Source organism: Uloborus diversus, chromosome 10, assembly GCF_026930045.1.
Source record: "Uloborus diversus isolate 005 chromosome 10, Udiv.v.3.1, whole genome shotgun sequence".
NCBI lineage: Eukaryota > Metazoa > Arthropoda > Arachnida > Araneae > Uloboridae > Uloborus > Uloborus diversus.
Window position 1 is genome coordinate 57,430,759 of NC_072740.1, and position 137,209 is coordinate 57,567,967.

General features: G+C 32.6%; 2 protein-coding genes across 2 annotated transcripts; both read left to right on the forward strand.

The window, feature by feature from the left end:
* The first annotated feature begins 12,450 nt into the window (after window positions 1-12,450).
* Window positions 12,451-45,200, forward strand: LOC129231311 (uncharacterized). Its single transcript, XM_054865600.1, has 6 exons — window positions 12,451-12,566; window positions 24,487-24,847; window positions 29,464-29,574; window positions 38,901-38,960; window positions 43,586-43,795; window positions 44,870-45,200. The coding sequence occupies exons 2-6, from the start codon at window positions 24,490-24,492 to the stop codon at window positions 45,085-45,087; spliced, it is 957 nt and encodes a 318-aa protein (XP_054721575.1). The 5' UTR covers window positions 12,451-12,566; window positions 24,487-24,489; the 3' UTR covers window positions 45,088-45,200.
* A 12,419-nt stretch (window positions 45,201-57,619) lies between these two features.
* Window positions 57,620-117,736, forward strand: LOC129231431 (polyunsaturated fatty acid 5-lipoxygenase-like). Its single transcript, XM_054865745.1, has 15 exons — window positions 57,620-58,388; window positions 74,590-74,847; window positions 78,916-78,960; window positions 81,418-81,641; window positions 83,106-83,238; window positions 85,628-85,723; window positions 87,924-88,020; window positions 90,876-90,993; window positions 93,662-93,754; window positions 95,420-95,480; window positions 97,339-97,441; window positions 100,106-100,197; window positions 102,460-102,639; window positions 111,048-111,211; window positions 116,875-117,736. The coding sequence occupies exons 1-15, from the start codon at window positions 58,119-58,121 to the stop codon at window positions 116,987-116,989; spliced, it is 2,049 nt and encodes a 682-aa protein (XP_054721720.1). The 5' UTR covers window positions 57,620-58,118; the 3' UTR covers window positions 116,990-117,736.
* The last annotated feature ends 19,473 nt before the right edge of the window (window positions 117,737-137,209 follow it).

A 137,209-nucleotide genomic window follows, 5' to 3' on the forward strand; every position in this document is an offset into this window, starting at 1 on the left:
AGGAAATTCTCCGTTTAAGTTAATTTATTTTTACCACATTATTTTTGACGCTTAAAAATTTTGTTCCGAAATTGTGAAGTTACTAGTTCTATCTGTTATTATTATCGTCACAATATTTAAATAAAAAGTATAGTTAAAATTTAAAAAAGAAATTCAAATATTAAATTTTTCTTCTTATATATAGTATAAATAATTCAAAAATCAAGCATTATACATAATAGTTAGTACAGTTCATTTATAATATCGTTCAGTCAATTGAAAACAATATCCATTTAAATGTTTTCAAATAGATATATACACGCAATAATTTAATGATAAATAAAGTTAAATTTTGCAATATTAGAAAAGACAGCTGTGATTAAACTAGTATTTTAATTATTTGCTTGTTTTCAAGGAATGTATGATGAACACATTGTTCTTTATCAAGTAATAAAAAAGTACAAAACTCATTTTCATACTCTCGACTTCTCAAACATCCTTTAAAATTCTTGATTCTTTACAAACATTGTCTGAAAAACGAGTTTGATCAGCAAACTATTTCTCGTATGATTTTATTTACTAGAATGAAGGAAGTGCAGTTATAACATTTTACCTCTTTGTGTTCAAATCTTTCATCGTCATATTCTTCATGTAAGTATATAAGTATATTTTACGCCATGGTATATTGAAATCTAATTTAACTTGAGAAAATCGACTGAAAACTTTGCAATCATAAAGGTTTTAGCCAAAAATAATTTAAATTACTGAAATTGGTCAAAAGCTTTAAACATAACTATTGTAAATCTATTTCCCAAACACACAAATGCATACTTCTTTCCCCTTCAAATTAGAAGCATGTGATTCGCACCTATGAAAATACGTCATTTTTTCCCATCATTCTTCAATATTTTTCTCAATAAAAATCGGAGAAATAAATTGGTTAACTAAAATGAAATAAATTAGACAAGTTAGTAAAAGTATGCAATTTAAAGAAAAATCATTAAATATTCAAACGTTTTTAATCTAATGATCTTTTTTTGTTCAAATATCGAGAAAAAGAGAAGGAGGAGGGGGGGGGGGGAGAATTCATTTTAAGAAATTAAAACTCTTAAGTGTAGCTCACTATTAAGAATAATAGTACATCCTCATATTTTAAATGATTCTAATTTAATACATGTTTTTTTTTTTTTTGACTACCTTACTTGCTTTAAAAGGATAGCGAAAAAAGGGTTATTTCAGAAAATCAAAAGTTTGTTAGGGATCCTCATATTAATAATTTCCGAAGAACATTACTATTTTTCCCCACCAATGATCGTGCTTTGTTTAAGCTACATTTTATTTAAATAGGTAGAAGAGAGAAGACAATTTCAGAATTTTTTTTAATTTCCATTCTTATTTAAATTCATTTAGTATCCTTCTGCATTTTTTAAAATATATTTTTAGAAAAAACTAGCTAGTCATTGTAAATCTTCCACTTATATATATATATATATATATATATATATATATATATATAAACTTATTGCATATTTTTCCACCAATTACTTAAGCAGGACGACCTCAAGCGAGTATCATTTTAGTTATAAAACTTTTAGACTTAATTATTGTATTGATTAACTTCTTAAATGCCTATTTTTAATAGTTGAGTGGAGTAAATCTATCAATGTTTTTCACATGACGTTTTTATGATTACACTTAACTTAAGGGGAGGGGGGGGGGTATGGTTTTGCAGTTTCAAAAAAGTGTTCTTTTCTTTTTTGTTTCGTCTTGTAGTTAAACATTTCAAATATATATTCCCAAAATTTCAAGTTGTTTCGTACAAAATTCTTAAAGTTTTAAAGTATTCAGTCTCTGTGCTACTTCAAACTGTAGCTCCGACAGCTGCCGAAGAATGCGACAGTTCTGACAGCTGCAGACGCTTAGAATGTCAGTGTTGCTTGCTTGGGGTTGGTTAAATATGATATAAATAAATAATGAAAAAAGAGGAGGCTAAGAAGATCGAAGCTGTTGCACGGCCTGTATGGAGCTGGAATTGATGCTTTTTAGCTTTTAAAACATTAAACGTGTTTTTCTCAAAACCACTTTTTCAAAGTCTGTGTTCACTCCTATTTTAAAACTACTTGACCGATTCATTTCAAATTTAGTACGCGTATTCGGCATCTAAAACACCTCCCCCACAAGTTGAGTTTGATTTTTTTAATGGGTTTTTTACTCACAAAATAGCGGAATTATATATATATTGCGTGAAAAATAGCATTTTTAACTTTAAATGGCCGGAGTTCGGAGTTTAAAAAAAGTTTGGAGAACGTGGGGAAGGGGGGGGGGGATCAATTAATACTTTGACTAAATTTAAATAGAATTTGATTTCAAATAAATGTCAGCTGAGATAGTAAACACCGCAAATCATCTTTCTCCAAAGGTGCTCTGGGAAAAGCTCTGTCACCGGCTTGTCTGTGGATATTTTTTGATCAAATATTTATAGAATATTCTTAAAACTATACTTAATAAAAATTTCAACATAATAATTAATTTCAACAAATAGTGTACAAAAGATTAAGCCATTTTTCTAAAAAAAATTCGCAAAAAAAGTGTATGAGTTGGCGCTGAAAACCCTACTCCTCTCTTAAACGGGTGGAAAAGAAAGGAAAAGTTTAGAAAATAAAAATACCTAATATATTTTCATATCCAAATTATTTCAGTGATTTCTCACTATTCATTAAGTAATAGCTACTAGCTGAGTACGGTAGTGAAGTAACATAGTCTTTAATGCTTTTTTTTTTTGCAAACGATTAAGATTTATTTAAGCTGAAGAGAAAAACGAAATTTTTAAAGTAAATTAAAATTTGCAAGGACGTTGTATATTTGAATTCATTGAGTGAGCCCTCTCTCTCCTCTCTCACTTCTTCATTATATCTCTTTGCGTGGGTTCAAGGATATCCAAATAAATTAATAAATTATTATAATTACTTTTTAATAAGAAGATTTTACTTGCTTCATCAATAGTAAAATATATTCATCTCTCATCTTATCTTCTGGCTCTAGCAACTAAACCGTAGGCACTGCCATGTAATGCAGGGAAATTTTCGATTAAATGCCTTAAAATATAAGCCTTGGGAAAATATATTTGTTGAATACGTAATTGAAAATGATAAAAATTGATTTCTCTGTTAAGGAAAATCTATAATTAGAATTAGAACATTTTTAATCGGCAAGTGCTTCGAGTTGTGGGGAAAAAAAAGGTATATTAGCAACAGTAATATTTTTATTTTAAAAAGTTTGTACTCAAAATTTAAACGGAAATCAATACAAGAATAATAAATATCATAATTTTGTTATTATTTGTACTTGTATTCACAGTAAATAAGTTTAGTTGTTGCAATGCTTATTGCAAAACATTTCTTGAAGCACATCTAAAATTCTCTTTTTATTATTTCTTCTGTTAAACATTTTGCCGTATTTAATTTTAAAAAAAAACTCTTTTCTTTCAATTTTATTCTCTATTGAGTTAAGAAAAAGCATTTTTTTTACAGATAAATTTAAATTTGAAGAGCAATAAAAACTTTTGATTTTTTGCTTCAAATAAATTTTGTTACTAAATTTATTTCAATAAACAATACAGTTTTTTGTGTTAACTTAACAATCAATTTAACATCACCAGAGCAATGACAACACAATAATGATATTTTTTATTTCTTATTATTACAATTTACCATCATAGTTTTACAACTTAATGTTAATTAATTGTTATCTATAATCATGAGGCACGCTATTCCCTGCTTTTGACTGTTTTTCAGAGAAAAAAACATATTATATGTTTGTCTGGAAAATGTTTGGTTCAAAACCTAATTAAAAATTAAAATTTTAGTATATTCAATACAAGAGAGAGTAAAGAAAAAACTTTGCTGAAACATGGATGTTTGAATAGTTCAAAACAATTTTTTTATCAAATTTACACAATATAAAACTTTAAATCAGTATATGATATTGCGAATCAATATGGCTTATGAGTTTTCACCTGTCATGAATAATATATCTATGCAAAGTTATTCTATGCAATTCATTTCTTTTCTAACGTTCACATCTCTCGATTAATGTCTATGTGCAAAGTTATTGAATGCAAATCATTTCCTTCCTTACGTTCAATTTGAGAGCAAATAAATAAAACTATGTATGAAAATATGGCAATAAATAATACTTTTCTAAAAAACAATTCATATTCGAAACTCCTAATTCCCTCATTTCATGTACTAAAATTCATCCGAAACATCCATATACATGGAGTCTAGGCTCGGCTCTTGGGGTAGGCGACCTAGGCGGCCGCCTACGGCGGCAGATTTTATGGGCTTCGAATTTCGAAATTGGAACATATTTTTTAAAAGTATGAATTTCTGTTTCAGCGTTATAAAATTCACTGCTTCGGAATTTAACAAGAAATTCAATTTCATTTTAGATGCGGCAAATTGTGTGATTTAAAAGCCTTTTAAAAATGTTAATATCTGTTTCAGTCCCATAAGTTGCACTGCTTTAATGTTAAAAAAGATAATTTAAAGTGTGTACCAGTGCTTGCATATGCAAAACCCAGTTTGGAATTTAATTAGAAATTCACTTTAATTTTAAGCACTTCACAACTGTTTTTATTTTATTAATATATTATTATTTTATATTATTATTATGCAATGGGAGGTGGGCGGCACTTGTCAATATCGCCTAAGGCGGCAGAACTACTAGAGCCGGCCCTGATGGAGTCATATACATACACTCATATACATGCATCCATATACATAAACCCATATACATAAACCCATATGCATACACTCATATACATACACTCATATACATACACTCATATACATACACTCATATACATACACTCATATACATACACTCATATACATACACTCATATACGTTCACTCATATAAACATACATTTTCACCTACATACATGGACTCATATACAAACAACTCAAAAACTTGCACACGAACATGCAGATGTAGTAAAAGTTTTAGCCTGCAAACGTGAATTCAGTAAAAGAGCTTCTTTACGGGAAGAAAAAGTGTTCCTACTGCACAAAAAGCCCTCGTCTTTCCTGTAGAAGTATTATTTCAGCACATTATCAAAAATAAAGCAGCGGCAGGCAAGGTGTTTTTCTTATATATATGAAATAAGACTAAATGCATTTATTTAGAGCGCACAAGAAATTCAATTTTGTTTCATTCAGTGTCAGATATGCTATGATAAATATAGAAATTAGGAATGCATCACTGACAGCACAATTAAATAAAGATACTATTATATATATTTCATAATTTAGTATCTGATATATTTGACAGTACCATTTGTACAAGATCTCTTCGCGCAGACATTAAAACGTTAGTAAATGAGATTTGTTCTCTTTATTTATTTTTTGAAAATTCAAAATGCTATTATTGTGTGCTTACGTACTTTAATTAAAGCGTTGTGCTATTCATTCTCGAATATCACATCATAAATAAAAAAGAAATATTAAAATCTCAGAAATAAAATCACAGCATACGATCTTAAAAAAAAATATTGAAAATAATTAAAACGTTCAAAATACTTTTTTAAATGTATGCATAGCTGACTAATAGCTTGTAACGTATAAAAATATCATCTTAAAGATCATTATTTTTATAATGTTTCATTCAGCTGTTTTTTTTTTTTTTTTTTTTTTCGAGGAAATGTTTCCACTCGTGTTTTCCATATTAATGCTCTTTTATACTCTGTGTCATTAAGCGTTCATAAAGTTTATTTATTTATTTATTTATTTATTTATTTTTTTTTGGTGGATGAGTAGGGCAGCAACCATTTAAATTATTAACTTTTCTGGCAACAGAATCTGCCGTCCAAACGCTGAAGTCTACTAACAAGTCCAAGTGTATTCAAGTTAAGACTCATTTGTGAATCATGTTTACAAAAATACAAACTTACTATGTCCGTTATTATTTAAATTACACAACTTCAACGATATTCATCATTGTCCTTCAAAACTATCTTGTTAATTTCATCGTAAAAGGAATATTCAAAGAAAAACGTTTAATTCTTCTATAGATATTTTAAGAGCAACTCCTTTGTAAATCTACACCGAAAAGCTTTCAATTTTTCATTGAAAAATGGGTTCCTTGTAACCCCGAAACACGTTTCTGCAATAATTTGTAACTTTGTGATAAAAAACTTTGGTTATTTCTTTGGGTAATACTGGTTTTGTGCGCATTGCGTAATTTGTGAAGAAAAAAAAATCTCCATATAATATACAGGGATTTACAAAGTCTTGCTTAGATAAAGAATATTTATCCACCTTTAAAAACACCTTTTTAAGATTTATACATGATATTTTTTAAATTGATCCTGATCTCATTACGTTTTTTTCCCCATTGGCACAATGACATGCTAAAGCATGTAGGTGGCACTAATCTCAAAAACTGAAAATGGCATCTATGAAAGAAAAAACTCCCAGGGGCGCCGCGAAAGGGGTTTTAAGGGTCAACTTCCAGAACCTTTGGCTTTAACACATACTTCAAATCTAATATGACAACTTATAACCATGTAAGGACTATTATGACAAAATCCTTTTCCCCCAAAATATAAATTTTAACTGCACTAGTGGCTGGCGCAACGTTGAAAATCTCTAAATTTTCTCAGAACTGAGAAAAGTGCATTCGTAAAAGTGTATTAACGTTGTCAAAAATATTTCGAGATAAAAATTAAAAAAAAAAACCTGAAGCAGTTTATTTAATGGATTTTCTTCATCATTTATAAACGCTCTATACATATTTTAAATATAATTTCGTGAAGGCATCGACAGTTCATTAAGAATAAATTTCTATATTATTATTATATTTTTGTTTCTTAAACACTCAAAAGTACTATTTTGCTTAAGGTTTTACGGGAGACATTAATTTACACTCCAGATGTAAGAAAACTCGTTGATCTTAGCAAAAAAAAAAAAAAAAATCTTAGCAAAAGATCTTAGAAAATTCAGCTTAGGAAAAGTTTGAAAGAGTTAAAAGTCTTTTCAGTATTTACATAGCAGTTAGATGGTGCTTAGATTAGGTCTCATTTAGTAAGAGTTTTTCAATAAAATATAATGTGATTGAAATCTGTGGATGTTTTAGAGATTTTCTAAAACTGAACTGCTGAGGTCATACTTTGAACCTTCGTTCAGGATGCATATATGTGATATTATCATCAAGTAACTAAAGACCTCTTTGCAAGAAACGGGCAGATAAATTTTAAAATCTTTCTAAAATCACAAAATAAAAAAAATTCAAAAAGTATTAAAACAATTTAATAATTTAGTTTTAAAGTTCAGTTTTATATTCAATATTTTTCTTGAATATGGCTCTTTGAAGCCAATTTCAATGACATTTTAATAAAAGGTAATGTTTCCCACTTATAGTTAATTGTTACGTGTTGAATATCTCCCATCGGCACCAAGGCTACCAGAGCTTGGACTTTCACCCAAAATCTTGGGGGGGGGGGAGGGGGGGTTTCAATAGCGATCTTGGGTTTTATAGATTTTATTTGAAATTCTCGGTTTTGGGGATTTATTGATGAAAACGATACGTTTCTTAAATATTTTAGTCGTAAAACATATTACTTTGACTAAAATAAAGTTTTTCGTTGAGCAATCTAGTTTGGAGGTTTCCTACATACGCTCACTGTAACTATATAAAAAGTTTGCAATGGGAAGAAAAAAAAAATAAATTTTCCCACTATAGCCCTGGATGCCATTTCCGTGTACTATTTGTAGAATTGCAACCAAAAATTAAAAAACCATTTTGGTTTTCTTACAACAGACGATTTTTGCACCATTTTTTAAAGATAGTGTTCCTTACTTCTTGAGACATCAATTTTAGTATTAATTATAATATTTTTCCCTTTATCGTTTTTTAGATGAATAATAGATAAACAGCAATAGTAGAAATTACGAAAAAGTGATAAAATTTCAAGAATTATTAGTTAAATGATCTTTTGTTTCTTGCTCAGAACTTGGGAGCTTTATGAGCTCAATCTTGGGGTTTGCGAGAAATTCTAATGGCAGCCCTGATTTCGCACAAAGTAGAGCTCTCTCTATCTTGCACCGAGGTCTTCAATTCTTCTTCATAACACTTACTGATGCTTCAATTTTAGTATTAATAATCATATTTTGTCTTTAATCATTTTAAAGATGAATAATCGTCCAGCTACAATAGTAGCAATTACAAAAAAAGTGATACGTTTTAAGAATTATTAGCTACATGATCTTGGGTTTCTTGCTAAGATCTTGGGAATTTTATGAGCTCAATCTCGGGTTTTGCGAGTCTTCTTTAATTAAAAAATAAAGTACTACTGATTTACTCATGAAGATATTTTCTGTTTTCTTTTAAAGTTACTGCAATGGTTTACAAAAAGCAATTAATGTTTCTTGAAAACTGGGTGTTCAAAAATTTGAAGGAATTATTTTTAAAAAATGTACAAGTGTTCCTGAAGCACACATGTTAGCCCAACACATAGCTTTGAACTGTATTAGATTTAGAATATTTGAAATGTATTAGATTTAGAATATTTGAACTGTATTAGAGTATTTCTGTTAAACTGTCCTTAATATTCTAATCAATTTATCTGACACATTTGAGTTTCAACAAAAGTTCTTATTGTGTCACATTAAATAGTCTGAAGTTTAATCCTATTTCTACGCATGTAGAAAATTTTGCAACATTTTTCAGTGCATAAAATTGTTTTCGGAAAGGAGTTGATTGTTTTGAAAAAAAAAACATGAAAGTTCAGCGCATATGAATTTATGTATTTGAACTGTTGCTTTAGTACATGTATTTTAAGCTGTCACTAAGGTTAATATTTGGATCAATTAACTTTTCTTATTAGAATCTAGAGTGAAGTTACCGACTAATTTCTTGTTTTTGTAAATTTAACATGTCGAAAACGTTTTTGAGTGCATTACATTAGTAGTGTATTGATGCATTTTGCTTTTTTTAATCAACATTCAATACCAGCACTTGCTAGTTACTTTGGTTAAAATGATGTTCATCATGCTTTTATAGTGTGAAACAATGTTCGTTCATGAATATCATTTTTATACATTCATTGAATTCTTATATTTATGGTGCATTAAAAATGTACAAAAACTTGCGAAAAATGTACAAGTATCGATGTAAATAAAAATTTAAAAATGAGAGTTTGTTTTATTCCCAATAACTTTCATTTGAAATAACTTTCATTTTTAGTTAATGAGACATTAATCATTGTTATAGAACAAATTTCTAAAAAATATTTCACGCATATGTTTCGGAGTTACAAGGAGGTGCTGTTCAATGCTCTTTCAATATGTAACCGTTTTCAGGTTACGGGTGCTAAGCAGCGAAGTTTAGTTTCATTTAGACTGGCCCTTAGTGTGTTTTCGTTATAAAAACAATTCCTTGTGATGTCGAAATACATACTATACTTTCTGCGTTTAAAAAGTAGCCTTGTTAATCCCGAAACAAGTGTATGTGATATTTTTTGCAAGTTGTTCTGTAACAACAAACGTTCGTTTAGTTAATTATTATTATTTTTTTTACAAACGTAAATATTTTGTATTTTAGTGTTATTTGTCAAACACATTGTGTAAATGAAAATGTCATAAAATAAAATTAAAAAAAAAATCAATAAGTTTTATAGAAAACAATTTTCAAAAGTTTGGAAAATGGTTGGTTCACAAGCTGGGTGCAATCGCCTCAAATGGGTAATTTAGCTCATCCAGGGGGAGATAAATGCTTGAAGGGCGATAGGGGGCGATGTGCACTTAAAAGACAAAATAGCAATAATAAAAAGTCAGCGATTGTCGAAAGTGAAAACGCATACGAAACCAATTGTTCAGAAAAGGAATCACAAGTTAAAAAAGAAATAAATTAAAGTTCGGGGAACTTCCTGATCACACCCCGTTTGAACCATAAGGAAGTATTTCATCATTTATCGCCAAGTTTGAATTTTCAAATTTTCATTTTCTCTAAAATTCAAAGTGTCAGTTTTGATTTCCCCAGATTTCAATTTAAAAAAGAAAATACTTTCATAATAATAATCAGTACGTCAAAGATATTAAGTATTTTCCTTTAAATAGCAATCAGTTCGTTTTGTAAAATAAAGAAAAGAAAAAAAGGTACTTTTCTGTATTTATTCAATTTTTTTTTCAGTTTGAGAGCAACTGGATAAAATTGCTTCATTTTTTACATTTTATTTAAAATAACAATTAGGCGTTTAAATTTTCAATAATATCGATGTTCACTAGCGCCTACGTCTAGTTTTTTTTTTTTTCTTTAAAGAAAGAAAGGGAGGTGGTTGGTGACAGGTGTCTGTCCACCTCTGGAGGAGGGCGATGAACTCAGAAAGGTTGGGAACCACTGTTCCAAACCATTTCCGTCAAATATGCGAACTTTGTGCCACTTATTGATGATTTTTATGAACATCTTTCATATTTTTTGAGGTGACAAGATGGGAGTTCTACCTTATATAACTACAAATCTCAAAATCGCAGGGAAAATCTTGATATCTAGACTAGGGGGGGTGGAGAATTTTTCTTTTTTTTTATGTAGCACACAACGTTGTCTACATAAGTGCGTCAACTTTGTGCCACCATCTGTATCTATTTCAAAATGCATGTTAAGATCGCCCTGTCATAATAATGTCACACTCATTTATTAAAAATTAAAATCTGTATGAAAAAAGTAGTTATCTTTGTATTTATTTTTTCTCAAATTTTTCTCTATTAAAAAATACAATTAATAGACAGCATCAAGTTTTCCAAGAATTTTTTAAATTATTCATACAAGACACTCGCGATAATCCAGAAACAAATTTTAATACTACATTCCCATTAAAGTACTTAACTAGCACAAAAATTAATGTTATATTCTTAAAAACAGCAGGCATCACTTTTTAAAAGCCAGTACTGCATTGTAATATTTTTTGAAGCTCTATGTATACTTAGACAGTCACTAACGTAGCCCAAAAGTCTAAACAGATGCTTTGGCATTAATTTAGGTCGTTGGCATGGTTGGCGCGCTTGTTGGTGTTATGTTTATATTATTAATTGCGATTGAATTTTCAAGATTAAAATTTAAATACATGAAAGAATAATAACACTGGTAAACACATGGTTTGTCCCAAGCATATCTTTTACTTATTCCGAAATACTTTCGCATGAGGAATCCATATCTTCTATCAAAAGTTTTACCATCACGTCTAGTTTTTTAGTTATTATAATGTGAACATTCTATTTTTACGTTTTTTGAGCAATCACGAATTGTTTATTGTTCTCACTTGACCGTTGAATGATGTCCTATCTTATTATTTTGGACCGTCTCCCTATGTAGCACTACCGGAAACCAGCCCTCCCCCCCCCCCCGACACCGTCTCCAGCAGCAGCACTGTCCACCGGAATCCGCTCCTGCTTACGCCCATATCCTACTCACAAGCACGCCTACACACACACGCCCTTATACTCTTACACACACGCCTACGCACGCACACATACACAGGTCTACACACACGCGCAAGCCCACACACACACGCCCTTACACCCTTACACACAAGCCTACGCGCGCGCGCGCACGCACACACACACACACACACACACACGCCCACACATACGCAAGCCCACACACACAAGCCTATACACGCACGCGCTTACAAACACACATACACGTCTACACACACACCTACATGCCTACACACACACAGACACACTCGTGATTGCGAAAAACAATTTGAATTCAAAGTATCAAAACTGAAATTAATTTCTTTTTGTATTGATTTCGATTATGCAACACGATTTTTAAGCAGAAAAACATGAAAACCTCACCCAACAGATTGCTTAAACTACAGATCTTTTTTTTTTTTTTTTTGTAAATAGTTACGTGAAATATCTTAATTTTGTTGCAGCAAAACCTGTTAAGTTTACCACTACTGTATGTTGACCACTTAAGTTGAGTGCTTTTGTAATGTACAAATTAAAATTTTTTTTCATCATCCTCTATAAGTTTACCACCAGTCTCAGTAGACCAATAAAATATTTTCGCCGCAAGTGGTCAACTTACACAAATTTAAATGTACTACATTAAAGGTAACCTTGCACAAGCCATTACAATTTTGTAAAGATATTATGAAATTCAAGTTCCCCTTCAGGTTCTTGGGTCCTTCTATTGACTTCTTCTGCCCTCTCTTGCGCACAATTAATCATTATTAGATTTCTTTTTCAACAATTCTTTCTTCAGACCCCATCCCTACCACATACCGTCTCACGATACCTCAACGCATTTCACCATTTTTCTTACCTGAGAAACACATCGATTTCTAGTAAATATGCTCCACAAATACCTTCCGATATTATCTTTATCTAACTGGAGATAAGTGAAAATCATGAACTTTGAAGCTGTCGCCGCGAGTGATACCTTCAACTAAGAATTCTGGTTATTGACTAAGGTCTTCCTGAGAACTGATTCCATGCCTTTTTAGTTGATTGATAACGAAATCCTATCAGAGGAGCGGCATTGGAGGAGAAGCATTTGGAAATTTGGTGAAATACCTGGCACGGTAAGTACTCACCCTTATTCAAAATTTCCTACATGTGTATGAGTAACAACATCTTTAATGTTGTTGACGTTATTTTTAAAGGATATATATTAGTTCAATTTTAACACTTCCGGTATGATCTGAGGTTAGTTTTTACACTCGCTTGGAATATACTTTCGGATTTCGAAAGATAAACGACTCTACTGTAAAAATGTCAGTAACTGTTTAAAAGGTGTTCTCTCAAACTTGTAATATTATTTATTTTATAGTGAAGTTTAAGCATAGAACTTATATGTAACATCAACAAAAGTACAGATAATACTGCCAATTGTTTAATTAACATTATCATGCAAGTTGTTCAGAGTATTTTAGTTAAGCGCACACAATTCAAAAATAAATCAAAATGCGTTATGTATATTTTACATGTTTATACCATCAATTTTTCTACATATTCTAACTGTTGTAAAAATTGGGCAGCTGCAATCATCATTTTTTTTCGTTTTAAGTATTTCGATTCTTTGAAATCTTTGTAATACTTAGTTTAGTGAAAAGTATTTATTGTAAAAGATTCATTTCTTCGTCGATCAGAAAAAACAAGAAATTGAAGAAAATTCAAAGTACACGTTTTGAATGTGAGAAAGCGCTTAAAAAGCGTAGTGGAAAGGTTTACAAAATCGTCGATATTAAGCGCTTTACTAGTGCTTCATAAAACTCCGCATGATAGAGTTTATAATCTGTACACACACACACATACACACACATTAATATATATATATATATATATATATATATATATATATATATATATATATATATATATATATATATATATATATATATATATATGTATACTGATAATTATGTTACAATGTTTTCAAATGCGTAGTTCAACACACATTCATGACAAAGTATGCATTCGTCTGATTACCTTTTAGCAGTGTGTATATATGCCCGTATTAAAAGATATTTTAAAAAATAACTAAATTAAAGCACAAATTCGCATAAATATGTCATAGACGTAAGTAGGGATTACAATGGAATCGTTAACTAGTGTAGATAAATGACAGCTTTGGGATGAAAGTTTTAATTTTCTTTTATTCTAGTTATGTCATCTATTCATGACCTCTGTATATCATCATTGCGTTCCTAATTCTTAAAGAATCAAAGGTAAAGCTTGACCACGGAGAGATAGCAGATGACCTTGAAGCGGAAACATTATTTGTATTATTTGTAATAGGTTGCTTGCTAGAGTTTTGAAATACGTTCAGCGAAAACGCGCCTCTTACTACTCTGCACTTTCTAGCCTTTTCTACACGTACAAATAATGTTTCCCCTTCAAGGTCATTCACCATCTCTCCGTAGTCAAGCTTTAATGCTGCACGCAGTCATAGGCGATTCGTACGGAGGGGGGAATGTCTTTCACTTTCGAAAGCAAAGGGCGTTGCCTCTCCACTTCTCTAAGTTCAAAATTAACAATCAATCAAAAATTAATAAAATTGATCGATTCACACGTGCTTAAAAACAGAAGAATTGACTTAATAAGTATGCGTTTTATATACAAAATAATGGAAACACCTGAGAATAAAAGTGACATTTTTGAATGCGCTTTGTAAGTAACAAAGAATAAAATTAGATATCTTTTTTTTTTTTTTTTTTTAAATAAATAGCAATGTACATATTCTGTTACTATTTGGTGGTTTAACGGAAGTTCTGGAAGTCTTGGATTTTTTTCAAGCACGTGAAATGTCGGACCTCTCAAATTTTTAAAGAGGCCAAATTGTTGGAGCGCGTCTAGCTGAAGCAAGTGTAACTGAAACGTTTCAACGTTTTGGCGCATCTAAAAGTACAGTATCTAAAGTCACGACAGCATACTCACAGCACGGTAAGACAAGCTCGACAAAGCAAAACAGTGGGCGGAAAGAGAAGCTCAGTGAAATAAACCGACGGGTATTGAAGTGGATTGTAATGTCTAAAAAGTGAACAACAGCAGCAAAAGTGACCACAGAACTCAATCACCATATAGAGTCACCAGTGTGAGCGATTAAAGTTAGATGGGCACCTTTATAAACAGAACATTTACGGCAGAGTAGCGATTCCCAAAAATTTTTTCCCAAGTGTTTCCATTATTTTGATAACTACCTGTATTTCTCATGTTATTATATCATAAAAATTCAAATGGAACTTTCAGTTGGGGGATAGAGGGAGGCCACTGTGGCAATCTGTCCCGATTTTTGAATCCGTGTTCTGAATAATGATAGGTCATTTAATCAATAACACGATAAAATTCAACTGCCGATTTTTTGATTTTTTAAATATCAGCTTTAGGGGTGCCACTTACCTAGCCCGCTCCTCTGCACCTCCTCTAACCCCCAAATTTTTAGTGCACCAGTCACCTATTCATGCAACTTTACATCCGGTGAAGTGTATCCCTTGTCGGTTTTTCTTTCAAGTTTCTCATTTCCTCAAACAACAGCACATATATGTAGACTGTAGGCACGGACGTAAGATTGTACAAACGTATGTGTAGGAAATTATAAGCACAATCATAGTGCACCCAATGCAATTATTTCATGAAATTATCATTTTATGTAATTACAGCTTCAATTTTTTCACGTTTTAACAGTAAAAATGTAGCTGGGATATGTACGCATTTGCACTCCCTCCCCCATTTAATAAATTTATGATTGTTCTTTATTTATTTTCAAACATTTGTACCATAAGGAATTAATCCCTTCTGTTTCTAGTAATATGAGACAATATTATCATGCAACTATATTAAACTCCTTCATTTCGTCGAGTTTGATTACTTCTACAGTAAAAAATTTGTCGTGCCAAAGTGTAATTAATATTTTCTTTATATATTTATTAGATTATGATTAATGTAAAATTATTTTATTTTAGTTAAATGATAAATTTAAAAAATATTTTACTACAATAAATATTACAATAAAAGTATGATTTGGTTTAACTATGTAATAATTCTTTTGCATCATAGCAACAATTTAATGTATTAAATTTATGCAAAATCAGTTGATTTTCATTTTGTCCAGTTTCGTCCATTTTGTCAGATTTCTTCCGGCGTCCCGAACTTTTCGCAAAGAAGTTGACAAAATATCAACCTTGACCACAGTAGTGAACAACTTTATGGTCATGTGACAGGTGACCCAGAACTGCCTAACGAAAAAACAGGAAAATTGTCACACATTCTCATATTCACCCCTTCGCACACAAGCCCCGGTGGCACACAAAAATACTTCACCATTTGCAAAAATTCACATTTTAAAGAAATTCTCGAGTAATAAGAGAACAATTGTTCTGTAACATTTGTCACATAAAGGGCAAACATGTTTCAATAAAAATTATAGCACTCATGGATTTAGGGGACCAGCAACAAATTAAGGATCGTTTTTGATCATACTTCATCGGAAACCGATGGGAATACAATGCAAATGTTAGCAATTAGTTTATTTATTATTTACAATAATTTTATAAATTTTGGTGTAAGTATCACTGATATACACAAAGACATGAGCATTTTGTTCCGAAATAACAATTTTGTTCGTATTTTTATGGCTTATAACACGCAGAGTTTTCTTTCAAACCTTACCAAACTTTCAGAAAGTTTGACAGCATACAAGAGAATCATTATATTGAAATTCAAAATAAAAACTTTGAAAATTTAACGAAATATGAACATTTAAAGGAATTAATTTCTCCCTGCATATGGACGATAGATAGAAATTTGTAATTTTCAAAATTTCATAGCCAACTATATTTTCCAACTTATTTAAAAAAACTCCAGTTGAATATCATAAAAACTTTAAAATATATCTACTGTTATGAGACGCATTTGAATTATTCTCTGATAGGAGGCGAATCGTAAGTGATCGTTCATAAATTATCTGTTTCTATTACGAATCGCCAAGCGATTGCAGACGAATTTACGAACGTTCCTTTACGAAAGAAAGATCTCCCCAACCAAAAGAAAATTAAATAAAAATTTGAATGAAAAATGCAGATAAGAAAATTGTACAAATTTTGCTAAGTGGAACTTTTACATGGTTACTTCTGTTTAAACACAGAGTGGTCAAAATTAAACAGCAAAGACTCCTTTCTCGTCACACGTCACTTGCATTTTTAAAGTCTTGCAGATTGTTGCAATACAGTGCAATTTCAAATATCTTTAAGCAATCACGAATTGCTTATTGTTTTCACTTGACAGTTGAATGACGTCCGTCCTTTTATTTTATTTTTCTATGCTTAGAATGCAGGCATCAATGCGCTTCAGAATCGATTTTCTTATAAACGACCCTTCTCGACTTTACACAATCCTTTTTACTCGAAAACAGTATACAGCACCATAGCATTCAGCATATAACAACCAGTACCTGACATTCATTTGAGTTTTGACGTCTTGAAATCAAATAATGGTTGCGATAAAAGCCCTTAGTAGAAACAAGAAATCCAATGAGTAGGGACCTATCGCAATTCGTGATTGCAAAAAACATAATTTGTATTCAAGATCTCAAAATTCAAAAAAAAAAATTAATTAATTTCACTAGTGATTTGAGTAATTGCTCCTTTTCCTTCACTATTATTCTGCATTACACTTTTTTTTTTTTTTTTTTCAATTTCTGATTTATTCTTGATAAATGTGGTAATAAATGTTATCTATGATATAGATGTGTAAATTATTAGAAAGAAAACTAAAAATAAAAAAATGAGGTATGCTATTTAAAATGCTTCATATCAAATAGGGATTGTCAATGGCTGTAATCAGTGCGTTCTTATCTAACGTTGGCGGGATGTATATTCGCTTGCCATGATGTGCTTCAAATATCAAATCTTCTGTAACAATATCTACATTCTACAAAACGAATAAGACTCATAAGAGAATAATTCAAGGGGCTGGGGAGATATTTGGAAAAGTTTAGGCTGTTAAGTTTTTAATTAACTCGGTTTCACTTTTTCCCTATCATGAGAGTTTCGTTTTTTTTTTTCTGTATCATATTCTAGTAGTGATGCCAAAGCATTCATAGCATTACCAATTTATCGTTCGTTGCTAATCACTAAATTTTATCGATAATCTTTTTTTTTACTATCAGTAGTTTTTTGAACTTGGAATCATGATTAATTTAGTGCAAAAATGGCAGTTTTATATTGTCTAGATTTATTTTTCAGTAGTCTGCATTTTATGCTCCTCACCCCGCTCTCTTTGCGCCTGTTTATCTACTTTGTCTCAGATATGTAAACTAAGGCATGCTCTAACTTCAAAGATATGAGCCTAGTTATAGGCAGAGATCAGATAGTTGTCTAATTGGATCTATTTACCCTCAATTTAATGGTACGAACGTGATACTATAGGATTACAAAATGAAACATCCCACGGCTTAAACAAAATTTAATTAAAAATGCACAAATATTTTCAGCATTTGTGTGTGTGTGTGTGTGGTTTTTTTTTTCCAGCTTGCGTTTGTAGCTAAAGATTAATCTATAATAATGACTTTGAAATGAGCACTATTAAAATGAAATACAACTACAAAGCAAAATGTATAAAAAAAGCAAGCATATGAAAGAAATTCCAATTTTGATTGTTGTAATCATTTAATCTATCATTCTATTTAAAAATTATTGATGCTACCGATTTTTTAAATTATCTATCGATACCAGCGCAACAGTGTTTTAGTTTTGTTTTTCAAAGTTTTTTTTTTTTTTTTGCACTGTTATTATTATTATTTTATTTTATTATTTCTTTTTGCCATTAGTACTTCTTTCAAATTCAAAATATTCAGCTTAGATAAGTCTTGTCACATCACTGAAAATTCTTTTGCTTGAAAGCTTCAGAAAAAAATCATAAATTCGGTTAAAAGAGTGTTGTGAAAAAAAAAAGTGAAATATCTAAAAACGACACCAGAAAATGAAAAACAATAATGTGTACTGAATCCATTAAAAATGATCTAATGTAAGTGAGGAAGAAATAAACTTACGAAAACTTTGAGAAAGGGCAGTAAACAATTGTCTTCCCTTAAATCACATGCTTGTTGTTTGTTTTAAAGAGTCGACTTTTCAGGGTTCCCCCGGATCTACCACAAATATGCTTTACCGGTTGGATTGTGCCTAAAAGACAGTTCATTCTTTTGATCCATATCAGGAACCGAGCAACTAATGATCCAGTCCCCCCCCCCAGAAAATTAACTCGTTCAAGGTTAAACGTCTTGATATCTGAGACATGCTATATATGTTTCGTCGAGCTCAGCTACAAACATACATTTAAATAGCACATTTTAATAAGTTCAAAGGCTTTTTCCGAAAAATACTTTCCGACGTATGATTATTATTAATCAATAATATAATTCTCATATTTTTAAGGAATATAATTATACATTATACTTTTTAAAAAAGATCAAATATTTTAAGCTTACTTTCTAGTTATTGCCCTCAAAATAAAAACGAAAGGAATGTTTAATTTCACTTGAAAAAATAACTCATTCTTACTAAATTACTGCATTCAATAGGATTGAAAACTACACGAATTGTACTGTGTTTGAGTATCTTAAAATACATGCTTCCATTCTAGCATACCTTTCTAGTTCGCCATAAAATGTTAGCTATGCATATTAACTTACTGATCTGAAGCAATGTTAAAGAGGCTTAGAAAATAAATCTCAAGTTATTACAATTTAACAGTTTTACACTAGATAACATCAAACACGTCGGATATGGAATGCATGAATGTATTGTACTTTTTTAGTGCTAACGAGTTCTCATTTTAAATTTGTCGAACATACGTGTGACTTGTATATTTCTCACGCTTTTGCTTTTTACCGAGGGTGGGAAAAAATGCGTTTCCTTCTAATGTATTCTGAACACTGATCAGTACTTCTTAAACTTTAATTTTATTTATAGTTTGTTACTTAGTAACATAGTGTTGCTGCAAAAAAAAAAAAAAAATCATACAGGGACAAATGTCACTTTTTAGGCGTTCGTATTTTTTTTATTTAAAATAATGAGTAAATTATTAAAATTATTAAATGTCTTCCAGCTAACTTTCTCTAGTTTGCATGCATTGTTTTGTTAAATACAGTCTAGTAAAAACCGTTGCTGATGTTTTACATGTACATATCGCTCATTTGGAAGAAGAGTGGCACAATACGAAATTTTTAATTTTCTTTTATTTCGCTTAAAGGACTTCAAATGACGTTATCTTCTTTGGAAAATGATGACAGGTTTTTTGTTCTAATATTCACCACTGGAGAGCACAGCAAATTTACTTTTCTTACAGCAAATTTCCTGAAGAGTTAAACTTCAAACGTTTCTACTGTAAAATTACATTTCTTCGTATTGTGGCACTCTTCCAGTGGCGTAGCTGCAGTGTTTGCCGCCCGGGGCGGTTCCTCAATTTGCCACCCTTTCGTTGTGAAATAGCTTTTACATAAAATTGTCAAAGTTTTAAACTAGAAAATTTAATTGAAGAAAAAATTAGACTTAATTATTTTCCATATAATTTCAAATGAAATAAAAGGGAGGAGGGATTAGGACCCACACTTGCAGAAAATTGCTAAATTTAAGTCAAAAACCGTTATTTGAGTGAAGTTGTTAGAAAGGGCGCGTTGGGCTTGCTCCCGATTTTTTTACAAAATTAGTATCTTTTAGGGAGGTTTTTTGTTGACGTTAGGGGATTTTTGGGTAATGAAAGAAAATTTTACGATTTTAAAATGCAGTTTAGGCTACTTAAGAGAAGTCATGGAAATCGGGATTGGTCAGATACTCAATGCGAAAATTTTAAGCTCGGGAGACAGGGGCGCTGAGATTTCTTACTAAAATGTTTCAAAATTGAAATCAATTTTAAGGAAATCTACGGTGGTTTGGTTGAAAGGGGAAGGTTCGGGTTCTTTCTTTAGAAAAATTTTTCACTGAAGTCTCAAAAACGAAATTCTAGGCTGTCTTTGGTAACGTTGAGGGGTTCCCTAACGGCATAAAAAATGTTGTGAAGCCAGGCGTTTCTTTCGTGAAAAATTTCCGTAATTGACATCCGACTTTGGGTTTTGTTTTATAATGTTAAGAGGAAGAGGGGACAGAGGGAGGTTTCCCTCTAAAAATTATTTATAAAGCTGAAGTTCATTTTAGACTATCTGTCAGAAGGAAGGGTTAGCGAACTCTCCTACTCACGCAAATTTCTGAGAAAGAAAATTTTGGACAATTTTTGCGGACGTTAGGAAAAGGGGTAAAGAGTTCTACCCTCAGAAACTTTTCAAAATTGAAGTTTTCAAAACGCAACTTTAATCTTTGGAGACGTTAGGTGAAAGAGGGAGGGCGGTTAAGGTGTCTCTCTCGGAAAAATTCCAAAACTGAAGTCCTAAAAACGTATTTTAGGTTATATTTGATCACGTCAGAAGATCATGGACAGTCAGGGTTCAAATGCTGTTTTCACAAATTGATATTGAAGTATCGTAGCTTTGAAAACGTAATTTTAAGTTAGACTAATTTTAAGCTGAGATTTTAGAAGAGAGGTGGGAGTTTTCGCCAGGAAAGTTTTCAGAATCAAAGGCCTAAATATATATTTTTTGGCTGTGTTTGCTACGTTAGGGGAAACGGCAGGGTAAGGGGCTCTGTCCAGAAATTTTTCAATATTGAGGTCTAAAAACGTATTTCTGAACTATCTTTATTGATGTCAGAAACAGGGATGAGATATTAAAGCGCTCTCCCGCTTAAAAACATTTTCGCACTGTTAGAATACAGAGTGGGGGTGGGACAGGTTTCCAATCGAAATTATTTGAAACTGAATGCTTTAAAACGCATTTTATGCTATGTTTGGATAAGTTGAGGGTCTAAACCAGTGGTTGAAAAATGAAATTTGCTTACCTTTCATAAGGAATAGACTAACAAGTGATCCAAAATTGTCGGATAGATTATCTACTCTCAAAATGAGAAAACGGGAATCCGTTATACTTCGTTTGAAGAAGAGAACTCTTGTAAAGAGTGGGAAATCAAAGCAAACTCTGACACATATAAAGTGCGATGAGCAATAAAATGTTTCTAGTAACATTTTATACCTCCCCCTCTTTTTTTTTACTCTTGTCACCATTTTCCTGATGTAAAAAAGGGGGGAAGTTTCTGTTTCACTAGCAGGCTTTCAAGAAACTCTCTTAAAACCCTATATTAGCTTTTTCTTATAACAAAAATTGGAAAAGGTCATTGTTTTCGTCTTTCTGAAGTTAACCTCTACAGTCTAAATAACAAATTTAAAAAAAAAAAATACTATGCACTTTTCATAATGCACTCAAAATGACAAAATAACTTTTCTGGGTCAGAATGGAATATTTAAGTATTCCTTCAGTTTTTAATTATTCGAACAAAATGACACCACAAACAAAGAAAAATGCGGCTCAAATCAGGTAGAGAATTTTTTTATTATTATCGAGATTTCAATCATAAATTTGAGTGTTGAAACACGCATATTTTTCCTGGAAAGTTTGGCTTGAAATGACTTGAGCCACACAAATCTTCGTTTGTGGTGTCACTTTCTTGGAATAGTTAAAAACTACAGAAATACTTAATTTGTCCATTATGTCCCAGAAAAGTTATTTTGAACTTTGCATTGAAATGCATTTTTTTTTTCCGCATCAAAAGGGTCAATTTGCCGCCCATAGAAAAGTGCCACCCGGGGCGGACCGCCCCCTCCGCCCCCCTCTTAGCTACGCCACTGCACTCTTCTTCCAAATGAGAGATATGTGTTGCATATTTTTAACTTATACATAATCTGAAAGCATCGCACAACATAAATATTTTGTCATCTATGATTGTTAAAATTATTTAATTGAGCAGTCAGTGTTAGTTTATTCAATAACTAATGATGTAGAACAAGCAATGACTTCTGAAATTTGTTAGGAGTAGATTAAGGGGAATGAATTAGTTTTTATATGATTCCTCTTCAACGTACTCTGTATTATGTAACATTTTTATAAAAACATTGATGAGTAATTGTGAAAAACAATTTCATCCCGTTTCGAAAAATACTATTATTTTTTTGGCGCTTATCAAAAGGGTTTTTAAACCTATTTCAGATTTTTTTAAGTAATATTATTTCACTTACAGATTTCAAAATTTATTACAACAGTAATCAGGGTTTTTCTAGAACCAAACAATGTAACGCAAAAAATATACTGACAACTACACTGCCGTGGAAAGGTAAAGAGCAGTATCTGTAGAAATAAGTTTTTGAGATATTTGAAGAAACGCGTTTCGGATTTTATACCAATAATAGGGAAAAGTCGAACATTGACTTTTTTTTCGTGCTTCATTTTCAGCGGAAACCGAATAAACAAGCTTGTACAAAAAAGCTGACATACAATGTATGGCAAAAATGCAAAAAAAAAAAAAAAAAAAAAGAAAAGAAAAGAAAAGAAAAGAAAAAAAAAGAAAATTTGCAGATGATGCCCTTTACAACTTACCCCGAACTGTATAAAACAGAAGAGCGACAAACTGTAAAACAAGAGTATAAGATAATGTTCTGCTTGTTATCTTATAATGGTATGCTTGTCAACGTAAGTAAAAGCGTTTCTTGGTCAACGTTAAGGAAATTAAAATGCAGTTAACTTTTAAAGCACATTCTTTTTGACATTTTTCAGAAATGTCGTTGAGTTATAGAAAAAACAAGGGATTAAAAACTAATTGATGGTTATCGCAGTGAGTCAGGGGCACTTAATTAGCTTTCCAGAAAGATGTATTCCGTCTCAAGTCGTTATAGAGGGATTTACAGTAAAAGTTCAAACTCGGGGAAATTATTTAGTCGCCAGTGGCCAGTTGCGAAAATTTTATTAGTAGCGACATTCCTGAACTAGCGATAACCTTTCTTTACTCTATGGATTGAAAGATATTTTTCTTTACTATGTAGAGGTTAATATTCCTAAATACACGAGGTACTGCAAGTAATAAAGTAAGTGCGCAAAATAAGGACAACCTAAGGTTCAAGGCCTCACATCTCGTTCATTTATGATTCAATTGGTTCCATTTATTGTACATGAATAACCTTCCATGTGATAATTTAAGTTTAAATTACGTTTGTGAGCAGTTTAACAGAAAATGGCTAATTGGCCCTTGTTAGGAATAGGGGTCCCTAATAGGACAACTCTGAAAAGACACCAAAAAGGACTATCAAACTAAAACGAAATTGAAAAAACTTTTACTGTCAATATATAAGCAGATTAAACCTCATTTGATAAACTCAAAAACATTACCGAAAATTCCATATTTGCTTTTAGGAGAGAAATCAGTCGTCACATTCGGGGCTCTGATAAGCCGTTATTTTCTGTTTTCTTGCTCACATATGTGCAGCATATGCAGCACTGGATCATATTCTCCACCCGACCCTTTCAGTATCTTAATAAAGACATCGGAGTCCTAATAATGCCAATCATGGCCTTATTGAGCTACAGTCTACTTTTGTAAGGTTGGCAAATCACAGGAATAAATGGCAATACGCAACTGCATTTTTCTTCTCTCACATCAGATTTGTTACTAACAGCAGCGTTACAGTTAAATTCTCGTTTATATTTGATTCACTTACGTATTAGGATAATTAATGACATTAATAGTAATGACCTACATTTAATCGCCAATTTAAAAAAAATCTTCAACGAAAGTAGAAACACGACAGTATGAATGCAGAATTGAATATGTGTTGAAAACATCTGGTATGCTTTCAAAATCAAATTTGAATGTATTTAAAAAAAAGTTTTGCTAATATTAAGATACTAATGTCTAAAAAACATGGAAAACATAAGATTTATAAATTATCTTTTTTCAATAACTTATGAAATTCAATTTTGAACTGAAGAGACATACTCGTATTATGTCTCACGATCCTTAAATATTTAAAATAGGAGAAAGATATATTAACATCTAAATTATCATGCACTAACATCGTTTTATTTTATTGCAGACCATGGATGGGGACACTCCATCTGTAGAAACATCACAGAATGATAGCAGCTATATGTTTACAGATGCGGAAGAGGGTAACATAAGTCATCCAGACAACAAAGAAGGAACTACATACTCGACAGAAGACATAGGCATTTCTGAAAAAGATCACGTCGATGTTCCACTGAAAAGTAATGAGAAGGAAGATGAGGGGGATGAAAAGAAAGATACCGAGAAGCCTTTACTAGAAGATGATTCAATACGCATCGATGTCACAACAGGATATATATCGGAAGATACTCCAACTTTGCCTCTGCCGGAAAAAAAGAAGAAAAAGGCTCCAATAGCGGGAGCAAATTCAGTAGAAGTAGCTAAGCAAAGTAGGAGCATATTTATTAATAATTGTATTTAACTAAATCTCATGTTGTCATAGTTTGCAGTTCACATTCAGCAGTTTTATTACTGTAATATTTGATTATCTCAGTTGAGAACGCAGTTAATTTCATCATTTGATATTTTCTGAATTTTTGAAACGTCAGCGGAATAAATCATGCGTTTGGTATCAATCCTTAGCTCAATTTAATAGCTTCCAAACGTTATTTTTTTCGTAATTCGACACGTCTTAGTGGATACTATCACGCGACAAAGCGATTTGGAAAGCATCTAGGTCAATCAGGTCTAAAACTGCTGCCAAAAAACTGTTTTTTTTAAAGCAGAAGATAGAGCTGGTTTTGCTACTTACCATAAAACCATATGACAGCAGTGAAAAAACCTAAACAAGTAACAACTGAAAGGACACAGTAAAACATGTTTTTTGACACACAAATTATTTGCCCTCGTGGTCTCGTTATCGAAATACATGATCGTCACAATTGCGTCGAGAAAAAAAGATTCCCAAATTTAGAGAATTTCGGTGACACATGGGACACATCTTTCGCACGATTTGGAGATGGATATCCTACCACATGCAGACGGAGAAGTCATGCGGTGCCTCCATTTCTTGCCAAGTCTTCAAACTTAGCGCCTTTTCATTAATTTCAGCAGATATTAAGACCTTATATCTCGATAAAGGGAGGGGGGGGGGCGAAGGCAGACAATTTACTTGTCAAAAAAATGTTTTACTATGCTCTTTCGATTACTACTTTCATAAACTCTTAAATCCAATTTGATAACAGTTCCCCCTCCCCTTCAGAGGGTGTCTCTCAGCACAAGCACCCGCAGCCCCCCGCGTGGCGATGCAACTGCGTTTGATAAAGGAATTATTAAAACATCGGTGGAAATTTTCTAAATTGAAAAATTTGTATTTTTCCAAAACTTGCAATTCCACTTCGAGTGTCACCCCCCAGACGGTTGATGCCCGGGGCGGACGCCCTCCCCCCCCCCCGCCCCGTAGCGACGCCACTGCAACATGTATATGTCACGGTTAAATGTGATAAACCCGGCAATTTTGTACAATCCCCACTAAAATTGGTAAATGTGATAAATTATTGAATATTTAGCCATATTTATCACATTTACCGGTTAATTTATACAATCTCCGACTCGTAATGAAGAATGTAATAAAAGTTGATACTTAGCCATTTTTTTTTTTTTTCAATTTGCTCAGCTACTTGGCTTTTTCTTATGACGCATAGTATCTCTACATGAAGAAGGCTTTCTGTCGGATGCACTTGTCTGCGTCTGCGCATTTATTGACTATGTTAGTTGGATTTTAAATTCAATTCAATACTTTAACCCCTCACTAATCCAAACTCTATTAAACTAGATTTTGATTAATCCGGATAGCCATTTAAATGTACACTATATAAATAAAGCGCAATTTAGCGTAATATTGAATCTTTGTAGGCTATATTTTGTTTTTTGGTTATGCATTTTTAAAATTTCCTCTTCTGTTTTGTTTTATCCTCTTGAATTCAAAACACAATTTTTATTGTGTGCAGTAGCTCGTTTATGTACCTTGACTCATTTTTTCGGTTATTTTGTTTGAACCGTACTTTCATTAATTCGCACAACCTGGCTCCCCTATTTGTACAGATTAATGAGGTTCTACTGTATTTCTGATGTGTTGGCGAGACCTTTTTTTTTCGGGATGTTTGCTTTCTCCCTTTTATAGGGTTAGGGTTTCTAATAATGGCCCATATGCTTCAGCGTTTCAATTTCAAGTTTTAGTAACTGTCATGTACTGAAAAAAAAGTATACAGGTCTTTGTTGACGAAAGAAAACTATGACGATTCGTTAATAAATGTGAATTCTAGTAAAAAACAAAATTAGTGGAAAAAAATAGTGGAAAAAATTCCGAAGGGTGTGGTAGACTAAAAAGATGACGTAATGACAGTTCTGTCAATGTTTAAAGACTAATCTATCCCTTAAACAAGACAGCTGCAATGTTAAATTTTGCGTGTATTTTGAAGAAATGTTTACCGTAATTCATGAAGCACATTTATCAGTCGACCATGGTGGCAAAAACAGAATATTAAACGAGCCCTTAAGGAGAGGTACATAAATAATATTAAAAAACCAGTTTATATTTTTCAATATAATTTATAATTGTATATTTTACGCATGAGAGTGTGTTTCATGAAATATTTAATGAAAATAAAGTAAGAGTGTTACTTTTACTCATTTATTTAGCTTGAAACATTACTGTATGTTTTAACAGCCATCACTACGTCTTTCTAATTGACTACGCATTTTCAGAAAAGTTGAAAATTTTTCCCTTCTTTGGAATTAAGACCTTATTCGAGAAAAATATCCAAATTTATTATATTCCCCATTACGAATCGGCGGTTGTAGAGAAAAAAAAAGAAGTCAGTAAATTTGAACACTTTTACTTTTGGTTTAATGGTGATTATGTCTTCCGGGGCGGCAATTTGTAGTACACAACCACCCCCCGCCTAAAAGCTCAAAAAAAAAATGTTTATGCAAACATGAAGTTCATACAACTGTCAGAAATAAATTTTAATTTTTATGGTTAATCGAAAATTTACATCAAAAAACAAGTAATATTAGGAACGCATTTTATAAAATTGCCCCCTGCAATACTGTAATCAATTTTCTTTAAAATCGACAAATTAAGCAATACTAGGTTTTTGGGGGAAATTTTTCAAAATTGCAATATTTGCATTTTTTTTTTTTATAAACTGACTATTTTGAGTTTCACGCCCCTCCTCGCCAGAAAGGTGTAATCTGGAGTGGACCGTTCCCTCCTTCTCCTCCCGTTGTGATGCTTTCGATTTTATTATTTATGATATATCATCTAATTTGTTTGTTCTAAGATATTTAATTAAAGTAAGGCAAAACCAGTTTTATTAATATTTTTGATTGAAAGATTTTTGTAAGCTTTGATAGATATCAAACCTTGTTTTAATTGTAAAAGTAATTTTTAGTGTTGACTATATTATTTTTTGGAACCAAACCCTCGTTCCTCTACAGAATTATTCAAATTTATTACATTCCCCATCACGAGTCAGGGATTGTATAAATAAACCGGTAAATGTGATAAATATTGAATTATTGATCACATTTACCAAGTTTATTGGTGATTGTGTATAATCACCGGTAATTATATACAATCACCAATTTATCACATTTACCGTAACATATATATACAGTGCTGTAGCTGGAAGAATTTAATAACTTAATTTTTTACATGCTGAAATGAAGCCTGCAAGTTTTGGAATGGCAAACATATCTTTATTTTCGGAAGCTGAGAAATATCTTACAAAATGAACTGTAATTTCTTTTCAAGTCTAAACCTGAATAAAGCTTTTTTGATTCATTTTTCATAGGCATATTTTCTTTCTTTTAGATCATTTTAGCTATTTTTAATTCTAAAGAATATTACTGATCAAATCAAACATTTCGAATGTACGTGAGTATGTCGTGCAAAGAGATCCCCTGCAACTTTTTAAAATGAACTAAGTCGTTCACATGAACGAGTTAAATGAACGGATCAAAAGAATGAACAATTATTTGATGAGCAGAATATTAAAAAGAACGACATATTGCCCACCTCTATGTTGAACTATTCAAACTCAGATCTGAGACAATATTAAATATCTTTTTCAGAAGTGGTAAGCATTGTCAAGCATTGTTTAAAAACACCATAGGGTAACGGCACCAGTAACAGACAAGGGTCCAGTAACAGACAGTAGTAAGTTTGGATTTAAATAATAAGAAATTTAGGCAGGTAAAACTGACGTTGCTGCGAATCATTAATACAGTTCAACCATCTAGTGTTATCTAAGTGAATTTTATGAGCTAGTTGGTATTTACAAGGCAGTGGTAGAAGGTTATAAACATCTACCACGATATCTGCCGGTGTTTCATGTTTATTTGAGTTTAATAAGGTTTTAGATCTAAAAACAAAGAACTTTTGCCCATTTTGAAGAGAAAAGGGTTACTCTGTCCTTTACTCATTATTTCCTCAACCTGTCTGTTACTAGGTATCATCAGAATTGTCGGTGTCTGTTACTGGGGTTTGGACCTTTTTTCGAAATTGAGCAAATAAAAGAATTAACTAATTCAGAGGATCTAGAATCAGCCAAACATTAGATGAGATGTAGTTGCACGAGAGAAAAGTAGTTTTAAAAGTCTAAATACATTAAAAGCTTCAGAAAATTGAGTTAACCTGAGAGCGATGTCTTAAGCATGTCTGTTACTGGTGCCGTTACCCTATACTTCGCTTTTTAAAACGCTGCGTGACTTAGATGTGTTTAATGGCTTTGGTTTAAAGTGTGTGATGACCCATGACTTTAACTGTCGTATTCATCAGCAGTTTCAAGCCTCAGTCAGACAACCAAAACGGTTACCAAATCCTTCTTCAATCAATAAGAGCGCTTCAAAAGGTGCGTCTGGAGCATGACCTAGGTTCGAATCGGTTGATGAGTATTATCTTTAAATGTGTCTAGGTGGCAGATAATATCGGATCAATAGTTATACATTCATTAAATTAAATGTTGCTTTCTAGTGCATTTAACATTGTTGTATTCATCAGGAAATCTACCAAAATATCTTTTCCCGGTTGCAAGAATGAAGCGTGCTTGGAACAAGTCTTCAAATGTTCTGGAATTTCTTGGCAGAGCCTTTTGTATTGTCTTCTCTACTAGTAAGTATTATGCTTAGTAGGGTGCTTCAAAAAATATTTTTTTTTTTGAATTTATTTTTCCTTACATCTCAATTTTTTACGCTTCAGTTTAATCGAATAATATTTAGAGGTCACGCATAACAATCAAATTCTGTTGAAAATGAGCAATTTGGACAAATGAAGAATAGTCTTAAATGCAGTTACCCAAAATAGATTTAAAATTGTAGAATTTCAAAAGTTTAACGATTCTACAAGGTAAAAAAAATTCCGATCAGTTTGAAAAAAAAAAATCTCGTTAACTATATGTTCAATAAAAGTGACAAATCATCCACTTTGATAGTAGCGGCTACAGTCGAAAGTATGGCTCAAGATGTAGATGATTTTACACTTATTCATTCGTCCTTATGACGGCAAATGCAAACTATTCGCTTCAAACAGCTCTTAACGTCTAAAAATCCTTTTAATTTATGGCTGTAGCCACCTTTATAGTGCAGTTGGATAGAAAACTGAAGGAAAATATATCGGCAGAAACAAAAGAGAATTGGCTACCAGTAATACGAGTAATATCAGGACCAATCATTGATTACCAATGGTTGAGGGCTTCTAATTGGCTAAGGGACAAAAATTGCTACAATAATTTCAGGAGAATGTTGATGGATTTAAAATGTTCATCAGACAGCAGAACTAGTACTTGAGTAATTAAGCAGTTACGAACTTAATGCACAAATTAGAGAGTTTTGTTAGATAATAATTTGCAAGTGATACATGCATACAAGAGAATTTGTCAAAATACATTCATCTTTCCGAATTTTTAAACCAAAGATATTTTGTGTCTTTATAATATCTCATGATAATCCATCGTCCTTTCCTAAAAATGTATATGTTGGTCCTTTGGTTCTAACCCAAACGACGGACCGTCTTGGTCACTAATATTTGGATAAACAGGTTGTGCACAAAATGCCGCTATGGATACCTTTGTATGATAGTTTGTGATTAATTAGAGTTCAGAATCATAACAGACCAAGTATCCCAATGACGCACGAGCTGCTGCTTCGCTTTAGCCAGATAACTGCTTATGTATGCTGCCGTGCTAAGTACAGATGTGGTATCTGCAGTAGAGCTCAAAATGAGAAATTGATGATTAAAGTTTTACAACTCGTTTCTTTGATTAATGACTTAATTAAATGCTCAACTTGCGGTAATTGTTTCGTAAATAACTTATCTAAAAACTGTAAGAGTATTTTTGTAAAAATCTTAATTTAAAATTAATAAATGCAGTTACGACAAATTTTCTCTTCAAAACGTTTCCATATATTAAGCTATTTGCACCGTAAGTGTCAATTACTAAGCATTTTTAGGGGTATCTGCACAGATACGACAAAAGTAGCTTAGAAAAACGTGCTCAATGTATCATTAAATAATACTGAAGACATATGCTTTCTTTGGACTTAGCTGTTTCGCTTTATTTAGTAATACAAATCTAACAGAATCCATCTTCTGAAAGATACCATTTTCAAGACTCCAGACAGTTAAAACTGTAATCCATAACAATTTTCTGTTTTTTATATTCAAAGAATGTGTTTTTTTTAATAATGTTTTATTTTCTAGATTCATTTTTACCGAGCATGAAGATAATTTTGGCAGCAGACGAAACTTAAATAAAAATATTACTGGCCGTAGAATGAAATGCGTTTTTTTTTTTTTTGCATGAAAGAATTAGTGAATATTTTACATGCATTTCATTTTTAGAATTCGCATTTGAAATAACCATTTAAATAGAAAAAGATGAATATTTACTTTAACAATTATGCAAAGTTGTATTAGTTTTTATTATCAACCTGTATCAACTATTCAACGGTAAACTAATTTTAATATTCTGTGTTACAATAAACTGCTACATTATTAAATCTGCTGCTTTACTAAGGTATAAAAGTCGTATCTACAAATTACTAAGGAAAAAAGTGGTAACTGCGCAGATACCACATTAAAGGCTTAGTATTTGTCACTTACGTTCAAATTGCATTAGCAAACTAAGCAAATTTGCAGTTACGACTTTTTTCTTAAAGCTTTTTTCAATATTTCGCGTTTACAAATCGCCAAAAAACTTGAGATTTAAGTAAATTAAATTACTAACGACCACCTGGTGACAATAACTCAATTTTGATAATATGTGCAGATACCACATCTGTGCTTAGCACGGCAGTATGTAACAAACTCCTTAGTAACAGAAAACCAATTACATATAACATTATCAACTCGGATCATCCTAATCACATAGCTGTTGCTTATTTATTTATTTTTTATTTTTATTTATTTATTTATTTATTTATTTTCTAATGTTGCTTGCTGATATTTAAATAATTTAAAAATAAATAGCTGGTGTTTTGTAGTATTGAGTTCAAATATTTTGAAAAATAATGAATATCCTTCAGTACAAAAAAAGTGTATCAATTATTTGGTACATATTAAGCAATAATTTGTGTATTATTAAAAATAGCACCAATAACTGAAGAGTTCTTAAGTTTAATGACAATTACTACGCTTTAAATTTCCGAATAACTTGGTACTTCTTCAAATTGCAACTAACAGTATTCTTTTAGTCAGAATTATCCAGTTTGGTTAGACGTTGTAGTAAAAATTTATTTATTTTTAATCATTTTTCAACAATTGAATGTTCGTTTAACTGCTTCAGGAGCGAAAAAGAAATAAAAATGCATTTCATGGAAATGATTAAAGCATACATTTTGGTAAAATTTGGCTAAAAATGTCGATAATATGTATATCTTTTTAGTTTTTTCACAAAAAAGAAAACTCAAAATTTCATCTGAGATTTACCATAGTTTACTGTATATGAAAGCAATTTAATCATTTATATTATATTCAATAATGTCAAATGCGAGCGAAAATAAAAATTCATGCTGCTCTTTAACGCTGAAAATACCACGAAACTCCTCCTATCCTATCGTTATGTGAAAAGAAAATTAAGCAATTTTAAGTCTTCGAAAGACACACACACACACACATCAATCTAAAAACATTCTATATGACGACATATAAAAAAAGGTTTTATCTTCAAATCGTCAATTTTGCATCTGCAAGTAAGTGTAAAGGTTAAAAATAATTAATATTTTTTGAATTAATAATTTAAAAGCAAAACTTAAATCAATGTAAAAAATAAAAGTTATACTTTTTGTTATGGATTATATCGTAGCAAAAGAGTTTTTGTGTCCAAAAATAAGCTTGAAACCTAAACTTTTGTTTAAAAAATGTAAAGAAGAAATTTCATCTTCGCTCTCAAGTGTTTATTCAAAAACATCTATCATGCTCCTGCATCCAAATCGGTATGAAATTTTAGTTTGAGAGAGGAAAATAAAATCTCATAAGGTATATATCTTTCTCAAGTGTACTGCAGCAGAAAGCTTGTATCCAAAAGAAATGAAAAAAAGATAAGATTATTTTATTTATTTTATTTGAAAAGGATATCCACAAAACTGTGTCATCAGAAATTTATCGGAAAGTGCTTGTTTCCTCCTTATCTTTAACACTTGAAACGATACAAAGAGTCTTATAGATGTGCTATTCCTATGTGTATTTCAGTTTTTTTTTGAAAATTTATACACAGCACTAGTTTTGTAAAGCAAATACAAAAGCTATTAATAAGCTTGATATATATTTAATTTAAATATATATCAAAGTGATAACTGGATTGCTTGAAATGTTATTTTTTTATAACAATTAATTTTGCTCGTGTTTAACGTAATGAGTGACGAAAACTCAAATTATATTTTTATCAAATGTATTTTTCAATTATTGCTCTTTAACAATATAATCCTTTTCCAATCTGCCCTGAATCCAAATATGCCCCCCCCCCCTTTTTTTCCTCATCACCTTCCACTTTTTGGAAACGGCGCCCTTCGCCTTTCAACATTTCGGCGCTTTCATAGCCATTAGTTTTATTTGGAGGGAAAAGGAGTCAGGGCACCCCCCCCCCATAATATCCCTAGATATTCCCCCACAAAAATATTTAAGAAATCTTAAAAAACGATTTTTTTTTCTAAACATTTGTTTTCCAAATTTTGCACTTATTTTTCGGTGTAAGAACAGAGCTATGAACTCATTCGTACGACTCCATGTCCGAAAAATGTTTCGTTTTGCATAAACATTTAACAAATATTTGAAACATCGTATGTTGCAGAAGAGTCGCACCGCCGATCTTCTGTAAAGAAACTCCCTGAAGTATTTATGTTTCTTCAAGTTGCATTCATAGACATAATTATGATTTAAATTGAAATTAACTATACTTATAATTTAGCATAAATGTATAATTATATTTTAGGGGATAGACCGCCCCCATTGTTTAACACTACATCAACTTTTCCGATGGATAGATTCAGAAATGTAAAGGATGCTTCCTTTTTTTTTCTCTGTCATCATTACGCTTTTAAGGCAAAAAAGTTGTCCGCATAATAACAACAAATGACGGTTCTGAACACGACTGCGGTAGAGTTCATACTGTCCGATATTTTAACGCGAAACCTTACTCAAATTTGCGCATGCGTCAGGTATCTTCTGATTTTATCAAAACAAGGGTGATAGCAAGAAGGAAGTAACGAGCAAACAAAAACTGAAAGCATCGGGAAGTGCGCATCTTGAAACCGTTACCCCCTTTTTCAATTGGAACCGTTCGCAGCTGCTAGTCGCGGAGTTCGAGAACAGACAGTACATACATTGAGTGAAGAAATGGCAAATAGTAAAACATTACTGATTTTTGTTAAAAATAATCTCTTGGTGTTTTATGTACAGCCTCAAACATATGAATCTTATTAATTGATTGTTCTTGAAAAAACTTAAAGCTACAAATTAGACAATCGCGGCATTTTTTGTGAGGTCAAGTGGTTTAAAAATAATTAAAAAATCAGTTATTATGAAGCAACTCAATTGTTTACTCTAACATAATAGTTCGATTTTATTTTTAATCATAAATTCTTTATACTTTATAAGAGACAGTGAGAAGCATAGTAATGCACGTGGACTTTTTCAAGTTTTGAGTAAAAAGGGTCCAAACTATAAGCCCAGGGAAGGCTTTCATTAAAAAGTTTTTCTAACTCATGCTGTGAAGCCTGCTGACCTACAAACTAATAGCCTACTAACCAATCGTGTATACCTACCATTGCGATTAGTACTATTTCTTACCCCCAAAGAGTTCCTTCTACCACTTGTACTACTTGCCTCCAAATTTTCAATTTTAGCATTGACACTTTTTGATTCTAGAAACGTCGCTTGATTCTAGATACGTCAATCTCATAAAAGTGTTCGCTTTGCTTTCTTTTTTATAGCCTACTAGAAACTTATTTTATATTTAAAAAATTGCTTTTATTTGCATAAGGTTATTTTGGAGCGTAACAGATTGGTTCCCTAGAGAACATCCTGCTCCACCAATGCCTGGTTCTGCTGTATCCAAAATGTTGTAGGCAACAAATGTTAATGTTCTGTCTAAAATACAGTTGAAATTAATGTAGAACTTTTACATGAATTAACTGCAAAAGTTAATCATTTCATGTGTAATTGCCATATTTCGAAAAATCTTGAAGTTATTAGCACTAAATTATTAATTGAATAAGTCATAAGCAAAAGAGTGAACTCATGAAATCTCTAATTTCAATTCTGCTTTCGAATAAGCATTTGGTAAGTTTAATAAAATCATACATGACCATTAGGGTGCTTCTTATTTTTAAAGGCGTTATTTTTTCATGAGGCACCCTCTCATTTTGTTCCATTGGAAGAAAAAAAAATCTCATACCTGAAAAATAAAAATTGAATAATATTTAGAGGGTGCTACCACTGCTGCAAAATTTGTCAACTCTCTCTTTTTATTTTTTTAAAATTTATTTATTTAGTCTGGATAGTAAGTAGCAATCAGTGAAAAGTTTGTATTGTCACATGGAAGTAACAAAGAGTAAAATTACAATATTCCTGAATGTAAAAGACCGAAAGTGTAAACTTGTGATATGAATGGCATTACCGAACTTTCGGATGCTTTTCTGACATTATTACATAAAATGACAACCATGAAATGCTTATTAGTTTCTTGTATATATATGAAATAGATATTTGTGTTATGTTAAACCCAACCAATCTAATTTCATGTTGATTAAAAATGTGACAAGATATATTGGGGAGTTGATTTTTACACCATTTTTTCACAATGAATGTGATTTTAATCACTGGTAGCACCCCCAAAATTATGTTTAAATTCTATGAAACTTTTATGTGTGTATTTTTTCATTAAAAGGAAGCAATTAAAGGGGTGCCCCATAAGAAATTCAAAACTTTTTTTAAAAGTGCATTATAAGACACACCCTAATGACCATTATCATTTTCACAACGGAATATAAAACAAATAATTATGCAAACATTTATACTAAGGATAATATGGAAATATTTTTTGAAAATTTCTTATTAACATATATAAGGTTGTTATTACAGTCACCCCAGTTTATAGTTATGTTGAAAGGACTAAATAAAAATTTCGTTATAGCCATAATTTCGCTGCAAATAGTTAACTAGGTTCAATAAAGCATGAAGAGGAATTGAAGCTATTACGTTATCGCTATAAATTTGCTAAATGGGTCATTCCATGCGAAGTGAGCAAATCAGCTGTGGCTGACATGTCACAGATTTCAATGAAAATTTTTATTTAGGTAAACCATGCATATCTATGAGGAAATGCAAAGTATGAAAGTTTAAAAACTGTTTGTTGCTTTGTTATTGAAAGTAGAAGTTGATGCTTACGCTAAGCCTAAATTTTCAGAGTTCATTGCTGCCAATTTGTGACTCAATAACTCCATAAGTTATAAGCGTACACTTAAAAAATAAATATTTCCGCATTCTATAAACAAATCTCTATTGAGAAAGAGCAAAGCAAAATTTACTCGGATCTTTTTTTGAATATGAGATATTAACAAAGATTGAAATTTCGCCAATTTACTTCAGATTTTAAATCACTGTTCTAGCTCTTTTAATGAAAAAATAACAGTAAAAATGATTCAGTTTGAAAAACTATCTATAAGTAGCTATCTGCTCTAATTTAGTAACTGTTTATGAATTTCTTGGTGACGAAATTGTACTTCAAAAAATCGAAAATTTCCAAAAATTTCATTTTTTCCTCTATTTCAGATGTTTTTTTGAAGATGAGGGAATGCTTTAAATTTACTCAATTTTTTTACATAATATATTTAAGTGTCTTTTAGATGCTACTAAATTTTAATCATTGGTATCAGCGTATTTTTGTTACTAGAGTAACTTGAACTAAGGTAAAACTTCATTAGTTACTTCTTTTTATTTTGTAAGTTTAGCAAAACTAACCATTTCTTTCGTGTTTCGTTTTCTCAAAAGCATGTTTATAAAGTACATGCTGAAATGTACATTTTTTTTAATTGAAATAAATGTCAATTTTACTTGTTTTTGTATCATTTAGTCGTTTATCTAGTTCTTTGAATTTTCGTAATTTGACATAAGGGTCAATCGATACAGGTTCCATACAGTATAAACTACTCATTCATGTCCAAATATTTCTAAGTTATCAAATTAAAATAATTATTTTGAAAATTACAATATGTTTTTTCAGTATAATGTATTATATAGGGCACAATATACGTAATTTAAGAAGGTGCCATGAAGTTTTCACACTTTTTATTTATGTTTTAGTGTGTGTGCAACTAGCAAAATTGCTTAATTTCAAAGACCTGTATCTTTTTTACAAACCAAATACAAAAAACAATATGTATAACATGTATAGTACTTGAATGGAATATTCAATTGGCCAGGAAATTTTATTTTTAATTCAATCCCCCTTTTTTTATAGGGGTATAAAAATGTCATTTTTGTCATTTTTCCGATTTTTGAGGGGCTGTAATCTATAAAGGGTACATAAACACACAGCAACAGTTACATATTCTTTTTAGCATGGTTCCAGTGATTAGTTTTTGCCGTATTTCATTTTGTGTTTCCGTCCCCTACGTGAGTTATCACCCTTTGAAATGAGTAAAATTTTTACATTTGGCCCTGAACTTTAACCTGTTGCCATTATTTTAATTATTAACGTACAGCTATGTAACTCAATATGTAAGACTATCAACTCATGCACTTTAACATCAAAGCGTTAAAGTAACTGTCATAAATGTAATTCAGATAGATTTGGGCCAAAATGCAAAGGTCTAAAAGTCCCATTTTTGACTACGAAAATCACTTTTGATGACCTCTAAAAAATCAAAAGTCCAGTTGAGAGAAAAAATAAAAGTGGTTTTAAACATCTTTCATATGCAGTTTTTAGGGATATGAATTTCAAAAAAATTAAAAATGGTCGAGCGCAACCATCCGTCGAACCTATGTAGATTAATCCATAAAACAGAAAGAAAATGCTATTTTTCTGAAATTTATTTTACGTTTGGAAATCAAAAACCAATTTCGAGTTTCTTCAAGCAATTAGTAGAAACACAGCTCTATATTCTTGAAAAATTTTAAAGTTATTAAAACTTAGTGACATTTTGAAAAATGATACTAAGTTTAAAACTGATTTTGAAGACAAATGAGTTAAAATACAACTTCAAAAGTAAGGTATTTCTTTTATGATACTTAGCACATTATTGGGTATTAATTTCAACAAAGCTAATGCATTCCTTAAAAATTGAGATTAAAAAATAAAATGCGTAATTATGAGAAAATTGAAATAATTTCAGTTTTTGAAACTCGGTTAAAAGTTAACTATAATAACTTTGAAAATTTTACTGATATCAGATTGATTACCCTACTCCATAGATTGCAAAAATATATAACTTTTATGTTTTCATCAAATAGTTAATAAGATACATGCCTTCAAAAGTGCAACATTTAGCATTTATGAGAATGCTGTTCAATTTGACCAATTTTCAATCGCATGTAACTATTTAAATAAAAAAATTTAAGCAAAAATGTTTCAGATATTTTTATATAGGCATAAAAGGAACCTGTGTACTAAATTTCATAAAAATCTGTTACCATGCGGCCACCACTTTTTTGCGAATTTTGCTCATTTTCGCAAGGAATAACCCAAATACGACTTCGCTATAAACCAACGAGACTGTATTTAATATTGCTTATGCTTATGAAAAAAAACTAATTGTAACTACAATTATGTACTAAAAAACGCTATTACTAACGTAAGATCAATTACTTTAAATTAGGCATATTCTCGAGTCATAAAAAGTCCTATGATTTAAACATACTGGACACCAAAAACTTATGTTAACATTGTAGTTTTTTGTTTGTATATTTTATTGATATTTATAAAGTTTTTCTCTCCTTTACAGTTGGATGGTTTACATGTGTCGGTGGTATACCTTTTGTCTCCTTGGTGATGTTGGTCATGGGTAAATATTTTATTTTACTTCCTGGTTTATATCAATTAGTTATGTCACTCAACTAGTCAGAAAAATTTACTTCCATTCCCACAGGCAATTTCACAATATTTTCCCTCTTAGAGTAAGAAATTTAATATTAATTTGTAACACAAATGCTTGATCTGACTGATAAAGTCAGTAGTTAAGAAGAAATAAAACTAGTTTCGTTCTTTTTAGGGAAGTTAGTATAACAAGTTATGCCTAAATACATTAGCAAAAGGGATTAGTTAAAAACTTTTTAAAAAAATAATTTCGGTTGATTTCAACTGTTATTGAGTAAAAGATGATTTGATAACTTGGAACTTTAAAAAAAAAGAGGAAAAAAAACGCCTATTCTTTATACACAGGCGTTTGGACTATACAGGGAAAGTCTAAACTGTTGGGCAAAACTTAAAGGTGTGTTAGAAGGAAGGATAAGAAGCAAGAATCATATAGGAACATATGGTCGCAAAACGCAGTTCTGACGCGTTACATGCACACAAAGCCAGAAACTAATGGAGGCAAAACAAGTCACAAATTTATTGCACAAAGACGATTTTACACAACATTCATTTTCGTTTTTAAGAAAGGTTTAGAGCGTTGTTGAAAATTACGGCCTGCAGCTGTAATACATGTGACGCAACAATATTTAAAGCAATACCGAGCCATTTAAACAAACGTTCATCGATCGCTGCGCCTTTGTCGTGTGTATTAGAGCTACTACATGCCGTAACATTTTTAAAATGCACTGAGCTTTTCATAAAAACTAAATCGTTGCACAATAAATTTGTGACCTGTTTTGCCACCATCAGTTCTATACCTCAGATCCAGACTGACGTAAATCCAAAAATTGTGATTTTCTGTTTATTAGTATATTGTATTTAGAAGCCTATTCCGCATCGAGTCATGTGAACGTAGTTCTTAAAATAAAAATCCTCTTTTCAATTTTTTTTTATCAGGGTTAAAATAGCGTACGTCCCACCATTTGCATGCTCCTGAAAAACGTTTTCCCCCCTCTTCTGTTAAATTATCATAATTTAAATTACGTCCTTCTGGCTCTGAGGTACAGAGTTTATCTTTGTGGGCACGCAGTGCATCAGCATTGCGTTTTAGATCATATGAAGTAGTGAGAAGCAAAGGGATGAAAGTGGCAAAATTAAAAATTTGGAGATAACCAGTACACATGATAGGTGAACCTCTCCACTGTCTTGAGGCAAGATATTGTACTAATAACCTTGGTAGGTGTTGCTGTATAGCATGATTTAGAAAAAAAATTAATGAAAGCCTACCTAGGATCGGATCTTTAAACGCGTTTTACTCTAAACTTAAAATAGTCCACTTGCATCCCTTTGCTTCTCACTGCCTCATATGTTATAATATGATTCTTGCTTCTCATCGTCCCCTCTAAAACCCCTTGAAGATCCCAAGAGTTTAGACTCACCTGTATGTATATCAGTCATTTCCCGCTCAAAGTCGATGAAAGTCATTTTCAGTGGGCGTCATCTCATGTTCATTGGGTATCAGAGAGTTAAGGCGTACAATCCGCTCGAAGTTCTAGAACATTTTATAGAATCTCAAACATAGTGAGTTACCGCGAGTTTGCAAAACTTTGTAAAAGTAGTTCATTGTTTTAAATATATATTTAGCTATCACGAATAAAACAACCTGGTTAAATAAGTTAGAATTACAGCTTTCCCAAATTATAACAAAATTGTTGAATAAACTAAAATATGTTTTATTTCTTCATGAAAACAAATAACTTGGCTAGCTAAACTCCATTACTTGAGGTATTTTAAAATATTGTTGCTTAGTATGACGCGGTGACAATAAGCAACAAAAATTCTACAGCATTCCTTGCCATGTTTCATCATATTTTGTCATAAGTATTTGTATAGGTTATTCTATATTTATTTTTAACTAGAAGTTTAAGATAAATTTGGCGACTAAAAGCAGAACTATATATACAGGGAATTAGAGCAAATGAAAACATATCTTTGTATACTGAATCCAAGATTTTGTGGTGGTTTATATGTGTACCACACATATGCAGCTAGATTAAAAAAATTTGATTAATAGTGTAAAGATTATTAAACTGCTCTCAAAAATTGAACTGAAAAATGTTGTCAATACATTACCAGAAAACACAAAAATAAGATACAAAATTTACACACGTGAAAGTTTTAGTATTAAAAATCATGAACAACATGCCATCATTTTCATTTTGTAACATTCTGACTAAGAATTCATGTCTTTTTATTTCTTTTTTACTTAAAAAAATAACTGATTCACTCTGTCTACTCTAAAAACAATAATATTACGCTTACGAATATATCACGTTGGTCATATGAAGTAACATTTCACTCTCTAGACAAATATGGTTATTCTATACACAGTGCAAACGGAAAGTACAAACATTTAAACTGCAATTTCGCTTCAAAATATAATTAGTTTATGGAAATTGCTACGAAACAAATTTCTGAGAAGAGCGTCTGATAGTATCATCGGAAATCCTGTTAATCGGGAAAAGGTAAGGCAAAACAAAACTCCAGAACAGTCAAGATAGAACTCACATCCGCAATATGTGTTCTAAGTTTTGTGGTTTAAAAGAGTTGCAATTCAGAAAATTTTGATTTATCATTTTTTAAAAAGGTAGACTTAATGAATATCACGTATTAAATTTATTCAATACTGCTTTATATTTAAAAGTAAAAATATAGTACACATATAGGCTTTCAATAGATTTTACAGATGCCATTGTTTTGTTTTATAATTTTCCATCATACAGATTTAAATGTCAGTAGATATCTCATAAATGTATGCGTTTACAAAATATTTCAGACTAAGAATTAACATATTTTATCGAGTAAGATCCATTTACACCTTTTTTTTAGATATGCTTGCTTCCAATTTAATAAAAGGTTAGTAGCCCACTTATCCTCTTAAATAGGATAAGTGGGACAGATTTGATATTATGAAAAATATAATCGTTAAGAATATTTAAATCATTGTTGAAGAAAATAATGATGAACTTTTGTTTATATATATATATCAATAAAATCAAAGATAAATAAATCAATTAGTTATTATTATTTTGTTTGTGTGTGTGTCAAAATTTTTGCATAAGACTACAAACACGAACTGCTATAATACCCCCCTCCCCCAACCAACCCTATAGCAAACTCCCTCTTAATTTATGAATCTTCCGTCTGGTAAATAATCTTTCGAAAATGGAAAAAAATATATGTTTTTTAGGTAATGTGAACCTTTATTTTAAATTTGTTTCGACCGTAACGTGTAGTAAATTGCTCTGCATTTAAAAAAGATTTTAAAACTATTACTAGATTTTAATTCTATACCTTTAAAAACTTTTTTTCGGAAAAGGTTTTGACCTTAATATACCTATTTGTATGGGAAAATATAATTTTATATTCTCAAATGGATGATTTTAGAAAAATGAAGCTTCGTAAAAAGCGCATTTTGAAACATCCTTTCAAATGCTCTTAAAAAATATTAAAACTGCTGCATTTCAAAGAGATGTAAAATTGCTTTAATCATTTAAAATAATAATGTTGGAAATTGGATTTTCCGCAGTCAGGTCAAAAAAATATTTCTCTTGCGCACGTAGTTCAGTGTATGTCGAGTAAAAAATGCTAAAATCTACATAAAAAAAATAATTTTTTCAATTTACTTTATTAAAAACCAAGTGACGAGGTACACAACATTGGCAAAAATATCCTCGTATATCCTAAATTTCATGTTTCTAGACCTTACCGTTACCGCGCCATACTAACACAGAAAAAAGCGGGCCACACTAACACACTAATTCCTCATTTTTTTTTTATAAGTATAAATCAGGATTTTTCTAATTTTCATGACCATAAGGAAAATTTGTTGGATGAATCGTCTCGTCATCTCATTCGTTCAAAATCCAAATCTTCTGAGTATTTTCAATTTCCTTAATAACAGGAGAAGAGGCATTAGGAAAATTCTGACGTGGGCAGGTAAAGAGCAGTATCTGCAGAAATGAGTTTTAGAGATATTTGAAGAAATGTGTGTTGGATTCAACGCTAACAATAGGGAAATGTTGAAATTGGACTATAGCATTTTTTTTATCGGAAACCAAATCAGCAATCTTGTACAATAAAGCAAACGTACAACAGATGACATTAAATGCCAGAAAATGAAAAATTTGCAGTTAGTGCCCTTTACCTGCCCACGCTGGAATTCTGATATAACTCTTTTCGCATCAAAATTCTATGACTACTTCTAGCAACTATGACGACTAAGGGGGAAAGAAACAAAGTTTGTATGACTATTCCATATCAGAAAAATTCCTTCCTACTCCTAACTCCAGTAACAATTAGAAAGGCAATATGAGCTTACTGATATAAGTCGATAATCCATTAATCTCTAGCCCTCCTAAAGCTTCCAAACCTTAGAATTTAGGAAATTCTAATGATTCTTTCGATTAACTGACTGTCTAGCCTTTTTGACTTTTCTTCAATACACCCCATCTCTAGCTTTCTGCCTTAGGTTTAACCTTTTTGAATAACTGGAAAATTGCACACTTGACACTTAATTAACGTCTACACACCTAAAATATATTAATTTTACAGGATGCGTATACGTAAATGACTGTAGAAAGGAACCAAATATTCCAGTATACCTTATAGTGACTGGAGTATTAGGAACACTGCAGCATATCATGGCTATTTGGACTAAATACGTGCCAAGAGACACTGAAGGAAGATTAGGAGTTTACAGAAGTTATTGCAGAGTCATAGACGGATTGTTTACCCTTTTTTTGATGATATGGTTCGTACTTGGTAAGTTTGATGCCATTAATTTGGCAGTTCTTAACATAATATACTAAGTTTACATCAAACTTTTTTCTCTAATGCATTTCATGTTCAAACTTATTAATATCTTGATTGAATACGCATATGTGATGTGAAGTAAAAAAACATGCAAGTGCATTAAAAACAAAAACTTTCAAAATTTAACTCTAATATCGTCGATTGGAGTAACTTTGGCTTTTGCGGATAACGTTGGCCCAGCAAACGAAATGAGATTGTGAATAGAAGTATTATAAGTAAGAGAGTGATTATCACTTGTTCGTTTCTAGTGCTTAGCCTAGGCGGCACTGGCTTTATTTAATCGTTATTGGTCGTACTGATAGATTTTTCGTTTGATGGCTCAATGTTCCTCGAAAAAAGATAGCCCAATTGATGGAATCGAAAGCATAATTTTTTAATCTAAGTTACCTATCATAATTTCAAAAAACTTTCAACACGTTGGATAATATCTAGCAGCACAAAAACACTCGGCTGCACATTAAAAGTTTTCAGCACTTTGTTTTCATTTCAAGCGTTTCTATTTCAAGTGAGTATTTTAACCAGTATTTCATCAAAAGTTCTGTATATGTAAAAAATGAGAGAGAAAGCAACCATTCAATCCATGAATAAAATTTCTCAAAGCTCTAAAAAAAATTTCAAAAAAAAAAAAAAAACTAAAAAGATAAAATTATTTCTATAAGTTTACTTTAAATCCACTACCTTACTAAGCTGTATCTAACTATAGCGATATATTTATAACGTGTTTGTTAAAATAAATTAAAATGATGCATTAGTAGCTTCAGAAGCTTTTTTGTTTGTACCTCTCAATTTCTTGGTCAAACCAAACGGACAGATACCAGTCGGTTTGTTCTTGTTAACTCCAGGCCTCTACCCTCTTCCTCCTGCCCCATATAGTACCTGCTTACTTAGAAAAATAATACATACTTTCTACCAAGATTATCACTGGGGGGGGGGGGGGGGCTATAGAATATTTTAAGCGTAATTTTTTTTTTTCTGTGCTTAAGAATTTTTGTTAGTCGACTGAACTGAATATTTCCTTTCTAGGCTGCATTTGGGTGTACGGCATTTATGATGATGTAGATTTACGCCATCCTGAGCATGACGAATATTGCAACATGACAGTATACTTATTTGCGTTTTGGCTTTTTAATTTAACTTTCATTTTATTAGCTCTCATCGTTGTATTAAGCTTGTGCTTTATCACTTGCATCATAATTACTCCGAAGAAGGAAGAAAATAAAGATGTTTCAGCTGATGCATAAATTGGCATTTCATATTTGTTCTTGTATTTCATTTTCAGACAATATTATAGGTTTTAGTTTTACTGAATGTTAACTTTGTGAAAACGTTTCAATAAATACGTTATGTTTTGTTAGGTGTATTTCAGTTATTTGTGTACTTAAGTTTTGAAACCATTAATGTCAAACTCATGAGAAAAACGTACATAATGATGGACAAATTAAACATCCTTAATTAAAAGTCTTCTTCATTTTAGTAATGGTTAAACACAATTGATAACTTCTCGTGAACTAACTTCCTTTCTTTTAAAGTCAATTACTTCCAAAGAAAATAACGCTAAAACCTATTGCTGTTCTGGTGGAACACTGACGCAACTACACAAAGTGCAATTTTACAGTAGAACCAAATATACACGAAACAACCTCATCCAACCTCATACAATGAAACATGGTTGAGTTACTGTCCTGGTGGTTAAAAGTTGAAAAACAAATCTATCAGTGTTCCTCCGTATGGGGTGACCACGTTTGGACCCTGTGACGATAATAACTCATTTTCAATTAATATTGCAGCTACGTCAATGTTCCACCGGAACAGCGATGTAACAGAAAGGGATCCTTTCTTTTTTCATCGCCGTTAATTCATTCAAACATTAAGTTGTCTTTTTGATGGAAAATTATGATTACTTTAGAAATTTAAAGAAAAGTTTTAAAATGTGACGATGGGAAGATAAAAGTAGTACAAAAATTTATTATAACGAGCATTTCTTATTTCTGAAAATTTTCAGATGTCTGCCTTTTTTACATAACTCCACGATTATGATCTGAAGGAGTAACTGCTCAAGAAAAAATGCAGTTTTTATACCTCTATTTAAAAAAATATTATTTTTTAATTGTAATTCTGATTTATTTACGACGAGTAAATACAAGCGTAGGTTTAGATAAAAATCCAAATGGTTCTAAGTACGCATTCGCTGATATTGACTTACAGTAGTATATTAATGCAGTACATGATATTCTATTTGTTATCGATAATACTTCACAACGATTTTTATTTTAAAAAAGTTGCATTGCAATAACTTAATTTTATTCCGTTTTTATCAGCGTATGATATTTTCAACAATTAATCAATTTTGTTTAGACTGTTAGTTAATTTTGATTTGTGACAGCCTTAAGACAGACACTATCAAATTCAATTCTGCTGACAGTAAGCTTGAAACATAGTTATAAATTAACTTTTAAATACTGCACATCTGGAAAACACCATAATAAATTTCAAAGCCAAATGAAGACATTTTGTAGGTCATTATAAAGTCTCTAATGAAAAAACATTTTCAATAGTTAATAAACGATTTCTTAAACTTTCTTTTAATGCAAGTAATCTTTTGAACGAAAAATTTGTTGCGGATCACTTTAAACTGCAAAATTCAGAACGACACAAGGATGAAAGTAATAAAAAAATGAATGAAATTAATTAAGGCTTCGACGCTCTTCTTGTTTTTTACCTAAGTAATTGCATCACCACAGAAATTTAAACATGTCCAGTAGTACTCACCGAAAGTCATCCAAAGTTAGTTTTCCTGCAGTAGTATTTCTTTTACGCAGAAGATCTTCATCAGAAAACAACAATGAAAAACGCGAAAAGCTCCTATAATAGTTTCTACTGAACAAAAACATCTAAAAATATCTTAAAAATGTGTACTACTTCATCTAGCCATATTGATGAAATTCAAAATACAATTTTTCTCTGAAACTAATAATTATATTAAGCAATGACTTTTTTAGTACAATAAAGTACGGTGTGATTAACTTGTTGCGATAATAATATTGATCCATTTGTCTAGTTTTCAATTTCTCAAATTCATCAATAGTGTTTTTTCCACAATCAATAATTTAATTACATTTTAAACCATTATTAGTTTTATATGAAATTTGCAGTTTTGTACTCTCTCTAGGCTGGTTTTTATCGTCTATTTTTTGAATTCTGTGTGCCTATTCTTTTTTTCTTAAGCTTCATTAAAATTTTAACTTTTCTCTTTCTGATTTATTTCGCTTTCCACAGGGGACAAAAACAAAACATGCACAAAAAATAAAGATGAGCAACATTGTGAGTGAATAAGTCAAATAGGTACCTAATTATATGAAAATCACTATCTTAGGTCTACAACATAAAACATCATATTAACGTAAACTATTTTAAAACTTGCTCAAAAACTTTTAACGACCTTTTTTAAGTCTACATTAAAAAAAACCGTATTGGTTTATTTGTATGAACTTGGAAACGGTACTAGCACTTATTCAGTCAAACGGTTTTTTAAAGAAAAATATGACTATGAAGTAGAACGTATGAAATACAATAAATTGCTCATCGAGAAATTCATTTTCCAAAATTTTCATCGAATTGTAGATAAATCAAAAGTTTCATTCGAAACTATCAAAGCCATCCTTTTTTCCCCATCGCTCGATGATTTGACAACCATGTGAGACTGTATTTAGAAATTTGCACACGCGGAAAACATTTTAGTCTCATTTTTGTGAACGGAAATAGTTGCCGGTGGATGTGATAGTATTAGTTTCCTTCATGAATTATTCCTCCGAAAGAAAAAATAACTCAGGTTTTCTTCGACGGTTTTATTTCGCATAAATCATCAAATATCCAACGAGAAAGATGTTATACTAAAGAAATAAGCTATCATTCAGTTCACGCATATTCACTAGACAGATTGCACACATGACACTCATTTTCCTTTAAAAATATATTCATATATATATATATATATATAATAGCGACTGATCGAGTAAACGCTTACGACGTCATCAACAATGAAACTTGCTCCACGGCATGATGATTTGATAATATATTTTGGTAATGTTTGACATGCAGGGAAATGCTCATTTTTGACGAGGATGAACTGGATCCGGTATCTTACTAGTAAGACTGCCATTTTAGGGGAATGAAGAAACAAAAAAGTGGTCAACAATGAACGCTATCTACTGGAGTTTAGGGTTAATCCACTGGAGTTAAGGTTAAAATTTTAACTATCAAAATATCATCAAACAGGTAACTGTTTGATTAAAGGGATATAGGGAATAACGGCGATTTTCTAATCTACAAGATTATTAAGCAAACATTTTTTTCAGCCTATATATTTGGAACTCGCATAACTTCATTCATATAAACATGTAACTGTAGTAATACATACATTGTAATAGTAACTTTTTTTAGTTATTGTTTTTAAGAGAAACAGGACTAGACGCAGAACGTAGACATACGAGACGTAGAACGCATGAAATGAAATAAATTGCTCATTGGGAGATCAAGTTTTCAAAATTTTTTAAGCATTTTGGATTAATCAAAAGTTTGTTCAAAACTATTGACGCCATCAATTTTTTGATAACCAATAGTTTGACACCAGTGTAAGACTGTATTTGGAAACTAGCGAATTTCAATTTTCTTCTCCTAAAAGAAAGTGTTTGTCAGGCTGATGTTATTACAGTAAACTCCCGATCATTCGCGAACGAATTATCAGCGGAATGGATTATCCGCGAGTCCATCAACTATCAGGAACATGCATTTTTTCTTCTTTTTTTTTGTCGAAAATTTGTAAATTTAAACTCGGTTGTTTTGTTTCATTTATTTATTTATTTCTTGTGCTTTCTTCATACACTTGTCCTTTATTGATGTTAAGTTCTGTTGTGCAAAAATACAAAAAATGTTCACTGTACAGTATATATTTTCATTGTTTGAAGAAAGAATTATGCGTCAATACAGCTAAGGTTTTGAAGAAGCACAACTTTTAATTTATTTCTTATTTTAGCCTTTTTTGCGGTTTATCCTCGATTTTCATTATCTGCGGCACTATTCCGCGGATAATCGAGAGTTTACTGTAGTTTACTATATCAAATTCATTCCACAGAGAGAAGAAAAACCCAGGCACTGTTTCCTTCAATGGTTTTATTTGTCATAAGTCACCACATTTCTAAAGAGAAAGATGTTAAAATGAAGAAACGAAATGAAAGCCATCACGCAATTCATGCATTTTCACTAGACAGATTGTACACATAACACTCATTTCCTTTTTAACTGCTGGTAACCCCGGTCAATGGGCTTGGTGCTTTCCTCGCTCGCAGCAACAGCCACGAGTTCAACACAATGTAGGAAAAACCAGACGTTCTTGACTTTTAGTGGAATTTCCATACTTGATGAAGTACGAATTCCAGAAAAAAAAAAGGAAGCGCAAAAAATGTGCATATATTTTTTTGTATTGCGTCTCAAAAAATTATGATTTTTACGCAGTGATGTTTTCCTAGCTAATGATGATCAAAAATAATTTAAAACAAATGTTTTCGACGATCAATTACAGATAGAAAGAAAGACTGATTTTTGACAAAGTAATCGATGTTGTTTCAGGGGCGTGCACAGGGGGGGAGAGAAGGGACACCTATTGGCTTGGGCCCGAGCCTGACGGGGACCCAATATTTTAAAAACTGGGCGTGAAATATAGGGGTAAACAATATGGAGGGGAGCCCGGAAAAGTTATTTGTGACGGACTCCAAAACTTCTGTGCACGCTCCTGTGTTGTTGATTTCTTTACATCTCAGTTTGAGAAGAATCTTTACGAAATGTGTGTGTGTGTATGTATGTATATATATATATATATATATATATATATATGTGTGTGTGTGTGTGTGTGTGTGCGTGTGTGTGTAATTATTATTATTAGTTTTTCTTCAGAAATAAATTAATGATTTAAAAAATCTAAAGCCCACGGAACAATTTCGCTTTAATGTAGTGCGCAGCAGGTACATATCGGACTCAGATTTCCGTCAAGGAAGGAAGATCGATTTGAAAGGAAATGAAAGCTGCATACAGAAGGGATGATACATTTTTGCATTGTAATTTTTTTTAGCTATTTTAACTTAAAAGTGTTTATAATGAAGAAAAAGTTATTTTTGTGAAGAAAATAAGGGGGAAACTGACTATTTTTTAAGGAGCGGGAAAAAGTGCCCAAATCCCGTCTCATTCTCATTTTTCTTTTCTTTTTTTGGCATTTTTATCGTTTAGAATTTGAGTTCATTACATAACCCAAGTAATATATTACTACTTTTGCTCATCATCAAATTTAATGCATTATTTTTTCTTTTTTTTTTTAAATCTACATTCCTTGTTATACATGTTTTTCTATTCTCTGCAACATTTTTTTGTTGTTGTTGTTTCCCTTAACAATGGCGCAGCTAGAGGGAGGAGAGGGTGCCCCAGAATGTTTTTTAAAAATATCCTTTCTTGCTGAACTGACGAAAAGTACAACTCATCCGAAAATGAAGTAATTTCAATGAGAAAAAACGAAATAATGTTGAGAAAAATCTCAATTATTTAAAAATAAATTAAAAATTTCCAACATTGGCAGATTATGGGTCAACCAAAAACTCCTTCCGCTTTCTTTTATTCTCAACTTTTCCCCTTTTCTAGTCCGTTTGAATAAAAGAAAGTCTTCAAAATACTACACCCCGATCCCCCCCCCCCCTCAAATCTTTACATAGTGTCTCAAATTCTGTTTTCAGGGCTTCAATTTCGTACACACAAATTACGTGCTCATCTCCCTCTAACAAAATCTCTGTGTATAAATATATACTATATATGTAACATACGTATCGTATGAAAACCCGAAACATTTGCGGCGAAAACCAATTCAGACACACTCTCTTCCTAGTTTTGTCCTCCCATCGCTCCTCTGTATGTGTCTATGTGTATTTGTGTTTGTATATATGTATATGCTCAGTTTATAGGGGGGGGGGATAATTTAAAGCGCATCTCCTCCTCCCTAAGACAATTATCTCATTGCGTCACTGCTAGCAACATAAGAGTTTCCAGAGGGAGAGGCAAAATATGTACATGTAATAAAGAACGTATGCAAAAGTTTTATACATTTCTACACACATTTTTCATTTTTGTTAGTACAATGCAACTTTCCCCCTCATAACCCCTTTAAATGAATGACTTGTAAGCTTCTCTCCTATATAGCGTAACTTCTGCGCTACTGAGAAAAACATGGGGAAAGGTACAAAAATAAATTTTAATTCCCTTTAATAAAAAAATTCGAGAAAAACTGTTGCACACTGGCAGGATCATTTCGGGAAAATATAAATGAGTATTGGTTTCCGCCTTTTCAGGAAGTTATGGGAAGAGAGAGAAGATGGGAGGAGGACTCTTTACCACACTCTTTGCCGAATGTATTTCAGCACAATTTTACATTCATAAAACGGAAAATAGTCCTTCTTCATACATAGGTACTACAATTTTCACCAATCCTCGTAATTTCGAATGGGATGTAAGGTAGTTACAGAAAGTCACTACGTCACTTCCTCAAGGTCGGAGAGATCGAGTAGTATAACCTACAAGCAGGTTAAAATCTCGATTCACCTCGGGCATTTATTTTTGTTTTATTTTATTATTTTTTTTCCAATGCATTATTTTACCTGAGCCGAATCGCCAATGTTCTAAAGAAGATGGTAGATTACATTTGGCGAGAAATCGCTATTCCTGCAGGAGGAATTATATTTTTGCTGGATTTTCGCGGCACTTATTATACACATTATTAAATCTTTTTCGCGAGAAGTCGTGTAAATTCTGTAACCTATTCCATTGACACAACGAAGAAATTCAAAATTTCTAGTTTTAAGATTATTGATGTATAAATTAATTTTAAATTATATATATACCCATATGAACATGAAATTTTACACATTCATAATGTGTTCCCACAAAATTAAATTCACTTTTTCCCGTGATACTATGAATAACATCGTTACTCCTTCAAGACAATCAAAAATAAACTTGTGTTGTAGTTACACATGGAAGAAAAGAAATCAATCCATGGAGATCTGGCAGCCGAATACTTGACAGAGAAACAAGGAACAGAAATCTAATGAAAAAAACTAGATAAACATAATACAAACGAGCAAACAGGAAAAGAAAAGGGTATGGAGTTGAGTTCAATCAATAAGTGTTCCTTTGAGTTATGGCCCGTCCGATATATAATTTTGGCATTTCACCAACTCTTTAAACCTCTGGACAGGCAATTAAGGTGTACTGCATTTATGTTATTCACTTTGCAGATTTGACAAATATTTTAGGGCAGTGTACCGGTATTTCTAAGATGTTCTGTCGAATGGGGTTAAAGTTTCTCGCGTCTCTGATATTCTTTTAAACATTTATGTCTCCGATACAGAGGTAAATGATTTACAACTCTTGGTTATGGCAGCTCGCTTTGAGACAAAAATGACAATCTGAATACGCTTTATACAATAAAGATAAAACTTGGGTCATTCCACTCCTCCGTTTAACAATCAAGAATTTGAAACCTTTTAACCCATTTTTACATCAAATCATTCCCACGCTGATTTTATTTATTTATTTATTTATTTTTTGTGGATTTATTGACTGCAACGGTGACCAAAATAAGTTGATTTATCCAAAAAAAAAAAAAAAGCTATCGGTTATGCATTCTTTTTCTTCAGTGTTAAAAATAAAAGCTGAACAATTATCTCAATCCATTGCATTTTCCTGTATATAAATTATATATACTCATTGATTTTATTTATTTATTTCTATCCATTTTCTCTTCAAAGGTAGTTAAATATCCTTTTGTTTCGAAAACAAAGAAAAAGATGAAAACAGAAAGTAACATAAACTCTCCATTCTAAAATTGAAGTTATACGTTAGTATCCTCATCAACAAGGTTCTCGCACAACATGTGATTTGAAACACGTGGACAGAGCTGTGTAACATACCCTCGCCAAATGGTATGCCAAAGATCCATGTAATTGTCGAATATATAACAATTACCAAAATAAGCATGTAACTTCTTCGTGTAATCCTTGATCAGTGTTTTGGACTCAATTTCAGTTTTTCATAAGAATATTTGACGTAAAGTAAATAAATTAATAGAAAATCTGTTTCGAAAAAAATGCCAGTACAGCTATCAAATTCAACGTAAAGAGGAAGTTAATGGGAATCAAAAGCTTTAATTTGGCGTGGAAGTGTACAGCGTACTAGTGAACCTTTTTTGGTGTAGTACTGCCGTAGATTATTCAGACTATGGACAATCACAAAACAAAACGAAACCTAACACAAATTGATATTAAATGGAGAACAGCATTTTGGCAGGTAGATTATATATTATGCTCTCTCCTAATAAAATTATAAAGAAAATATGATGAACTGACGCATCAGATGCCTCGGCTAAGCTGATATAAAATCTATTTATATGAGTACCCATGTACTCAAAAGTATCTAGTAATGTTTTGGAGCAAAGAGAAATTATAAAATTTGAATTACTCATTTTCTGCCAACAACTCTCAGAAAGTCATATGATAGAAACATAGCACTGATAAACAATAATTTTTTTCTTGGGAAATTTTAAGGTTTAATAAGTAACTCCACCAATAGGAGTTAGGAAAGTTGGCTTTTATTTCAGAGATACCCTTGCTTAAATGTATCACAAGATGATATTTTTTAACTTTTAAAGAGCTTTCTTTTTGCAGGCAAATGATTTTGAAAGTGTGAGATAAAATATGTATATGTAGGCAATTTTGATGGATTTCGTTTGACACTATACTGCAAAGAGAATTTTATAGTTCATTTGAAATAAATGTTTGATTTGTGCAGCATTCAATGAGCGGAAAAAGCTTCATTACTTTTAATGATAAATATGGTTGAATATGTATAACGAATAACGCTAATTTATTCGGAGTGGTTTCATTCATTAGACAATATGCATTGTTTATGGGATTTCTTGGAAATTTATTACTTAACGGTTTTTTCCTGATGAAATTATGCAATACGGTTCGGCTCTTGGTGTCATCTTGTCCAGTTTGTTTTGTTAATTTCCATTTTTTTCTATTTATACTGTCTTCTGTTTTACAGTGTTGCTTTTCTCGGATGACTTTTCATCCAAAAGCTCACACTTCTTTGCAATGAAAAAGGGGTTCCTTGTAATCCCGAAACACGTGTCTGCAGTAATTTGCAATTTTTGTACATCAAAACATTATTATTCATTCATTCAATTCATTTAATGGTTAAATATGCTTAAGATATGAAATTTCAAGCCCCTTAGAAACTTAAGATATTTTTCAAAAACTAGAAGAATGGTGAATTTTCATTTATTTCTCTAAAATAAACTTAATAGCTGTTCTTCAAGTTGAAAACAAACAAAATTTTATTTATGTATGGTAGTGAGGTTTCTCATATTTTAATATTGCAAGGAACAACACTTGATTTGAAACATAGCACTCCTTATTTACAATGCAGCATTGCAAAATCTAAAGTCCCAGCGAGAAAGTGTGCCACACATACGCATGTTCGATTGCCAGATGCATTCTGGTCTCATATGCATATTTGTTTCATAGGGTACGTTTTGCATATTATCTCACTGGCTGAAATAAACTTTTGATGCTTTGAAAAAACAATTTCCTGTGTTGACGTATTTTGGTTTCGACAATAACGAAACGTAATTTCTATTATTCTGGGAAGCAATAATTCACTAATCCTGTTCATTCATCTATAGAAAAGTTTCCGAATAAAAATACATACGTAAAAACAGGTATCAATGTACTTGAATTTAACTCAGTTAACATGTTTTCTGTTGTGTAAAATGTATACCTTTATACTGTAGGTAAATTAAAAATTTTATTGAACAGTTTCTAGAATTTTTATTGTAATAATTCCTTAATATATATTTTCAATTTGAAGAGAAAAGAACCAGGTAAATATTTTTAGTGATATTTTTATGTTCAAACCAAATTATTAGCTTTATTTTTAAGAAAAAAATTAAAAGTCCATTTTTGTGTAATAGCGTAATTAACGAGTAGTTTATTTGACATTTTAAAGCTACTTCATATTTGTCTTCTAACATTGTAAGTATAGTTCTAATAAATACAGTATTGCAAGCAGAAATAATTATCAACAAAATTGGTTAGCTTAGATAGCTTAAAATGTTTTGAAAAACTTATAAGATAAGTCTTGGAAATGAAAGAGCGTTTTAAATAAAGTAAACCCTAATTTTACGATGAGGTTACGTTCCACGGAAATGCCGCGTAAATTAAGACTTAATATTAGTGTTAAAATAGGGGTTAGGTTCCGTAGATTAAAAAAATACTTCATTCTAGTGTTGTCTAATTGTATAATAAGTTTAATGTGCACTTATATCGATTTCTATGCACTACATGCATAAAATTAATTTCATGTTCTGTTTATAAAAAGGAGATGGCTATGATAGACTTTTGGCAGTCAATAAAAATTTTTCTTCGCAGTTTTTTGCTGAGCATTAACGCATCCCTGATCACTTGCTTTCATTTCCATGATAGAATCTTCCTTCGCTAACAAATTAGAAAGATCATTTCTGTTGTCAAGAAATGGCTCAAAATTTTCAATGAGAACGTTTTCGGTTGTGTATCACCGATGTCGTTGGGGTTGTCCTCCTTTGGGGTCACTCCTAAAAGCTCTTCTTCCAGTGAGTTCTGAACAATGTATTTAATAACTTGACTTCTGGAAAGAGCTCTAGAACCAATTGCATAAAATGTATCCAGTTGCTCAAGCTCAATCATCAGCACACCAAAATGCAGTTTATTAAGTGTAATCTGCAATCTTGAGGATTTTGAAAGAGGGGAAAGTTTCATCTGTTTCCATTGCCGCATCCGCGTGAAATCGAAACCGCGTAAAACGAGAGTCTACTGTAGTTGCTCATAAAAATAAAATAAAAAAAAAACCTCCGTATAATCCCGTGCTAAGTGCAAAGGTGGTATCTGCATCTGAGTTCAAAATGAGAATTTCCCGTTTAAAGTTGAGTGCCTCGATGTATTTGATTCAGATGAAACTTTTTCAGATTTTTTTTTTTTTTCAAATATTTCTCATCGACAAATGGCCAAAAAAACTAGTAACTTTAGTAACACATAATTTCTAAAATTGAGATTTTTTTTTAAATTACTACCAAATCTAATATACAATGTTATTTTAAATCATAAAAGCATTTTAATTTTAACTGATTTTCAGGAAGAAATGTTGATTTGTCTTTCGTTTAGGCTAGAATTCAGACAATTTACGGTTTGGTATTAGGTTAACTATCAATTGAACGCGTTTATATCAAATATTGCATTTTCTTATTATAGAACTGCTCAAAGGACTTGAATTCAAGAAAAAAAAAGGTTTTTGAAATTCACAAATCGTAAAGTTAAAGAAGCTAACAGTGGTAGTAAAATCACTGAAGTAATGGGACAAAAGAGACATCATAATTTGACTGCATTTGAAGACAACTTGATGATATTTCGCTAAGTTTGAAGTCGGAAAATGATGTGCCAAATTAAGTGACAAGCGTACATGAATAGTGCAGTTCAAGATTGTTGGCGCTCGTCGTTGGACCAGTCCAAATCAAAACCAAATGAAAACAGGAGAAGCATGAGTTGCTGTAATCAAAAGTTGGCAAAAAAGTTTGTAATTCGAAAAACGGCCTATATATTTTTTACTCTGAGCAAAAAAAGTTAAAAGTAAGAAAGCGAGTGCCTAACTCCCAGATAAGGTGCACATTGTGAACGTCTTGATTTGCTTATCGTGTTTTCTGCCCTTTACATTTCCTACGAATTCCGATGTTTTTGCCTCTTCCACTGGGCGCCAAAAATATTGAGCCTCACTTTACATGCAATTATGTTTTTTTTTTTTGGCCTTTTTCTTCGCAAAAAATACCGCTGTTGACGTAAAGCACGCTAATCATCTAGTAGCTATCTTGAAAAATAAAATTACAAAAATCATTAACAGGCGAACCAAAGCCCCTTTTAATTTTTTACCACTGGCAAGGCCATGCGGTTACCGATAGAAGTAAATAGATTTCAAATTATTTTTTCAAAGTGAATGTGCTTTTGAAAAATTTTCTTCTTAAATAAATAAATAAATAAATATATATATATATATATATATATATATATATAAATTAGCGTTTACTACGTTCTAGTACTTTTATTTATAAATAATGTATGACTAAACTTTACAAATCTGTCTTTTCTCTAATTTTGTAACGTTTAGTCTTCAATAAATAAACTTGTGACGAGAATACCAAGTCATAAGTTTAAATGAATAAATAAATAATTAGAAAATTCAAGACGAAATAACAAAACGACATTCGCTCAATCTCTTATTAATGATGAAAATAATACAAATTACTCAAGCGGAAAAACACACTTCATTAACTGGCGGGAAAAGAATTGGCGATGAAAAACATGCCGTTACAACCCCAAGGAGTGTAATCAAGTTTTCGGACAGTAAATGCTTTCACGTTTCTTCTTTTTTTCATCACACTACCCTTCGTGAAGGGATGAATATTACCCAGGTACTACAACTTTCGTCAAGTCTCTTGTATAACAGTATTTCCTTTCGTCGCACATTATTTTTGCGTCAGAAGCTGAATAGGATGAGGATGCGGTGCTATTTCTTGATACGTCATTGAACTGGATGTGAATTTGATAATGTCTAGTTCCGCTCTTGGTTACTACCGGTAAAAACCCAAGAAATAAGAAACCAGATCATTTAAACTGTTCTCGTCTTCAATGGAGCTCTAGTCTCTCAGAAGTTTATTTGAATCAGGTTGAATACTACTGGCGTTTTTTGCTTATGAAAAATATTGTTGGTGACGCTGTCAAGTGGTTAATAATTTCTACAATTGATGAATGAGATATTCAGAAGATAGACATCAATTGCTTTCAAAAACGAGAAAGTGTTTCGCGTAAAACTTAAACTGAATGAAAAATCAGAATTGAATTTCGCCGTCTTTTTGGGATTCAAAGTGTGATTTATTTCTCAAGATTTTATCAGAAGCGCAACATAGTGGTCAACAAGTAATGATCTATTTCTTTTAATTTTAAAATTGTGCTTGAAGTTTGGAAAATGCATCTGCAGCAAAATCTGTGCCACAAAGGAAGATTTTAGGTATTTCTGCGAAATCTTGAAGAGTTGGAAACTGTGATTGAAAAATAAATCTGGTACAACTTTGGTATGTTAAGTGAAAATCTATATGGTTATTATTAAGTTGCTGTCAACCATGGGCAGAATTTGGTCACATTTTCATCAGGGTGAAACTGATAGAGAACTGACGATTTATGTTACAACAGGAGATAGAAGAAAAGCGGGCACGGACGCCAATGTATGGTTGATTTTACACGATGAAAAAGGCCAAAGCACAGATACTATTAAACTCGGACATCCCTTCAGAAATGATCACGAGCGAGGAGCAACTTGTGATTTTAAGGCTTTCTCTGGAGATGGATTTGGATTTCCATACAAAGTAAATCATTTTTATTAATATTTGACTTTTTTTTCACTCAAGTTTAAAATTTTACTATAAATTATCTTTTGCTATATCATATTGCAAGTTTTCCTTCTGAAATATGTAACAATACTCATGTACTTTCTGATTTTTTTTAACTTTGTGGAGTTGAAACTTTTGAACACAAGAGGAGATCAACGAGTGTTAAAAATGAGGAAAAAACAAAAACAGCTATAAACAGCTAGTCCCTGAAATGAATTGGAATTTTGACAACTTGAATTTAAATTATGTTTTTCGCAATCTCGAATTGCGATAGGATCCAACTAGTTCGTTTTCTTGTTGCTACAAATAGCTCCTATCGCAATCGTAATTGCGAAAAATGTAATTTGAATTCAAAAAGTGAAAATTCAAATAAAGCCAAAAGCTAGACGTCTAGACGACGCTAGGAACTGGATGCTACGTGAGTAAATTTTTTTGTATTTTAAACCCTGTGAGATAATAATGTTTCTAAAAACTTTTCTGCTAATATACCTGTTAAATTAATAAGGGAATACGCTTTGAAATCAAAATTTGATCGATCTTTAAATGCGTAATAATCAATTTCAAATAGTTTTATTGATTATATGAAAAGTTACTAAAAAGATTCGGTCATGAATTTCACGTTCCCTGCTATATTTTTGAGGTATACTTTAGGTGTCTCCATTTACTTCATACATACAGGGATAAACATAAAAAAACTAAGTGATCCATTCTTTGTATTTTCTGGAGGATTACATTTTGATGGAAATCAGTTTTGTATGTATTTTACATGAAAAAGACCTATGGGCCGTAGTTTGAGTATCGTTTGTTAAGAACTTCTTACGCTTTTCTAAACTGATAATGTATGTTGTGATAATCAACATACATCAAACTCACGGAGGGAAAATCAGTTTTCATTTAGCAATTTTCTGGGGTAAAAGGAAATACAGTAGACCCTCGTTTTACGCGGGTTTATTTTGCGCGATTTCGATTATACACGGTTTAAGATTTGACACCTTTATTTTATTTTACGCGGATGAGTTTCGGTTTCACGCGGATGCGGCAATGCAAACAGAAAACATTTTCCCCTCTTTCAAAATGCATACTCCTAAAGATTAATAATTACACGTAATAAACTGCATTTTGGCTTGCTAATAATCGAGCTTGGGAAACTGGATACATTTTAGGCGATTTGTTCTAGAACTCTTTAAACGTTAAGTAATTAAACTCACACAATTCAGAACTCACTGGAAGAAGAGCTAGGAGTGACAAAGGAGGACACAATCAACGAGGATACCAATATCGGTGACACACAACCAAAATCGTTCGCATTGAAAATTTTGAGCCATTCCTAGACAATGGAAATGATCTTTCTGATTTGTTAGTGAAGGAAGATTCTATCATGAAAATGACGCAAGTTATCATGGATGCTTTATTGCTATGCAAAGAATTACAGAGAAAAACTCTTAATGACTGCCAAAAGACTATCATTGCCAGCTCCCTTTTATAAACAGAATACTAAATTAATTTGTTTTCTTTATGCATGCTGTGCACAGAAATCGATATAAATACACATTAATTTTTTTCGACAATTAGTCATCACTAGAAAGAAGTATTTTTTTTTTATCTACGGAACCTAGTCCATTTTTTAACACTAATATTAAGTCTTAATTTACGCGGTTTTGATTTACGCGGCATTTTCCGTGGAACGTAACCCCCGCGAAAAACGAGGATATACTGTAATTACTCTGGGGGAAATGGAAACAAGATTTCATAACAAAGTCAAAACTTTCCTATCCAGTTTCTCTCAGAGTGTAGTCTTGTTAAGTTTCCTTTTACCTCAGTTGATCTTAAGCAAATAATAACAGTTGATGGTTCTACCAGAGCAGATAATTGCAGTTTTTGCAACTGTTCCGGCTCTCTGGCTCATATATACAGTATAAAAAATAAACTGCAGTACTACTAGAAAATGTCTATGAAACTGGATTTCCATAAAGTTTTCTAGTAACAATATAGAGTCTTCTTAAGTAACGTGTTACTAGAAACCTTTATTAAAATTTAGTTTCTTAGACATTTTAGTAGTATGACAGTTTTTTACTCTGCTACATATACATATAGCAGAGGAAAAACACAGCAATCAAAGAAATTTGAAATTCAAAAAATCCCCCCCCCCCCCCTCAAAATAAAAAAAGAAAGATCTGGGACTTATCAGGGTAATTTCCCTCGAGTAGGGATAATCATGAGATCTTTTTTGAATATTGCTGGCTATACGCCTAGAAAGGCAATGTTTGTCCCCGGCATTTAACAAACAAGTACAGGAGAATAACTGGAAGTCCAATTCGTAGAAAATAACACATGCACGAGCAAAGTACAAAAGAATTACATATATATAATTGAAAAAATACCCAAAATCGAACTAAATACAAGAAAAATGAACTTCTCAAAACGTACCTTCAACTGTCCAACGACATACGAATTGAACTGTTTCTTCTTCTTCTTTTGGTGCTTAATTGCACAGGTTTGTTTTTGATGAGGACTACAATCTGAGTGTTTTGCCTCCCTTACGCATGATATATATTTTCTATTAGACATATAAACAACACATGAAAGAATTTACATCACAAGGAAGGGAAAGTACAACCGGAGCGAGGGTGGGAGTCGAACCCACCGCCTCAAGTGTGCCAATATCAAGCGGTCACTCAGACCGCTCGGCCACTGAGGCCCCAATTGAACTGTTTGTAAATTTTGCTGGGTAAAGGTTCTCAGTTAAGACTGCAGTTAAAAGCTTAATTTCTGCTTCCAGATTTTTTCTCTTTTTTTGCATCTTAAAACATGAGCAATAATAATGTTTTTAAAAAACTTTATTGCTAATACAGCTGTGAAAAGGAATTAGGAAATACACTTTGAAATAAAAATCTAATCATTTATCATACAGTGAGAGGGTTAGTCCTTTATTACTGACTTTGGTATTTATATCCTGGAAGGCTATTGAATTTTTATTATTGGTGGGTTTTAACATAAGTTCAGTGGCTCATCGGGGTAGGTTTCTTCTCATAAGGAGTGAAAGTCTGTGTTGTTAAACATTATTACATAATCAAGAACCTGAAAGCTTCGATCTTTTTGTTCACTAAAAATATGGACTCAAAAAAGTGAAGAAAGACATCAGCAAACGCACTGCAAAAAGAAGTAACCCAAGGGGCTCCATTTGTCTGTTTAGAAATTTGATCCATTAAACAGATAATTCTCGAAAATACAGAACTTTATCAGGATTTGCCCGTAATTTTTGACAGATTGATGGAATCTTTATACAGGTTGATTAAAAAACGCGTTGACAAAATGATATGGTAGATCAGTCATACCAGTGGTTGGAAGTAGCGTGCTACAAGTAGCGACGCTACTGTAGTAGCTACATTTTTAAGTAGTTTGTAGTGTAGCGCACTACTTTTTAAAAAAAGTAGTGTAGTGAGTAGTTAACAACAAAAAATAGTAGTTTGTAGCGATTTCTGGAAACTACTTTTAAATAAACTGAAAAAAAAAAAAAAAAATCAAGATTCAAACGAATTTGACTGGCGCAAATTTTACACAAGTGCATCAGCGGATGCAATGAGAAATTAGATTCATTAAAATACGAGCTGACCTCAGGCATTTCATTTGACGCCATACGTTCTGTTTGACGCCATTAGTTTTTTTGCCGTCGTAATTTTCATATTTCACCAATATTTATATTGCAAAAAGCACTTATTTTCGCGAAAATGAAGATATCGGTGATTTCGCAAGTTGAAAATTTGGTGAATTTTATAAGAACAGACCGAAGATTGAAGAACAAAAATATTTTAGCGAGGCTTAAATTTAATACAGTATTCACCAAATAAAAATAAGCTACTGAAAATGTTATAGAAAAGGATGAAATTGAACTATTCTGGAGGACTTACAATAAATACGAGCATTACAGTGTGTGAGAGTATGATAACGGACATTTTTCTTAGTGTCTTCTGATGAGCTAATTTATCAATCTTTTTTTTTTCAATCCTCTCACGGTGTGTGTGTGTATTAGGGTGCCCCCTCCCCAAAAAACAAATCGAAAGTTGATTTTTCAAGTCGCACACTCTTATATTTTATCCTTTTGCGTCAAAAAAAAAAAATATATATATATATATGTAATTTGAACAACGGCAGCAAGTGCCGATTATGTCTGAAAGTGTGAACCAGTACTTGTGTAATGCTAGGCCAAATTAAAATAAAATATTTTTTTAGAAACTCAAAATTTCTGTTGATAAAGCGTTGCTCCTATACCCCACATATGCACCACAAAAACATTTATTCAAATTAAAAACCATTTAGATATCCCACACGTGCCTAACATTTATAATTTTCTTTAAAAAAATTAAGTTTTTGATACATATTTTCAGCAATGTAAGATTTTACGAAATTATCAAGCTGAAAAATATAAACAGTAAAGTAGAAAAGTAGGTAATTAGCGTTAAATAGAAATTTTTGTTTTCCTGTAATTTTTAAGTCTCCCAAATAGTATTCAAAGATCTGTTTTTTTTTCCAGGTTGAGTTTAATTTTTCATTTAAAATATATTATTTTTTTATTATTCGTTTGTAATTGTTGATCTGTAAATGTGTTCGCCAGGAATTTTTGAACTTCTTGATATTCTATTTAAATTTATATGTAATTTTTTTAAAGATGACTGAAAAAAAATGAATTTTTTAAATAAAATTATAAATTTTAGGTCAAGTGTGGCATATCTAAATGTTTTTTGAATAAATGTTCTTGTAGTACATGTGGGGTGTTGGGTACAGGGGCAACGTTTTATCAACAGAATTTTCGAGTTTTTAAAAAAAGTCCCCCCCCCCCCCCCCGATTTGGCCTAGCATACAAGTACTGTTTTACACTTTCAGGTGCAAGTCGGCACGGGTTGTCGTTGTGCAAATTATATGAAACTTTTCTCACGATTGTTTTGACACAAGAGGAAAAATACAAGAGTGTATGATGCTTGAAAAATTGACTTTCATTTTTTGAGGGACAACCTACTGTGTATGCTTTTTTATTTACTTATTTTTTTGGAAAGTAGCGAAGTAGCGACTACATTTCAAAAGTAGTTTGTAGTTGCTACATTTTTAAAAAAGTAGTTGTAGTTAACTACATTTGTATCAAAGTAGTTGTAGTTGTAGTTCGCTACAAAAAAAATGTAGTTTTTCCAACCACTGAGTCATACCATAACTGATCAAAAATGGGTAGCAAACACAATGCTGAGGCGTTACATGCACACAAAGTCAGAAACTAATTTATGCAAAACAAGAATCAAATTCATTACACAAAGACGATTTTATACAACATTTTAGTTTTTAAGAAAGCTTTAGAGCAGCTTTTAAAATTTACTGCCTGTAGTAGCTCTAATACATGCGTCGCAACAAAGGCAAAAAGTTCGATGAAAGTTTGTCAAAATGGCTCGTATTTCCAACAGTGCCTGCTTTGTCATTACGACGCATGTATTACAGCTGTAGGCCACACATTTCAGCACCCGCTTTAAAACTTTCTTAAAGGCAGAAATGTTGTGTAACATCATCTTTGCGTAAAGAATTTGTTACCTGTTTTGCATCGATCAGTTTCTGGCTTTGTGTGCATGTAGTGCGTCAGCTTTACGTTTGCGACCATACGTTTCTATGCGATTTTTGATCCTTGTTATATGTCTGATCCCATGTCTCATTTTTTTCAATTTTATTCAATCACCCTGTGTGTTTCGAAGAGTTTTTCAGATATATCTCTTATAAGATGATGCAGGAGTCCAAATTTTGTCCCACTTTGTTTTCATCACCGTTCAGTTAAATCTGGGGACAGTTTATGTGAAACAATCAGTTTAACCTGTAGTCTTAAGCCAACATGGCGTATTAACTTATGAGCCCTGATATCTGCTTTTAGTAGGGATTTTAGTTTTACTCGTAATTTTAGGTAGATTGACTTTTTATGATTATTTTATGTTTGGTACATTCTTGCATATTGGTTATATTTCTCTATTTTAAGTGTATTTTTTTCATACTGTTGAGAGGAAAAATATCTAAAATGATAGTTTTAAGTTTCTGTGAAACATTTAAAGCCCCGTGAATGAAAAAATCTTTTGAACATGGAACTGAACCATTTAATTCAGCGAAAATAAATTAGGTAACATGTAAAAATATAGCAACGGAACTACAGTGCAAATGCTTAGTGGAATAATTAGAATATTTTTCTTTGGTGAGAGCCATAAAATTTATTTCCGTATATAGGGTGTTTCAGTTAATTGTTTTACAACTCCTAAGATGAGTAGAGTGCATCGTGACGTCTCGAAATTATACAGCAATGTGGGCTCAGAAAAGCTTTTCTGATGCAGTAATGTGCACACAATCACCATAAAGAAAAGAGGCCGTAAGTGAAAATTTTTCTTAATAATGCATGTCAAAAAGCAAAAGGTACAGGGACATTCCACGGAAAACGGTAATTTTGTCCCGCACGTGACGCTTCACATATTTCATAAAAAATAATAATTTGAAAAGATGATGAACAAAATTTTGTTGCTTAAGAAATCACAAACGCATGTGTGACTTCTTAGTGAATAAGCAAAGACTTTCTTGAAAAATTATTTCTTTTTTATGAAATATAGGAACTGTCACGTGCGGGACAAAATGACCATTTTCAATGGAATGGACATATACATATTTTTTTTCAATAGTTTAAATAATTATTTCTAAACTAATGCTTTATGAGTTGTGAGCTTATGTTTCCTTTCCGTTGGAATCATAGCTTTCAAAATCTACAATTTGTTTCGTCATTGCTGTATTAATAGAGCAAAAATATTAGCTTATTCTTAAGCAAGGTATCAGAGGTTGACTTTGGATATCCCGCACGTGACGCATGTAAATAAATTTTATTTTAAATACCAAAATTGTTTAATAAAAATATAATTGCGTCAGGAGTATCTTTGCATCAAATGCAAAGATTAAAAAAACTCTTACCCCTGTTTCATTAAAACATTAAGAGATATGACGAAATGTTAATGAAATTTAAGCGCATTTTTGTCCCGCACGTGACGGTGGAATGGCCCTACATGGGTCTGAGTAAGTGTTCGAAGTTTTATTAAGCAGCTACAATGTACAACTCACATCTTCGGCGAATGGACATCCAAACAGTCTGGAATACTCCCGGCATACCTCAAATTTTTGCTTCGGAAAGCATTTTCGACCCCACATTGCTATATGATTTTCAGTCGTTCACGATGCACCCGACCCCTCTTTGGAGCTCTGAAACAGTTAACTGAAACACCATACATATGAGGTAGTGAGAAGCAGAGGGATGCAAGTGGCAAAATTAAAAAATTGGAGATAACTATTGCAAATGGTAGGTGAACCTCTCCTCTGTCTTGTGTCAAGAGATTGTACTAGTATCCCTGGTAGGGTGCTGTTGTACAGCATGATTTAGAAAAAAATTTCAATGAAAGCCTACCTAGGATCTGATCTTTAAACGTGTTTTACTCGAAACTTAAAATAGTCCACTTGCATCCCTTTGCTTCTCACTGCCTCACATATCGTCGACACCATGCTAAAATAATGAATGTTAAAATTGAAACTTTTCAGGAGAGCTTAAAGAATAATTTTTCCCCCACCTGACGCGTTTAGTTATTTTTAATGTTTTAATGTTTGACTTGAAGTGTAAAACTATCGTTTGAAATAGTTATAACCAGTAGGTAGCCCTTTTTGAGTACTACTGTGCAAACCATCGAATTTGAAAAATGCGATTCGCGATTTTTCACTTTTGTTAGTTTACAAAGTGCCGACGATATATTACCCTACTTTGATTGTCAAAATGACGTGAAGTCGAGGAGCTCTAGGGGAGGTGTGAACCCTAAAAACACCATCATATTACGCTCCTTCAATGGATAATTGAGCTCACTCGTGTTCATTATATTATGAGCTTCCATAAAAATGATAGATAGGATCATATTGTATCCCGTCTCAACTAATCCTACTGATTGTTCTAAAAGAAAACCAGTACGCAAATGAGATTATCTGTCCTTGAAGTGAAATAGCTGTTTTCCCCCTTTTGCTTTGATGCGTCTTTAAAATTATTCTACTTCTCGTTTCAAGACATTTCTTTCTCCACATTATTCCAACTTAATAACTTCCTTCAAACTATTGTTACATGTTACTGCTTCAAGTTCTTCCAGAACTTCCCTTTTATGAATGAAAACTTCATTACAATATTAATATGTAGTTATTTTGGATGTGGCGTTAATGAATATTTACAGCGGAACTAATTTAGTCTTTTAAAGAACTGAATATGTTTCGTAATACTCTTTATTTTAATGTTCTAATTTTTCGATTAGTAATATTTAAAATCAAAGTACAAAATGTTTAGGCGTCTTTCGAATTTTTCGGCACTGAAAAAAAAAAAGTTTTTTTTTTCTTTTCTCTCTGTTTTTGCTATTTATTTTATTTTTTTCTTTTTTACACCCAAAACTCACCAAAAAATGCTATTAAAATTATAAATAGTCTTTTAGATTTTTGCGTGTGTGTTTGCCTTTTTGAATTCATTGTAGCTTCTTAGCTATTATACATCGATGAAAAATAAGCTGATACACCAGGTTCAGGACGGCTTTTTTTTTTTTTTTTTTTTTTTTTTTTTGAGCAATCATGAATTGCATATTGCTTTCACTTGACCGTTGAATGACGTCCGTCCTTTGAATTTAATTTTCTATGCTTATAATACAGGCGTCCATGTAGCTTGGAATCGAATTATTTATAAACGACCTTCTCGACTTTTCACAATCATTTTTACTCGAAAACAATATCCAGCACACAGTATCCAGAATCCAATGCATAATATCCAGCATCCAGTCCTCCATCCACTGGCATTCATTTGAATTTTGGCGTTTTGAGTTCAAATTATAGTTACGATAAAAGCCACCAGTAGAAACAAGAAACCCAACGAGTTGGGTCCTATCGCAATTCATTTTGAATTCAAGATCTCAAAATTCAAACTAGTTTTTTTTTTCTGTTTCTTTTCAGGGAAATTTTGCAACGGCAATAGTAAAAGGCACAACTCATCATTTTAGCTAAATTCAGTGGTGGTTTTGAAGAACAGAGTGAGCACAAAAATGATGTAGCCGATTTTTAAAAAAATCATATTTTCGAAACTACTAAACAAATTGGAATACGTGATATATGATTATATCACTTGTATAATACATAAGTGAATATATAAGTGATGTACTATGGAATATCTAGAAAAATGAGTTTTTTTTTTTTTTTTAGTTACAAATGCTCAATGTGTGAGCCTTTTGTTTGACAACGAGCGTCTAATCTGTAATCCAGTTTGTTCCACTCGCCATATGATTTCTTTTTATGCGGTTGTGTCAAAAAAACTGCTAATCAACCCCTAAAACCGAAAACACTACAAAAACTTTAAGAACGCATTTGTGCACCATTACGAACCATTGATAGTGTCATACTCTAAAATGTGTAGAACGAACTGGATTTCGATGATGTCGTGTAACAAACAAAGTTCCAACATTGAACATTTGAAACGGAATTTTTTGCACAATGTGCTCACACATTGTACATTTGTGCAATTTAACTTTACTGAGAAAAAAAAATACGTGCTGTAGTTTCGAAAATATGAGTTTTTGAAATTGGGTCCATCATTTGGGCTCACCCAAATGATGAACCCAATTTCAGAGGCTCCCAACCTCGGGGTATTTATCCCCTGAGGGATAAAGCGAGATTTTTCGAAGGATGAAATGAGTAGCAAGATTAGGTCATTGTTCGGTTACAAAACTAAATTATTAGAAATCGTGTCTATATCAAATCTATCTAATCGAAATCTTTAGTGATAGATAAAAGGAGGGGGGGGGGGTAATAAACTTGGATCTCGACTTACGATCTGTACTGGTCAAAACAAAAACTGTTGAATAAATTGTTATAACGAAGCAATATCACAGTATCAACCGTCTTATTGACTACTACTCGATTTTAAAACAGATTGCTGAGACACAGATGTTTTCTTTGTCTGAATAACTAAAACTAATATTAATATTATTTGTTTTCGTAATTTAAAGAAAGAAATTCACATTTACTTTCAGAATTAACGTTTTTGGGGATAATTGCTAATATATTGCCCGATTTGTGGGAAACAGCCTTAAAAAAGTCGGAAACCACTACTGTATATTAGAACTGCGTCTACATGCTTCACCCGTACGTGTGTTGTTCTAATATAGCGTTCAACATTTTAACTGCATTGGCATTATAAATCGGTAATTTTTAGAAAATACAAGGCTTTTAATTCCTTGTTACAAAATGTCCCTCAAAAGGAGGAATTAATTTTTCTGTTGAACAATTTTTGGTTTTTAATTTAATTTGTAACTTCTTCAGCAAGAAAATTTTAGCATGTTATGAAAATACTTTTGAAAAACCACTAAAAAAAATTAGAGAACTGTGTTATTTTGTGAATGTGCCCCAAAAAACATATTTGCAGAAAATTTCAGTAATCTGATGGCTAGTAAAATTGAGACGGGGAGAGGGACTCAAAAATTAAAGGAAAGAAATTACATTCTTCATCAAAGTTAGCCACTTTCTCGATGCATCCATCAATAATAGTTCAGCACTTAAAGACTCCAGGACATCTTTTATCGTTAGTTGGTGACAATAATCTTGCAGTTTGTTTTCAGTTACATTTTGAATGTAAAAGATATTAATAACTTCCCTTTATACTTACACTGTAATAAAATTACGAAATGTCACTGATTATTTCCGGCCCACGTTCCGGATTTTCACAGGTTTCCATTTGTCTCCTGTGAAAAACAATTATCTTCGCAAAAAGTTTCCTGAATTGCTACAAGTATCATGAATGCAGTCTTCTCACTGTCGGGAAAAATAATTTTTAGCTACCAATGTGAAGTTTAGCTTCCACTTAATTAGGTGCTTCGCAAACGATTCTGTCACGACATTTCTAGATAGACTGAGCAAAAACGAGCGTGAAGATAGTCTCTGGATACTGTCGTTATGCGAAAGAACTACAGGCAAAAATAAGCTATTTGGTATTTGCTTGCAATAAATGGTAAATCAGGAAGCTGCCAAGCTGTTACAATAAACATACCTAAGTTTTCTTGAAAAGTTCCTGATTTATTCCATATACGTGACGGTTTTTATTGAGAAGGTTCCTAAATTCTTCAGGAAGATTCCAAGTTAATTTCAGGCAAGTTACTACTTTTAAATGGAAAGTTTTCCGCGTTTTGCCAATATGTTCCGAGGCAAAAATTAGGCACACTAGCTGTGCATTATTTTCTAGGAACGTTCGTGAATTTTTTACAGTGTAGAACGTAAGGTTTCAAAAGATATAATTATTTGTTAAACCATCGTTTATGCTTTCATGACTGCAAACTAATGTAAATGCTATGTATCAATTATGTATGAAAACGAGTTAACCCCTTTAACATCATGGGACATATATTTCCCCTAAGTTAGAAATTTCTTTTGTAAATTATTGAATTAAATTACTTGAAAATTATGTTTTTTTCCATGTTATGAGACATCAGAATCTTAATATTAGTAAATAAATAAATAAATAAATTTTGCTTTAAAACAATACAATGTAATTTTTATTTTGAAAACATAGCAAATGAAATACACCTGTTTTCATACTGTCAATTTTTCTATTTTTATTCAAAATTAAGTCTTAATTGAAAATTAAATGCGAAAAATGTCACTACTTATCCAAATATTTCTGAGTCTATAAATCAATGGAATTTTGGAAAAAATCTTGTAACTAGTTTTTCAAGTTTGACATACATGTTGTTTACGTCGTCATTCAAAAGATCTAAGGACCTCCAAAATTTTTGATTTTCTGTGAAAAAAATATATGATCTGCATACATTAATTCTGAACAATTTGATATTTTATTTATTACCATACGCAGAAAACTTTCCGAGTTATTGTAAAAAAAAACATATACTCTCCCCATTGAAACTTTTGTCAACAGCAAAGTTGTTTAAAGCTCTTTTTCTCTGAAGTATGTGTTTCGTTTTGCGCGCATGATATTTCAAAGCGCTTCTTATGCTTTTTCATAAAACTTTTCATGCATGCCTATCGTTATGACCTATACCTCAATTTAGCTAGCATAGTTAATGTTGTTTGACATTTTCTTCGGAAATTTTGACATTTATTTTTAAAATTTCAAATATGTATATTTTTTTAATTTTTAAACTTAAATTAAAGTTTAAGCCCTGAGGGAAGTATAAGGCAATACTTTTAAATTATATTAGAGTTATACATGCACTTTACAGTAAGAGAGAGTGCACACTGTTACATGCTATTTTTCGAACCCGAAAAAAAAGTAAATTTTGTTATGATTTTGTCCAATAATAAAATTGGACTGTTTAAATGTGTGTTACATCATGTACCTTTTCTCAGATTTTAAGTTTTCATTTAAGACTAAAATTTTAATCGTAGCTTGAATAGAAATTTAGTTACAAGCTTTAACTAATGGGTATTTGTCAAGTCACGTTAACATTTTAAGAGTTCTGAGACTCTTTAATAGTTTCATGCATAAAACATTTTCATACTCCACAGCAAAGCAAATGGTTCTTAAAGGATTAGTTGTAAATGAGAGAGAGAGAGAGAGAGAGAGAGAGAGAAAGAGAAATAAACCGATGCCCTCCATCGGATAATGTTGAAAATATTTTAAGTACCCAACTCACACACACACACGTTAAAACTTTGGATACGACACGCTTTGAAACAGCTTTGAAAACCACTTCAGAAAGCGTTCGGTTCGATTTAATTACAAATGAAAATAGTCAATGATTTTGAAGGCAACGTTTCCCCCTGAAAGAGTTATATTGCATGATAGGAAGCGAGACATATTCGCATTTTGAAACATAAATTAATCATTTCTGTTGATAAAAATCTTGACATTGTCTACGATGTAGCTTGACCTTGGCTTATGAGTTGTAGTAATGAAGTCGGAAAAGCTACTTCTAGCAATTTGTCGTTTATTACTTTTTATTCATTTGTGTGACAGAGAGATTTTGATCGGAATTCAGGATTAGTTTTCTCTTTGTCAAATGTAATTGGTACACAATAGCTTGTGTTGATTATTTTCTGTAAGTTAAAGAGGCAGTTATATTTTTAAAAAAATGTAAAATAGCAATAGAAGTACATTTTGTCTTTGATGTAAGTGTGATTAAATAGAAAATATTACGCAACAAAATACTCCTTTCAAAGCCTAAATTTTGTTTAAAAAAATCTATGCATTGCATGGTCAGCAAAACCATTAGGGAAGAGTCTTGTTCCTTGGAACACTGCTATTTTCTAAGAATCTATTTTTAGCAGCCATGTTTTTTGTAATCTCTAATAGTAACCTTCACCACTAAATAATGCCGTAATAAAAATCAGCATCAAAAGAGTTAAATTGATGATTTTGTGAGAGACTCCAAATTTCATGACTCCAAAGTAAATATTTTCTTCATTTTTATTTCATTTTCTGTCTTTTTATTTGTAAAACTAATCAACTGCATTTTATTTTGTTATAAAAGAGAAGCAGGGGAATGTGGGGCAAAGTGAAATGGCTAAGATGACTGAGATTATTCAAAATGAACAAATTGGAAATTTGTTTTGAAAATTTCAGTGCAAAGAGAAATAACGTTGCAATTTTTAATGAAACTTGCATTGAATCATTATTTTTCATTTTTGGCAGTAATTTTGAGCCTTCAAAAAAAAAAAAAAAAATTGGAAAATGTTCCCTTTTTTTTTGCATGGGCAAAGTGAAAAATGAAATATTTTTCTAATGAAATATTTTCTATATTTGATTTTAAAAAGTGGTTTTGATCCAATGAATCTGTAAATAAAATTTTGAATGAATAAATCAAAAGAAAATGAAACAAAATAAACCAATAATTAAATTAATTAATTAATTAATGCATAAAGAAAAACAAATGAGTGAATAAAAGAGTGAATGAATAATAAAGTGAATTACTAAATGAAGGAATGTAAATGAATTAATTAATAAATGAATACGTAAGTGTTTTAGTAAATGATTGAGTGATGAGTTAACTAAACAAGCTATTTCACTTGCTCCATCCACTTTGTCCCGCATGTACTCAACTACTTGAGCAAAATATTCAAATAGAAACAAGCTTAATATTAACTAAATAAATATTGCACCGCTTATTAGAAGGTCTCAATTCATGTTTAAAGTGTTAATAACAAGAACTTTATTTTTTATTATATCAAAAATAATTTTGGACTTACTACACATATTAGAATAAGAGAATCAATTTTTGAAAATTGCCTGCCTTATCATAATTATCATAAGCTTTAATCTTCGGCGGTATTTTTTTTTCCTGACTAGAATAGACTCCATGAGCAACTACATTGTTATAAATTACCAGGGGCCTCGGTGGTCGCGTGGGTTCGCCAACTGCTTTGTAAGCAGAGAGGAGCGGGTTCGGTTCCCGCCTGTAGCCCTGGGTGTACTTTCCCCTCCTGGTATTGTAAATTCTTTCATATGTTGTTTATATGAGGAAGTGAGAAGCAAAGGGGTGTAAGTGGACATTTTCAAGTTTTGAGTAAAACGCGTTTAAAGCAAACGTCCTAGGTAGGCTTTCATTGATTTTTTTTCTAAAGGATGCTGTACAGCAGCACCTACCAGGGCTACTAGTACCATCTCTTGCCCCAAGACAGAGGAGAGGTTCTTCTACCATTTGTACTGATTATTTCCAACTTTTTAATTTTGCCACATCTCTTTGCTTCTCACTGCCTCATATGTATTCTGTAAAGAATAAAAATATATATCATGCGTAATGGAGGCAGCCACTTAGATTGTAGTCCTCATCAAATTAAGCCTGTGCGATAAGCACCAAAACACAGAAAAGAAAGAAAATAATAACAGATAGGCGGCTGTAAACGCAGAGTAAATATTTCAAGTTTTTATTTTGCCCCGCTATTTTACTTTGTCCCACATTCCCTAACTTTAAATATTTTGGTTATGAGAAAATAATAATAGTGCATCCTCATCTAGATTGGCCACTATTTTGGTTTTTCTTAAACCACGTGGTGATTGTACCTCGGGACAGCCAAACACATGGTACTTTAGCACACGTCCCAAGGTGCAACCTATGCATGGTTTAATATTGAAATTATATTTAGGAACATGGAAAAATTTTCTAATATGATGTAGTCTTTTAAACATATTTCATGTTAGATAATAATTCCTTAACTCATTATTTATGATTCATTATTCATAAATTAATTCATTACAATGAAAAAAGTTTTTTTTTTTTTTTTGGTGCAAAATTGGTTCAAGTACATGGCGGTTTCCTGAATTATGTAGAGTGTCCCATGGTACAACAGGATGTGTCCCCAGGTACAATAGGATGTTGTACCTTGGGACAATTTGGAACTCTTACTTTAAATGGCTGGCAATATTTTATTTTCAAACTGTGTGAATTTTAAAAAAGATATTACAGGGAAATATGTTTTGATATTTTAATATGACTTTTCGATTTTAAATCTGATATAAATAACTGACGTCAAAAATGAAAATAGTAAAAGTGTCTCAAGGTACAACACTTTCCCCTACCAAAACCAAAGTTTTACCAATATAATTAGCGTTGATTTACGCTGCTTGACCAAAGAAAAAAACAACTTTTTTCACGAAATTACTAGCGATAACCCATGAAATATTTCCAAGAGCATTAAACAGTGGTGCCCAATGACGGCCCTCGTGCCACGTGGATCCGTGTGTCCCGTTGTTTTGTTTAATGTTACAAAACGGAAAGCATGATTAATGACAATGTTACAAATTTGGTGCGAAGTACCCAGAAATTGATTTCAGATAATCAGATGCATTTAATAAAGAAGCATAGTAATGTTGATAACAACAATTATTAGTTTTTAATTTTCTTTCCTTTTTCCTATCTTCCCATGTTATTTAGAAAGAACTTAAATATTTTGCAATTTTATGTGTGTTCTCGTCCGAATCTGGTGAGAATCATCACCAATTTCTGGGAAGAATCATTTTAATACGAGGTGCGGCCCTTGGGCAGAAAAAGTTTGGGCACCACTTGCATAAAATCATTGCTTCAATGAGTATTGTAGAATGAACCAAACTAATTTTAGAGAACAAATATTTAATTTGATGATGACCTCTAATTTATTTTGATGTTAGGCGGAATTTTGGCGTGACTCCTTTGGCTTAGGTGACAGCTGGTTCTTGGAAAAAATTGAAGTTGAAGACAAAACCCACGGAACAAGGCATGTGTTTCCTGTACACCGATGGATTCTCCCAAATCGTCATTATGTCATTCAAGAGCACGACTGCCGCCTTCCTCAAGAAGACGAGAACATCGAACAAAGAAGAACAGAAATCAAAGAATGTCGAAGGATATATCAATACGCAGTGCGCATAGAAGGAGGTCCTGCCCAGGTAAATATTAAACAAACTTCAGTGCACAGCTTCAGTTTCATTTTGCGGCATACACAATTTTTGCAAGACGCCATTTTTTGACTGGCCGTTCATCGTGATCGTTTAGGGAACATGCATGTTAATAAATTTCATTTCTCTTAGCAAAATATGTAACTACAGATTATGTTGAAGGAAGTGCTGCCTAACAGTAGACTAAAGCTTAATTGTTTGAAACGGCCTTCAGTCAAACCAAATAAATATTGAAAAAGCATAAACTTAAAGTTAATACGAAGAAAAATGAAAATTTATAAAATTGCAATTTTCAACGTATAAGAACGGTGTAGCCCGATTAGTGTAGCATTGTAAAAATATCTAGGAACTGCGAAATAAGAAACATCTGAAGCTCCGCAACTGCAGCTCAGACCACTGTTTCTGGTCACAAACAGGGATGTTCCCATAGGATATATTCCATTTAGGCCGTATACTCTCAAACATTTTTTAGAGACATAGCGTATACCCTCAAACTTCAAAAATTTCCATTCAGATTCTATCATCGCATTTTTAACTTTTCCTATAAAAAAATAATCTCTTCATGTTAACCACATTTTCCAACAAGTAACCTTATTTCTTTATATTTCTTAATACTTAATAAACCAACGTCTTTTAAACGCCTCATGATCGCAATACATCAAATACACATATTGTGCGTAATGGATTACCGAGAGTACACCCTCAGAAAAATTGATGGGAACATCACTGATCACAAAACAATCAATTCTTAGTCTTATTAGTTGTCTTTTCCGTAGATGTCGGGTGCATGTATAAAATCATAACTACCCCATATTAGAAGATACCTTTATATCGGGTGAGCTTACCCTATTTTAAATAATAAACAAATACTCCATTAATTTTTAAAGAAAACGTTACATAGGTACTTTAAAACAAGTACCATCATAATCATCGCCGTCATATTTCCAAGGAAAAGCACTTTTAATCTTTCCTTTAGTATTTTGAAATTTCCCACCTCAACCCATGTCAGATAAGATTTATAAAAAATAAAAATAAAAAAAAATGCCACGAGGAGAATACGACGCAATAGCAAGAATCGAGGCCATTATGTGCACGTGAACAGAATTCTCATTAGGTGTACTTTCACTTCTAGATGTAAAAAGCGACTCAAGTTCTTCAATTCCCTTTTCTTTTTTTCTACATCATCATTAATGAATTCGACTTCTTTGAACAACTTTACAGTTAATTTAAAGATTGTGGTTTGCGCCTTTTTATGACCAAAGTTTCGAGTACCTTTTTACTAACCTTGAAGTGATAATACATTAACGATTGAAATAAAAGTCAAATTGGTTACGCGATAAAATAGCATTGAAATTATGACGTTTTTGTTTGTTTAGAGTCCTAAATGCCTTGATTTAATATCGATATTAATATGCTTCAAACACTACGTAAACCTGAATAAATGTTCTCTCTATAATCAGTTATGAATTTATTTTTACTTATTTTAATGATTTTATTTCAAGAGTGATTTTGCCTGTATTAAATGAAAAATGGGTTGCAATATAGCATTCAGAGAATGAATTTTGAGTTCGGACGGATAAAATCCGACAAGAGGCTAAGCTTTCTTAAGGTTATATTTTCGTATGGTTTGCAATATAACTTTTAGCTTATGGAAAATGTCAAGTAGGTAAAAGTCGGTACATGATCAGATGAGAGTTATAATAAACCAAAAAATTTGAAGTTTTAACACTGAGGGATGAATCATCCCTTGCTTTAACTCAATTGTGAGGAAACTATGTCTGCTATATTTCTGTTAGCTACGTTTTTAGGTGTCCAAGAAGATCCGAATAATTATTTTTGAAGAAACATACTTATTATATTTTCAATCATATCATATTCAGCATACTTATTATATTTTCAATTTTCAAACTTTTATTTTACAGTTATTTAGCTTCTCACTAGTCAGTGTATTGGAAGTAACGCTTTTTACTTTAATGAAATACTAAGCAGAAAAAAAAAGAAAAAAAAGTTTTCCCCTTTCATCATTTCATTTTGTTTACTTGATTCATTTAATGTCGTTATTATCGACAGAACAGACTGATTTTTTTTTCTTTTTTTGTAACTTAAATTTAGGTTATAGTTATTTAAAATATCAAATGAATATAACGCACAATAAAATAACGCGCAAGTTTCCTTCTGTTGCATCTCCATCCTTAAATCTTGAAAACTTTTGAGGTTTTAATCCTAAATCAAAGTATATATATATGTTCCTTATTCGAACTATTTAGTAACAATGGAAGGCTTATGAAACGATGTTTCATTTGGTTAAACATGTTAATAATCGCTAAAGCTTCTAATATCTCACTCCAAATGTAAGGAGCAACCATTTTGGATTTTGGGCATCAATTTATGTTGAAAGTAAGACTGTAATTTTTCGTGAAACTGAAAAATGTGCATCATATTAGCTTAAAGCTTACTAATTTTCGTACAGTGTAGTATAGACACTACGCATATGATCAAGCTCAATTCGAAATGATTTGCCATCAATCTTTGAGTTGAACCGCACCATTGCTGCGGTCACTCATCTGGTGTGCAATTCTACATTAGCTACCAGTTTGTTTGGCTCTCTTGGCTCCCTTAAGAGGTTTTTCGCCTCCAGCTCAGATAGTTCCTATTCCGGGCTGATGAGTACTAAAAAGCACGAAACTGCAGTCCTCGTATGGAATAACTGAGCTGGCGGTGTATTTAAGTATTTCTGCCTTAGCCCTGGCTTAGGTCGGCAACTTACTACAAAAAAAAAAATGTATGGTCTATTACATTTTTTTATTTTATTGAAACGTATTTTCAATATTTTTTGTCTTAAATATTTAAAGACTTTGTGTTTGGCGGTTCTATTGTCATTTGCCCTCATAATCGGGGTAAGTAAGTACGCAAGTCACAATTAATCAGTTGTTTATGACTGAACAAAAGGCTGTTGATTATTATTTTCTTTTTTTTTTTTTTTACATTCTTTCGTTTTGAAGGTACTTTTGTTAAAGTTAGTAGTGTCCGAATTTTAAGAAACAATTTTTCTGTACATTTGTTTTAGAGCTACAAATGCATGTTAAAATTTTTACTCATGACTAAAACTCCACTTTTCTATTTTTCTTACTATTTATTTACCTTTTCTATCCTGTTTGAATCTTTTTTTTTTTTTTTCGTTTCCTTTAACTGACTGAATACTGAAATCAGACGAAAATTTGCACATATCGTTCAAAACAAAAAAAAAAAAAAATCATCATGTTCACTAACCTAATAATTAAATTTAACATTAAAGGTGGCAGTTAAATTATTTTAGTCTTCACTTCTTCTAACAGAAGAAAAGAGCTATGAAGGAATACTAAACTGGTACCAGTACAAAAAACACTGTCAGTATGAAATTTCTCCTGCTACAAAGCGTAGGTTGGAGGGAAAAAAACTATCAATGTAGGAGTCATGACACAAAAGTACTCTTTCTCAAAAAATAGATCACTTGCAGTTTTCAATTCACCTAACCTTTCTGTTATAGCCCAGAAACAATCTATTTTTGGGAGAATTAAAAACACGGAAGTGCTGAAGCAATACTCCAAAAGAATTTTTTTTTTAATGTTCTTATTGGAATTGTTATTGTTTAATGCATCATTCGTTTCTTAGTAAATAAGTGATAGTTTCAAAATAACTTGCTTTTCTTGTGTTTTTTATTTATTTATTTATTTTTTTAGAGCTTTAAAACACTAGTTACTTACTAGTTACTATACTTACCCTACGTTCTGACTTACTCCACTTTACTCTTATTAAGTCATTCCATTTCTGACTGACCAACATTTATTTATTTATTTATTAAAAGTATTGCACACTACTGAGAAAATCCAATTACAGTGGCAAAAATAATATAAAAATAGCAATTTAAACAAATTATGCATTTAAAATATTGATACATCTAGCCTTAAAATTGTAAAATGACATGCTAAAAATATCTAAATCACGACAATGAATGTTAAAAAATTTCTAAAAGTTAAAACGACAAAAATGTATTAACTCATAGCACAAAACTTCTTGCAGATCAAAGATCTACCAGAAATTGAAGAATTCAGCGAAGACTACAAAGTAAGTTGTTCAAAATCATTCATCGTTGCATTATATAGTTTATTGCTATTCATTATTGTGTACTTATAATACTGTCTTTTAGGGTATCTTTGAGACATTCCGTTTAACTTTGCCCCACTTCAAATTTCTTCCTATACTTGAATTCATTAAAAATGTAGAAGCTCGGCGTCGCATTCTACTGGCGAAATTATTTAATCAGTTTTCTCCTCTTTATTTTAGGGGGAAAAGTTAACAAAAATGTACACAGCAAGTTTTAAAATAGAAAAAATTTGAAGTTACTATTTGGAAGTTATTTTGGAAAACAATTTTTAAGTTGCAGAAAGCTTACTAATATTTTAAAGTAAGATTATACTCATTTATCAGGGGCATTTTATTTCCTATATATCTCCCATCCAGTTCAATACTGCCATAAATGCAAATTTTTACTTCCTTTTACAAAAAAGGAAGTATTGTATTCGCGAAAAAAATTTCACTCTAAATTCGGAGTTAATTTCCATTTTGCTCACCCCCGGATAAATGTTGAGTTTTTTTTTTCAACCCGACCACACGCGGATAAGTGCCTAAGAACGTATAAACACCCGAAATATCCATTTTGACATTCCCCGAGTTAATTACAACGACTTTCCTTGTGACGTCCGTATGTACGTATGTATGTATGTGCGTATGTGCATATGTATGTCGCATAACTCAAGAACGGTGTGTCCTAGAAAGTTGAAGTTTGGTATGAAGACTCCTAGTGGGGTCTAGTTGTGCACCTCCCCTTTTGGTTGCATTCAGGTGTTTCTGAAGGGGTCTTTTGCCCCTTTTTGAGGGAAATCATTGTTAATTTCGATGTATACTCAATTGTTTGGCTACTGGTGGTGATATTTAGAGAGTAAACTATTGAATCACATTAAAATTGCCAATAATGGGAAAATGACATTAAAATTGGAGTAAAAGGAAGTCATGTGATGCACGCATCAAGTCGTTACTTTTTGATTTTAGGGTGGTTTTGCAGTGTTAACATTTTGAAGTGAAATACAGTTACAAGTGTTTTAGTTTAATGAATAATGTATATTATTATTAAGTTTAACTGTATTTCGTCTCAAAGTCCAACATGTTAACACTGCAGTTTCACGTTACGCTTAACTGTGTTGCTTACCTTCCACCACGTATACATTGTATACACAAATTAAAATGCTAATGGGGTCGTTTCCGAAATTTTAAAAGTATTTTTTTTTCTGAAAGAGCATGTTTAAAAATATAGGATCTGACCTTTTTCAAAATAATTTGACTAAGTTTAATATTTTTAAAAAATTACTTTAATCGGTGTGCTTTCATTGTTCACACTTCTGCCGATGATATCTCAAATGATGAAATGCCATTCACTGATGCCATTCATACAGCACAATATTTAATTCGCTTCTTTACTCACATGTATAGGCAACGATATGGTTGATAGCAAGTGTAGAGCGCAAAATTTAATTCGCTTATTGATTATCATAACGTGAAAACGCGATAGACAAATGCGCCAAAATACATCGTTTGTGACGTCATAAAGACCACGCCTTATTTTCAAAATCGGACATTTAAAAAATTGATTAAAAGTCAAGCGTTGGGAAAATGAAAGTTTTTTCTCGCTCCATGTTTTTTTGCTTATCAATTTCAGTGACTAAAAGTAGTACTTTTGACTGAAGGTAACAACCTTTCTCGAAAGGTACTTTATTTCGTTTTTTACTGACAAACACGGCCAAAATATTTTTAAAATTACAAATTTAAGTTCACATGGAAAAACTCTAGCTTAACCATAGTAACGCACGCGATAAATATTCTTCAATAAATAGAACGTAGAATTTGAAGACTATTAAGTTCAACGTTGAATATGTTTTACGTTTATGTTTTTACTTCTTTATCAATTTTACTAATGTAATTCTGAAAACGAAGTATATTTTTTTAGTTTAATAATTGAGCATTGTTTTCTTCTGAATTTTTATTTCCTTTAAAAATAATTAAGTATTTTTTCTCTCTAAATAATGATGTTTTTTTTTTTTCTTTCACACTTCCTAAATTAAATATTTACTGTGATACAATAATTTATATAAAGTTTGTGATGCTGCAGAGAGAAAATGTGGAAATTTTAAACGGTTATAAATCATATGTTTCTGATTTAAAATTCCGCCATTACAATATTTTTTTAAGTAATATATTTTTCAGCACATTTCTCATGTGACTCATAGTTTACCCTAAATGCCAGATATTTATTAACCTTCAGCCAGGTTAATAAATAATTATTTCATTATTTTGGATAACCACACAATACTTTAGCAGTTTTCTACGTTTTATGCCTATAAGTGCAACAAACCTATTAAAACAGAGGTGAGATAGTTGAAAGTAGAGAAAATGTAGTGCAAAGCTTGAATGACTGTAATGTTAACATTTTTTTTTTTTTTTAAACGACATAATGCATTTTTGTTGCAGTGGGACATCGTAAAAAATAAAGGTCGATCTATGTTAGATACGAAGATCATAAGGTTAACAACAGACAAGTGGGAATCCATATGCGACCTAAAAAAGGTATACAAATTCAGCTTAGGCGATCCAGCTTACCTAGAATGTTGGAATGAAGACAGATGGTTTGGCTTGCAAAGAATACAAGGTGTTAATCCTGTTCTCATTAAATTATGCACAAAAATACCAAAAAAGTAAGTATCGATGCAAACTATTCTGTTTATAATCTAAAGTACATAAATACTTTTTTAAGAATAAAAGCTACTCAGTTACTAAATTTAACTATCAATTGGCCAAAAATGTTTATCTCGTTACTAAAAGATTTCATAGGTTTATGATAGTATATTTTGTATTTGTCGATTTCTGAAATGTTCTAATAAATAGTAAGTATAGGGCAAATGCACCAATAGGCAGTCATTTAAGAGATTGATTGTTGATTTTTGTTAACCTATGAATTTCAGCAATCAATACAACAGCAAAAACACTGTAAAACTTTAGACTGTACTTTTCTGATAATGACTCACTAACTTATTTCAGAAATGAAACATTTTTATTTTAAAAACTAAGCTAAAGTTAACATGAAAAATTGCTCCAGCAGTCGGCCATTAGAAATCCATTGCTCGGCCATATATTTGACCTCAGAGCCAGACTAACGTAGTCCAAAAATTGCGATTTTCCGTTTATTCCGTTTATTAGTACATTGTATGTAGACGATTATTCCACATCGAGCCATGTGAACGTAATTCTTTAAAAAAATCCTTTGCAATGTTTTACCAGGGTTAAAAGAGCGCGCTTCCCATCCTTTGCATGTGCCAGAAAAAAAAGTTTTCCTCTCTATTGTAAAATTATCAAAATGTGACTTACGTCCTTCTGACTCTGAGGTACAGATATGAGCCCAGTAGTTGGCCGTTTCATCTTGATTATTCTTATGGGGGTATGAGTGAATCAATTTAACCAAAATTTAATGTCAAACCTACAGCACAATATTGTACTTACAAATCGGTATGCTTGACTAGTCCATATTTATTCGAACAAAACTTTACGGAACATGAAATTAAAATTGTAGTTTTGGAACTAATTCCTCTCAAGACAATACAAGTAAAATTTTGTTCAAAAAGCACTAAAAAGATTCGCAACCAAAGTCACATATAAAACAAAATTCATCATGAAAAACAAAGGTACTTTGCTGTGAACGAACTGGAGAAAGATGAATTTTGTAGGAAGGTCCGTACTTTCAAATATTTCCGAGGGAAGGGCAAAAGTTATGAATTCAATGCATTTTATAGGACAAAAAATGATTAAAATTTAATCGAAAATAATACTTAAATTTTAATTTGAAAATCCAGAGGGATCAATTGCCCCTGTCCCGACTAGTATTGCCCAAATGACAGGCCTGTATGTAGGTAAATTGAAATTGCAAAATAGGAGATGTCATGAGTTGAAGATGTCATGAATCTTACAACTTTCAACAAGTTTTTCATTTTCCCTTCAAAATTATTAATTACTATCCGTAATTTCAAACTATAATCTTAGCTTTGACGACTTGGAAACTACCTATAGTTAACATAATGTGACATTAAGCAAACATAGTCAATCTAATAGAGAAAATAAACAAAACTAGTACTAAATTTTTAGTTAAAATGTTTTCTATTAAATAGGTTTGGCGTGACGAATGAAATGGTGCAACCATTCCTTGAAGGATTCACACTTGAAGAGGCTATCAAAGAAAATAAACTCTTTTACGTTGATTTAGAGATTCTTAAAGGCATCAACTGCAAAGATGGACGAATGGTAAGTTTCTGCATCTGCTGTCTATGCACTGAAATCCGAAACTAACCACGCTTTCATGTATTAACATTTAATTCTTGTAATGAGAAACTTTATAAATATAATCTACAATGTTACTGATAATAATTTGAGGAAAAGACCACAGTTCTAGGCTTTGAAACAATTGCATAGCAAATAAAGAATAAATATCAAGTGGAAAAGCGTTGTTGTAAGCAGGGCTACAGAGCTAGAGGAAAAATGGCCAACTCTAACTCTTGGTGTTTTAGCCTCCGATTCCGACTCTTTTACCCCAAAATCAGTCCGTCTCCACAAGCATTGGTTGAGTTGCGGACTTGAAGGGAAAATGACCGACTCTGACTCTAGGAAATTTAAACCCTCGACTCCGACTCCACAGCCTAGTGGTAAATCCAATAGCAGAAAAGCAAAGGAAGCTTTTGTAGGGAAAAAACCATAACGAATGGAAAGAAGCAAGTCAATATAGGGCCCTCTGTACCAACGAGCCTTAGTCTCAACTTTTCGGTTCCCATCACCATATTTATGTACTCTTCGATTTCATGCCGATTGTGTTGTGACTACAATGAAGTACGGAAAAGGCAGAGTCACTGTTTGAGAATGATTTTCAGGCATATAAGTTGGTGATTACATAACAATCAACAGAATAATATGGACCGAAAATTGAATCACAACAAGAGCTATGGAAGGTTCTTCATAGCTACTTAGAACCACATATATTATCAAACTTGAGATTAATTGATCAGATGAATGCTTCGAATATGCAAAGCTTTTATCAAGACCAAATACCTACATTTTAATGAAAGAAATTTTCCTCAAAAATGAATCGAAGTCGGAGTCGTTCGAAAACATGCCGACTCCGACTTCAGGCTTCTTTTTTTTCTTAAATTTTCACTGACTCTCTTAGCATTAAAAAAAAACTGACTTCCAATTATTTTGATTGCATTATATAAAGGCCTACTAATAAGAAAATATGTAACTCATTGTGGCAACCAGCTGACTTGATTGTTTATCGAACTTTCTGCAACAGCTACTTATGCCGTTCCCAAGTTTGCTTGCTTTTTAACTTTATTTAACTGGATAGTAACTGTCAGCAAACAGTTTTGTTGCCTAACGTTTTCTAAGTTATCACTTTCAATATATATATATATATATATATATATATATATATCTTTTACCTCAATCTCAGTTATAAAACAGTAAAAGAAATGCATTTATCGCTTGAGCAAATCGAAAAAATTCTGAAGTTTTTCTGAGTCAGGGTGCTTGGTTAATTCAAATAAAGTGTTCGTACGAAAGCGAATCCAAACGGTCTGACAAAATATAGATGTTTGTTTTTAAATCTAAAGACTATATCATTACGCTTGGTTCTCACTAAAAGGTACAAAATAAAATCAGTATATGATTAATTGGTTACAACACTCAATAATTGCATTTAATCTTTAAATCTTCATATTTTAAGATTAATTTTAAAGCTTCCGATAAAACTAAAATTAAAAATTGAGCCAAGAAATGTAGGTATGTGTAGTAAAAACTATTCGTACAAAGTTGTATACCGCCGCATTTTGTGTAAAATTTGCTCCAGACGTACATGTACCTGACCTCTACCGGCAATATAGTGCAATATTTTCGTTGAAAGGGGAGTTGAGGGGGGAGACCACCCTCTCTCAAGAAAAGTTTTTTGATTTAGCAAAAAAAAAAAACTTCTCTCTTAAGTCACAGCTTTAAAAAATTGAAAGCACAGGATTAGATCAACATCTATTGGTTAAACATTAAAGGGGAGTAAATTAATCCTTTTTATTGTTTTTAAAAATAGGATTTTTAAGTAATCTCACTTTTAAAATCGCAAGTATTGGATAATTTGATTTTCAAATTGAATTTCTAACTTGTATGCATCTTAAGTTTACAATAAAATACAACGCAAATATTTCACAAAAAGGAATTAATGTTTCAATATCTGTTTAGTGGTTTCCCCCTTCCAATGAGGGGGGGATTTGAAAAAATAAATAATTAAATAATAAAGCCGAAGTCGAAGTCAAACGTTTCAAAATCCAGGAGTCAGAGTCAGCCATTTTTCTTCCGACTCCTCAGCCCATATATATATATATATATATATATATATATATACAATCAACTTTCGATAACTCGAAGTCTAATAACTCGAATATTTTTATCTAGAAGTTCACACTGGGTTTCAAACTCTTGAGAAGGTTGTGGGGACATCCAATACCTCGAACTACCAGTAATTCGAAGGTTTAGCTGGTTCCTTGCGACTTCGAGTTATCGAGAGTTGGTTATTGTATAAATATATAAATATATATCTGTGTGTGTGTGTTGTTTTGTAGCTAAATGCAGTAACTAACAGTCATGCTATTTTTAGCTTTGTGCTCCACTTGCTCTTTTCTACCTCAACAGGCACACGGAACTGATGCCTGTAGCCATTCAATTATTTCAAGACAAAGGGCCAGATAATCCAGTAAGACGTTTTTTTATATTACAATCATTTTTTTAAACTAGATGTTTGTTGGAATTCTGGAAAAGGTCATTAAATCCCCCCAAAAACTTTTATGAGTCACTGCAATGAATTAGATTTGACAGTTAGTTATTTTATGATGTAAACCCCCTTCTATCCAACTAACATTCTATCCGCTAATGGGTCTGCATAATAAGAAACTAACTTTTTTGGTGTAAATTTAACGATAGAAAAAACCTTTTTTTTTTAAATTCAAACAAGGATTTGACATCTATTTCAACTTGTTCAAGCTCATTTGGCTGATCAAAACATAACTCATCAGTAGAGTTAGTTTACGTTAAGATATTCGATGTATTATGTGGTTTACAAGTGCGAACTGATATTTTTATTGTTTAGCATATTTACTGCAGTGATTATATAAATCTACTAGCAACGTTGCCCGGCTTTGCCCGGTCCACCTTGTAAAAAAGAAAATTGTATCAAGAGACGTATATTCAACAATCAGGCTTAAATAAATAAATAAATAACATCATGCAAAATTTAACTCCCAAACAATTGCAGCCCAGATATTAAAATACCTTTAAAAAATTAAATCGAGATAGATGGATTTAAAAAGCGTAACCATGGAAGCACAAAATAAAATAAGTTTAAGAAATTAAAATGCGAAAGAAAATGGTTAACAATTTGAATGGAAATGCGATTTTTTGAACTTGATTTAAAAACTTTTTTTTCCTTTCGAGACAAAAGTTTAGTTTTTCGACTGTAAGTCGAGATGGATCTGGAGTAAAAAATATCGCTTTTTCCAATGATATCAAAAAGAAAACAGTGGGACAATTCCTTCACTTTTTATTGATAGATTTAATGAAGAAAGTAATACCTAAATTTCGTCTAAGCCTAAAAAAAAATCGAGCTAAAACACAAATAACTCCCGCCGTAATTAAATAAGAGCATTGAAACAAAGTGCGTAGTACGCGGAAAATTCTACCCTTTCCAACAATATGTAATATCAATACATGAAAGTAATTTTTCATCCCCTTATTTGGGATTTTTATGCGAAAATTGGGCCTAAATTGGAATAAAAAAAGAACTACTCATCGAATTTTTTTCGAACCGGTTTTCACACCTTTCCGCTGCTAAAAGAAAGATAATGTGAAAATTTCAGAGAAATCGGCCGGGTAGTTCTCGAGTTTTGCGCGTTTAAACAAACAGACGCTTTTTGGAGACTTCATTTTATACTATGTAGAGATTACTCATACTATGATAAATTTTACTATGTTAATATGGTTTTGAATGTTTAAAGTAATATCAACTACGTAAACAACAGTTATATTGTTTTCATTGTGTTTATATTGTCAAATGGATACTTGATCCCTGGGATCATGTATCCCTCTGTACGAAGGGATCAAGTATCCCTAATATTCGATTTTTACAAACATACTTGTTATGTTATTAACAATCAGTGGAAATTTACTAAAAATATGTCTCAATTATAAAAGTCTATACTTTAACATTACACTTCAGTATTTTTTTTTTAAGTTGTATATATTGGATAGTGTAAACTTCAGAATGCTTTCCTAAAAAAAAGTTTCCCTTGACACATTCAGACAATCATTTCTTGAGCTAAAACAAAATGGCTGAAAAAAACAAAGTGTTGCCAGATTTTATGTACAAGTATAACTTAAACATAATTCTCAGGTTTTAAATCTCTATTTAATGATTTTGGTACATTTTTGGCAATGGGATCAGGTATCCCTAAGGATCAAGTATCCCCAGTCTCCCCTAGACATTAAGTTTCTTAAATTTGTGTCTTACTCTGAATCAAATAAGTGGTTTACCGTAAAATGTGATAAAATCATGCAAATCATGAACGAAAAACTCTCAATTTTGTTTTCTGAACTAATTTTAAAATAATTGTATTTAAGTTGGCTTGTATTGTAATTTTTGATTTCGGTGAGTTAAATTATGCTTTATTTCATGAAACCATGTAAATATAAAATAAAATTAGTATAATTTTAGTAAAATTTTAAATGTTCACAGCACATTAATTAAAACATTGGATTTTTTGAATGCGTCACGAGCTTGGCTGCATGAATACCTTCCAAACTTGTCAGCTCAAAAACGAGTTGTTTTATTCATTTTACTGGTACTAAAAAAATGCACTTCTATCGCACTTGTCTGAAGTATATGTTTTTTTATTTTTTAGGTGTTTTTGCCAAGTGATCCACCTCATACATGGCTATTGGCAAAAATATACTACAATAACGCCGACGCAATGTATCATCAGTCATTAACGCATTTAGGTAACTATTCTGGGGAATACATTTTGCTTTATTCATTTCTTAGAAATCACATTATCTTGAAATAAAATATATATATATAATCCGTTATTGTTGTTTTCTTCTGAAATATCTCATTATTATGAATTTTGTTTAAATTGATTTTTTTTCTTTTAAATAAACCATAAAAAAATTTGAGTTCCGTTGAATTGCATTTTAAGCTTAATTGTTATTCCTAAAATCTAGGCAATAGCTAAGTATAAAATTTTGATTTAGTACCAATGAAGAACAAAAATCTAGAAGGAAGTTGGTACAGTATTCTTTAAAAGAATAAGCTCGTTGTTTTTCACCGGAACTTCTTAAAGATGAACTTAACTATCTTAAAGCTGTAGGAGTAGAGACTATGAGCCTACTTTGATTGATTCCATTTATAAAAAAAAAAACTTTCTAATAAATCCCAAACTAATGTTCTTAATCGAACTTCCATCACAAAAAAAAATGTTTGTTTTGCCATTCTTTCCATTTGTGCGTTGCTAAGATTCTAAATGGTTCCAATTCCAGATGGTGTTCTCTCCTATTAATTTACTTTCGTTCTCTTCTCTTAATGATTAAATTCATCCTCATAATTGTGGAATTTATAAAAGAAATTGCAGTTGTAATCTTGCCCATATTGGACAAACTTGGCGTGCTTTAAAATTTCGCTTGAAAGAGCGTCAAAATTCTGTGAAAAAGCAACAATAAAGTAAGTTTAATATATCCCAACATTGTTGAGATTAAAATCACACTTTCGATTTTTAACTCTTATGAAATTCTCCAAAAGTGTCCCAGTTCATCATATCTTGATTTTTGGGAATCTTTTCTCATAGTTTTAACTTAGTTCATGATCTTGTAGCTATTTCGCTTTTTTCTACTATCTGGCTTCCGTTTTTATAATTTTGTCTTTTCATTCATCCTTTTAATCTATTTTGCATGCATTTTATTCATTATTTTTTTCCATTCTTTTTTGTCTATTTTGCTCAGTTTATTTTTAACTTGCTTCCGTCTATGTAATGCGGTTGAAAATGTTCCCTTTCTTCTATTTTTCTTTTTCCATTTTTTTTTTTTTTTTTTTTTTTTTTTTGTGTGTTTTGTTTTATTTCCTGGTTTCCCTTGCGGCTCACGGTTGTTGAAACTGTCTTTTTTAGTTTTAGCTTTAGTGGCTTAATCTTCCACCAATCGAATTCTTTCTCACGTAGGTTGCGTACCTGTGAGAAAGCTCTTGTTCATTGTTAGCATTCCTATTATTTCTTTATTGGTTTTTAATTTTCTCAATGGTTTTCGGTTTTTCCGCTATATTTGCTTTTTAAGCTTTTTGCTTAACAGTCTCTTTGCTTTAGTCGGATATCTTTTCATCCATAAACTCACTTATTTTGCATTGAAAAGGGGTTTCCTTGTAACTCCGAAACACGTGCATGCATTAATCTACAATTTTTTTGCGATTAAACGTTGTTATTTCTAATTTTACTTTTCAAGCACAAAAATATTTATTCAACCTTGTTTACTTGTGATTATTAACTTCTATTTGTAGCGGCATAAAGTTCCCAATTTTTAAAATAATCATATTTTCAAAAAATCACATTTCTAAATCGTTTTTCATATTCGTGAACAACTCATAAACTTATTAAAAGAGGCAAATAAAATTGATTTGCATTTCACTTGCTTCTAATAGTAAATATATAAATTTAAAAAAAACTATTTCAAGATCTTTGGCTCTCCTAGGTTCTTAATAACTTAAGGATTGCAAACCTAGCGTTTGACCTTTGTAGGGCTACTTTTTTATGTATCCATTGTTTTTTGTTAGTACATGTGATTTTCCACCCCGTTTCTTTCTTTCTCTGTTATTTCTTTTGTTTTCTCTTAATCTGTCCTTTTTGGAACAGATTTTGAATGCACTGTACTAATAGATTTTATTAAGAAAATTTTCCTTTGCGAAGTCTACAGATTTTATGACGACGTATTTAAGCAAAAAGTTTAAAATAGAATGTAGAAACATATTTTTAAGTTCTTCACAGCAGCGTTTTTGAGCTTTGGGGAAAAGAGTAAAAATAATTTGTGGTCACAGGATTGTAAATATTTAAAGTTCAATTTTAATTATAGTTCTATGCGATGGGTCCATTTTTTTACAACTTTTTATGCTATGATGTAATTTACACGCATCTGTGTGTTGGTTTTATGTCACGTAACTTTTTTGTAAAACTAGAGTTTCAACTCAAAAGCTAGGAAACATACCGAGCTTCATTCAGTATTACTGAGCTTCATTTATTTCCTTTCTTCAACACTTTAAGCTATAACCATAACGAGACTTGCATTGTCATTATATACACCCAAGCAAAATATCCTTACAACTCCGAAGTTTGAAGTTGCAACTACAGTATAACCTCGATTTAACGACACCCGATTTAACGATTTCCTCAATTTAATGATACATTTCACTGGTCCGGATTTAATTGCACTAAATGTATATGCCCCTCTATTTAGCGATATCCTTGATTTAACGATAACTTTTTCCAGTCCCTTGACAATCGTTAAATCGGGGTATACTGTATCATTCAAAATTTGCTATTTCAATACGCTTCTCCTGACACATTCTGTGAGTATTTGTAATTTAAAGCAAAACGATCATATATCTCTACGATTCCCATAGTAGAGCACATTTATTGTAGCGAAGCAAAAAGAACATTGGAAGATGTCGCAAGGTTGGTGGATACCTTGTTGACATCGCCAAAATATTGTATACCACCAGTGATTATCACAATCGTAAATGTATTTTACTGTTCGCAACATTCACAAAATGATTTGAATAATTCTAACTTTAAAATCCGTGTGTTTCTATATTTTAGGTTTTACTCATCTTTTGATGGAAGGAGTTGTCATCTGTACACATAGGAACCTATCACAATCTCATCCTCTATTTAAGCTACTAGCTCCTCATTTCCTTTTCCTCCTAGCCATAAACAGGTAAAAAAAATGCAAAAATCATTTTATTTAATTCTTCCCGACATAAAGGAAGATTAATACAAAGTTTCAGCACCATTTTTTAAAATTTACTGCTTGATAACTTACGTAAGCTACTGAATAAGAATGTGCTATAAACTATTACATATATGTTCACTCTTTCAACAACGAAGACGACGCAGCCCGCTCGACAAGCAGGGGCGAACTCTCCGTTGTATCCGCCAAAGGTGACGTACTTGGTGAATGAGGAGAGCAACCGCCGAAGGCAGCGAAGTATCGCATCGGCGGCAAAACCAAGGATGTTAGTTGTTGCGGCGAGAAGGGATGGAGTCTAGTTATTGTTATTAACCATTTATGACATAAAAATAAGTAATATAGCTTATAGATATATCCAGTGAGAATAGAGATGACGGTGTTAAGACATAGTTAGCAATAGCGTCAAAAGTTATGAAATAAACTGAATAATCGTATTAATTCACCGAGTTTTTTAAACGTAATTTAGCATTAAGGAGGCATTCAAAAATATATGTATGTACATAGTACAGTAATGTATCACCTGAATAATGAATATAAATGAACTTGAAATAACTATTTCATAGAGAAAAAAATCTGGTGTGGACAACACATTACTTGCTTGCACATCTAATAAATAACGCATAGTATTTCAAATAACTAAAAAGGGATTTTCTTTGAAATCTGACAGTTTAAATATTTCTCTGTTGCATTAGTTATTTTACTAAGTGCAATAAAGTTATAGAAACGTATTGGGGAGTATTTTGCCGAGGGAAGTGAAACGCAGTGTCTGCATATTTTTCATTTTTAATTTTTTTCTGCATTTTCCCCACCCATTGTACATTACCTTTACTGTACAAGCTTACTTATTTGGTTTCCACGGAAAATAAAGCACGGTAAAGACATCAAATTCCAACATTTCCCTACTGTTAATATGGAATCCAAACCTCGTTTCTCCCGCTATCTCGAAACCTCATTTTTGCAGATACTGCGCTTTACATTCCCTCGGCAATACTAAAGTCGTATACAGGTCCTACGCATAAACTTTTAAACTTCTACGACTAACTGCTTTAGAATTACGCAAGAGAAAAGCAAAAATAAGTACATATCAAAACCCGGAAAAACAGCCGAATTCGAAAAAAAAAAAAAAAACACGAGCTGATGTGTGCATCACATGACTTCCTTTTACTACAATTTAATGTCATTTTCTCATTATTGGCAGTTTTAATATGATTCAATAGTTTACTCTCTAAATATCACCAACAATGGCCAAATTAAAACCAGATTTAAAACAAAAAAAAAAATTGTTTAGCCAAGTTTTGTCGCCAAGTTGGTGACAAAACTTGGCGACCAAAAGACTGGCGATACATCGCCAAGTGTCCGCCAAATTATAACACCACTTGAGTTTACATCGAAATTAACAATGATTTTCCCCAAAAAAGGTGCAAAAAACCCCTTTTGGAGTATACGAATGCAACCAAAAAAGAAGGTGCACAACTAGACCCCACTAGGAGTCTACGTACTAAATTTCAGCTTTCTAGAACATTCCGTTCTTGAGTTATGCGACGCACATACGCACATACATACGTACATACAGACGTCACGAGAAAACTCGTTGTAATTAACTCGGGGATCGTCAAAATGGATATTTCGGGTGTCTCTACGTTCCTAGGCACATATCCACGCGTGGTCGGGTTGAAAAAAAAAAAAACTCAACATTCATTTGGGGGTGAGCAAAATGGAAATTAAGGCCGATTTTTGTGTGAAATTTTTTTCGCGAATACAATACTTCCTTTTTTGTAAAAGGAAGTAAAATCACGCTCACCACCAGACGTTACAGAAGACCTGCATATGAAGTTTCAACCTTCGTCAGCTAAACTTTTTGAGTTGTACGAGATACGTACAAATACATATGGGTGATTCTAGAAAAGCCTGACATTATCATATCACAAATTATTCAAAAATAAAAATTCTTTAAAATCTTTAAAAATTCACTTATTCTTTGTTAGGAACTTAAAAAGAGAAAAATAAAGAAAATGCACTTTAACTATGCTATATCCCCCTAAAGAGGGGTCGAATTTTCACGCACCACGAGAGTGGCCAGAAGCACCGAAAGAGTGACAAAATGTAATGAGGAAATAATTGTAGCCAAAATAAAAAGTACGTTTATTAAGAGACCAGAATCTGTTTTTAACTGAGAAAACTGCACTGACTTTAAGCGGTATGTTAATTAAAATTGACTGAAAAAAGATGTTCAAAGAAATATTCATGCTTCAAAGAAATAGAAAATAATTTAGAAAGGTTGAAAATTTATTATTATATTTAAAATTCATCCGTTTATTTTAACTGTTTTTTTATTTTTCAAAAATATATATGCTATGTATCACTATTAAAAATTTTGTTTTATTCACACATACATATATGTATATATTGATATACATAAAACCTTCACCACAATAAGTATAATGATAAAAGTATTTATTACTTAAAAAGTATATTTAAAACATCAATATATAGCGTCCCGAATTGCGAAGTTTAGTCAGCTTATTAGTATTCACCAATAATTAACAATTCCAGTATAATTCAAGTGTTTCTTTGAAAAAAAAAATTAAAATTCATTTTTTTCACAGACTTACTTGTTTATATCTTACTTTCATAGCCGAGGTCTAGAAAAGCTTATTTGCGTTAATGGATGGGTAGACAAAACTATGACTGTTGGTTGCAAAGGAATGTTTGAGCTTATGAAAAAGGGGTAAGTTTCATATATCTATATCTTAAATGTGCAATTTAGAAAAGAAGAAATAAAGTGCAATTACTTTGCTTAAGATTTTATCTGAAGAGATATGTAGAAAAGTAATTTAATAATAACTTAATAAACAGCAAAATGCTGCGAAAATTAAAGTAATTGACGAATAAAATGCACTGTAAATAATTTCTTTAAACATACAGAAAAAAACGAGACTTTCTGTTAGAGTAAGTAAATACTCTTTCTCTGTTAAATTAAGTAAATACTCTTTCAAACGATACGAACCAAGTGCCTTAATGAGAGCTTTACAGAAACATTGTTCCTTTCCGTAAAAATACTGAAGCAAGCATACCTGTTAATTTATACAAGCTTTAATTTAACAGTCCCTGCTTTTCTTTCGTTTCTTGAACAGGTACAAACTAATAGCTTATAATGACATAGTGTAGTAGAACCTTGATTTTCACGAGAAATGCTTTCCAAGACCCCTCGCGTAAGTCAAAATTTCGCGTTGTGGAAAATCGTTTATGCATGCGATATTTTATAAACGTACCTAACTGTTTTAGACATCTTTAAACACCCATTAAATTGTTTTAAACCATTTCTTCGCTGTATGTTACCATTTCTTACATAAATGACCGAATTTTTCCTGGATTTAAAAAAACTTGTTCAAAATGAAATACTGTTACTATGCATAAAACCAATGATCAATGGGAGAGAGAGACATAAAATAAAAAAATACGGTGTGTATAGTATATAGTAATAATAAAATGCAGCACTATAAAAGTACTTTACAGTAGATACAGTAACTATGTTTACAACTTGAAATATTAAGATGAGGATGATTTATGTTGCGCGCGCGAGAGAGAGATCAGACTGTTGTCAGTCTTCTCCTGACAGCGCATGCACATCGACAGAAGAAGAAAAACCAGTGAGGAGTTGATTCTCTGCTTTCTGCTGAAATTATTCTGCCCAAAAATTTCGTGATGTGCCCGAGGAATTTGCGTTAGCTCTAAAATTTGCTAATCGTGAAAAACTCGCGTTACAGCCATTTCACGTAGGTCGAATGGAGTTGTAGCACGAGTCCTCTGTATACAAAAGCTAGATTTTCTCTCTCTCTCTCTCTCTCTCTCTCTCTCTCTCTGTGCCTCTCTACCAAAATTAAATTAAAAATCACATATCTAAGAAAAATTCAGCTTATCTTTCTTTCTCTCTGTTATTCAGAATCTGTAACAGACCCGTCTGAATGAAATATTTGATCCACTTAGTTCAATGCACATCGTTCTAAAGTTATCTACAGTGATCAAGAAAATGAGTTTGAAATTACGTTTTAGAACTAAATATCATTTATAAAGCCAGTTGTATATTTTCCTATTATACCTTTCTCAGATAAGGGAAGGGGTAGAATTATTACATCTGCTCAAATATAATAATACAATGTTAAGCTGCACAAACTTGAAAGAAAGTGAATACATGCGTTTTGGGGGTACAAGCAACCCCTATTCTAATGCAAGAGAAGTGAGCTTACGGATGAATAGACATATGATAAAAGTTCCTCCAACTTTGAATTCAAAGCTTTTCTGCTATTTGTTTTGCTTTTAACCGCAAATATATTTATTTATTTGTTATTATATATATTAATCAAACAAATTTTACTTATTGATTTGATTTCAGAATGAGAGTATGGCATTTTAATGTACACGGAATGGTGCCAAATGAAATAAAATCCAGAGGAGTAAGTAACTTATTATTTTCTTCATAAGCATAAAATAAGTATTTTACACAAATAATACTTTTGTAGTTCGTAAGTTTTAGCAAAAGGGAAATTTGTTTGTACTCTTTCTTTAACGACTTTCAGGGAACAACAAAAAAAATTCCTATGTAGAGTGCGTCCATAAACAGAATTTTCGAAAAATGGAAAAGATTCTCCCCCTCCCCTACTGTTCATCCCTTGTTCTGTCAGTAAAGTTGTAAAATATATTGACACAGTTTTATATAATCGCATATTATCCTCATCTTTAACCAGACTATTTTGCTCTTCTTGTGCAAGGCTTCGAAGTTTGTAAATTTTCTATTCTTTTAGTCAGCAAAATTGTTTAAAAGTTTTTTAATCAGTGGCGTCAATTAGGGGGTCCCCCCCCCTCCCTTGTGGCTCGTTTATTTATTTTATTCAGAAACCAAAACTAGAAATTATAAAAAAAGCAGAAAGGTTAAAATTTTTAGAACATAATTATTTCTTTTACTTTGTATAGGTATCTGTTTACGAAACATTACTTAGCACAAGCAGTAACTTTTAGTTTATGTATTCATTGTTTGGACATTAGTAAATCAATTGTTTTACTTAAACAAGTCGTACTTGTTCAATGAAATTATCACCAAGTGTTTGTGACATATCAAAATACTTAGGGGTAAATAATGTGAGTCTAATTCATGTCTAAGTGTTTCTTCTGGGAAAGTTATTGTGTAAAAATTCATCAAAATCTTAATAGAAACGTGAGTTAAGTCGCTAGATTTACATCAATTACCACTCATCTGTTCTCAAAACCTGCCCTAGCAAAGTTTTGTATTTTTTATCTCTCTCTATTTTTTTATTTATTTATTTATTTTTTATTTTTATTTTTTTCATTTTTTGCTGCTGCTAAGTCGTATGGCTTTTAGTTGTCGTTTTTTTTTTTTTTTGTCCCTTCCCCTCCCCGACTTTTCAGTCCCAATCGCCGCCTCTGTTCTCAATTAAATGTTTTCTCTAAGAAGCCATCATGACTACAACTTCATTTTGAATTTAGCTAATAAAGAAATGAAAAGTCAGCCTGGTAAACTCAAAAATGTGTTTGGATGTTGTGTAAACCTCCAAAAAAATTTGATGCAAAGCAAAGGAACAGATAATCCCACAATCTGCTTTCTGTAAATCACTTTTACCCCAAGTTGTTACGAAAATCGTCGTTAAACAGAAGCGTTGTCCCTTATATAGGATTAGTTCTATTATGTAGGGCCAGGGATTGCAAAATCGTCAATGAGAGCGTCATTAAACAGAAAGTCAACTGTTAAATGAAAAAAAAAAAAAGTGTGTTGTCCAACACTTCTGTTGCTAAAATGACACAATATTTTTTTCACTGGTCTCATTGATTTTCTAAGAAATTAATAAGTATTTATTTCACACCTCACCGTCAAAAACATTTTTTAATTTATTGATTCTGGGCAATAAAACTTCAAAGTTCAACATTAGAAATAATTTGTGGTCAAATAACATAATTTTTTGCAGATTTACTTTCGGCTAAACTTGTGCGAAGTTTAAAAAGCAGTTTTTTTTCCCCTTTAAATCTTGATGAGGGATTGACCAATATTTTTGGGAAGATTTGTAACCTTTAAAACTTGAATCGAGATTGAACAACATCGGTGAGCTGATTTGCTCCCTCAAGCACAAACTTAGATATAAAACATCCTATAACAAACTACGCAAATTCTCTAAATTGATACATGCAGGGTTTCGCAAAATAACTTTTAAAGGAATTGCTTTTCACAATAACTATAATGTATCTTAGATTCGTTAGCATTTGCTTCGATACATCCTTCAACTACGTATTTTGATTTTACAGGTTGAAAAGGATGTACTGCCAAAATATCCTTACAGAGATGATGCTGTCCAAATATATCACACAATACGAAGATACGTGGAGAAAACGGTCCATTGTTTTTATGGTAAAAGCTAAACCGCTATTGCAATAAAATTCAAAACAATGCTAAACAGGGAAAATTTTTAAAATTTTTTGTCCACTTAAGAGTGTAGTAAATTCTTTACATTTGGCATTAGAACAACAAAATTAAACTTGGGAAGTTGGAATTTCTTATAGTGTTACTCAGAAATTAAAAAGTAACACTTCATGGCAATACATAATTTGTTTTCATGCTTCTGCCACCATTCTTGTTGTTTCTTATGTAAAACGAACTCCTAAATCCTAATGTGACTACCGTTCCTCCATCACCTACCCTTTTCAAGAGATAAATCGCCCTATAGTATTAAATTTTCGATAATTTCATAGATATTATTTTGATTGGGAAGGGAAGGGAGAATTTTATCAACTGCTAATCTTCTTCAAAAGAGCTATAGAGATGAAAAGTTCAACAATATAAATATTTGTAGCAGGGAGGGAGACTTCAGGAGGATTGTCTTACTTTAAATACTTTTGTAAAATCATTAGAAATCGATCGTTTGTTTTGTTTTATCCTCACAAATTTTTCAAACATTTTTCACCGTGAAAACCTGAGTATCTGCATCAGTCGTGTAGATATCTAAAATTATACTCATAAAATAAAAAGGTAAATAAGTATATTTAAAAATTTTTGAAAGTGCCGCACTTCGGGCATGAGCCGCACAATAGAATTTCAGATTTTTAAGTAAGAAATTTGCTCAATAAATTACATTTATTCAATTTACGTTCTCAAATAAAGGTGAAATGAGATTTTGATTTACTGAGGTTGTAACTTGAATAAATAATTTATACAGTAAGTTAACGAGCTGCTGTGACGATCTGCAATGAGACTCGTATTCAAGGTATGATGCTTCCAAGATTATTAATATTGTTTACATTTAGGGTTTTTTCTCTTAAATATATATATATATATATATATATATATATATATATTAGGGTGGTCCTTATTTATATGGGAACATTTTTTTTTTTTTTGGAATTCAACAAATAACGCCCCCTAGTTTTGCGACACTATAATAAAAAGTAATCTGCAAAATTTGAACCTGATCGGTCAATAATAACACGTGCCCCTAGGACGTTGAACGTTAACACTTTTGATAATTTCCCACAAATCTTCGAGGTTTTACTTCAGACCCCATACATCGTTTCTCTCCTAGGTTTTAAAAATATTTTTACAGTAAGGTAGAACTAAAATTAATACTTTTAAATACTTCATATCATTTAAAGATTTTACATTGAATAAGAATGAAATAGTGCTTTAGAATTTTTACCTTAATTGTACGCTTTTCTCAATGTATTTCAATCGTGTGCATTTTCCCCGATAGTTTTGGACTGTCTGTAAAATAAATTGCTTTTGTGACTCATATTTGATAAATTGATTGTAAAATTCTTCGATTAATTGTGCTCCTCTTTCTGTTGTATCATTCACAACTTTCAGCATTGGGTTTTCTTTCTTTCTTTTTTTTTTTTTTTTTTTGAAAAAAATGGGAACATACAACAAAATTTGAAGCGGCATAGAGTTAACCGGAACTGTTCAAAGACACCCAGGATGACTGTACTGATGAATTACCGAATATTCACTCCGAAAATTACCGAATGGTTATAAAATAAGTATCTCTATTAGTAGCAGTCTGTGGCTTGAAGGAATCATCCGATTGCAACCAAAATTGGAACACTTACAAATCTTGAAGGGGGAAGAAGGATGGTGCAATAAACAAAATTAGTTTACAAAAGTTGCCAACAGGTGGCGCAGCAGCTTTCTAAAAATGGCGCTGACAGTGCAAACACTGTAGTAATCATGAGTAAATTAAAGAAGCAGTCATTTCTGTCAATAACGTAGTACGAGATGCCCCTCAGTTTGACTGATCGCGATTTGATTAACATTAACAATAACAGCTCAATCGCTGAATCTGTTTTACATGAATTTAGGAATGTGAAAGGAATACGTAATGGGAAAGAGAAAAGCAAGATGGAGCCCCACCCCATATCAAGCGATCAGTACAAAATTTCTTACGGCAACATTTCAGATGATTGATAGGGTGTTAAGCAGGTATTTTAAAATGGTGTGGCCAGGTTAGTCCCCTGATCTGACGCCATATGCTTTTTGTCTTTGGGGGGTCTTAAAGTCTAATGTGTACCATGGAGGTGTCAGAAACCTAATTGAACTAAAAGATAACATAACTCAACGCGTGGGAAACATCATTCCAGATGAGTTGCATTCCGCTTGTGTCTTCCAGTTCGTTTTTAATCGGTAATTATGATTTAGTTTAAAAGTTTTAGAGATAGTACGCTCAAAAGGGAGTTAATTAATTCATTGGTTTATTGGATGTGTTCAATTCATTAGTTTTATTGGGTGAGCACGAATGGAGTTACCGATTAACCCCCATTCGCTCTATGAAAACGCCCATTATGCTTGTAAAATGAACTTCATATGAGAAAACATCGTTTTCTATTTATCAAAAACATGAAAATATATGATCTCGAAAGTATATTCCAAAAGTTAATTCATAAATGTCATAAAACATTTATTTTCCACTCTTTTTAAATTTAATTTTCTAAAATTTGGTAGATGAAAATATTTTTTTTTTTTTTTTGTATTTCAATGAAAAAATGATGTTTCAAAGAGATAAACGTTAAATTTGACGTGTTACAGATAAAGAAGACAAAGTCGTAAATGATTATGAGCTTCAACAATGGAGAGCTGAACTAGTCAAGGACCGTAAGCTTGGAGGTTGTGGATTTTTGGTGAGTGTGTTCATATAAATAGTGAAATTTACACACAAAAGAGTATTTCTTCACAATTAGCATATTATTTAAATAGCAACGAGTGCTAAGGTTTTCACCGAAACGTACTTCATAATTCTCTTTCAACTTAATTTATTTTAGGGTGCCCACAACGAGGGTCCATGGCACAGACTGCGCCATTGAAATTTTCAAGGCGAGGGTATTTAAAGGGTCTATTTTTTAGAGGGGGAGGGGTTTTGTTCTTAGCATTACTGTGTAGGGGGGGGGGGTACGCCATCGCTTTTGGAGAGAAGCACTCCTGTAATTTATTTTACTCTTAGTTTTATATTCCACAAATATGTTATATTTGTTTTGATTTTCCTCAAGTAATTTGAATTGTGAATATTTATTATTTATTATTATGAAGTATTATTTTCATAATAACTCAAAAAACTGTATACACACACTCCCGTCCAGACAACGTTCTTCTACCATTAATGCTACAATTTATTCTCAAGTATAATTTGAACAAGTATTTAGTTTCTAGGTGTTATTTTTATACCATTTCATATTCCTGCACTTAGTTTTTTGAGTTATAGTAAAACACAAAAAGTGTAAGGACACAGAACTCTAAACGGGCCTAGGACAGATACGAGGGAGGGGCGATCGCCCCCTCCTTGAGCCTAGAGACAGGAAATTTCTTCATGTATATTTTCAATACTAAAGTTTCAAAACCGCAATTTTACATCACATTCGATGTTAAAAGAAAGGCAGCTCTTTCCAGAAATTCTTTCGGAATTGAAGTCTTTAAAACGCAATCGTTGCACATCTCTTATTGCTCTGGGGATAGAGACCAGATCAATGACAGATTTACTCCTTTTTTTGGCTCAACTTGTCTAACGTAAATATTTTTTTCATGTTCAATTTTAAATCCCTCTTGGGGCCCTTATGTTGTGAGGGCCCTCCCATTTGCGTCATTTGAGATGGGGTAAATCTGCCATTGTCAGCCCTTTAGCAGCTAAAACAAAAGGTCGTGGTCTCCATGACCTTTGAAAAATGAATAACAAAACCTTTTGGTAGGGGCCCCATAGCTGTTGTGTATGCTCCGGATCCCACATGTATAAAAAAATTTCTGTTTGACAGCAGTAAAAGATGAGATAGAGAGAAAAACAGGAAGGGAGCCCCATTTGTTTTTACTTTTTCTTTTCTTTCTTTCTTTTTTTTTTTGTCAAAAATAGTACTTTTTCTTACATATTTTCAACTTTAAGATTTCTCCGGGGCCCCTAGGCAACTGCCTACTTTGCCTATTTAGTAATCCAGCCCTGGACCAGAACTGTCTACAAAGGTTTTTTCGAAATTGAAGTTCGAAAATCTCAATTTCAGCCGATCTTAGATGATATTAGGGACAGGTAAGAGAGGGTTTCAGTACACTCCTTCGAAAATTTTTAGCAGTTGAAGTTCCAAAAAGTAAAGAGTGAAAAACAATCGCCATCTGCTTGAACATTTTCTGGATCCGCCCTTGAAACCGGCTCTGAAGAAGCAAATAAATGTTGTTGTTTTTTAATTTGTTGATAATGTGTTTCTATAAGAAACTTCTAATTATTTATTTCAAGAAATTTAATTGATATTATTGTATTTTTATGTAGTGCACCTCAAAGAGTTAATAGGTCTAAGCAGCAGATTTTTACTTTTTCCGCCATTTTATTCGTGTGAATACGCGAAAATACAACACTTAGAACTAGAATACCAGCTGTATAAAACGTATTTATAATGCATTTGACAGGATATGAAAGTAAAAATGATTAAATTTGTTTATTCTGAAAAATTTATAACGTTTCCCAACATTTTGATTTCCTACGTAAAAATTTGCTCCGCTTACAATCGAAATTTCTTTCAACTCTTTCCATTAAAAAACACGTTTTAACTCAGCAAGCTGCTTGAATTTATCATCTCCTCCTGCTTCATCTCAAGTGCTATCGTGACTCAAATCTAGCTTACAATGCCGAATCCAGAAAATAAATATGGCCATATGGCTCCGCGAAAATAACGTAAAAGCAAAGTGATTTTTATGCTCATAGTGGTGTTTTTTGTTTGTAATTTTTGTTTGATGCAAGTTTTAAACAGACAGCTTTTGGATATGCAAACACGCTTTCCCAAATTTCGTGTATATAGTGTAGCTCCTACTTGATCTTTGTATTTTACTTTTCTTCGTTGTAATACAAACTGAAGACGCCTGTTCGTGTGTTTCTATATCAAATAAGAGCTATTTTAAATATTTTTTAGGGTGTTCCTGGCGAAGAAAACAACAGATTCACGAACTCAGAAGAAGTAATTGATACCATAACAGCTATTATTAGTATTTGTAGCTTAGGACATGCAGCGGCAAATTTTCAACAGTATGATGAATATGCTTTTCCACCAAACTATCCAGGAATTTTGTATGGAGACCCACCACGAGATAAAGTAATGAATAATATACATACAACTGATCAAATTTTAGGTTATATGTACATGTATGTGTGTAAGTGTATAGGGTAACGGCACCAGTAACAGACATGCTTAAGACATCGCTCTCAGGTTAACTCAATTTTCAAAGCCTTATAATGTATTTAGACTTTTAAAACTATTTTTCTCCTATGCAACTGCATCTCATCTAACATTTGGCTGCTTTTGGATTCTCTGAATTAGTTAATTCAATTTTTATTTGCTCAGTTTCGAACAAAGATCCGACCCCACAGTAACAGACACTGAAAAATCTGATGATGCCCAGTAGAGAGTATCACGAAAAACTTTTTTTGGAAAATCGAAATTTCAAGTTGAGAACAAGTTGTCACTATGATCACATACAGTGGAGCATCGTTTATACGTTTCACCTTTATGCGTTTTTTTAATCATTTATACGTTTTTTAAATTGGTCCCCGCAGAGTCAAATACACATTAACGTATATCTACTATACGTTTTTTCCTTTATACGCTTTTTTCATACAGTCCCTTTAAAAAACGTATAAACGGTGCTTCACTGTATTTACCACAAAAAATATTTTTGAAATTGGTCTCCCAAAATGAACTTGAATTTACCCGGTTTTTAGTCAAAACGATTATTTTTCTAAAAAAAATTATAAACGATATGGGATGCGAAAATTGGTATTCAAAATGGGCAATTTAAACTAGAACCCATCAATAAAAATTTCACTGAAACTAAAATTTTAAGATTTAGGTTTCCCGGAATCGTTATGAAAACCTCACATTTTTCAGCATTAGACATAATATAAAAATATTTACATTCCCCTCAGAATAATTTCTATTTTTTTATAATGCAAACATTGCAGGGAACAAATTCGGAAGATGACTTTTATTTCTATTTCATCTAGAAACCTATTGTTTTTATGAATTTAAAGCTGCATGAAAAATGTTTTTTTTTTTTTAATCATCAGCGTGTAACAAAAAAGATTAAAATCTTTAAAACTTCAGGTCTGGCATAGTAAATAGTCTTCCCGATATTTGTTCATGTAAGTATGTAAGTGTAATAATTTAGTGAAATGTTTGTTTTCAACTGCAATGAAAGTTCAACAATACAATTAAAACATGCGTTCTTGAACAACCAACGAAATCTGAGGCATATGATTATCGGAGGTGCTGATACATTAGAGCAGCGTTTCCCAAAATGTGTTCCGCGGAGCCCAAGGGTTCCGTCAAAGGAAGGTAGGGGTTCCGCCACGAATTGGATAAAATTAAACATTTTTTTCATGTGAACATCGATTAATCAAAATCAGTGAAACTCTTTTCACCCATTGGCATTACATCATATTAATGCCGTTTAGAAACGTATGTCCCCCAGAAGTTGCAAAATTGATTTCCTTGATGATAGTCCTGATATCCAGATTCTTTTTAGTGCTTTTATCCGTTGTTTAATCTGCCTTCTTAAAGATGCAACACTGGTCATTAATATGGTTTTAGAATATGGCGCAAATATAATTTTCTGTGCTATTAATCAGGGCCAGAAAATAATTTCGGGGAGGGTTTGAAAACTTTCATGCGGAGCTTACTTTCATGCGGTACTAATGTACAAGTCGTCGGGTTATCTATTATGAAAGCGTTTTATTATGTAATTAATATACGTATGAAAGACATTTGAGTTTTGGAACAATATTTTAATTAACAAATTTTTAAAAACAAACGAATATTAAGTCAAACCAAACTTTTCGGGGGTGGGGGCGGTTGAACCCTAAAACCAACCCCCCACCCTCATTTTGTATACGGCCCTGCTATTAATCCATCGATCACGAGTTATATTAAAAACAAGGGCCAAAAAAAATTTTTTTTTGTTTCTTTTTTTTTAATGTGCTTTAAACAAAATAGATCTTCTAGTGAGCAAATACATTTATTTCTCCCCGAACAGCTTCATAGTAATTGAATTTATGAAATAAAACCCTGTCAGAAGTGCTGCTTTTGCACCCTAAGGCATAATAAGAGCAAACAGCATTTTTTTTGCAATTATGTTGAAATCTGTAAAGGTTTTCGGCAGAAGCTGTTAACCACAGAATTGGTTCAAAAACTGCTTTGTAAATATCTGTGTAAACTCCTGAATTAAATGTATTAGAGTGACTAGAAAATGTGAGGCAAAATTTTAAACGGGATGAGAGAGAGCAATAACAAAAAAGAAGCACACTGAAATACAGGGTCGCAAAAACAATGCTGACGCGCTACATGCACACAAATTGACAAATTTGAAACATGTTGTTAATTTTTAGCTCAAAAACAACATTAACAGGAATAATTACAGACATTACAAAACATTTCAGTTTTAAAAAGAGGTTTGATGCATTTGTTAAAGTTTGCGGCCAACAGCTGCATTACATTGCGTCATAACAACAACCAATCGACCGTCGCAATAATGGCCAGCGATTTCGACGTAGATTTAACAATGGGGTGGTGCATCCCCGAAATATAAGTATAAATAAATATTATTTTATCAGCATATTGAATTAATTTTTTAATTGTAATTATATATGTAATTCAGACTTGAGCAAATATATAAATAATACAAATGTTTCTTTATTGAAGATCTGCTAGGCGACTCCTATGCAACATGCGATGCTTCCCAGATTTTTTTTTAACTAGGTTAAAACGTTTTCGGACATGGGGCTCACAGGAGTGAGTCCAGTACTCCTGTTTTGCACGAAAAAATAAGTTAAAAAAGCCCCTCCCCCCCCCCAAAAAAAATGTTTTTGGTTGTTTTTAAGTTATTTTACGAGAGGATACCCCCAAGAGTTTCTTAACTTACAACACAAACATAGAGTTTAGAAACAAATTGTAATTATATAACTTGTTGCTTTTTCCCTGTAAAATGTATTGAAAACAAACACTTTTCCCTTGGAAATTTTCGAAATGATGGGCCTGTTCAACATACCTATAAAGCGCGTAAATCCATTTAAATTCGAAAATAACACGAATCCAATACTTTTTTTATCATTATTTTTTATATTAGATATAGAAAAAGTAAAAATGACAGCGAATAATCACAATTTGTGTCTCTATCAGTGACTTTCAGGTAGCAAACATTTTGCCTTGTTATGAAAAATATACCGCGGTTCTTTGAAGTAAAGGTAGAGCCCTCTAATGCTGCTGTTCCGCTGCCTAAAAAGTGGGAGAACCGCTACATTAGAGAGAAAAAAAACTCGAGAAATGTCAAAAAGGAAAGGAAAATTACTTTCAATCTGAGATAAACACACAAGTCAGCAACCAATAAAGACCCTTCCTTTAAAAGATAAATTCATTGTTAAAGACAGTGATTCCATGCAACCATATTCAAGTTATGAAACTACCTTAGCTACTAAAAATTTTTCACTAAAAGATAAAAAGAAAATTTCTAGCATTTTAGCAAAACAATGGCTTCCAGTAATAATAAGTTGTAGAATTGGTAGTAATAGCCTATAAATATGTCATCCTTTTATAGAATATGTAAGATCAGAGTTAACTAGCAACTCACTCAACTAGCAAGTTCTCTTTTGCAGAATTTAAATATCGTGTGCAGAGAAAACCAGGCATAGGTAGTTAATAAATAGAAGCTTTTTCGTGAGGGGTTGAAGTACCGTCAAAGTATTAGTTCAAATCTCACCTCAGAAATAATAACTTTCTATTTTGATAGTCGAAAAGGTGAAATTATAATCAAAGAAAAAGTGCGTGGTGAATCTTCAGAAAACCTTACAAGAAGAACCTATATTTGGTTGAAGAACCGAGTTCAACACATTTTGGCCATACAACTCCAGGCAGTGGCTCTGGGAAAAACATACACTGGTTATCATAAATTAAGGAAAAATCACAAAAATAGCGATAACTCTCTCAAAAATAAGCCAAACCGTGTAAAATTTAAACATGTTGCTGAGTAAGAGTTGCTCAATAAAACTGCAATATGCAAATTAGTGGCGCTGAAATCGAAGTGCGTCATGTTTGAGGAGCATAAGAAGTCCACGTTTGAGAGCAAGCATATAACTGCGCTGTGATAGGGCCATAAGAAATCCGAGATAGCCATTTTGTAACAATGACTTCCAGGCATCATTTGCCTGCAGAACTACGATGGAGAGCCATTGGAAGACTAGAGGCATGACAAAGTCAAACAGAAGTAGCCAGATGGCTAAAAGTGAGTTCTTTTGTGGTACGTAGACTTTGGAGTCAATTTCAAACGACAGATTCGGCCTGCAGGAGGTTCAGCAAATTACGGCCAACGGCTACGACGAGCGCCAATGACCAATTTTTGAGGTTATGTGCACGTAGGAATAGAGCCACTACTCCGACAAATCTCAGATCCTTCCTTGTTGCATCCACTGGAAGGTTGGTGTCAACGTCAAGAGTACGCAGGAGGCTTTACGAAAGTTGTCTGTATGCGAGGCAACCAGCCATTTGTGTGCCACTCACACCTTGCTATTGAAGGGACCGTTGACAGTGGGCACGACAACATATCCACGGGACGCCTGATCAATTTGAAGGCTTTTCTCTTTACGGATGAGTCTAGATTTAGTCTATTAGGCCATTGTAGGCGTTATTTGATATGGAGATAACCTAGAGCCCGTTTTATCCGTCAAACATCCGCGAAAGAGATGGTTACGAAAGAGGCTGTGTCTGGGTTTGGGGTGGTGTGTCTTTAGGTGAAAGCACAGACCTCCAGTTCCCTCCAAAGGGAAACCTGAATGCTCAGGTTTATAGAGATGACATCCTTAATGCTTATGTGCACCAATATACCGGAGCAATTGGTTTTGCTTTCCTGTTACAGAACGATATCGCAAGACCACACAGAGCTCGCATTGTAGATGATTATCTTCAACAGGCTACAATTCTACGCATGGAGTAGCCATCTAGATCCCCGGACTATCGAGTACGTTTGGGATGCTTTAGGGAGACGTCTAGCTGCTCGCAACCCACCCTCAGACTCTTGCCGCGCTTGATACTGCTTTGCAAGAACAATGGTTCCCGCTTCCCGTGGAACTGATAGACTGCAGAATTGACAGCGTCACACATCGCTGCATGTGCTGTATTGCTTCTAGAGGGGAACATCTTCCACATCTAAGGTACATTTCCTATAGCAAGCTGACACTTTTGATTTGTTCATTTTAGGGATGTGTTAATTTCTATACTGCCATAATTTGTCCGATAATTTCTTTTTATGTCATTTTATATCTTACTATGTGTTGCATATTGTGGATAAGTTTCATAAAATTCTACATATAACTTTTTGAGTAATCGCCGTCCGATTTTTCCTTAATTTATGATAACCAGTGAAGTATATTTAATACTAAAACAATTAAAATATAAATGTACAGCTAACCCACGCGAAGCATTCATTCTTGACAGCAGAAATTCGAAAATTTGATTTTTTAACGGTAATTTGTTGAAAAACATGCACGAAGTGAATTGTTATTTTCGCCGATTTAAAAGAAAATGAAATGATGCCTTACTTTCGTAGTTTTATGAAGAATTAAGGAAACAACAACAAAGTCCCGTTAAGAAAAAATATTCATTCTAATCTACTGTGCTAAAATGAAGCTTTTCTTTTCTGGTTTTAATGCAACACTACAACTGTAGTTTAAAATAAAACAATAAGTTTAGATTGTATTTTCCTGGACAACATTAAACGGTTTGAAAAAGTCAATCAAATGCAACAAAACCCATAGCAGGATCGAACGTATGATCTTCACGTTTCCAGGGCAACGCTCTATTCAATTGCGCCTCTGCATTTTAACTTTTTTTTGGGGGGGGGGACGGTTTTCTGGAAAAAAAAAAAAAAAAAAAACAATTTTTAGACAGCGGGTCGATTTTTCGTTAATAGAGCGGCACGGTAAACTTTAAAATGAGGGGTAAATCATGGAATTTGATAAAGAAATAAGGAAGTTCTTGCGTGGGGGGGGACCGAAAATAAGCTACAGAAATAATAAACAAGAATTGTATTATAAAACAATAATCGAAATTATTCTGAAGGGAATGTAAATATTTTTATATTTATGACTAATGCTCAAAAATGTGCGGTTTTCATAACGATTCCAGGAGACCTAAAAGTTAACATTGTAGTTTCTATGAACTTTTTATTGATAGATTCTACTTTAAATTGCCTATTAATTGGACAAAAATTCCTTTTTTTTTTCTTCAAAATATGCTAAAGTTCTCTATTTTTAGAACAAAGCCTTATTTAATGCAAATGAACATGAAACACAAGCTGACCTCGTGGTAGCTGTTCATAATCTTCCACCACTGCCTCGTGAATAATAACTGGTTCGTAAAATTCACTTTGATAACACTAGATGATTACACTGTATTTATGGGCCACAGTAATCTCCGTTTTACCACCCTAAAGTTCTTATAATTTAAATCCAAACATCTGACTCTCTGTTACTGGACCCTTGTTTGTTACTGGTGCCATTTACCCCCCAAAGTCTGCTAGAAAAGTATCCGATCTTTGGCCAATGGAAAAAAACTGACAAATCTGTTGGGTACGAAATCTAATCACCCTCAAAGTAGTTCCTAAGGGCTCCCCGCAATTATTCTAGCATCTTAAGTTTGAGAAATAGCTAGAAGTCGCAGAGGGCAATATCGGAAGTATAAAGAGCCTGTTCAACCACAGGATTCTGTTTTTTCGCCAAAATCATGTGCGAAAACTGCTGGAAAATCGTCATTGAAAGTTTCATGCATCTTTGAAATAGTTTCCACATGGCTGTCGCCCAATTTCTGGCAAAATTTGATGCAATAGGGCTGCTTGCTGCTACAGCCATTCAGTCGTTTTCTTTGAAATTAAAAATATCCGACAAGACCACTACACCCTATGCCAGTCAATCTCTGTTTGTCAGCGACTGCCGCTTAAGTCAGATGATGCAAGCGCAAGCGCACTTAATTCATATTCGATTCCGAGTCACAACTGACTACAACTGTATTTATGTCGAGGACTGCATACTAAGTGCCTTGCCTCTATTTTTTTATACCGATAGATGGCAGCACCATCACCGGATCGAACAATTAATGAGAATTTAGAACTAGACCAGGAGCAAGTAGCTGCCTGGTGCTAGCACCCCCAGAGGTATCGTTTCACTTGGAGGACATTGAGACCACGAGCATATTTAACGTCGCCCAGTCCCCTTTAATGACGACGGTGGATCTTCGACCATCGAGGTTCGAACTCAGGACCCTCCGGCCCCGAGTCCGACACTCTACCGATCGGGCTACCACGGCCCCACTTAATTCATATCCATCAGGTTTTCGCACCAAACAATACGGTCGGATACTTTTCTAACAGCCCACGTATATTTTGCACAAATTGTTTGAAAAAATATTAACAACAGTAATCTCATTCACTATTATGACGGGTTCAATCGGGTTCAATTTGTAACTCAGTGATACCGTATTTGGTTCGAAATTAAAGGTCCGAGATTCAAATCTCGGCGTTGGAGCAGATTAGGAAAGGGAAGAGGTTAGGTAGTCGTGATACGTAGTTTGATTTTTTTTTAGTTTTCCTTCTCAGACTACGTAGTTGGCTCTTTATAAATTTTGCTGTTATACCTAATTATATTTAAAACAATGTATAAATACTCCCTTGTTTTATGTAATGTTGAATACCACTAAAAGTAATTTCAACACTTTCTAATTTCAGATTTTTTATTGCATTTGAAATTACTCAAATAGCAATCGTTATGTTGAGAGTCTATAACAGGGGAAAGTAGCAGTGTTTTTCAAACTACTCCACAGTCGAGTCAAAGTAAAAACTTGAAATGTAAAGATAGGTATGAAAACTGATCTAAAGGTTCGTGTGTCAACTACTGATTCATTCACAGCGACGCATGCGTTTTTATGAACTAACTGACAATCCTATAAACATATATTGGCGTCATTTGGAAAAATGCATTTTATCGAATATGAAATGCCATAGCATATAATGGCAGTAGAGCTGCACTTCAACAATTTGCGAAAAAAATGCTAGCGCATTCAATGTAATTCAAAATGAGTAAATTAGATCTTTTTTTTTCCAAATAAAAAGTATGGTGCTTCCCATTTACTGACGTTGGATTATACAACATATTGGTCCATTTTAAACATTTTTTAAAGATATATTTCTATGAGGATGAGAGGATATTCCCCCAAAATACCTTTTATAGTTCGAATTACTGAGTGAATCGACAAAACTTGAAGACGAATCGTGCATTGCAGTGATTTTAAATTTAATATCGGCACATATGGATTCAGAACTCACTGAGAAAGTCTTGTTAATGTATGTATTATAAAAACAATCAAAGCAATTTTATTCTTGTAACAACAAAGTATTTCAATTGCTGTCATTAAACACGGTTATTTATTGGTTATAAAAATCACTTTATCACTGGTTTTACTTTTAGGCACCTGTGACTGAAAACGATATTCTGAACAAAATTCCAACCAAGCAAACAACCTTGGATATTATGACTATCACAAAAATCCTAAGCACTAAAGCTACAAAATCCTTAGGAGACTTTGAAATACAATTCATGTATAATCCAATTTGTGTTAAAGCAGCAGAAGAGTAAGTCTTTTTTTTTTCTTTGTCTCGTAGCATGAATTGCTAAGATTATGGGTGCAATGTTTACTTATTTATTTGATGTACGTATTTATTACTTGCTTACTTACTTCAGACTGTTTATCTAGCAGTAAGTTACCGTCCCTAAGCCAGGGCTAAGGCAGAACCACATGCAATATACCAGACCCTTTTCACACCAAATTCCCCCGTACCTACCACTAGTTGTGGTTTAACCAGCAATATACCAGACAGCCCAGTTATCACATCCTGAGACTGCAGTATCATTCTTATTAGAGCTCCTCAGTCAGGAATAGTGAATAACCGAGCTGGAGGAAGATGACATCTCCTGACTGAGGACTTCTAATAAGAATGAAACTGCAGTCTCCGAACGTGATAACGGGCTGTCTGGTATATTGCAAGTTTTATCGGTTAGTTTCCTTTTCAAGGATGAAAGCTTCCTACATGAAGGTAAACACAAGAATGAACTGAATTTTGTCGTTCAAGTTTTGGAAATTACTTTGCACGAAAATTTTCCGCCTTTCCTAATTATTTTTAGAATATTCTTCGGTTGATACCTATGTACACTTACGCAGTTGATTTATTTTTAATTAACTCTTTTTGCATTTTTACGATTTTTTCCTTCCTTAAAGTTTGCGAGGAAGAAACATGCTTCTTGGATACAATGCAGAAACAGCTTTTTGAATCGAAGATTCGCTCATACGCTAAGGACACACCAAACCGCTCCTTACTCTACATCTTCCAGTTTTTAAATTTTTCTTATTTTACTCTTCTTTAACTACGCAAAACTAAACGATGACCTACACCGCTCTTTCAATGCAGTTTTCAGTTTCGGGAACTGGAAAAAAGTTAGTGCCCTCAATCACTCTCCGTATTTGCCACCGTGCGACTATTTTCTGTTCCTGAGAATGAAAACTGCAACGAAAGGAGCTTTTTACAATGATGTTCCCAGCCATTCAAGCGGCCATGACACAGATGCTAAAGAACATTCCCAAAACCGAATTTTAAAAGTCCGTGGATAAATTGGTTGTTCAAACGTTGTATTGAGTCAAATGGATACTATTTGGAATAAATACTAGCTTTAAAACATATTGCCATGCTTATTTTATTCTATCACTAAAAATTTCGGTTATTTTCAGATCACACTGCGTTACACAAATTGGGAATGCCGATGCGCAGATAACTTCTGTCCACTACGTTGATTTTTAAAATAATTTGCTATTAATTTTAATAACAAACATGCAGGAAAGTAAGAAAAAGAATGTTAAAAAAACAAATTTGCCAATTACAGCATGTTACCCTGCATGTAATTTGCCAATTTCATGCAGAGTTGCCAACCTTAGAGACACAATTTGAGGAGCATCTGTGGTGATTTTGAGGAGCAATTTAAAATTTTGCGGAGCAGTTCAGCATTTTGTATAAAAAATCAATAAAAATAACTAAAAATTGTTTTAGAGCTTTAATCATCATTTTAAACACAAGTAGAAAGATAAATATTTTTAAATTAATACAACATCTTTAAACACTAATTCAATCTTTGAGTGCATCTTCAATTTCCCATATTTACATGTTTGTTTAGGATAAAATAACAAAATTTAAGCGTGAAAACGTTCGGCCTAAAAATGCGGAGCAAAAGAACTTCTTTGCGGAGCAACTCTGCAAAATGCGTAGCAGTTGGCAGCCATGCATGCGATACATTTTTATATAAGGTAAATCCAGAAGAGTTTGCTCACAATTCAACAAAATGGCAACAAAAAAAAAAACCTCTAGTTATCAAAGTTTTGCGAAACTATTCAAAAATAATTTTAGCCTCATTTGTTGGTTACATTTTCATTACTATTTTACTACTGAGCTTTAATGTAATGCAACAGTTGATAGCAAAAGACAGAAGGCGTTTTTGTGTAATCTGTTCACATAGGGTCGGAGAAGTTGCTAACATAAGTAGAAGAGATTAAATTTTAATAATTACTATACAATTAAATTGTTAACACTAATTACATTTAAAATGATATTATTGCAAAGTTTCTGTATACAATCACAGTTATAGTTGGAGTAATATTTTAACTTAATCTTTGATAAATCAGAAAATCCATAATTTTTAGATAGGACTCAAAACTGTAGTTTAAGGGGAAAAAAAATTAAAGAATCATAACGAGGAACGTCAGAACATTTTCAAAATACGTTAAGTTACTTTGTAACTTGTTTAACTTAAAAAATTTGCCAATTTTCGTCTTGCAATACAAAGTAACCAGAAAGTCGAGCAATCTCTCCTACCGGGTAAATGAATGAGAACAGTGTAGGATATCTCGTAAGTAGGAAATACGTGAATATTGCCAATTTTTTGGTAACCCTGCCAAATTTTAGATTTCTATTTAGAAAATTGTTCAAATAGACCTATAAAAAAACTCAAAATGTGCGAAAGAAAAAAATTATAAGTGGTTTCTTATTAATGACTTAACTTTTCTCCTGATTACAGTAGAATGAAAATTTAAAAACCATCGTAAAGTCAAAAAAATTGAGCTTTCTATTGATGCATTACACGACTTTCTTACGATAGTTTTAAGTTTCAAGGTCATTCATTGATTATTTTTGATATTGAATGTCTCACAACACAGCACCGCAATGGCAAAGTACAAAAAAAAAAAAAAAAAATAGGAAACCTTGATTGATGTGCTCAAAAAATTAAAATAATAATATTATAACAGAAATGATGTGAAACATATGCAAAAAATATGTAAACATTCCGTGCCAGCCCAATGTTTGGTAGAGTGGAAGAATAGTGTTAGAGCAAAATAACACACTTAAAAAAAAAAAACTGAGGGGGCGTGGTTTTGAGATTTTCAAGGTCAAAAGTCACGGTAAACGACTCAGAAACTTAAATCTATCGTAAGAAAGTCGTGTAATATATCAATAGAGAAAGTTCTATTTTTTAGCTTTACGATTGGTTTTGAATTTTCATGTTACTGTAATTAGGAGAGAAGTTACAGCCATTTATAAGAACACACTTTTCATTTTTCAAGCACATTTTGAACTTTTTTACAGGTCTACATTTTGAGCAATTTTCAAAATATAAATCTAAAAATTGACAGGATTATTTATCTAGTTATATGGGTCCTTCATGCCGAATTTTACTGAACTCGAGAATGGTGAGGTCAAGAAGCTGATCAAGGGCGTTGATAAGGAAGGGGCTGAAGGGGCCCGGGCCCCCTCCAAAATTTGGAAAAAAATTAAACAAAGGTTTATTTTTGGTTTTATTTGCTCAAAAACTATTTCTAAACTTTTAGCTACAAAAATAAATAAATAAATATGAAAGTGATAATAATTATAATACGTTAGATCAGAGATTTCCAAACTGGGTGCCGGAAGAAGAGGTGAGGGGTGCTGCGAAGTGTCCATGGTAACAATATGCATATAAAACCAGATTAGGATGCCGTGAGAAAATTCAAATTCTTCAAAGGGTGCCGCGAATTGTTAAAGTTTGGAACCCTGCGTTAGATGGCACCACGCAGTGGTGATCAGAAGGGGTCAGGGGATATCCGTACTAGATGTGCGACATCGATGGCAAGACATAGATGTTTCAAAGCATCGACGTTAGAAATTAAAACATCGATGGCGTTGATATATCGGCCAAAAAAAATGGATGTTTCCAAACATCGATGTTTTAAAACATCGATCTTTTTATCAATGTATAACATACAATTTTGAATATACTACACAAAGTTAACCAATATAAATGAGTACGTACCCGACGAATATATTGAAAATACTGAACTTCAAACCATGAATATGATTTAACAAGAATAATTTCGCAACATCTTGGTATTATAGTAGGACAAAAATTGATAATAAGACAAGCACCGATTAATACAAACTAGTTATAGTAATAAGAAAATATTTTCAAAATGAATGAAACTAAAAGTAAATTTACATCATAAAAGAATCTAAGAAAAAATGTATCACAGCACTTACCGTCAGTTGAATGATGAGAAAAAGTTGTGCTAATTATTTAAAAAATACAAAATTAATTCTAACAATTATTTTTAAGAGCAAGAAATATGTGTTGTACTGTTAGTTAATAATTAAACACAAATTGTAAGTAATAGAGGGACGACTTGTTGTTTGGGAAGTCGATAATTTGGAACCGAATATTGGTGTTGACAGTTTGGAGAAAAACAAGTTTGTTTACTTTGTCCCCCAGAAGCGCATTTCTCTTTTCGCAGACTATCCCACCAGTCAGAGAAACATCTCTTTCCCATGGAACAGAATTTGCCATCACTATCAAATACTTTCTAATATCCCAATTATCCAATATTTAGGGGTAAATTTCACCCCGTTAAAAGTTTATTGCCGATGAAAAAATTAAAAAAAAAGTACGGATCCAATATTTTTCGTGTTCTATCGATGTGCGCAGGAACTGATTACCCAAAAGGCTGGAAGAGGAAAAGAGAGGAAAAGAGAGAGGAAAAAACTTCCTCTCTTAATCAACAGGGGCGCAGAAATGACTTTAAAATTTCAGTTTCTGCTTTTGAATGTATTTTTTAAATTATTCAAATATTAGAACTCGCTAAATAAAAATTTTTGGGAGAATTACAAAAAGTGTCAACACAGTTTATAAAATGTGATAGCAAGATATTTTCATTTGTATAACTTGCCTTAATGTGCTACAACCTACTTTTATCACACTTGATAAATTTTATGAAGGGATAAATCTGAAACAACTAACCTCCCATATCTGCTGCAAATGGGAGTACAAAAATATGTAATGTACAGAAGTTCAATATGTCTGGGGGGGGGTATAAACTTTAATTAGAAGTCTGCTTGGTCGTTTTTAAAATTAATACATATAGCATTAATGAGTTTTGTTTCAATGTGCGTAGAATTTTTAGAAAGTATTCACTAAACACAAAAGGTGGGGGGCCCTGATATGAGAATTAGCTTCCCCTAACTTTAGAGGTTAATCAGGCCCTGGGTGTGCGAAGTTTTATTCCAATCGGGGAATGAAACTTGAGTAGTGTTACTTGATTAAGTAACTAGTTTAAGATACTAGTTTGATTAAAACAACACAAAGTAGCGATATTTTTATCGTGAACGCTCTGAACAACCAGAATGCACTTTCATTTCATGAGCACACTCAAATACTGCACTTGTACAATTAGATTTAGTCTCTGCGCGCTTACTCAATTCTTTCCCTCCGAATCCCTTTGTGCGTTATATCTCCGCCTGTGCAATCTCTACTCACTTTATCCAAATAAATAATGTATCATATTTTTAAATAAATGACGAAAATTCAACATTTCTCATTACATGACGTCCCACTTTTCTTAAGGAATTTATTTCATACAGTTATCCAATGAAAGTAGACTTCGGATTATCAATCATAGAGTGGGTCAGTATTAAAGAGTTGTATCAGTTTGAATGCTAATTCCATTTCGATCAATGAAATTACAACAATTTAGTAAAAGCATAAGGCACTGAATTTTGTGCAGCTTACCCTGTAAATTTACTGCCTATTTGCCAGTTTGTTCGTTAAAAGTATGTTTATAAATAAAAGAAAAGCATGAATGATTCATTTTCTTACTAACTCATAATAATGTTGCATGTAATGAACTACAAAAGGATAAAATAAAAATTTATTTGTTTTTATGTTACAGATTTCGAGAAGAATTGGCACAAATAAGTCGGCAAATAAAGCTACGAAACAGATCTGAAGCTTTTCCTTATGACTGGTTAGATCCTGAATACATTCCTAATGCAATTAGTATCTAGAACTTGTGAATACTGGATTTCAGGCTGAAAGTCTTAGTAATATCCATGACGAATCTTGACGACGCATACTGTGTTGCCTCACAGAATGATTGGCAAGAATATATATGTGTCTTAACTGTGTATCACGTCAAAGATGTGCATAAGGAAGTCATGTTAAGTTTGTGCAGAATACTTATTCATCAACACACAGTCTATTGTGGTTGAAAGTTGTAGCATTTCTTGGAAGAACAGATATTAAAAACGTTACTACCAGAGAACTGCGGAAAATAGCTCAAACAGTATACAAAATAACAGTTCAGATAGCATTTAAGGTTGAATGTTGTAAAAAATGTATTTTTACGATTGATTAAGTTAAAAATCAATTCATTCAATTGTATAAAATGAGTTATTTACTGGTGTAAATTACTAATGTATGCTATATTTTTGCATTCTTGAAGGAATTTAATTGTATGGTATTCCAGTGCATGAACTGATGATTCAACAGTATATCATATTTGAAATAGTGCAGGATTGTTACTTTTATTTAAAAAAAAAAACTCTAAATGAATCATAACCAAGCATTATTCAACATGAAATAATTAGTTATAAAGCAATTTCAATAAATATAGGAGATATAAATAATTGCATAATGTAATCATAAAAATAATTGCTTTTGACACTTCGTTTTTAATGAAGAAAGGAATTGTATATTTTATGGTTTTAGCGTTAAATGTAAGTTATATCATCATTAAAATTTTACAGAACATGTTTTTGCTGTTTTCTGCATCATTGGAAAATTATAGTTTCTCAACTGTGTAAGTCAAGAACATGCAGGATTTCTTATTTGCAATATGTATCACATTTTGCTTGATTTTAATTCTATAATATTAGCTCATATATTAAGAGGCACACTGCACGATTGCAAAAGACATGAATAAATCATAATTAAGAGTAAGAGAAGGACGCCACAGTGGGATAACTTCCTTTTGTTTTGCTACAATTTCTTTGATTTTATTTTAAAAGAAAATATAAATACAGGACTTTGATTTGGCTCTAATTAGATTTCATGGTTTCTCCTCGTCTTTTTTTTTTCCAAAATTTTATCCTTATTGTATTCAATTTTTAAAAAATAATTTCCAAAAGGAAGTCGTCTCACTGCCCCCTAGTGGAGACAGTTGAGCAGAGCATGGGGCAGGATGTTTCATAAACTGCTGAAATGATTGCATCTTCAATTCCTGGTTGAAATTTTGGTACTAAAAGTAATTGTGAAATATCTTTCCCTAGTACAATGGATGACACTCGATAATTAGTTTTAGTGGCTAACCCAAAATCAGCTGCGAGTTTATTTTTCAAATTTTGAGCATTATTTGAACTGCTTTTTATTCTGAGACACTAAATTGAGGATTATTTTAGTGTACTCTGATAAATCACGCTGTACGCTTTTACATGCTATAGCCCAGATAATAAGGGGATAAAGTCTTGCACTCTGAGCTTATAATTATAAAAATTTACATATTAATATTAAAGCTAAATATGAGTTGACTTTGCAATAGGCAAAATTTAACCTTCCTGTATTAATTGATATATTTTATGTATTTAGCAGTTTGATGTAAAACTTAATCAAATTAAGAAAAAAGTGTTGGATATTCAAAACTTTGAAGCTTGGTAGCTACCCCTAAAATGCATTTCTTTTGTTTAACATTTTAATGGAAGTCTTATTTTAGGCCATAAACCAAAATGAGAGGGTGTCCCATACAAATTTCAAAAGTTCATTTTTTACAATGTTACATTTTCTCTTAATAATAAAAAAAAAATCTTTCAAACGTATATTTCTTTAGTTAAGTAATCTTTATGATACAGAGACACTCAGACATTCTAAAATAATCGTTAGAGGTCTCATTTCCATTTTAAATATTACAGAAAAATATACCATGCATTTGCTTTTGCTACAACTAGGCTCTTCTACCCCAAAAGTTGATCAGAATCACCAAATGTCAGTCCAAAATTTTGCAACCATCTCAGGTCGCGAGCAATGAAAGCATAAACTTGGTGATTTTGTCATTTCAATTTCAATGCGAAAACAGAGGCCTTTACAAAACTATGGATATTGGCAGAACCATACAACTTATGGAGAAAATTGGAGAGGGTCGAGTGGGGACCTTGTCTGAATCTAGGACACTTGACATGACATGATCCATCTTGAATTCAAATTATGTTTTTCGCAATCACAAATTGCGATAAGAGCCTACTAGTTGGGTTTCTTATTCCTACAAATAGCTTTTATTGCAATCATAATGGCAAAGAATATAATTTGAATTCTAAATGTCAAAACTCAAATGAATGCCAGGGGTAGATGTTTTTGTCTAAAGAGGATTGTCTAAAGTTGAGAGGGTTGGCATATTAAAAAAAAAAAAAAAAAATCTGGTGGGAAAACATGGAAAAGGAGGCGGAGGAGTCACCACCCAGGAGGAACACCCACGTGCAGAGGTTTGTGGACCTCAAAAAAGATAAGTTGCCATCAGGATCTGATTTCAATGTAAGCCCGAGAAGCACGGGCTTTGGGGTCCCTAGCTTTGGAGGGGGGAGGGGGGGGGGAATTACTTTTAATAAAAAAAATTCATAATGAATGTTTTCATTTGCTATAAAATTTTTAAAGTATTTTTTTTTTTTTTTTTTTTTTTATTCTGGAGTTAGTTTGAAAATTTTTATTGCTGTCTCATTTAACAAGATTTATGAGTTCAACGGAAAACTAACTCCTTACCATGGAGGGAGAAATATAGCTGGTGTGATATCTAGTGCAGAATGAGACCACTGAGATGAACTCCACAGTCAAACTCCAAGTCAACCACAGCACAGCTATATAAACATCAGAAACGTCGTCAGTCAAATCTTTTCTTTCTTTTGGTGCTTAATTGCACAGGTATATTTTGATGAGGACTACAATCTGTGTGCCTTGCCTCGCTTACGCAACCAAATTTCAACTTTCTTGGAGTTACCGTTCTTGAGTTATGCGACAAGGGCACTTTAGAGCACCCCTCACCTCTTCCTGCGGCACCCAGTTCAGAAATCTCTGATCTAATGTATTATAATTATTATTACCACAATCATAGTTATTTATTCATTATTATTATTTTTTCTTTTTTTGTAGCTATAAGTTTTTAGAAATTATTTTGTGAGCTACTAAAACCAAAATTAACTACCTTCATTTATTTTTTTTCCAGATTTTGGAGAGGGCCCGGGCCCCCTCAGCCCCTACCTTATACGCCCTTTATTTCTTTTTCACAAAAATAAGGAAGATTCATAAAAATATTTTGCTTTTTCACAAAATGGCGACCCAAAAATAAAACCTGTATCGACCCCTGGTAAGGATAATGGTCCCAAAAACTTACCATTAAAACGGGACAATAGTCCCCCAAACACTCAAGAAGAAAAAGAGAAAAACTTACAAAAATTCCCTATTAGAATAAGAACACAAGTTTCGAAAAAAAACATTAGAATAAGGGTTGCAGTTTTCAAATAACGCCAACAAACCCCATCAGAACTGTAACAATAGCAAAGGAAAATTTTATCCACAAGTAACAGAGAAGCTTCAAAGCAAAAGCACACTTGAGAAGAAAATTACAACAAATCTTTCTTCTCAATGATTTTATTTATGATAATGAAAACCCAGCTCGTGCAAATGATAAATATTCATTTTAAAATTGATTTCTCCTTACTTAAAAATGCTTACAACTTACCGCCTGGGAAATTTAGACCATTGATAAGTTCCAAAGGAAGGAAATCTTTCAAAGGGATACTTTTTACAGCAGTGGCGTATATAGGTTTTTATTTTGGAGGGGCCCTATATAACCAAGATTAGCTCCCCCCCCCCTTTTTTGTAATTTCAATTTTTTGAGGGGGGGGGGGGCAACAGTGCTTCTCCTTTTTTCGAGATGGAACAAGGATTTCATATTGTCACCCTGTGGCGCAGCAAAAAAATAGTGTCCGGAGAGCACTCTTAAAAAATTCTCGCTTTTGGTGGGTAGGGGGTGCAGGGGGTTCTACCCCGGAAATTTTTGGAATTGTAGTCCTAAGAACGCAGTTTTAGACGATCTTTGGTAATGCTACGGGGAGGAAAAATTCGGAGGGCCTTCTGCGGAAATTTTTAGAAATTGAAATCTTAAAAACGCCATTATAGGCTAGGGGAAACCATGGTAAAGTTGATACCCCGGGCAAAGCGAATATTGCCTACAACTCCCAAATTGTTCGTTGGCCGGCAGTCGCGTTGTGATAGCGTCTGAAAAGAAGATACTTCTCTTCAGACAGACTATGAAGAAGAAAAAAAATGGGGGAGGGATAAAAGAGAGGAACTTAAGGCACTAAGCTGCATCTGTTAAAAAAAAGTTTAATTTAAAGATTTCTTTTCGAAAGAATTGATATTTTTCGCCAACATTATTTGCTTTTCTTTTTGTTTAAATAACTTCGCTTTCCCAAGACTCTCTCTTTTCTTGAGTAAGGAGTACGGATCTCTGGCCCTTCTGAACACCATCTCAGAACATCCTAGTCTGGGGTTTTTATATATTATTGTTACCACGGTCATTTCATGGCACCCTTCATCTCTTCCTGCGGCACCTAGTTCGGAAATCTCTGATCTGACGTATTATAATTATTTATTATTGCTATCATATTTATTTATTCTTTCTTTTTATTTGTAGCTAAAAGTTTGGGAATTATTTGTGAGCAACTAAAACCAAAAATATCTACCTTTAGTAATTTTTTTTCTGGATTTTGGAGGGCGGCCCGGACCCCCTCAGCCCCTCCCTTATATACCCCCTTGTTTTACAGGTTTTCGAATGAAACTAAAATAGAGACGAAGCGATAATTAACTCAGGTAGAAATAGTCACTTTAAACCATTTTTGGGTCCTAAAATTAAAATTCCGAGCCTTACGGTTTTTCTGAGTGAAAGGTACTCTATGTTCTATTCTGCACTCCTGCCAACGTGTATACGCAAAATCAGTTGAGTAGTTGAGGCGCGAAAATATTGCAAAACGAACAACCTCACTTTTGCTTTTGTAATATTATAAGTATAAGTTGATCGCCTTCTTTAAATATAAAACTATTAAATGGTAGGGCTATAGCAAATTTTCATGTTCTGAGAGACAGGCTCGGACTGGCCCGCCTGCCAACCTGCCCGAGGGCAGGTGCGCCCTTCCTACTTTTTCAGATGAAATGCAAAGCAAACGCCTTCGCTGAAAAAAAAAAAAAAAAAAAACTTGTCTTGCAAATTCAGAACGAAAGTTTTCTAATCGATTCAAAAGCTCTCATACCCTCCCCTCATTTTGAAGTTTCGTGAAAATTTTCCTCCGAGCCCGCTTTCCCTAATGTTATCCTCTAAAATTTTCCGTCTTTTGAGTTTCAATTTCGGAAAATTGCCGGGAAAAGTTCCTTCTATCCCATCTTTTCCCTTCCCGTAATGTTTCCAAAGATGACCAACAAGAGCGTTTTTAAGACTCTTATTTCAAAAAAAAAAGAAAGAAAAGGCAGAGATTTTCGAATCTTATATCAAAAAGACTGCCTATTCTGGAACTTCGATTTCGAAAACGTTCTGGAAGAAAGTTTCGAATCATTTTTTTTCCCTAACGCATTAAAGATGGACGGCAATAGCGTTTTCGGATTAAAATTTAAAAAGAATTCTGGAGATGGGGAGGCCACTAGACCCTTTTTCTTTATCTTCTTACATCATCGAACTTATGAGTTTTTCTACACTTATTTTTAATGAATTTCATAGCGGAAAAGTTGAATTTCATATAGATATGTAGCAATGCATTTTATAACATAATGACCACGTGACACCAATGTCGCCTAGTGAAAAAAAATATCACTCAGAAGATGCGAAATCAAACCATTGGGCGACTTTAGAAATTCCGATAATACTTATTCATTATTTTTGTAAGTTGTCGTTTCTGGCACTTGATTCAAAAACTAGTGAAACGCGCCTTCCCCTAAAAGTTAACAAAGATAGCCTAGAGTCAAGTTTTTACAATTTCAATGGGAAGTCCACAAAATCTCTCCTCTCCCAAATAAACAAAAATCGTTTAAAATTGTTGAAAAAATTCCGGGAAAAGGTCACCAAACTCTCTCTCTCCCCCCACCCCTAAAACATCACAAAAAATCGTCTACAACTGTATTTTTATGATTTTAATTCCAAATATTTTGCAGGGGAGAGTTCCTTGAGACCCTCTCTCCAATGCCATCGAAGATTGTCAAAACTTTTGAATTTTTGCATCTTTAATTTCGAAAAAATCGCCGGAATCGAAAACTTTTTCGAAAATGTCGTTAATGAAGGCTTTCAATTACGTTTTTAGAACTTCAATTCCGAAAAAATTCCGGGGGAAAGCCGTCGATCTCGAGCAAAATCCTGGTGTCCCGGCCGGTTTACAGAGGGTCCCAGAAAAAGGTAAATTTGATTAGATGACCAAAAAAGTCTAAAAATAATTATTTGTGAAGGATTGTTTTGGATAATTACTTTGTCATTTGAAACGTAGACTTATACAATTAATATCGAATCAGCTTGTGAGGATTTTTATAACACCATTAAAACCAAAAGAGACTCTCTAAAAAAAAGTCCTGGCGAAGGAAAAACACATCTAAATATTGTTCAAGTTTTTATTCCTCATTCATTTTCTTCTTACTAAAATAACTAATAAATATTTGTTTGTAAGAAATAAAATGTTTAAATTTATCTGCTTGTGTCATTTATTATCACCCCCTAGTTTAGACTGATAATTAGTATTTATTCATAGCATTAAGAATGAACTACCCTCTAAAGCACGCAAAAAACCAGCCATGATCCGAAATTTCTAAAACGTTTGGACTGACAACACATTCTAAAGCTGATAAATTAAAAAATAAATTAATAAATAAATAAATATTTATTTTCAATAATTTTTGTTTGCACATTTCAAAACTTTTTACGGAGTGCGTGTGTGGGAGCGGGGGGGGGGGGGGCGACCCTTCTCATAGTTTCTGAAAATCTTACACTGCCTTCAGAGAATTATTTTACTTGAGTCCACAATCACCATTGGTTCCCTTTTGAATATTCGCGTCGGGGGGGGGGGGGGGGATTCCGGTGTCCCGTTTGAACGTTACAGAAATCTGGCAAGTCTATTCAAAGATAGTCTAAAACAGCGTTTTTGGAACTCCTACATCGAAAAGTTTCTGTTGAAAAGCTCTTAATCCCATGTCTTCTGCTACGTCATCAAAGATGGCCTACAATTGCGTTTTTAGGACTTCAATTCCAAAATTTTTTCCGGGGGAATGCCCCCGAACCCCCTGGTATTTAACAATACTAAAGATATTTAAAATTGCGTTTTTGAAGCTATCGTAAAACGACTGGGGAGAACTCATGTATCTCATCTTTTCCTTCAAGAACACATAGCAAATAATTGTATTTCCGAAAATATACCCTCAAATTTCAAAAAAATTCCTGAACGAGACCCCCAAACCTCCTTTCCACATGTTAACGTCCAAATAGACTAAAAATGCGTTCCGAACAAAAATTTTCGGGAGAAAGCCTGCAAACACTCCTTCCTTTGCGCGAATATTAAACAATACTCAATCAACAAAGAAATCCAAAACTATCTTCAAATTTTATTTACAAATGCAATTTTAGTATTTCATTATGTTCGGTACGTAAACTGGTAAAAAGAGATGCCATTATGGTGCTGCAACCTTTCTTTTATAAAGGAAAAAAGTACAATTGAGGACCTGAATAACAACTGAAAAAATTTCACGAGTTTTCAAACGAATCAAAAATTGAAGGGTTTAATTTAGATAATAAATTCAGAATATTAGTAGATTTTCTTTTCAATTTTTTATTCTTTTGTGTATGTGTGATACTCGAAACACTTATAACTTTCATTCTAACTCTTTGAACGAAGCATATTATTCGAGGGGGAAAAAAAAAACATTCTTCTCTCAGTTCTTAAAACTTTTTTTAAAAATTTTATTTTTATTAGTCCCCCTCTTAATGAATTACTCAATCGCTCCTCTCAACAGGATCGTCTGGATCCGCCACTGATCGCTCCCCTTAAATGATCGTCTATATCCTTTCCGCAATCCCCCCCCCCCCCCCCCCCATTGCATGCGCCTTCAGAAAAATGGACAGTATTCACCTGACGTCACTGCGGGTAAAAACCCCTTACTGCAGTGCATTGTGGGAACTGTAGCAGACGAAAATCCGGCACTGCAGCGTATAATAACACTTGCTTTTGTGTGGCTTATAAACTCTTCTTTCTATTTAAAAATGGCAGGTTTTTTACGTTTTTAACTAAGAAACGTTATAAAAGAATGATGAACGGTTCATTTGATACGAAATACTCTCTTTATTATCGTATTTTCATGGGTTTAAGCCTCTTTGGTTCCTTATCAGAAACATGGTGAAAACTCGAATTCTATTTTTATTTTCCCCGTTTCTTGCCATTTTTCATGCATTCGAAAGTCTTTTTAAGCCCTAAACATGTTCATTATGCGCATGAAGTCCAGTGATCCTTAAATAAAACGAGTTTTTTTTAGCACTACTGACACTACGTAATTGGTCAAAATACCCGCAGACGGACAGCTGATGGGAGCGTTGCCAAACCGTGAATAAGGTCCATTGGGGTATGCGCCTTTTTGAGAACCCAGTCCGACCCTGCTGAGAGATTGGTTATGTGATGGAATATTTTGGCAAGTTTTCCTGATATCACATCAGCATGGAAAAATTTATCGGGATCAGCTATTGGTTTGCAATCACTATTTAGTTGCAAGCCAGTGTAATTACAGCAGAATTTAACCACAAATCGAATCTATCAAGAATTGTGTACTATGCACATAATAACAGAAAAAAATCTAAAAATTAAAATTTCAAATGATACAAATGTTTAGCCATTACAAATGCAAAACTACATACGGAGTAAGGTCATTAAAAATTCGTTGAAGTTTTTTTTATTAGAATTATCCATAATTTATCGGAACTGTTGGGTTTTACAAAATTGAAGTACTGAAATACTAACACGCACGGCCGGTGAAAGAGGCTGTGGCTATATTTCGGATTATTATATCCCAGGGGTGCATACTTAAGGGGGATCATGGCGCGGACTGCGCCATTGAAATTTTTCGGGGAGGGGGTTGGGCAAGGGAACATTGGGCGCCGGCGGGAACTTTGGGCGCCTGGAACGTTGGGTGCCCAGAACATTGGGCACAATGTGCTCGGCACCTCAAGTTCTCGGCGACCAAAATGCTCGGCGCCCAAAGTTGCCGGTTTCTAGCTGGTTGAAAATTAAATAAGCGAACGCAGAATTTATCCAGCGTTGGGAAGTTTAACCAATCACAAGAAACAAAGGTTGCGTTCGATAAACTCTACCGGTAGCAATCGGTTACCGTTTTAAGCTGTTGATTGGTTAATTAAAGCAAGTGATCTTTGGCTGTCACGAGATCAAGCAACAGGTAGTGACCGGTCGAAGTCGTCGAACGTAAACAAAATTTGTCACTGCATGTGCGCATTGATTATCTGCATGGAGACTATACGCTAAGGAGATAAATCTCCGCTTCCGAATTGTGGCAACAAAATTTCACTTTTCTAGAGGGCGCTGCTGCCACATTTTAGACTATTTCTAAGAGAACGTAGGTGATTTTAGTGTAAATTTGAAAATTTAATTTCCGCCAGGAAAAATTGAAAACGGTGAAAATAAAAATTAAGCTTTGGCATATGATAACTATGCATACTGAAGATTAATATATCATGCCTGAGAAAGCCGTTAAAAGCTTATATATTTAGAGAGAAATGTTTCTTTAATGCATCAACGGACCTGTGTCGTCTGCTACGCATTTGCATATCGTACGGCTTCGTCAGAGCACTTTAAAAGAACCTTTCGCGTGATTTCTTTTTTTGTTGAGACACTAGAAAAAAAAACTACTGCTTATTTATTTGCAGGAATTAAAACATAATCGTCTTCTGGGGCTGTTATGAATTTTAAGAGGAAAACCGAGAAAAATAAGCAATGAGCAGCGATTAAAGTGGACAGTTGATTCCTCGCAAAACTAAGCATAACTCGCTGATATGTTTTACCCCCCTTTCATTCATGAATGACGTCGCCGAGATTTTAATCTATTAATTTATATTTTGACTCTATTTATTTTCCGTTCAATCTTTTTTTTTCTTTTCTTTTTATTTTAATGAAATAAAGGCTGTGATATTAATATCACACATAAAAACCATGATAAAATCTAACAAAGTAAATGCATAATTTATACTTATTGAATAATAAGGATCGAGCTCCCCCCCCCCCCTCCTCCTGTTTTTAAGTATAGCTTTCTGCAGTTTTAAAATTGTTTGAAAAATAATAATCTGGCTACTAAAATAAAATTCATATTTCTAGTTTCCAATCCTCTAGTTTTGATTCAATTTCATTTCACGTCAGTTGCGAATCCGGGGGGGGGGGGAGATGCATTCTCCTTTAAGTGACTAAGGTTAACCTAATAAAGGGAGTTATGTTTTGAAATATTTTTTCTACACCTCCTAGTTCTCAAAATTGACACCTTTGACCAAGGGCTATCCCAGGGTAACATATGGAAGGGGGTCATGTCTTTCATTTACGCAATCAGGGGGCATTTTGATTGTCCCTCTTTCCCAGAAATTAGAAACAATTTAATTATGCATTTGTGTATGAATTTTGCTGTTATTCTCTATGATAGTCTCCCCCCCCCCTTGAAGTATTCTGTAAGACTGGCCTAAAGGAGGCATTTTTCTAAATTTCAATCTTCTAATTATGTTTGGTGGACGGGGTTCTGTGTAATACCAAACTTATGCGAAAGAAATATTTTTCTTGTGTGAAGTCGGTGAAAAAGGGAGAGGTGGACACAAGGGGCGCGGGGGTGCTGCCATTGAAGTATTTATAGTGGGTTTCTGTTCTCTTTTTTTGGGGGCGGGGGCTCTCGTTTTGGGATGGGGGATGATGCTCGGTAACATTTGAGGGAGATGCAGCATCACCATTAGGAGGAATGTGGATCCCGGTCTCTGTGAGCTCTAATTTTCATTCCAGGGTCCCCCATACCGAACACTATTTGTGGCTTAACCAGTTGGGTGGGACCCTGAAGACGGCTTTGATTTTCAGATCCAGACCCCCCAGAGCTATCATTTCGCTCGGAGGACTTGGTGACTACAAGCATATCCCCGTCTTAAAAATACACACACAACACCACTGCCCAGGAGGAGGGACCTGCTCGAGGCCCCTGAACCATAGGATATTGATGCCGCCGTTCAAAAAGAGGGACGGCAGAGTTTTGATCTGTGCTGGATGCCACTTGCGTCTTAAAAAGGTAGAGAAAAGGCGAGAATGTCCCGCTATGAAGAAAGTCGAATCACACAGGGCGAACCCGGATATTCAAATTTTGGACCTCCTGCAAAAAATTACCAAAGATTCTTACCACCCACTGGATTGGGCCGCGGGCCCTTCAGTGCTATGGGGCCCGCTGCAGGGACAAGAGCTATCTGTAGAAACAAGAAACCCTACGAGTAGGGTACTATTGCAACTCATGATTGCAAAAAACATGATTTGAATTCAAGATGTCAGAAGGCAAATTATAATTTTATTGTTATTCACTTAACTCGTGAACAGGGCCGATCCTAGGGTGTCGGCCACCCGTGTGCAAAGATCAAATGTGTCACCCGTCTAGAGCATCTTGCAATTTTTGACTATTTTTTAACATGCTTATCCATCTTCCTTCAAGTTTTTGTGTCGAGTTTAAAGGAAAATACCAGAAAAAGGATGAATTTATGAGAAGTAAGAAAAGTTAATTCTAACAAGGTACTCTTTTGGTATAGTCAAGTCTAGTGGTTGGAAGTAGTGCGCTACAAGTAGCGACGCTACTGTAGTAGCTACATTTTTTAGTAGTTTGTAGTGTAGCGCACTACTTTTGAAAAAAAAGTAGTGTAGCGAGTAGTTCAAAAAAAAAAAAAAAAGACTTAGTAGCAATTTCAAGAAACTACTTTTAAATAAGTTTCGAAAAAAAAAAATTAGGTTTCAAACAAATCTGACTGATGCAAGTCTTAAGCAAATAAAAGTTGCACCAATCAGATTCGTAACACTCTGAAAAATACGAGCTGACCTCAGACATATTATTTTGACGCTGTAAGTTTTTTCTGTTTGACGCCATTAGATTGTTTGGCATTGAAATGTTCCCATTTTCTCACTATTCGCCTTGAATAGAGCATTCATAGAAAGAAAAGAATAAGCGATAATTGCCAATTTAGTACAGCGTTTGTGCTTTCTGGCAGCAGAAAATGTCCCGTGGATGAACATTTTAAAATGTTTTAGGCCCTGACCGGTTAGCAATAAATATTACAGTCTTATAGAAATGTATGATAACGGATTTTTCCCGTTTCATGCATATTTTGCCAGTCAAGCAAAAAGCTTTCGGTATCGAAGTCATCCCCATATACGGTCGAATATCAACTTTATGCGAAGGTATAAAATAAAATAATACGGTACGTATAGTATGTAGCAATAATTAAGTGCAGCATTACAATAGTACTGTACAATAGATGCAGTAATTATTAGATGAAATTAGATAAAATGCAGTAATTATATTCGATGCATTTTTAGTTGTTCAAGCATTTCAAAGATCTTTAAATTTCTATAGTTGTCAGAAACATTCTATTTTTCCTTTCATTTTCAAACTTTAGATAAACAGTCCACTTATGTGAAATTATATTTCATCAACGTCATATTTAGAATGAAAAATATACGAAATATTCTCTCATGGGAGAAACTTGTTGTGACCACCTATCACTAAATGTAGCTATGGTCTTTCTCTTCTCGTGCTGTTTTCCTCATTCAGTATTGCAATCCACCTGCTTTGAATTCCTTTCTACTGTCTCTCTTGTCAAAGTCTGAAATGCGTACTTTTCAGAACTTATCTACTCGCCCCCTCTATTCTCCAGGTGTCATGCCTGGTCAAATCTCTACTCAGAGTCCGAAGTTCCTATGACAAACATTTCCAGATGTCTTCATTATTTTACTGAACATTTTTCAATTGCAAAGAAATATTTGATCCAGTCTGCGCAGCTCGAAGAGTCGTCATAATCAGAGTTGCACAAAAAAACTGTCGTAAAATCTAGAGTCACTTAACATTGAAATTATATGGCATAAGTTTGAAACTTTGAAAAAGTGATGTGAAATCCGGGTGTCGCGATAATGAGGTTTTACATTTGATACATTCAAAAATTATTACTAGCCGTAAAAAGGCATTTTAATCTGTCTTCGGTGACATGAGAGGAAGAACAAGAGGAGAGAAGGCTGTTTTCCTCAAAAAAATTTAGAAGTAAGTTGACGCATGATAAAGGATTTTAATTAATCTTCGGTTTGTGCTAGGTTGCAAGGAGAAAAGAGTGGGGAATATTCAAGCAAACTTGTGCACTCACTTTTTATTTTTCTCAAACAATGCTATGCTATTGGAAATTCGTGAATTACTTTGCTTGGACAAAACATTTAAAAATCAGCATACTTATTCGACTTCTAAAAAGTTATATCGTTAAGAATTCTTGAGGAATTTGCTTAACTCATAGAGCTATGTGTGGCCGCCCCTTGCTCTCGGCCAGCCCGCGTGCAGTGCATGAGCTGCACATCTGCTAGGATAAACCCTGCTCGTCAATGTAAAACATAATTTAAATTCAAAATGTCAGAATTCAAATTACCGTATTACAGTAGCAGGCATGCTGGAAAAATAAAGTGTGGTTGTCAAACATGCAAGGAATTTCAGATTTTCTTGCATGCCGGATAATCCGTGGAGTCTTACAATACTTGCGATCTTTTAAGTGAGCAATATTATACAACCTTTTGACCAGTGGCGCAGCCAGAAAATTTTTCTGGGAGGGGTTTTTAAAATCAAAAATTGTTGCTTTCTTTATCATTCATTTACAATGCGTAATCAAGGGCGCCCATATAGGAGGGTAGGGGGGGCTCAAGCCCCCCCTTAGAAATGAGAACTTCCTTGCTTTTAGTGCTTTTTTTCTTTGCAAAAATATAAAAATTTCTTTTCCAGCCATTAATGACTAATATGAGCCAATCATGAATAAGTTATAAAAAAATGTCAAATTTTAACATCTTTAATCTGTACTAAAATCAGTTTCCATGGGAAAATATTCTGCTAAATCATGAGGGAAATTTTTGAGCCCTCCCTTAAAATTTTGCATATGGGTGCCCTTGTGCGTAATTATTCAATATCAAAGAATTTCCACAGATTAGTAATTATTCATTCTAAGTAACTTCTTAAAAACAATTAATAATTCGTATTGATGGTACTATGAAACGAAGAAAGTGGGAAAAGCACAGAATATTTATTATTAGTTTTACTTTAATCTTACATTCATTTTTTGCGTGTTTTTCGCGAGATCACTTAAAAGCTTCCTCCTAAAATACATTCATGTATTTTTGAATGCCAAATGCTAGCTAATAACGGTTTCGATCTTTCGATGAGAATTGGTTAAGAGCCTCAGAAAATCGGTTGCGGTAGGCTTCCTCTCACTAGATGTCCCTAAAAAGGAGTTGTGCAGAGATGGAAGTGCTGAGGGACCATGATACCCTGTAGAGCTTTATTGACACCATTTTAGCTATCTTATACCAAGGGGGACATGGGTGCTTATCATGAAATACAATTTTTATATTTAAGAATTGAAAAGTAATTTCTGACTGCTTCCCGATTATTAAAAACAGTAAAATATTTTGTTGAAACCTATTCCGCTTGGAAAAGCTCAAATACTCTGCTTTTTCCCTTGATCTTAATGGAGGAAATGAATGTGCTTGTGTTCTGGGAGGGGTTTTAACCCCAAAACCCCTCCCGTGACTGCGCCACTGCCTTTGACAGGAACTTACGACTAATAACGTTAATTAATTGAAAGTGCTGTTAGTTTCTTATAGTTAATGTAATTATATTTTTCAACACATTAAAACACTGTCTCAGTTGCCATTTTTTCATATTGTCTCTCCCCCTTCCCCCCTACAGTAAATTGGTCATTTGCTTGCATGCTTCACCTCATAAGAACTTGTCGTAATGAATTTTTATGAAAAACAAATTTACTTGAAGAGCACCAGATATAATGATTTCTATTGAAGTGCTGAATACAGGAACAATGTGCTATAAGTTCGCATTGAATATAACCATATGATGCCCTAATTTTGGCCCTTGGTGTGGTTAAAAGAGGAATTTGATAAAATTAGGGACCAATGGATACCGGTATAAACAGCAGGTTTATTATACATGTGTCTATTCTTATATGTATATTTTAATAAATAAATGGAACATAAGCATATACATAGTGTACCAGATTTACGTGTTAACTGATTTCTCTTTCGTTGAGATAAAAAGAAAATATAGAAAGAACATATTAAAGGTTTGCATATGAAATTTCAGTTTATTTAAAAAAATCCTAAGCAAAAGTTTGTGGCGATTCACTTAGGAGTTGGACAGAATTTTTATAACAGGGCAAGTTAAATTATTTTCTTTGATTTTACAATTAAAAAAAAAGAAAATAGTAGCATTTAGGTCAGATGTTTTATATGCTTTTTTAATTACTCACTCTGGTTCTCAATAAATATGGGTAAATTTTCCCTTTTAATTTGAGCTACTTTCAGCTTAATTTCTCATAGTGCAATCCGACACGAAGCAATAATCATGAACCATATTATAAAATGAAATGCAATCGGAATGCAACTAGAAACAGATGCAGTGAAAAAACTAAATTTCTTTTCATCATGAAGGTAAAAAAATGTTCCTAAGTCCTGAATACAATCGATAAAAGAACCATTAATCTTTGCATGAAGAAAGGTCTAAAATCAGATTTGTTTACACTGTAATATGGAAACCGGAAATGTTGCCATTAAAGCCGGAAACCAAATCTCTTTATAAATCGACGACAGCGCTCATGGTGAGAAAGTGAAATTTTTGAGCCGTTTTCAGGTGTTGCCATTCGTAGGAGATTTCTCTCCTTCTTATATCTCCATGGCAATCACTAGTGTGTGGTGTATGTAGGCATGTGTGCTTGTGTGTGGGGGTATGTGTGTTTGTGTGTAGGGGTTATGTGTATGTGTGTGTAGACATATGTGTTTGTGTGCATGCATGAATATGTGGGTATTTGTGTGTGTGTGTATATGTGTAGGTGTCTGTATGTATGCGTGTGTGTATGTGTATGTGTGGGTGTGTTTATTTTGTGTGTGTGTGGGTGTGTATGCGCGTGTGTGTAGGATATGAACGCAACCTGGAGATGGTTTTCGCTACAGGAGCAGCATCGTGAGAAGCCGGTCGACGGTGATGCTGTAGAGGGTGCTGGCGGGAAAATAAAATCAAAGCACATCAAAAACAGTCTAATGAAAGCAATAAGCAATCGTGATTGCGCAAAAAAAAAAAAAAAAAAAGACACATAACAAAGTGCTTGTTTTGCCCAAAATGGTTCACGTGGAACGCAATGTTTTACCTTTTTTCGGCAATTTTCTAAATCACCGCAATGTAGCGTATTCGAATTGTGCGCAGCATAAAAATATGAGGCTCCACCTTTTCGAAAACACAGTTCGGATTATCGCTGCTATTTATTACGATTTAACTGCAACCGTGCAAAATTTGTTTACGCGTTTATACGTTGATCACTTTCGGTTAGGGACCGAAAGATTCTGAGAGCGTCAGGGTGAAATAGTGCAATATCATCGCTTTTCTGTATGATTTTCTTATCGTTTATGCTGCCATCTAGTGGATAAATGTACGAGTATCGATAAAAAATTATTATAAAAATAACGTTGCAAAGCCCTATTTATGGAGGTTCTCTTTCTTTCTTTTTTTAGTTTTCAATTGTTCTTTATAATTAGCAAAAATATAAATATTCGAATAATTAAAATGGCTAATAATTTTGTTTACGGTAGAAAAAAAAATGAAAAAATACTTTTTTATTTACGTGCATGATTATCTAAATTAGTTAGTGCAATCATATAAAGAAAAGAGAAGAAGAATGCATTATTTTTGGTTACTCTTGGTATTTATACCAATAGGGTAGGGGAAGGGTGAATAAATAAATTTTCAAATTCAGTAATATTTTAACATGATAAAATTCAAATTGTCTGAAATTGTTAGTAATAGTAAAAATATTCAAATAGACAAGAATAAGGTAGCATTATTAAAGGTTTTTTTCATTTGTGTTATTCTGAATAAATACATTGCGCATTCACATGAAATAGACTTAATATATTTAACAGCTACGATTCATGAAAAAAATAATTTAAAGTTGAACGAAAAAATTACAAACATTGAACGTTCTTGGGAATTATGGTATTTGTTGCATTTGGAGGATGTAAAATTAATCCTCTGAACAAAAAAGTTCATGTAACCTGAACTGATGAAAGTATTCAGTCAACTTCGCAAAAAAGAATTTTAGAAATGGAAAAAAAAAGCATTAAAATAGAATTATTTTCTTTCCATTCATTTACTTTTTACAATTAGCATTCATATGAATTAATGCCAGGTGGAAAATAACTATTTACAATAGAATAAAAAGTTATTAAACTAGTTTGATGATAATCATATTTTTAAAAAATAAAAATGGTGCTGAAAAATGTCTGTTAATTAAAAGTGAACAACTAAAATTTTTGAATGAAAAAAAAAATAAATAAAAATAAAATTAATTTGAATTTTGACCTCTTGAATTCAAATTATGTTTTTCGCAATCACGTGTGTGTGTGTGTATGTAGGCGTGTATGTTTATGTGTATGGTGGGGGGGGGGGGGGTATGTGTTTGTGTGTAGGGGGTATGTGTAGGTGTGTGCAAGCATGTGTGTATGTGTAGGTATCTGTAATGTATGTGTACGTGTCTGTATATATGCGTGTGTGTATGTGTTTGAGTGTGTGTATGTGTGTAGGTGTATGTATGTGTGTGTTGTGTGTATATGTTTGTGTGTGTGTGTGTACGTGCGTGTATGCATGCGTGTAAGTGTAGGATATTGACGCAACCTGGAGACGGTTTTCGCTAGAGGAGCAGCATCGTGAGGCGACCGCCGGTCGACGGTGGTGTTGCAGAGGGTGCTGGTGGGAAAATAAAATCATAGGAACGCCAAAAAAACAGTTTAATAAAAGCAATAAGCAGTCGTGATTGCTCAAAAAAAAAAAAATTCAAATTCGTTTACAACAAATTTAATGATGATCATATCAGTTAAAAATATGAGTTTCAGTTTTACATCAACTACAGACAAAAACCCTCAAATATTTTACTCTGCAAGACTCTCATATGTTAAACACATTTCCTATGTTAAGATTCTATATGAAAATAGTTTTATTGTAATAATGATAAAGGTTAGAAATGACTACTTCACATCAGGGAATGTGATTTTTTAATTTTTTTTAAGTCAAAAAATTCGAATTTTTTTTATTCAATTTTTTTTTTTAGTCTTGAAACGTTTGTAGATATCAATTATCATTATTGATCTTTCAGTGCAAGTTCAGAGGCACAGTTCATAGCAATCTTTTATCATATTATACACATTTGTGCATAGCACAATCTCACTTGCAAAAAAAAAAAAAATCGGAATTTTTTTTTTTACTAAGTGCTATAACTTAGATAAATTTCACGAATCCCAAAAATGTGTTAAACCAATTACTGTGATAAAATTTAACATGATCTGTGTAAAAGAGTTTGAAAGAGTTGAAGAGAGTTTGAAGAGTTGTTTATCCCTATTTCAGTTTTAGGGGGGTGACAGGCCCGTGTCCAGATTTTCATAAAGGGAGGGGTTTTAATCTTACCTGTGTGTGGGGGGGGGGGAATTCAACCCCTCACAACCTTTAGTTTTATGACAAATTGTCAATCCCAGTATGGCGTTTACACACATGTAAGTATTGCTGCCCCCTCCCCTAGAAGGATAATTCTGGCAGGTAACCAAAGTATTCCTTCATTCTACAGGTTCACTTTAACCAAACCTTGTTTGTTTCTTTTGAATTAAACCTGTTTACTATGCGGTTTATTGCAACAAGAATTAAAAACTCTCCGCAAATTATTTTATAATGTAGAATGTACTGTAGACCCTCGTTTTACACGGGTTTATTGTACGCGGTTTCGGTTATACGCGGTTTAAGATTTGAAACCTTTATTTTATTTTACGCGGATGAGTTTCGGTTTTACGCGGATGCGGCAAATGCAAACAGATAAAATTTTTCCCTCTTTCAAAATCCAAACTCCTAAACATTGCAGATTACGCGTAATCAACTGCATTTTGGCGTGCTAATAATCGAGCTTGGGCCACTGGAGACATTTTATACGATTGGTTCCAGAGCTCTTTCCAGAAGTAAAGTTATTAAACTCACACAGTTCAGAACTCACTGGAAGAAGAGTTTTTAGGAGTGACAAAGTAGGTCAAAACCAACGAGGATACCGACGTCGGTGACACACAACCAAAAACGTTCACAGTGAATTTTTTGAGCCATTCCTAGACACTAGAATTGATCTTTCTGATTGTTTAGTGAAGGAAAATTCTATCTTGGAAATGACGCAAGTGATCATGGATGCGTTAATGCTCTGCAAAGAATTACAAGGAAAAATTCTTGATGACTGCAAAAAAAAAAAAAAAATCATAGCCAGCTCATCTTTATAAACAGGACACGAAATTAATTATGCATGTTGTGTATAAAAGTCGATATAAGTATACATTAAACTTATTATAGAATTAGTCATCACTAGAATGAAGTATTTTGTTATCTAGCGAACCAAACCCCTATTTTAACACTAGTATTAGGTCTCAATTAACACGGCATTTCAGTGGAACGCAACCCCCGCGTAAAACAAAGGTCTACTGTACATCAGCTTTTATGTTCTGAAATAATGCTTAATACATTCTAACTTGTAAACTAAACAAGAACGAGCTTTTTGTAAATGGAAATTACATTACTAAACACAATCGCCAATACATTTTCATAGCTCAGCATATGCCAAATTCATCATTACCTCCTTACAATAAGCAATATTAATGCTTTGTATTGGTAGCTCATTCAGCGGTTCTAACACCACAGTTTTTCCAAAATATTATTTCAGTCGGTAAAGCTTTAACAATTGTAAATTACACAACATTTGAATGGAATGTAAAACTTTTCAAGTTAAAAAAGAAGAAAGAAATGTAAGCGTTTAGGGTTTAGGTCCAACTGAGTTGAATAAGAGAAAAAAAATACAGAATTACTGAGTTAAATTACAGAAAAAC

Coding starts and splice junctions, on each gene's coding strand:
- LOC129231311 (XM_054865600.1), top strand. CDS start 24,490: ATGGATGGGGACACTCCATCTGTAGAAACATCACAGAATGATAGCAGC. Junction 24,848..29,463: donor AGTAGAAGTAGCTAAGCAAA/GTAGGAGCATAT, acceptor TGTATTCATCAG/GAAATCTACCAAAATATCTT. Junction 29,575..38,900: donor TTGTATTGTCTTCTCTACTA/GTAAGTATTATG, acceptor TCTCCTTTACAG/TTGGATGGTTTACATGTGTC.
- LOC129231431 (XM_054865745.1), top strand. CDS start 58,119: ATGGTTATTATTAAGTTGCTGTCAACCATGGGCAGAATTTGGTCACAT. Junction 78,961..81,417: donor AATTCAGCGAAGACTACAAA/GTAAGTTGTTCA, acceptor TTTTTGTTGCAG/TGGGACATCGTAAAAAATAA. Junction 102,640..111,047: donor GAGACCCACCACGAGATAAA/GTAATGAATAAT, acceptor TTTTACTTTTAG/GCACCTGTGACTGAAAACGA.